At 36.2% G+C, this 128,944-nt stretch overlaps 5 protein-coding genes across 16 annotated transcripts in view; 1 reads left to right on the top strand and 4 right to left on the bottom strand.

The window, feature by feature from the left end:
- pcp4b (Purkinje cell protein 4b) overlaps positions 1 to 29,732 on the bottom strand; it is a 31,999-nt gene extending 2,267 nt beyond the window's left edge. The window contains exons 1-2 of the mRNA XM_051864102.1: positions 29,496 to 29,732; positions 5,253 to 5,304 (exon numbers count right to left, since the gene is read on the bottom strand). Coding sequence (XP_051720062.1) covers positions 5,253 to 5,304; positions 29,496 to 29,504 — 61 coding nt within the window. The 5' untranslated portion in view covers positions 29,505 to 29,732. The remainder of the gene's footprint in view (positions 1 to 5,252; positions 5,305 to 29,495) is intronic.
- A 13,279-nt stretch (positions 29,733 to 43,011) lies between these two features.
- On the bottom strand, positions 43,012 to 75,086 carry igsf5b (immunoglobulin superfamily, member 5b). 2 transcript variants are annotated; one of them, XM_051864078.1, is made up of 9 exons: positions 74,913 to 75,086; positions 74,025 to 74,090; positions 72,475 to 72,771; positions 54,802 to 55,095; positions 52,087 to 52,203; positions 51,264 to 51,288; positions 49,034 to 49,128; positions 47,500 to 47,564; positions 43,012 to 46,452 (listed from the first exon to the last, which is right to left on the bottom strand). In XM_051864078.1, exons 2-9 carry the CDS (start codon positions 74,059 to 74,061, stop codon positions 46,345 to 46,347), a joined length of 1,038 nt encoding a protein of 345 aa, XP_051720038.1. In that variant the 5' UTR covers positions 74,062 to 74,090; positions 74,913 to 75,086; the 3' UTR covers positions 43,012 to 46,344. The 2 variants fall into 2 exon arrangements, with proteins under 2 accessions (XP_051720038.1, XP_051720037.1); XM_051864077.1 differs by having other exon boundaries at positions 72,475 to 72,795; positions 74,913 to 75,081.
- Positions 75,087 to 75,326: 240 nt separating this feature from the next.
- On the bottom strand, positions 75,327 to 107,657 carry sh3bgr (SH3 domain binding glutamate-rich protein). 11 transcript variants are annotated; one of them, XM_051864087.1, is made up of 13 exons: positions 107,495 to 107,657; positions 103,779 to 103,964; positions 102,749 to 102,829; positions 101,867 to 101,944; positions 99,992 to 100,135; positions 99,617 to 99,643; positions 94,282 to 94,302; positions 93,789 to 93,815; positions 92,697 to 92,720; positions 92,421 to 92,447; positions 91,818 to 91,841; positions 84,461 to 84,512; positions 75,327 to 77,505 (listed from the first exon to the last, which is right to left on the bottom strand). In XM_051864087.1, the coding sequence occupies exons 1-12, from the start codon at positions 107,537 to 107,539 to the stop codon at positions 84,504 to 84,506; spliced, it is 693 nt and encodes a 230-aa protein (XP_051720047.1). In that variant the 5' UTR covers positions 107,540 to 107,657; the 3' UTR covers positions 75,327 to 77,505; positions 84,461 to 84,503. The 11 variants fall into 11 exon arrangements, with proteins under 11 accessions (XP_051720047.1, XP_051720048.1, XP_051720054.1 ...); XM_051864088.1 differs by lacking the exon at positions 93,789 to 93,815; XM_051864094.1 differs by lacking the exon at positions 99,992 to 100,135.
- A 6,716-nt stretch (positions 107,658 to 114,373) lies between these two features.
- On the bottom strand, positions 114,374 to 123,152 carry get1 (guided entry of tail-anchored proteins factor 1). Its single transcript, XM_051864099.1, has 5 exons — positions 122,789 to 123,152; positions 121,121 to 121,286; positions 118,075 to 118,142; positions 116,403 to 116,517; positions 114,374 to 115,235 (listed from the first exon to the last, which is right to left on the bottom strand). Exons 1-5 carry the CDS (start codon positions 122,876 to 122,878, stop codon positions 115,162 to 115,164), a joined length of 513 nt encoding a protein of 170 aa, XP_051720059.1. The 5' UTR covers positions 122,879 to 123,152; the 3' UTR covers positions 114,374 to 115,161.
- A 150-nt stretch (positions 123,153 to 123,302) lies between these two features.
- Positions 123,303 to 126,441, top strand: si:ch73-281n10.2 (Non-histone chromosomal protein HMG-14A-like). Its single transcript, XM_051864100.1, has 6 exons — positions 123,303 to 123,519; positions 124,746 to 124,772; positions 124,896 to 124,925; positions 125,016 to 125,051; positions 125,138 to 125,272; positions 125,406 to 126,441. Exons 1-6 carry the CDS (start codon positions 123,502 to 123,504, stop codon positions 125,457 to 125,459), a joined length of 300 nt encoding a protein of 99 aa, XP_051720060.1. The 5' UTR covers positions 123,303 to 123,501; the 3' UTR covers positions 125,460 to 126,441.
- The last annotated feature ends 2,503 nt before the right edge of the window (positions 126,442 to 128,944 follow it).

Below are 128,944 nucleotides of genomic sequence, written 5' to 3'. Positions count from 1 at the left end.
CCCATCCATTCTTTAAACCAACTGTCCTGTGTAGGGTTGCAGGATTTTTAACTCAGTTTTGTGTAAAAATGACCTTTCACAGTTATTATTCCGCCCACCCCCCATCCACCCATCCATCCATCCATCCTTTAAACCACTTGTCCTATGTAGGGTTGCAGGATTTTGTGTAAAAATGTCTTTCCACAGTCATTATTTATGACTCATATGATATTAGCAATAATGCATCAAGAAAGAAAGGTTAAAACATAACTTCCATTCTCCACAAGCTTTGCAGATATACATTTGATGAATTCCTAGAAGGCAGTCACACAGACTGCAATGTCATATAAACGCACATATACTGTACAGTCAGTGCTGCTGGGCTTTTGGAATAAAGCACATCCTGTCTTAAACTTCCTGCAAGCTAAATGCACATGGAGTACAGAAGCCATCAGAATAAAATTCACTGGAGACACACATATGTTTCCAGTCCAGTTCTTGTTTCCAGCTGCGCTCATGATTCACACCAAAGTTCCTCCTTCTACCAAAAGCACAATAAAGAATATTCAAGCAGATGCTATAGTAGTATTTTATATTTTTTTATTTTATATTCACTGATAATTCACTGATCAGATAATGTTTTATTGTCATCACCAAGAGGCAGTGGGTTTTCTCATTATCATCATTGTCAGACAAAAGCGAAAAATCTTCACTCAGGTGTTAGATGGCACATTCTGTTACAAATTGGTGTAACATTACTTCCTGGAATCACATTACAGAAAAACTGCTCATATTGATTTAGAGAGAGAACTACAGTATGCAAAAATGTTTCTGTAATTTATAGGAAATTTATTAATAACTACTAACCAATATTTGGTGCCAAACTACTAGTGCTATCTGGTTGCCTAATTGAAGGTTTTTATTTCAATCATTATTTTATTACTCAATTTTCAATAATATATCATTTAATTAGAATTTTTATTTAATATTTATTTATTGTTACCCAGAACATAAATTAGGGTTATAAAATGTAGACAAATCAGATAAGTCTCAGACTCTGCTTGTAGGTTTTCGAAAACGTTGAACCTCATATAAAGTAAATGCAAAAAAAAGCACATTTTTTTGTACAGCATGATCTTAAAAGAGTTTCAAGCTCTATTCATGACAGTACCAGATGTGAAGGTTATGTGTTGTATTGGTAAGAAATCACAGCTCAATAGTGAATACTGAAACACCACATTAGACTGCTGGAAAATTCAATAGCAATTTAAGCAAGGGAGGAGGAAAACCTTGACATAGACATTAAGCACAGCGAGAGAAGAAAGATCCTTTAAATATACCTCTAGAGAGAGCAGGCCTCATGTTTCAGTCAATACATGAGAGCTATTCTTACTGTCTTCCTGTCTCCGTTTACACACGTCAATGCTTATATCTCACTAGCTTGTATCTCACAATTCGGACTGTATAACTTACAATTGCAAGTTTATAACTCGCAATTCAAAAAAAAATTCTCAGAATTGCGAGTTTATATCTTGAGTTTGCAAAAAACTTCAAAATTGCGGGATATAAACAAATAAAAAAAGGTAATAGTGATTATTTATCTCACAGTTATGACAATTGCGAGTTTATAACTTTAGTGAGTACTTGTACTGAGTGCATGTACTTATGAGAATATCACATGTAATTCCCCAATTTAATGATTCCCAAGAAAGTATTTACTTTGTTTAATATATTTTTACCATACCCTTTGGTATTAACGTGCTTTCTCTCTTAAGACCGACATTACATGCTGTCATTGGCTGAAGACACCTGTACAGCTTCCCTATATAGCTCCCTTCAGCCAAGCAGGATGAATAGAATTATGTATTTGCATGCATATAATTGTGTAGTTTTGTGTATGAACGTCCTTGCTCTTGCTCTGCACATGAGTGGGTGGAAGCACATCAATGGCTTCAATAGTACTTTCTCCCCAGCCTCCTAGAAACATTATGAGCTCCTGTATAGCTGGATATTCAATGCAGGAAAAACAAACTTTCCAGCAGTATTTGTCATATTAAATTAATGGCTAGCAACAAGCATTTTTTTTTTCAATATTATTTTAGAAAAACACATAAATATATTTAATAACATAAATGTGAGATGGGAATTGACTTCATAAATCCAATAAGCAGTGTTGGGAGGGTTACTTTTCAAATGTATTCCATTACAGTTACAAATTACTTCCTAATAGAAGTATTCAGTAACGTAATCCAAGCACCACAATATGAAAGTAATGTAATCTGATTACTTTTGGATTCCTTCAAGGTCACATATGTAAATAAAGTCAAGTAAAAAAAACAATCAAAGTACTTTTATTTAATATGAATTTAAAATAAAAAAAAAAAAAAAACTAGGCTATTAAAACTAAGCAATGAGTCTTGTTTCACCAACTAGAGATTATGCAGCCCCGTATATATACAGTATTTATATAAAAAGGCTATACAGACATCTAGTGGCTACAGTATTGTATTGCAGAAGGTTTTATTTTCTATTTTTATTTCTTTAACATGTACAAGAAAAAAATTATTATAAACAACATTAAAAGTCTACACCATCTACATATTAGTCTATTTCAAAATACATGTTGATCAAGGCAGTGACCTTTTACTGACTGACCCTGGGGCATAAAGCCTAAAGTATACTTCACTTTTTATCCATATGCGAGGGTCAGCGTACAGTGCATGTGACGTTGATTTCGTCATCAGTAGAGTACGCGCACCACCGGATTTTTGTAACCGCGCAAACGCACAGGTCACATATGCGCATTTAATTTTTTTGCAGTAATTAGTTTATCCATAAGGTGGCACCCGTGCCCTGTGGGCGTCGATTCACATGGTAGTCAAAGAAAAACTGCATAAACAGAACAGACCAGAACGCATGCAAGCTACAGCGACAATGGAGGCCTACATCCTTCTGTGAGATGATGTGGCTTCTTACACAGAATAAGGCAGTTGTGTGTTTATTAGTCATTTTTAATCAATCAAAGCATTTCAGTCTTCTGTTTATTCAGCTACAGCGATAGTATGATAGGAATAGGGATTTCCTGGAATGACACGTGTTATCTACTTCTGCGGCAGGGCATATTTGGAGTTTCTGCACAAGAGCGCCCTCTGGCTTTCAGATGGAGAAGTATTTATAACTGACCACAGAGCCGTACAGCTCTGACAAGCTACGCATGAAATAATCACAGCCTTTGCCAAATCACATACAATTTAATTGTGATTTAATTGCGATTATTTGTTTAGCCCTACTACATAGACAAGAGATTGTGTGAAGAGGTTAATAAATACCCTCAACTCTAGCATAAAAGAATACAAAGATGTTTAAATGGGTTGTAATCCATGGCAAGAGATTGCTCAAACTGCGCACATGTCGAACACCTGTGTATGCGTATAAGTCAAATGAAGTATACTTTCCAAGGCTGTGCATTCAACTGTGAGTGTACACTAGCGTACGCGTAAAAAAACGAAGTATACCAAGGGCTTTAGCAGTGGGAGTTCCCCTTTGTTGGGACTCGTGTTAATTTTCCACTAGAAAACTTTAACAAAACTGCGATCATACAAGAAATTTTAAATCACTAACAAACACTAAATTTGAGCTAACATGATTTCCGTGCTAGTCGTAACTTAAAATGGTTAAGTTCTTGTTAAAGAAAACGTCTTCATACCTGGAAAGCAAAATTTACGCTTTACAACCATGTTGTTTCTTTTTTTCTTCTTTGAAAACAAAATAACTGAAATTTTCAGACATAAAAAACATTTATGTCTGTGGGAAGCATATTAATTAATAACTTAGCTGCGTCTCAACCTGCGTCTGAGTAGAATGATTGTAGACAGGTGTTATTTGTGCATGTGGCTCATGTGAGTCATGACTGCAACAGAACCAGGAACTATAATCAACACTTAATATAGCTTTATGACAAAATACTAATTTATTAAGTTTTAAATTAAATCCTCATAGTATTCCCATTTTTTACAAAATGTAACTTTATTCTGATTACTTTGTCTTTTGATGTAACTAACGAATTAGTTACCAATTTTTTGTATCCTGATTACGTAACGGCATTACATGTATTTCGTTACTCCCCAACCCTGCCAATAAGTTTAGTTGCTGAGAAATTAATTCTGAGAAAAACTCTACCATCATTTGTTTGCTTGATTTGATATTTTGTATCTAATGCATTGAAATTCAGACATTTCTATGTGGCTTTAGGGTACATTTACACTGTAACGATGTACTAATAACGGAAAAGTTTTTCCTTTCACGTACAGACAATGTTGTCAAAAACGATACCCGTTCACACAGATCCACGCTTGATGGCACCATTTTCACAAATTCGTGTTTTTGTTAGCGTTTTCAGGCCCCCAAAATGCTGTTGTCATGAACGGCCAAAACAGATTTTCAGTATTTTTGGTGTTGTGCAAATGACCCCTAAGTATCCAAATACTTTTTGGGGTCAGTGAATGGTATTTGGATTTAGCAGAAGCTTTTGAATTCACTATAATGTGTACTGTAGTATAAAACCATGCCTGATTTTAGAGAAGCTGGTGCTGCAAGCATTGCACTGTATTTATGTTCTCATGTCTAAAGCATCATCTGCAATAAGAGATGCAATTCTGTGAAGATTCAAGCTTCAGTGAAACCAGCTTCCTTTGAGATGCCGTTCTTGTCCAATAAGCTCTGTACCCAGCTCTCCCTGGGGCTTCAGCGTCCTCAAGAGCATTACTGCATCAGGTAGAAAACCAACAACAGAAAAACCCTCAAGTCTTTTAAGTCTGATTTAAGATGTATGGGCCAATTTGTTGGTTCAGATCCATTTAGTTGCCCTTTTCATAGAAGCGTGCAGCTGAAACGCTGGGGACCGTGTTCATTACTTCAACCCTTTTCTCTTTTTTGTCTCCTTCTTCAGCCTTTTTTTCATACACAAGCACAATTTTTTTTAAATGCTTACCAGACTCGTTCTCCCTTCACTGAGCACAGCGCAGAACATTTTTGTTTGGTGGGACACTTCAGGGAATACTTTAGAATGCTTATGCCTGAAGATTTCAGATGGGATACTGGGCTTTTCTGTACGCTTAAGGTTGTTTGGGGTAAACTCAAACATGATGAATCTCTTCTCTTCCAAGACAAAGATTTCCTGGGACATACTGTTTGTATTCACTGTAGAAGCTGCCGTAAAATGATTAAAGATCTATGATGTGTTCGATTTCGGGTGTGGAATATTGTCTCAGTACCTTGCGCCCCAGAGGTTTTGCTGTTGCCACCAGCTGCTCCGGATCCTTGCCTCTGTTGAAAGAAAAAGAAAAGGAACTAAATGAAACTACTTTTCATAAAGCATTTTGAACAGTTACAAGCAAGCTGAAATGAATAGAGAGAAGGTTAACTACAAAATCAAAACTACAACATGGCCTGGGTGAATCTCAAAAGTTAAAAAAATCTATATCTAAAAGAATGTTTGTAGCATCATTTTTAGTTTATTTTGCCAGAGCAGAACTGTTCTGTGACACACAGCGGTGTTTAATTTCTGAATGAATCCGCGTTTTAAGCAAATCAATCGGGTGAACCAATGGCTGCGTCTGAAAATTGGAAAATGCTTCCTTCAGAGGACAGATTTCAAGGTAGGAAGGCATCAAGGCACGTCCAAATCCAGTGTTAGCTTCACTTCATCTCATGAGATGCCTTCTTCTGATCGATTCATGAAGGTATCATAGATGTATCCTTTGCTGCCTTTGATATCCCACAATCCCATGCGTTCCATTCTATGGCAGTTGCGTTTGCTGGTCAGTTTGTGTGTAAATGTACGTTTTTGACCAACATTTTCCACTTTTGATGTCATTTCTAGCGAGAAATGACTATTGTAGTAATTAAATATTTGTTTAGTTCTCCCCAAAGCTTGCGCTATTTTGCTGTAGATCATTAAACGGTTACACTGCCTCAGAAGTTTGTCCGAAATCATGAGGTGCCTTCATGCACAAACGCTGCCTTACAAGTCATTGCCTGATAAGGCAGCGAGGCAGCAAGTCAGCTGCCTAGGTTTTCGGATGCAGCTAATGATTCAATGGCCCATTCATAAAGAGAGCCATTTACTTAATTCCTGGATGAATCAGCCATTTGAAAGAATCGAATGAATGACTCAATGACTTACTTATTTAGACATGTACCGCCACCTATTGCTAGTTTTAGTTACTTACTTATAGTATCACTTCATAAAAAAATAAATAAATAAAATAAAATAAAATAAATTCATATTTTGGGGATAGCTTGCCCGAAAATGAAAATTCAGTTATTTACATTTATTCACCCTCATGTAGTTTCAAACCTGTATGACTTTCTTTCTTTTACAGAGCATAAAAGAAGATATTTTGAAGAATGTTGATAACCAAACTGTTTTGGTCTGTAAATATATATAAATACCAATTCAGATGCAGTTTCTGAAAGAAAATCATGGCCATTGTAGCCTAAAAGTTTGTGTAATAAATGTTGAATAAAATAAAATATTTCTTTCTAAAGCTACTTTTTGTAATGGCTATTTGATGCTTTTCTTATTTAACACAATAATGACTTTAAATTATATTTTGGGGGAATTTGATGTGAAATTAAATTGCGATTAATTTGAATAATTAATCAGGACATCATGTAATTAATTTGATTAAAATTTTAATCGCTTGACAGCCCTAATATATAAATATATATATATATATATATATATATATATATATATTTTTTTTTTTTTTTTTTCTTGAAGAAACAATTTTGTTCAGAATTTTTTTTTTACATTTTGCCTACACATTTACTTTATTTTCTGTTTGTATCATAATAAAGAGACTGAAAAATAAATATGGATGGTCATTAAAATATTGCTAAAACAAAAAAGCTTTCTTCCAAATGCTATTAGTGTCTGATATCTTTTGAAGAGCTCTTAAAAACATGAAAGAATTTATATTTTTTGATTTTTCTGTAACTTAGGCCAGGTCTTTAGACAGGTTTGATTCAAATCTAAAACATCAGTGTGGAAATGCATGAATTTTTGGCAGTATCCTGTGAAAAAAAAGATAGTTTGCTTTATGATCTTTGATATTCCACCAAACCCAAACCATACTGTGTGTTTGGCCCTGAAGTCATATTCAGAAATATCAGGAAAATGGGGTGCAGTTAAACAGCTGAGCGAGCGAGAAGGCATCGGCAAACATGTTTTCCCTGGGCACGTCCTCTCCTGCATTATTAACTGCACTTTCACTGAATTTCAAACAGTGTTTGTAGTGCTTTGATGTGAGGAGCTCAGGCAACCTGCATGTCCTTTCAGGCAAAGCAGAATGTTCAGCCAACACGAGCACTGAAATAACCCTCTGGACAACCACACTGTCGTCCTGTTTAATGCTTCCTTCCATTCTGTTTAATGAAAGCTTTCGTGCATTTAAATCATGTGACATAGACGGTCTAAAATAACTTTTTGCTTCACCTGCCTGAGTGTAAATATTTATATACGGTGGGGTGCTCCTGGTGATCAGATTATGCCCATCCAGAGATAATGTTATACTTGACTGATATGTTTTATTATAAAATAAGGCCAATTTCGCAGTATTGGGCTAATCTTTGTTCAGAGCTTGAGACTGTTGGCATTGCTTTTATCGGCACTCAGCTATGTAATGTTATTGATCATTCTTGATATTTGTAGTCTAATATAAGATGCATCTTTGTTTCTTAATTTTTAGTTGATTGTTTATTTTATTTTATTCTATTTCCTAGTAAGGCAGAAAGGTATAAATAGTTATAATAGCTATTATAGTTTTGAACTTTTATTTTCATATTGTCATTTGAACTTTTAGTTTTCATTGTTTTTCATTGTATGATGGTTTGTTTTTCTTTCTAGTTTTTTCTAGTTTGTACACTTAAAAAAAGCTTTCATGGCTCTAAATTGCTGAAGTCTCTTCTGCTCACCAAGGCTGCATTATTTACAAAAATACTGTAAAAACAGTAATATTGTGAAATATTATATTAATTTAAAATAACTGGTTTCTATTTGAAGATATTGTAAATTGTAAATGTAAAAAGCGGATAAATCAACTCATCAACTTTTAAGGTTTGATCGCCTTCCATTGTCATTTGCAGTGGTTTCTGTTGTGTGTCATCAATCTGGCAACCCGCTTGAGTGTAAAGTCTGGATTGCAGTACCCATTTCAACCACTAGCTTTCAATATTGTATACTTTAAACTTCTTTAAACTGGAGTGCTGCATTTTTAGAATGCAGTTTCCTGCACAAGATGCTGTAAAAATGGACCGAACGGACCAATACACACGAAATTACATCAATATATCCTCATAAAGACCTCATTTCTAATAAGTAGAAAAACACAATTGGCAGTTCTTATAGAGTACATCCCGTACTATATGCACACCTCATATGAAACCATTTTGCTGCAGCATTCCGGAGAAATGTGTTTCTCAACTTCAGAGGCCTATAAAGACCTCATTTCTAATAAGTACAATAAATGAATGGTCAGTTTTTATAGGGGACATCCATACTAAATGCACACCTCATATGAGAACATTTTAATTTATATTAGTCTAGTTGTTTTTGCTGTGGTGTTTTTATTAAAACCACTGGCAAAAGTTTCTCTTGCGTTCTGTAGGCTGCTGATTTTTGTTTGTTATTTTTTTATTTTTTTTTACTTTGTTGGAATCGAAACTAGGAATGGATAAGAATCAGAATCGATAAAATCCAAACGATACCCAACACTATTTATGAGGAATATAAAAAAAGGAGTGGGTGGATTTTCACCATTATAGCGTGGCTGTGTACACACACTGCCTATGTTCAAACACCATTGCTGCCTCCGAAATCTAATACTTATTTAGTTTGCAAAAAACAGCACGCCAACAGAGTAGTACGACCCGGATTCCGGAAATGTTGGGACGTTTTTTAAATTTGAATAAAATGAAAACTAAAAGACTTTCAAATCACATGAGCCAATATTTTATTCACAATAGAACATAGATAACAAAAATGTTTAAACAGAAAAATTTTACAATTTTATGCACAAAATGAGCTCATTTCAAATTTGTTGCCTGCTACAGGTCTCAAAATAGTTGGGACAGGGGCATGTTTACTATGGTGTAGCATCTCCTCTTCTTTTCAAAACAGTTTGAAGACATCTGGGCATCAAGGTTATGAGTGTCTGGAGTTTTGGTGTTGGAATTTGGTCCCATTCTTGCCTGATATAGGTTTCCAGCTGCTGAAGAGTTTGTGGTCATCTTTGACGTATTTTTCGTTTAATGATGCACCAAATGTTCTCTATAGGTGAAATATCTGGACTGCAGGCAGGCCAATTCAGCACCTGGACTCTTCTACGACGAAGCCATGCTGTTGTAATAGCTGCAGTATGTGGTTTTGCATTGTCCTGCTGAAATACACAAGGCCTTCCCTGAAATAGACGCTGTCTGGAGGGGAGCATATGTTGCTCTAAAACCTTTATATACTTTTCAGCATTCATAGTGCCTTCCAAAACATGCAAGCTGCCCATACCGTATGCACTTATGCACCCCCATACCATCAGAGATGCTGGCTTTTGAACTGTACGCTTATAACACGCTGGAAAGTCTCCCTCCTCTTTAGCCCGGAGGACACGGCGTCCGTGATTTCCAACAAGAATGTCAAATTTGGACTCGTCTGACCATAGAACACTTTTCCACTTTGAAACAGTCCATTTTAAATGAGCCTTGGCCCACAGGACACGACGGCGCTTCTGGAACATGTTCACATATGGCTTCCTTTTTACATGATAGAGATTTAGTTGGCATCTGCAGATGGCACGGCGGATTGTGTTTACCGACAGTGGTTTCTGGAAGTATTCCTGGGCCCATTTAGTAATGTCATTGACACAATCATGCCGATGAGTGATGCAGTGTCATCTGAGGGCCCGAAGACCACGGGCATCCAATAAAGTTCTTCGGCCTTGTCCCTTACGCACAGAGATTTCTCCAGTTTCTCTGAATCTTTTGATGATGTTATGTACTGTAGATGATGAGATTTGCAAAGCCTTTGCAGTTTGACGTTGAGTAACAATGTTTTTAAAGTATTCCACAATCTTTTTACGCACTCTTTCACAGCTCTGCCCATCTTTACTTCTGAGAGACTCTGCCTCTCTAAGACATCCCTTTTATAGCTAATCATGTTACAGACCTGATATCAATTAACTTTAAATTAGTTGCTAGATGTTCTCCCAGCTGAATCTTTTCAAAATTTCTTGCTTTTTCAGCCATTTGTTGCCCCCGTGCCAACTTTTTTGAGACCTGTAGCAGGCATCAAATTTGAAATGAGCTCATTTAGTGGATAAAAGTGTAAAATTTCTCCCTTTAAACATTTATGTTATCTATGTTCTATTGTGAATAAAATATTGGCTCATGTGATTTTGAAAGTCTTTTAGTTTTCATTTTATTCAAATTTAAAAAATGTCCCAACATTTCCGGAATTCGGGTTATATGTCCAAATGCATAGTATTGGAAAAACAGCAATGGACACTTTATTATCCCATGAGGCCACGGGAGAGGATTTGTGAATGGCAGTGAAGCGACACAACTGACGGCGTAGGTCACGTGACAGTAACAACATGGTGGATGTACAGTAGTACGTCTGAATTTCATTCATAAATTCAAAATCAAATGTAATACTCAGACAGTATGCGATTTCAGATGCAGCGCATGTAAAAGTGAATTTTGCTTAATAGGTGACATTTAAGGACTCAAATATAGGACTGACAACTGTATTCTGCTGCTGTGTGAACGTGGCCTTTGTCTTTCCTTTGGTAGCGACAACACCCAACCACTCATTTTAGCAATGCAGCATTTGTTTTGGGTAAAGTGAAGAATGTGTCTCTGAAATCCCAAAGGTGCCCTTACGTAATTCATCCAGGCAGCAACACTGTGATGACCAATGGGAGTGCAGACAATGAAGCTGAATGAAGTGATTCACCACCTGATACAGTGTGATTCAGCAGGCAAATAAACACAGTAGTAACCAACAGTGCAACGATTCAGTTACTGCCAGTGTGAATGTAGCTTTAAGGTTTCACAACCTCCAAAATCCCAATTTAACCCCTGCTTACTATTCACAATCACACCCTCAATCATAGGACGCAGAGGTGTTTGTACTAAAGCAACAAACTGGGGGGGGGGGGGGGAAACACATTACAGTGACTGCAAAGAAATTCTAATTACGCTTTAAAAAGGAGAAACACACTCACACACAGACACACAAACACACACACAGACACACACTCCCCACAGGCTGCAGTCATAATCAAACTGCACTGCTGGCAATTACAGAGGACTTCTTTAGAGAATGTCAGATGCACATGCAATCTTGTTTCCACTCAGCACAGAGTCAAAAAAGACAATGTTCAAGGTAAACACGCTTCTTTTGTTGGCTTCTCCTTGCACAACCAACAGGAATCAAGAGCTGAGAGAGGCTCCTTCAGCAAAAACACACTGTCACCGCTCAGAAAACCAATTATGCTCTATGTTCTCTGCGTTTGGAGGAAAGTGCTTTCTTTAGCATTTAAAACTTAAAATCAAGGTTGCTGCAATGTCTAGTTTTGCATAGAAATCGAAAAAAGCAATTACAATTACCTCTCTCTGAAGAGCAGAGATATCAAAAGCTTTTATTCAAAAGCTCTTATGTAACATATATTAAAAAAAAAAAAAAAATCCTGCACAGCAGTATATTTAAGTCCAGTGCAAAGAAAGTTACAAAAACCCAACAATATTTTTTAGAATAGTTCTACTAATAATGTCTCAAAAAATAATATATAATAATATGAATATATTTATATACAAAAAAAGAGCTAAAATGAGCCAAAGCAACACAGTTCTTATGTATTTTATTATCTTTCAAACCACTTAAATGTACATTTACAAAATCCTTGTATGTTGGAACAACATGAATCATTTTTGTGAATCAATTGAAAGTGGACAGTGGATTGGGAGAGTTTGATAAAAATTTTATGTGTTTAAGTCTAAAGTTGTTTACTTGTTACTTGTTAGTGATCATTTATGTTTATTAGAAGAGTTTCAGGGGAATTTGTTCTAGTCTTGCTGTATTGTTATGAGCCCCGCACATGACATGCAAACAAAAAATACATGACGAATTAACAATTCCTTCTCTCATTTTAGTAAACCGTGGCCACAAATTAAGAATTTGTTCCCATAACTTAATTTGTTTGTTCATTTTAGTAAATCATGCCCACAATGAAGTAATTTGTTCCCTTATTTTGATTTAACTAAAACATGGGAACCAACTATTATAACGTGGCCACAATTTAGTAAAACGAGGGAACTAATTATTATATTGCGCACATACTTTACTTAAAATGAGGGAATGAATTAGTAAAAGGTGTTGACGTACAGTATTAGTAAGTTGTGGTTTTGTTTTTTGTGTTTTCACAATATACATATCTCTTTTTTTCCCCACATGTTATGTGCGTGGCTCCATAGTATGGACCTTAAGTTCACTGATCAAATTATTTTTGGGGTGAAAATATATATTGTTAAAACTGCACATTAAAATTCAATTGGTTAAAGTTAATTAATGCATTAGGTATCATCAATTAACAATGAACAACACTTTTTACAGTTTTTAATGTTAGTAAAAAAGAAGCCTAATTCAAAAATACTGTTGTTAATTGTTGATTTGTCCAACTTGAAATGTTAAAATATATTAGTATATGTAAAAACATTACAGTAGATTAATAAATACTGTAAATGTATTGTTCATTAATGGATTATGATAACTAATGCAATAACTAGTCTTAACGAACGTTATTAATAAATTGAACGCAACTACTTATTATTATTATTATTATTAATTTATTTATTATTAGGGGTGTAACAGTACACAAATATGACGGTATGTACCTCGTCATTAAATTCATGGTTCGGTATGGGTTAGTTACAGCGGGGGGAAGAAAACATAAAATTGCTTCTTTTTTCTTCTTTTTTATTAAACAGTGGTTTGTTGAACAAATTGTGTCTCTCTTTAAATAAATTCAATTATAATTAAAACTTTCTTAAGGATTAAAAAAAGTCTATCTCAGCCAATGCTGTAAACTACATACAGGGAGCCCTTACTTACACATTAATATAATATTAAAGGTTACAATTAACAACAGAGCCCAAACTATTAGATATATAGATATAATTTAGATATAATAATCAACACTCAAATAAATAATGTAAACATGTAAATTGCACATAAGGCAGGTTTTGCATTAACTTCTAAATCTAATTATAAAATTATTACTCATTATAATTCATTTTTGAAATATAATCATTTACACAGTTACTGTCATAACTTGTTTTCGTAACAAATTTATTTAAACATATATTAAGACATTACTAACAGGTAAAGTAAATATAATGAACATATAAGCTAATATAGTACATATATTTAGTGAAATGCTCCCCTCTAGAGCTCATTTCTCTAGTAAACTAACATACTGTGGACACTAAATGACTTGCCTGAGGTAAATGTCATGCTATTCTCAAGCTGTTTTATTGGGCAATAGGGCAAGATTTTCAGTTAACAAATTCCTCACACAAAGCTACTGTATCAATTGGCTTTGAAAGACTAGCCTATATATAGCACCCAACTACATTTATGGTACTTTAAAGCCCAAAGTATACTTCTTTTTTTTTATGAATATGCTGGCGTATGTGTTCAGTCAAAAGCGTAGCCTTTCAAAGTATAATTAATTTGATAGCGGTGCTTAAAAGTGCATGTTTGGGGTTTTGTTTGTTTTGAGCTTTGAAATGTGAATCACTTTTCATTCTATGGAAAAGGGCAGCTTGGACATTCTGCAAAACATTTTTCCTTTTGTGTTCCACACAGGAAACAATGGAAAGGTTTTAAATTAATTATTTTAAAGCATCACCCCAAACACTCAGCATCTCTCATCTCAGATGTATTCGGTAAACACACTTCCTTGGTTCTTTGTGGATGGCAGTGCGTCGCAGCTGTTTTGTGACCATCATGCGAGAATCAGTGTTGAAGCGTCTGTGGGAACAGCAGAGCCCCAGAGACCATTTCCTCGGGCTGCTGCTCGCTCAGAACCATGGAAGACTGGCAGATTTTCCTGCCATAAATATTAAATGCTTGACATTGATGCTTGATGGCCTCTCCTAGATAGCTGACTTGGCACGACAAGGTTGTGCAATTTACACGCATGATGGGTTTGTTTTGAAGTTAGCACTTTTAGTCTTAACCTCTCGTCTTCTCAGAGACACGTGAAACCTGCCTCATACATAAAAGGAAAACTGGGGGGAAAAATAATTTATATGGAACCCAAACTAGACCATGTAAATATAATATACTTCACCCAAAAATGAAAATGATCCCATAATTTACTCACCCTCAAGCCATCCTAAGTGTATATGACTTTCTTCTTTCAGTCAAACACAATCGAAGTTAAAAATATTCTGGATCTTCCAAGATTTATACAAGTAAAAAAAAATCAAATTTAAGGTCATGGCGAATATAAGAGTAGTAACTGAATCAACACTTTTTAAAAGGGTCATGACATGAGAAATCCAATTTTCCATGATCCGCTGACATATAAGAGGTCTTTGTACAATTAAAACATCCTGCAAGTCTCATGATTTAAAACATCCTCCTCATTATAAACAGAGGATTTATGTAATCAAGCTCCAACAAGGGCTCGATTTGATATTGCAGGATTCGTGACGTCACACACAGGCAAGTACATCTGCATATGACTGATCGAATACATCACTGCACCATAGGCCCTGCCCACTGGCGTTCAGTCTCTTAATGGCTGACACTTCCCAACACTAGATGTGAGAGTCATGTCAAAAGCAATCAGAACCCATTATAATCATTAATGCTGTCTACACTGATACAGTATACAGATGTGTGTTCAGTTTCTGAAGCCATTATAATCAGTGAAGCTGTCAACACTGATACAGTATACAGATGTGTGTTCAGTTTCTGAAGTCATTATAATCATTAATGCTGTCTACACTGATACAGTATACAGATGTGTGTTCAGTTTCTGAAGTCATTATAATCAGTGATGCTGTCTACACTGATACAGTATACAGATGTGTGTTCAGTTTCTGAAGTCATTATAATCATTAATGCTGTCTACACTGATACAGTATACAGATGTGTGTTCAGTTTCTGAAGTCATTATAATCATTAATGCTGTCTACACTGATACAGTATACAGATGTGTGTTCAGTTTCTGAAGTCATTATAATCATTAATGCTGTCTACACTGATACAGTATACAGATGTGTGTTCAGTTTCTGAAGCCATTATAATCAGTGATGCTGTCTACACTGATACAGTATACAGATGTGCGTTCAGTTTCTGAAGCCATTATAATCAGTGATGCTGTCTACACTGATACAGTATACAGATGTGCGTTCAGTTTCTGAAGTCATTATAATAACTGATGCTGTCTACACTGATACAGTATACAGATGTGCGTTCAGTTTCTGAAGCCATTATAATCAGTGATGCTGTCTACACTGATACAGTATACAGATGTGCGTTCAGTTTCTGAAGCCATTATAATCAGTGATGCTGTCTACACTGATACAGTATACAGACGTGCGTTCAGTTTCTGAAGCCATTATAATCAGTGATGCTGTCTACACTGATACAGTATACAGATGTGTGTTCAGTTTCTGAAGTCATTATAATAACTGATGCTGTCTACACTGATACAGTATACAGATGTGCGTTCAGTTTCTGAAGCCATTATAATCAGTGATGCTGTCTACACTGATACAGTATACAGATGTGCGTTCAGTTTCTGAAGTCATTATAATGACTGATGCTGTCTACACTGATACAGTATACAGATGTGCGTTCAGTTTCTGAAGCCATTATAATCAGTGATGCTGTCTACACTGATACAGTATACAGATGTGTGTTCAGTTTCTGAAGTCATTATAATGACTGATGCTGTCTACACTGAAACAGTATACAGATGTGTGTTCAGTTTCTGACATACTCCACACATTTGAGTCTGTCGATAACTGGACAAATGATAGGGTGAAAGAATGCTTTGACAAGTCCTGTTTAAACAGCTCATTTTTTAATGGCTTCCCGGATCTAACAAAGGTTTGTTCAGAGCATCTGACTGCAGATTGTTTTGTCAACGAGGCACAGTGTAATTGAGTTTGCAATGACATTTTTGTTGAAATATGAAGCAGCCTTGGCTCTGACAGCAAACCATAAGTAAACAATTTGATAATGTAATTTTTCCCATTTATATAGTTCAAAAAGTGAACCTCAAGGAACATATTAAAAAATAAAAAACATTTAAAAGAGACAACAAATCAATATATCAAAAGATGCTAAAATGCCAGGAAACAGAACCAACAACAAACAAGTAGCCCTAATATATCATCAAGGATGATATATATTATTGATATATCATCCTTGTTTCAACCATGTTAAAGTGAGTCCCTGTTCTTTCCGCATTTTGAGATCTGTGTACAGCAGCGACTGAGACGATATGCTGAAGTACTAATGAAATGTGAAGTGCTCTCCATTATAAGAATATAAATTCAAGGCAAAAACATGCTGAGTGATTCTGAAGGTCACAAAAAAACTTGTTTGCTAAGCTTTATTCATCAGTAAATTAAATAAAAATGTTGTTTTTGATCTTTTTTTTTTCAATGTTTTTATATTTGCAATGTATGTTGCTTCATCCCTGGACATACAGTGTTTGTGTGGGACTGGGTGAATGAAGGCATGTACAGTATATACTGTACGTTATATTGGGTGTTAATAAATAAGTTTCCCTTTCCCTTTGAAGTTGTATATGAAGTTAACTTTCACATTTCCAGTTTGTATTCTGGTAAATCTAATGATCAGAATCTAAAGTCAGTAAATTTGTGAAGATGAACTGTGTCGTCAGTTGTAAATGTTGAATTATGGAATTATGAGCTGAATAAATAAATGATTCCCCACAGCTATTGTAGTGCTATTTTAGGAGCTTGTAGATTGCACAGTCTACCGAACTTCTGCATGGCTTTCACTGTGAATTAAGAGTTCAAGGAAGACGTGGAAATAGGCCGCAAACTCAAACAGCATTCGGATTATTGCAAGAGCAATTCCCTTGCGAGAAAGAAATTATTTTGAGCTAAAGCTCCTTAAAACAGCAAGAGGAGAGACAACAGACATGAAAGTATGTTACATGTCTAGTCATCTTTATTTATATAGTGCTTTAAGCAATTAAGCAAATTTTTACAAAAATTGTAGTGTAGTGTTTTCATTGTGGGCTGGGGGAATATATAATGCAATGCAAAACGATTAAGTAAAAGCCTGCTGTAACATATTTGATATTTACATTTTAACATGATTTTTCTAAAATCATGTATGGATAATCATGTAAACCTAAATTGCTTCAGTTGGTGTTCATTTTGACTAACAATATAATTTTTTTACAGTAAAAAGACACATGTACCATGACCTGAAGGTGGACATTTTTAGAATTACAATAAAAGGCCGTTTATAAAACGGTTAGTTCCAGTTCTTGATTCTGACTGGTCAATGGCTGTGTTTTATTCACAAATCACGATAAAAAACGGTTCTGTGTAGCACTGCACAACACCCTTAGCAACCACTCTTAGCAACGTAAACATATGTTTGTTCTCATTGATATTGTTCATTGAAGCTTACTGTATTATAGTAGAGTATTGTGAGAGAGAGATTGAGTGAGCGAGTGTACCTGCAGTCAGAAACAGAAACAGTTCCTTCAGGTCAGTTGTATGTTCATAATAAAAAAATCCGTTTGAATGTCCACTGTGATATCTTGTCTTGTTTTAACAGTTAATGGGTTTCCCCATGCCCTGACACTGACAGCGCGAGTCAAAGCATTTGTCAGTTGCATCTTGTTCCGTGTTCACAAGTTTCGGTCCTTTCAATGTAAAAGTCTTCGCTACTGACTGACTCACTCATAAAGACAGTCTTTGCCGCCATCTAATGGCGTAATAATGTAACTTATTTTGCTGTTCACGGTCAAGGACTTTTTTTTTTTTTTTTTAGTTGCTTTTAGTGATTTTACTTCATGAAAGTTGCATTGATATATTTAATATTTGTATCACATGGTAACTGTTTTATTAAAGCAATAAGCCCTGTGAAGCCGTGGTTTACAGTTAATTTATAACAGTTAAAGGGCATTGTTAGGTGTTTTATTACATGATAGGAAGGTGAGCTCTGTAGACAGCAGGTTTTGCAACATAGCTAGACTGTTCTGCAAGATTTTAGTGATAAAAACAACAGATTGAGAAGGAAATCATCCACTGAGCTCTTGTTCTCAGGGCATTGAAGCAATGTTTAAGTTTAGGATGAACGAGATCTCTTGACAGTTATCAGCTGTCACAGGTGATTTATGAGCAGTCTGTCAGGTGAGCTGAGGCTGAAACCACAAAGGAATGTTTCACTTCCTCAATGCCTCGCTCCTGCTGTTACCAGATCCCCCGTCTTACATTACATCTTAACTTCTCCTTTGACACAGTCAACTAACTTGAAATCGCCTCTCTTTGATTTAGTCAGTTTTGAAATTTAACAATAGGTAACTAATTATCAACATTAACATACAATGATCAGGTGTCCCTGTTTTCAGGGTAAAATCCCAGTTTGTGGTTTTTTAAAAATGACTGAAGATGAAGTTCATTGAGGTTGTTAGGTGTCTTGTCGAGCTGCTAGCAAAGTCTGCATTGCAAACCAGTAAGGGCAGAAGATCATATATACTGTATTGTAATAAAAGGCCCTAAAGTAATTACTTAGCAATTTTAGTTCTCTTTGAATTCTATTTATTGAAAATAACTTAATAAGGCGCATCAACAAAATGTATTGCTTTGCATCTAACGCATAGATAAATGGAGGGGAAATCATATTAATTGTATCTGTCTGTGTTCACACATTTTGTATGATGATATCATGTCGATGAGCATCAGGGGACTGAATGTTACACAAGTCGCTAAAATCGCTAAACTCACATTTCAATACCATATTTCAAATGAGCAATAAAATCTTACATTAATGGATTTTTTTTTACATTGTTTCTTACCTTTAATCTTTCAGGTTGGTCCAGCCAATGTGCGAGTAAAGACCAGGCGGGTGACGATTGGCTCTTTTATTTGGAAGGCGGGACTTACTAGAGCAGCCATATTGAGCGTTACAGTACTTTGTCCAAAAACTTGACTAACATTAGAAGTGAAGCACAGTGGAAAAGCATGCAAATAAATTATATTAATAAATCTTACTTTATAATGTAGGCTACAGAGCATTTCTTATAAATAACAGTCTAAATCAATCAAGCTAGCACTATGTCCCTAGTGAGGTGAGATTTATTTATAGTGTTTCTACCCAGTTTATTGTTCAATTGACTAAATGTTCTGCTATCACCTTTCAATTCACTTCTCACCATCAAAGGGCTTAATAAAGTTGTCAGTTTGTTTTATTGATTTCATTTACAGATTTACATTGCAAGTGCAAGATGCTGTACAGTCGGCAGGGAATCTTATAAACCCTTATGCAATTGATGAATACTGCTTCAGTAATCAAAGCAAAACTAACACATTACAGGGGCAATTTATTCTTATAACAACACTTAGCCTGTCGGTCTGCGAGTGTGTGTGATTTGTGACCCTTTTACTGAAGTAAATGACCATTCAAATATTCATAGCTTTTTTGATGTACATCCTGCTGTCACCATGCTATAATATGGAAAGCAGCATCTAATAAGCATAGCAAATGTTATAGAACCAGCTCTGTGAATATGCTTTGGTCCTTGTTCTTTAGACATCTTTCATTTGGTTATGGGAGCTGTGAAAGTGGAATCATGGGAAAGTTTGCACTTTAACATAAAATTAGTGTGGTTACAAAACTTATAAAAGTAATAGCACATCTTTCCTCAATAAGCAGCGTGATTTGAAGCATAATTCATGTGTGTATTACAGATGGTCCAGGAATGGTAATACTTAGGGTTAAGGGTTTGTACAAATCACTAAACTTCAGTATGAGCAATAGTTATAGTGACACTTGCTTTCCTAAGCACCACCAAACATTCAGAGATACTGCAAAGTTCACATAATCCAGCTTGGATAACAAAACTGTTTGCTTAAGCTTCTTAATATGTTGATGTGTTGATGCCTTCGGCCAAACGAAAAATTTACTGCAGCTTTGCCCTGAAGCTGGGCTACTTCATTTGCAAATGTTCAAAGACACAGCTTATGCTTTTCTAGATTTAAGAAGAGGAAATATCCAAAATAACACAACAGTGATTTCTTAGCTTGTAAATGGAAAAAGAGAACGTTACATTTGAACTTTCATACTTACATTTCATACTATTATTATCTCGCGCATTTTTTTTAAAACTGTTACGTCGGTCTAGATTTTTGTTTATGCTTCATGTTTTTCAAGTCATGACTTTTATTTAGAAATTCATCATCGTCATGTCATGTTTTTCTCCCGCTTGTTTCTCATGTCATGTTTTTATTGGTCCATTTCCTTGTGATCTAGTTATCAGTTCTGTTTTGTTATTTTTGTTGTGTGCTTACCCATAATTTTGTATTTAAAGGTATAGTTCACCCAAAAATGAAAAATACCCCATACTTTACTCACCCTCAAGCCATCCTAGATGTATATGACTATCTTCTTTCAGTCAAACACAATCGGAGTTATATTAAAATTTATTCTGGCTCTTCCAAGCTTTATAATGGGAGTGAAGAGTAACCAATATTTTGAAGCCAAAAAAAGCACATCCATCCATCATAAAAGTAATTCATACGACTCCAGGGGGTTAATAAAGGCCTTCTGAAGTGAAGCAATACGTTTTTGTAAGAAAAATATCCATATTTATAACTTTTTAAACTAAAATCACTATCTTCTGGTAACGTCCGTCCGCGTGTTCACGAGAGTTCGGTGTATGACGTAGGATGTAGGAGTATTGTAATCTTGAGAGTAGACGCCTCTCGCGGTTCAAACAAATAGAGCTGGGCAACAAACTCAAGCTCCTCCCACGTTTCTCTTTGAAAATTCTCCTTTTAGACTTCTAATTCGTGACCGGTGTTTTGTTTTGCTCTATCGTCGGCTTCCGCATTCGTCAATACATCATGCGTCAGGTCAAAGTTCACTGTCGCCTCTGGCTTGCTTAGTCGGGGACAGTGCTGGGCAGTAACTAGTTTCTAGTTACAGTAATAATATTACTTTTTGCAGTAACTAGTAGTAGTTCCCAGCGTATTTTTTTTTAAGGCAATCATTATTTTAGAACATTATTAGAACGTATTAATTCATTGGCGACGCGCCATGCAGACACACTATGACAGACAGCATCACGTTTATTTCGTTTTTCCTTTTTTATTCAAAATATTCACAAACTTGTTAACCATATCATGAATTAAATACATTCAGATTGTCAAATATGTGGAAGTGAATGTGTTTTGTCGTTTTTAAACACCTTTATAACGATCATGTTAGTTGATATAATGCGCCATGAGTTTGCACCGCAATTCAGAGGATCTGTCGGATTTACATCACATAAATTTATCCATTTTTTCCAAAAGTGGCTGGTAAACTTGGAGAAGAGTGTAAACTTTATTGTTTCATACACAATGTATCTGATATGAATAAAACACTTTGTCAAATTATAATTGAAAGGATAATTGATTCCATGTCGGTGTATGGAATTTGCATTTAACAAACTATAAATGTCTTTTTTATATATAGCATAGTACTTCATTTAAATGTCTATTTAAATGTCTGAAACATCAAATAATCATTATGTGGTTGAAAACACTAAATAGTTGTGAAATACGAAAAGCACTGAGTGCTGAATTTAGCAGTGACACACTGAACGTTCTAATCACACCGGTGTGATCGCACGTGTCAAAGGGTTAAAATCGATCGCGTTTCAGGGGTGAAGGGGGGACAAATTGAAACTGAGGGGGTACCAATCAGATCTGTAGGGGCAATGCCCCCTTTTGCCCCCTCGTGGCGCCGGGCCTGATGAAGTGACCAGTGCAGCAGGCAAGCTTGGAATATGCAAAAGCTTACATTCAGTGTAGGGCTGCATGATAATGGTTAAACTGATAATCATGATTATTTTGCTCAAAATTATAATCACCATTATTAATCACGATCATTCTCTCAAAAAGAGTAATGTAATAATGGCCATTTTGTGCGTTCTTTACCAACCTACACTTCACCCTAGAGACCTCTAGGTGGCACACTGACTTAATTTAACCAACTATAATAACTTCATTAGACGGTAAATAAATACAAAATGCATGGTTTTGGTGAGCACTTTGTAATCTGTATTCACATTAGATTTTCTAAGCGACAGTTCTTTTGCAAATGAGACAAACCACAGATTCATAAAGCAAAGAATGATGCTTTTTGATATAAAAAAAAAACTGTCAGTGGCTATATCGTTTTCAACTGATTAACATTATGAAAAATGTTAAAACCTTTAGGAACTTCAAAAGATAAAACAGTGAAACTCCTAATATTATTTCCAATAATTCCAAATTATGTTCATATTCCCCATTGTATTGTCACATAGGTTGCAAAAGTACATTTATTCTGCAAACACACTTACAAACAGTAAGGTGAAGATCCATTGCATTTATTGAAATTCATCGCTGAAGGTTTGATCGTGGCAGATTTAGTCACACAAATAGCAGAAGTGGTTTGTGAAGAAACAAAGACTAGGCTGTATGACACTTTCATTGAAGCAGAATTCAGTGGATGGAAATATTGCCATTACATTGATTTTGTCAGGAGAAAAGATGATCTGAACACCGTTGTGTAAGTTATGGCATTACTTTACTCTGGCATTACATGGCTTGCCCATCCACATCCCCCTGATCCCAATATAAATTATATTACTATAATTAAAAATCTTTTTGGAAAACAAAACATTTTCTTATGAACTTAAGTGATTTATTTTGATAAAACACATCATGAAATATGGGTAACAGAATTGTATATGGGTAACAGAGAAATTATAGCTACAATTAGCTTGACAGCTATGACAATTAATGAGATTAATACAACACTTCTACTTAAAAGTCACTATCAATCACCACTGAGTGTTTGTAATAACTTCTGAATGCGATCCAATGTGGATTTTGGTCAAATGATGAGGCAGAAATATGTTGTTAGTAACATTTCAGAAGAATTGACTATATGCACGGAGCATTCTTTAAAACTTCCGCAATAATATAAGCCAGCTGGAAAACTTCCGGTGAAATGTCACTTGCTGGTGTGTTAAGCATCAATTGAGTAATACTTAGTTTATAATCAGAATATGGTCACTTAAATAGTCAGGCATAGCATTAATTTAGTTATTCAAACGTAAGACGACATAAATAAATAATAAAGACGTACTTCAGTGTTCATCCTCGGCTAAATTCAATTCGAAAATCAGTTTCACACTTTCGTGTGGGGAAAAAAGCGTCAAAAATTAAATATTTATAGTGCACTTTAGTTAGATTCATTGAATAAAATGTGAGTTTTCACAAGTGTGCTGACAAGCTGCTGTGATTACAAAGAGAAAGTGCGGTGCTCGCTTTTTGTGTAATTCATTCACAAGAAAAGTTATTGTTTTTCATGAGATTTTGTGAGTACTTAATACTTCACCGTGACAAAATGTATTTTTAAACCTAGTTATTTTATAATATTTAATATTTATTCAAAAGCAAAACTAAGTGAAAAACTATTACAGGAAATATGCGCAAATAAATGCTACTCTGCCGCCACCTGCTGGTTATACTGGTAATCAATGTCTTTTTTTATTTTTAAATAAGTGTTTTCCATCAATGTTGGATTTCCTACATTTTGAAACGTTCGGTTTTACAAATGGGTACAATCTCAGAAGGATGGACAAGTAATGTTTGTGGTCATCACATTAAAAATAACATTTAAAGTGCTGGAAAAAAATTACGTGTGCATGTCTAATCACAGACACGGCATTTCTTAAACGGTCCCAATAGCTTCGTCTTTATTGCAATCAATAAAACTGGTTTATTGTCTAATTAGGTAAATGTGATAACTGCATTAAAATATGAATACAACATTAAAAAGTCAACCACTGATGGTTTTGTGTCGATGTACAGCGAGTACAGAATGACAGCTAACAGCTCACTGGAAATGCCCGAGCTGGCTTAACGACAACCAGGAAATAACTGCATATATTCAATTGTATGGGAAAGATAAACAATTACAACTTCTGTGGAGCGGAAAGGAAAAGTAATATAACTAGTAGTATAACTAATTACTGTTGCCAGAAAGTAATAAGTAAAGTAATAATATTACTTTTGAAAGGAGTAACTAGTAACGAGTAATAAATTACATTTTTTGGAATAACGAGCCCAACACTGGTCGGGAACACTTGAACTAAATTAATAACTAATGATTTTTACAACAGAACTGAATCAATACTGAGCTTACTTAAGCTGGACAATGACACTATTTTCTTCTAGAGCTGCTGTACAGACAAAATTATATTCCTGTTATCACTGTAAAGCTGCTTTGATGTAATCTGCATTGTAAGTGCTATATAAATAAAGGTGACTTAACTTAACTTGACTGTTTTGGCAGCACGCGACGGACCAACATCATATTAATCAGGTGTTTTTAATGTTTTGGCTCATCAGTTTATTTTGTGACTTCTTGTTTGAATATTATTTCACCTCCTTTTAGTCCCATTACTCAAATCTTATGTAAACTTCACAAGTGTCAGTAAGTGCACAGATGCTTGTCAAATTTAATATGAAAGCTGACTTCGTATTCACTATAAAGAGGCAGAATGAAAACAGCTTCTGTTTATGGAAATATTACATCAGACAGTTGCAGGAGGCAAAGAAAGCTGCTGTGGCACATTCTTGCTCATGGTAACATGTCCAATCAGATTCCCGACAGTCCCGACAGTCGTGCTACTTGAAGAAATGTAGTAGGCCTTTTAAGTGTCTTAAAACGATCCAGTGTGAGGGAAGTGATGTGTGGAGAGGTCAGAGATGAATTAGACGAGAGACGTGGAGACCATTTGAAATGAGTAATGTGGGCAGTTTTTCAAGAGTTGTCAGAATCAGATTAAATGTGCCATGTGGCTCTTGATCCCCAATCTGTGCTCTGCAGCTCTGCTCATGTGATGAGTACATTCATACGGCCCTATTGCCACAATTCAAACATGGACAGAACAACTGAATTTAAAAAAGAATTAGCTGTGAAGCAGAATTTCATTAATTTTGGATTAAATTAATTAAAAACTGAAAAAGGTTTTGTATATTTTCATACAATTCTGTTACTTTTAATTTATTAATTAACTTCAGTTTATTAAAACTAACTTTTTTATTATGTGTGCTGATAAATTTTCATTATTTACACAATATAAACAATTATAAATACAACATACAAAAAGCTATTAAATTTACAGTAAAAAGAAAAAAAATATATATATATTTTTGCCAAAATTTTACTGTAAAACATACTATGGCAACATTAGTAACATCATAATACATTAATTTAACAACATAAAACTCTAAATGTAGCCTACATAACTGATAACATAATTATTTAAATAAAAACATCAAATGTGAGCTATCACGGAGGGAATTCTGGCAATGTCAATTTATGGTTTGTACAATGTAAATTATAAAATGATCTGTTCTTCCAAAAACTGTACATTTAGCAGTATTTTACTGTAAATTTAGATCTATTACAGTTTTTCACCGATTATTGTAACCATTTAACAGGTTTTTACTGTAGCATTTTTACAGTCTTTTACCATGAAAGTAAGATCATTATTTGTAGCATTTCTGCTATTTCAGTAACAAAGTTTTTTTTTTTTTTTCTGAGGTGAAGCAAGTTGTTATCAAGTGGCAACCTTACGTTCTCACGGAAGTGACTTAAACTGCAATTCACTGACTGGCCACTAGAGACAGGCTCCAAAAGGGAGTCAATCCCATAGACTCCCCATGTTAAAATGCCCAACTTTACAGCAGAAAAAAAAATGTTTACAACCTGGTACAAAAAGTGGTTTTGGTCTATACAGCTAATTTTGCCCTTCATGACAACTGTGAGGGGGGTGAATTTTATAACTTATCCGTTTAAATTATATTAAGCCTTAAAGTTCTGCATAATTAAGGGAGTGGCCACTTGAGTGACAGGTGGATTGCCGCTGCTGTCGCTAGCTGTTTGTCTGCTGTCTGTTAGCCATCACGTCACCTCAGCTAATTCCAGCCACTGAATTTGGCATCTCTGTGTACGTCTGTGTACATGTGCACACATGCGGAAGATAAACAGAACACACGTTGTTGGATCGTCTTGGCATTGTCTTAAAATTTTGTTAGTCAGATTTACTACTATGGCAATGGCTGGAGAATATGCCTCTCAAGACACCACAAAATCCGACAGCACTGCTTGGATATTATAACTAAAACTGCAGCACTATTTTGAAAATGATATATACGATCATATACAGTTTTACAACATAAACGCTGCTCAGATTGCATAATTGCTTGAAGAACGATGATGGAGAGCAGATCATTCAGAAGAAATGTGATGCAAACAATGAACAATATATCAGTATTTCATGGATTTAACGCTTTTGTGGACAAAAAGTGCTGTTGAATGTTTTTCAGTGGACGCTCATGGACATTTTACCCAAGTGCGACAGATTGGATTCATCTCGTGATCGCTATTTCATTACAAAGGTATGAAGTCCCGTTTTGATTTTGCGTGTTGTCATTTGCACACCCAACACAAATTACAATATTACTGGTGCTGGCGCATCTATATCGTAAAAAAGACACCGTAGATTGACAGTAAACCTTTAGAACTTTCTAATGACATAACTTTATTAATATTTTAGATAGTATCTAAGATAGATAGATAGCTCCTTAGCCGGAGCTAACTTGGTCACGTCAAGCTAGGCGGGCGTGGTTTCAGCAACCAGGCACCTCAGCTCCACCCACATCCCGCCTCTTTGTCCATTTTCATTTATCCGGGAGTGACACGCTGCCAAGATGGCGACGGCCGGCTCTGCCCACTTTGGGCTTCAAAAATGCTCTTTGGACACTCCTTCCATGTTTTATACAGTCTATGGTTGTTATAAATTAATGAAAGTTCACTTTTTTATAAAAGTTATCATTTGCTGTTTGCTATCATTGTTGTAATCTTAATTACATTAACATTACCTGGCATTAAATTCATCTGTAAACTATTACAACTTTTACTTTTGTTAATTACATAGTCAGTAATTAGTAATTCACGACAGCCTGAAAAGGAAGGAGTGGGGGAGGTGGAGCAAGTTATTACAGTTTTAAAAAAAAGTTTAAAAAAAAAATGTAAATTAAATAATGTTCTATGTATTGAGAAAGAAAAAAGATTATGATTTCACATTCCTTTTAAAGTCAGAGGCGTTCTGTATAGGGTCAGAGAGAACTGATACTACAACAAATATCTAGAAAAATAAATAAATAAACATCTTTCTGCAACCAAATTTTCTGCAAAAAAATGTAGAATGAAAGCTAATGAGAAGGAGCTGGAGAGATGTGGCATATGGTGTTTGATCACAGCTCTCACAGTAATTGGTCTTTTTCTTTATATATTAAACGCTCTAATACTTTGAAGCAAACCGAACGCATGGTAATGACCTGACTGCTTAAATCAGGGCTGAGTTTATGCTAATTTCCACTCTCATAATTAGCATCCCTCTCTATGTTACATCTGGCACATCACATTCAAAAGCACTGCAGGTCACAGAAAACACACACACACACACACCTATCTCATGTCGCTAGAGAGAGAGGCCACAACAGCGCCGCTTCTAGACGGCTTTGAAGTTAATTAGCACTTCCTCTCTAGAAATATATTAACTATTTACTGAGAGAAAATCATTGAGATTATCCTGTACCCAACACAACAAGCACACACACACACGGCTGCTTTCAGCCCTTCTGATAGATGAATATCTCAATAACCAAAGGGGGAAAAAAACAAGAAAAAAGTAAATGAACACCCTGTTCATGTCCAGCAGGTATTTCTAGTGAAACAGCCCATACCTGAACTGAATAAAGTTGTGTGTAAAAACTAGCTTTGCTTCAGGACTATAAGATTTTGTGGTGTATACCAAGGTATCTTTTGTTTATCGTACAAAGTTAACAAAAAATTACCAGGAACTACATATAATCCCAAACATATAAAAAATGACATAGTAAAAGTGACAGTTTTGTATCCAAACATACAGTATTCACAGTTTCATTATTTGCATTTAGCATTTTTTTTCCATGCTGCGACCCGTGCGGCAAGAGAACACATTTCATCATCAAATTAAAGTAAAACAGATCATCAAAACTGCTAGTTAATCAAAGCTAAACATCTAGTTCTTGTTCTGCTATATAAATATACTATAATGGGTGAGACAAAAGCTATATCTTGGTATTTACAGGTTTTGTGTCAAAAGTCAAATTATGCAAATGTGAATGTTTCAAATATCTAGACCAAACTGTTTCAAATTTAAACATTACAAATGCAACTGAAATTCCAGGACTGTCATATTATTTTTGTGACAATATTATATTAAATTCATACAGTGTTACAATATTAAAATCGCACATTCACATCATAAAACCACAATGGCATACGTTATTAACTATATTTTAATGCATGGTTGAACTGTGTTTTCAGGGTATTTTTATAAATGCCACATTGGGGCAAGCTATCACGTTTTTAAAAGTTATGATCTTCTAAATTAATGAATTAATTAATTACGACATCAGTTGGTCAAAAACAATCCTGGATGTTGCTGCTGATGACTTGTCTATTGCTTCATTATTCGGTTACTGTTCAGATTTTGCTGAATTGGCATTAAACAACCTGTAATGTGCTTTTTAATGGCAAGCTCATAGCGATAACATGCACTGCTATTGAGTGATGCTGTTTCAAAAGGTCACTGTGTGTTTACTGAACTGTGCCACTTCTCCAGGGCAGTAACAGTGGAAATATCCAATGTCTTTGTGTAGCTAAAAGATAGATAGATAGATAGATAGATAGATAGATAGATAGATAGATACTTCACTTTTTTCTGATGATGTTTACTGTATTTATAACAGAATTTGTTACCTTACAGAAATGGACATTTATTTAAGTAGCCTATAAAGTGAATGTGTAATGTGAGAGTATACTCTTCGTCAAATGAAGTGAAATGAAATGGCTAAGTTCATTCAAGTAGGCTAACCACATAGTTCCGACGGCAAATGAGAGTATAGAAGCTAAAGTGAATCAAAGTGCGAAGATTTACAACACACTACAGCACCCAAAAGAAATCAATATGCGTGAAAATTCATTATGCGTATTATATAATCAAAATCTGTTGCAAAGATCTGCTCTTAAGGCACGTTTAAACCTCGTCTGGACGCCGTAAAGCTGGAGGTGCACTTACCTCACTCATGGTTCAGTGTTATGTCACGGGTTTTCCTCAGCGCAACTTCAGCTGTAAGGAGTTCACAGTGGTTTCCTCACTCTGAGGGAGCTTTATAAAGTATGAAGCCGTCATCTCAATGCCATCACGGCTGCACTAAACCAATAGGAGAGCCGTCGGCAAATCTCCTCCTCCCTTCTTTCTGAAATATTAGGCTACTATCCTCTTTTATTCCTACAGTAATGAAGAGAGCTCTGTCCTCTCATCACGAGCGCAGCTTCACAGCAGCCTGACAGTCCAGGATAAACAGTCACCAGGATTATATTCGTGTGACACTCGATTTACTAGGATTTGGAAATGGTTTATTCTGCTTATCTGTGAAACAGATAAATAAGTAATTATTTGTTGTACATTGTAGTTGCCTGGTTACAAATTATAGTAGAATTTCCATTTGGTTATTATCTCTCGCTACAGTAGGCTGTTTTGAAATTCCTTTAAAGCGTTTTGTCGCTGTAGATCCACTCCGGGTTTTCCATCAACCGCTCGCAGCACATTAACGGAAACTGATAATACACTTCTGTTACTCTTCTGCATCATATCTCTGTTTAATTGCCTAATTAATCCAAATATTTCTTCGTGTGTCATTATACAAGTTCAGTGTTATAGATGTCAGGTAATTAAGCCTAATTTGTCTGATATATATTTTAGATATATTGTTTAAAGACCCTCCTGTGGTGAAAATCAAGTTTTTAATGTTGTTTATATGTCTGTGTGGTGTTTTTAATATGCTTTAAGACAAACCATGTGCAAATTCATCAGTCAACACCATTGCTGAGTATTTTCTCCTTAAAACTGCAGTGAAAAAATGTGGTTTGAAATTGCTGGTGTCTGTGACGTCTCAAACGACCTTGTAACCAATCACGTCAACGTGTGGGCGGACTTTAGCGGATCATTAACAGCGAACTAGCAGGGAAGTCTTGAGAGAAGCCAGGTTATCCCAGCATATTTTTCTGTTGATATGAAAAATCATATAGATTTAGTAATATGGCAGGTGTATGAAGTATATTACGATGTTATGATGAACTATATGCCTTTCTCCACTGATGTTCTGAGTTGTTCAAAGCGTTTGTAAGGATACTGATTGTTAGAAGGCAGCTGTCCGACCCGCGAACGGGAACATGGTTTGCGTAACATTAGCAACACATTATTAGCTGTTTGATAACATAAGTTGCATCCCAAATGACGCACTATACACTATGTACTATGTACTATGTATTGTATGAATTTTATACTTTTATCTTGTCATTAAACATCGAAGTATGATCCCCCCTCCCCCTCCGTAACGTAGCCTAATTAAAGCTGCGACAGTTGAGTGCATGAAGTGTCCAACATTCCACACTTCATTTTTTCCATTAATTTAGTGCATCATCTGGGTATTTAAAATGCATTTTTTCTTTTTGGAATTTTCTGTGTGAACGCACTACTCACACTATTTGTTTATAAAAACGTCATAGAATAGTGTATAAGTAGGACAATTGGGACGCACCTATAGTCAAGCAAAAGGCTAATCATATTAATTACTGTTATGTGTCCGATGTTGTAAAGAGAGATACCATTGTGCAGCGTTTACCTCAGTAAGTTGACCGAGTGGATCTCTGAGCTGGCATTAGCGTGTGGAGGCGGGGCTAATTTACATATTCATTGATCCAAGTATATTAAATGAGGCAACATTAAAGCTATTTTAATGCATGAAGAATTTTTTTTCACAGGAAAATTTTGGTGATCAAAGATGAGTTTTAAGGGATCAAATTATTGACTACAGGGGAACTTTAACTCTGAAAAGCACGAAACTAATATTTTGCCACAATCCAGATATAATTATGTACTGTTTACTCCATTTAGATTATATAACCATTCCACTCATGTGTGCAATTCAAAATTCTCTCCTCCATTCCTGTATTCCTGTTCAAAAGCCTTCAGACTCCACCATGGGCATTTCTGCAGATGTTTACTCTGAGAATAAACACTGCATCAGGAGAAACCTATAGCCATTCCCTTTTGCATCAGTGTCTGCAACACATTCAAATCACATGAACGTCTCTGCTGCAGAAGATCCAGCTGGGGATGTACGCAGAGGAAGATGAGGAGAAATCCCTCCTCAACCGCAGCAGCCTTCCAAATACTAGCTATTCTGAGGTTCTGCCAGACATTACTTCATATTTGACAACACAATCATGTTTTGATTCCTTATGGTGAAAAGGAAGGCATCTTGGGTTATAAGTGTATCTTAGAGCACCAGGGATTCTTTAAGCTGTCAATTGCTTTGTGTTCCAGAAACATCAGATCTGAGAAGGAGAGACCCTTCCCAATGTAATATTGATGAGAGGAAAGCATAAGCACATTTGTATGTATATGTATAATTTGTAAATGCATAATCCCAAAATAAAAAAAATAAACAAGAAATTAAATATTTGCATATTAAATATTAAGCATGTTTTATAACTATCGCTATTTTTGGTTTGTTTTTTTGCATTGTGACATTATTTTCATGACAATTAAGCACAATTCTGCAACTGATTCTCATTGCAAGAATGCAACAAAATCTCATTACAGCAATGTGGAAAAAAATAATGATACATTTTAAACTACAAATTATTCAAGCATCATGGCAGCATTTGGTAGTACAGTTAAAATGTCTGTATTTCAATCATGAGAATAACCATTGACAATAATTGGAATTAAATAAATAAAAGGCTTCATTTTATTTATGATGATGATTAGTTTCCTTTTAAAGGGCACCAATTTTGCCCCTTTTCACAAAATGATATATAATTCTCTGGTGTCCCCAGAATGTGTCTGTGAAGTTTCAGCTCAAAATACCCCACAGATCATTTATTATAGCTTGTCAAATTTACCCCTATTTGGGTATGAGCAAAAACGCGTCGTTTTTGTGTGCGTTCCTTTAAATGCAAATATGCTTCTGCTACCGGAAGAGGGCGGAGCTTTAACAGCTCACGTTTCGGTTGCTCAACAACAACAAAGCTGGAGAATCTCAAGCAGCCAAAATGAGGATTGTCAGTAACGGCATTCAGCCTTACATTGTTCAAACCAGAGTCGGACACTGATGGAGAGACTCAGGAACAAGTTACAACTTTCAGAATGAAACTGGACGTTTCTGAATGGTTAGTGGATGAATGTGCTGGCCTTTGCAAATAAACATAGTATTTTTAATGTCTTGTCTTTACAGAAAACGTACACAGTTTTCAAGACAATCACCTTTTACGCTGTTTACAAACATGTGGTTATACAGTATATAAACAAGGTTTAAAATAGACGACAGACCTCTGGTATCTAAGACGATATAGCTTTAGCCGCATTTGTTGTGGAACTGGCTAACATTCACATCAACTGAAATGGTGATTTGCTCAAAAATCATAAAAAATAAACAGTGTGACACTTACTACTTCTGGAGGATCACGAACAGTAGGTACATATCCATCCTTGAGTAACAACTTTTTAGCAAAAGCCTGCCTTGTATGCCCCTTATTCACAAAGCAGTCTGGAGTGAAATAATTTGCCCAGACATAAACAAATTTAGGCATATTTTGGGGCGCATTACCTTGAAAAATAAAACAAATCCACTGTGTCCTCAGTGGCTCAGATGTTGCCACAACTCCTTTGTTGCATACTGTTTGTGTTTCCATATAAGTGTTCAAACTTTCAAACAACATTATCTGAATGCGGTAAAATGTTTTAGCAGTAATTATTGGGTTAACCCATCAAAATAATCTCAGCCTCAGGCACCAACCCAGTGATCAAAGTCTCTATCTATATCCCTGATGAGGAAGAGAGTATATCTGAGTCACTCACCCAGATTCAGCCATTGATAGCCAATATCTTTCGTCTGTGGGGAGAGCCTATGGTTACCCATCATTAATGCTGTAGGAGAGAGTGCAGACTGAGATAAGCCAAACATGCCTGGCAACCCTATGTAATTCATGCAAATTGGATCATTAATATGGGGCCCATAATTGAAAGTAGTTTTATCTTCTTTAAATTGCAGCAAATCTGGACCCAAAGCAATGCAGCCACGCTGTGATGATCACTTAACACAAGAGTCTCAGCTCTGCTCCACAATATATCATACTTTTCCCATGAGCACTTGAATCACAAGGTGTACTGTAAAATCTAATTAGTTAGACTTGCTTAAAAAAGCATGGAAACTGATTACCTTTAAAAAAACGAAATAACGTAAAATAGGAATAGTATGTTGTATTGACAAATGCTTAGTTAGTATAGTTTATGTACACTAGAGTTCTAGTAACTAAAAAAGAACTTTACTCTTAAGTTTGCATAGCTACCATTGGTGTAACCATTGCTGTGTTTTGCATGTTGAATGCTCAAGTCTGTGTGTGACTCAAGCATGGTCAATTGCAAGATATTCCACGAATATAGAGGGATTATATCAACCCAATTAAAACTTTCACAAGCTGTTTATGACATAAGTGTTAACAATAAAAATTTAAAAGATCATTATTCAACATGAAAAATAGACTAGTTAATGATTTAGTTAGAAGATAGGCCACCTTTTAAAAGCAACCTAATTATTACTTCCCTTCCTTTGAAACAAAATAACTGTAATTTCTTGTTGATTTGCTGCAACAATAGAAAGAGAATTACAATAATATAATGAATTTTCAAGTGCCCAACCAAATGGAACACTGATCACCATAATAGTGATTCCAAACAAAAACATTTTTGAAAATCACAAAGTCAGCTTATGTGATGTTCTCTCAAATTTTTCAGTTGTATTGACAATTCAACATTCAAGATGACTTTGGGAAATTAATGAATGCAACTGCAGTGAAAGGGAATCTATTAAGAATTGCCACACCCTTTTTTTCTTGACAAAATGGTACTCAAACCAATCAATTAATCTTAACCTGGATTTTCTGAGTAAACAAGGCATAGTATGTGAATAGTACAGATTACTAGATTTTTACAATTAAGATAAGACATTAAGTAAAGTTAATTAGTTAGAACAACTGTTGGATTTTACAGTGTACAAAACGCAGAAATGTGTTTCTCACTGAATAAATACAGCTTAGAGAATACATCATTTAATTCTGCATTTTTTAATTTTAATCATTATATTTATATTATTAAATATAAAAAAATTTCTGTCACTGTTGGAGATATTTTTATCTAAGCTTATGTACAAGCATGGACTGGCATTAGCTTTAAAGAATTACTTTCTCAAAATGAAAATTCTGTCATGATTACTGATTATTTTTTTTCCCTGTAAACCTTTCTGTTTTCTGTGGAACATAAAAGGATACATTTTGATGAAATGTACTAGTTGCAAATGCAATGAAAGGAGGATGAGGCTTTTAAGCTTCAAAAATGATCATAAAAGTGTCCATTCAACTCATGTGCTATATTTCTCAAAGCAAGTCATTATTCACTAACAGTCTTTCCCTAAAGTGAGCTATTAAAGTGGTCCTATTATGCTTTTTCACTTTTTCAACTTTAATCAGTGTGTAATGTTGCTGTTTGAGCATAAAAATATCTGCAAGGTTACAAAGTTCAATGTCCACTACAAAGGGAGATATTTTATTTAAAGACCCCTGTGGGGAAAATCAAGTTTTTAATGTTGCTCATATGTCTGTGTGGTGTTTTTAATATGCTTTAAGACAAACCATGCGCAAATTCATAAGTCAACACCATTACTGAGTATTTTCTCCTTAAAACTGCAGTGAAAAAAGACCCAAAACACTGCTTCTGAACTTTACGAATCGAATCAGTGAATCGGAGCGCCAAAGTCACGTGATTTCAGCAGTTTAGCCGTTTGATAGGAGATCCAAATCACTAATTCGAAACAAAAGATTCATAAATCTCAGAAGCTTCACGAAGCAGTGTTTTGAAATCGGCCCATACAGATATTGTTGAAAAGTCGTCATTTATTTTGTATTTTTGTCGCTTTATGATATTAAGGATAGAACCACTCAACTCGCATGAACTGTTTCAAATATGTTTTTAATACCTTTATGGACCTTGAGAGTTTGAATGGCTTTGCTCTCAATAGAGGCCTCACTGAGCCATCGGATTTCATCAACAATATCTTAATTTGTGTTCCGAAGATGAACAAAGGTCTTACGGGTGTAGAACGACATGAGGGTGAGTAATAAATGACATTATTTTCATTTTTGGGTGAACTAACCCTTTAAGTTGATGTAATGATCAAGATTATTATGTCAACAGAACTCTACAAAATATTTTTTTCAACTTAAAAGGTTTAATTAAAACAATAAATTATAATTTTTTAACTTGCAACCATTTCTTTAAATTGTGGTAACAAGTCCCCTGAATTACTTTTTAGAGTGTATGTCTTATTATTTGTAGTTGCGTTTTCTATTAACAGTTCCATTTATAAGTTTTATGTTGTTGATACAATGTAAACAAAAGGCAAAGCTTTGCCTCTGTTCGCCTGCTAGCCAACATTAGTGTTGATATAGTGTTTACTGTAGCTTCTGTAAGGCTGTTCACCGCCCCTTAGGAAAATTAATCATGGTTTTGTGATCGATTACTGTTTGTATTGTCATCGTTTTCTGACAAATATCGTGATTAAATGGTGTATAACATTGTATCTAAAATGTATAAGAAAATTATAAAAATAAAACATACCACTCTGAAACATCCTATGAAATCCGTGCTTGCAAAGTCTGTGCGTGAAATCCATTCTGTACGATTCTCTTGTTTGTTAAAATTCTTAAATCTGAATCAGGCTTGAATTGGTTTGAAATTGGATCTTCTGGTGAAACAACAGAATTCTCCAATGACATATGCTGGACATTTGCAATCTTAAAAGATCCACTTAAAGTCCACTTAAATGCAGCCCTTTTTTCAAATTTGTGAATAGAAAATTGAATTTGTGAACTACAAAGTGTGCCACATAAGAACGCAAATGTCCCTTCCTCTCCAATGAATGCCTATGAGAGTAAGCATGGTGTCCTGTATCAGAGAGTATCAGAGATTTTGTTTGACTCCTAAAAGGCTTAGTTTGTGTTGACTGGCTACTTACTAAATAAATAAATAAATGAACATCAGTTTACATTATTTTATCATGTGAGACAGAGACCATGGAGTGATGAGAGACATGAAGCTAGCTGTCAACATGTAATCCAACCAAGACAGTGTCTACACCAAACGTGACCATTGACGTGTCACATTGCGCACATCTAGAAGCTACACTGGATGCGACAAAGTGACCATTGCAAATCCATTTGTCGTTCCATGTATCGCAATCGCATATTCAGTAACCAAGGAAACCGAAACTAAACAGAACGGAATGTCAAAATAAAAGTCCACAAAACAGAATATAAACCTGATATAGCACCCCCTCCCAGAATGTGCATCCTTGTGCTGTAAACAGTCCAACAGTGGAGGAAGGGTGGGGGTCTTGGAGGTGGACGTTGAGAAGCTGGTGATGGACAGGGCCCTGAGGGGACAATAGATTAAAACCCCACAAGCCAACGGGGGGAGGAGCCGGGTGTAGCCTTTGTGGACAGTCCGGGCGGAACCTGGGGACCGACTGAAGGAGGCAGAGCCAGAAGAGGTGGAGACCCAGGCGGAGCCAAGAGCAGGACAGCCCACGGCAACGTCAGGATGTCACAGAGCCAAGGTGGAGACGTGGGAACGAGGACAAAGGCAGAGCTGGAGGGAGGGAGAAGCCTGGTGGAGCCGAAAGGGGTGGAGGGCTTAGGTGCAGCAGTGGAACCAGGAGGACAGTTGACCAAAGCAGAGCTGGAGGATCAATAATAGAGCTCAAAGGATGGTGGACCATGGTGGAGCCGAGGAAGCACAGATCCAAGACGGAGCTGACGGGCTAATAGGGCCATAGGCAGAGGCGGAGAGCTGGAGAGAGTCAGTAGTGAGGCCAGTGCTGAGGAGCTGAGTGGCACCAGCGGAGCAGGCGAATCCAGGGATACGGACAGAGCCAGAAGAGGGGACGGGAATAATGGAAGAGGAAGGACTCTGGACGGAACCGGATCATCAATACAGCTGGATGGGACTGGCGGGGAAAAAGTTTGAGGGAAGGGACTAAGGTGAGACCTGGATCTGCAGACCACCAATCTATGAGCCAGTGCTCCACTCTTAACTCATGTTAAGATTTGATAGCAACAAGGTTGGAAATGTATGCTACTAGTCTTGAAATGTATGTAATATAAAAGGGAAGATCATCCATTGGTGGATTTGTAACACAGATCTTCAGTTCTTCATTCCTTGCGGAACTCCTGCTGCATGATTGAAGCAGTGAATGTTGACCTCTTTGTGTGTATGACAAATACGGTTAGCTAACTAAGTGGTTAAAAGAATGTCCCAGGCTAATAACATTCATTTAACTTTTCTTTAATTTCATTTTGGATTTCAATAAACATTGTCACTTGCTCTTTTTATGATGGAGGTGAAGATGATATTATATCAGTCATCAGATATTAAAATCAATCATCAGAGGTTTCAATCATCAATATGGTTTGTACATTTTACAAGAAGTTGCTCTAGTGAAAAATAAGTAGACTTTAGCATAGTTTTAAAAGTGCTTATTTCGGAAATAATGTACCTACAAAAGAATATACTTAAGTGCAAACTGAATGTTTTGTACACGTAACTGCATGTTATTTACAATTAATTGAAAATGCATTATAGTTTAAATTATATTAAATTCATTTAAATTAGCTTAAGGGTGCTTTTTTGTCCCACTTAAGTAGGACTTAAGTACATAATTTATATGAAGTTTCATAATTACTTGAATGTACTGACAAACATTTATGATGAATATAGTTTAATGTAATTTCTATTTAAACTTGTATGCCATGTATTTTATATATTGAAATTGCACATTTCTAATGGCGAAGTTGCAATTTAGTATATTTAAATTATAATAACTTTGCATTATCAAGATAACACTAGCATTAAAATTATAATTGTGTGCTTAGTGTGTTAGTCAACACATCAAAATAAGTGTACATCTTTAGAGTATGACAAAAGATTATTAAAAGTAAAATTTATAGTATAAAGTAAAACTTTTAATTTGACATTATTACAAAAAAAAAAAAAAAAAAAAATGCACTTAAAGGGAAAGTGCCCAAAAATTAAAATTCTGTCATCATTTACTCACCCTCAAGTCGTTCCGAATTTCTTTCTTCTGCTGAACACAAAAGATGTTTTGAGAAATATGGGTAACCAAACAGTTGATCTGCCCCATTGACTTCCATAGTATGGAGAAAAAAAATACTATGGAAGTCAATGGGGCCCTTTAACTGTTTGGTTATCAACATTCTTCAAAATATCTTCTTTTGTGTTCAGTGGAAGAAAGAAATTTAGGTGAGTAAATGAAGACCATTTTTGGTAACACTTTATTTTAGTGCCGTAGTTACACATTACTACATGTACTTATTGTAGTAATAACAGTAAATTATGCATAACTACAAGTAACTAACCCTAAACCAAACCCTAACCCTAACTGTAACTCTATAGTAAGTACATGTAGTTAATTAATAGTACTCAGTACTTATTTGAGTAATAACAATGTAACTATGGCACTGTAAAATAAAGTGTAACCGAATTTTCATTTTTGGGTGAACTATCCCTTTAAGTGAAGTGAAGTGACATGAAGTGACAAGTACTACTCTTTTTTAAATATACTTTAAAGATTTGAAGTACAGTACAAGAGCAATTCAATACAATTAAGTGCTTGATATGTTGATGGTTGCTAATTTTTTGTAAAATACTGAAGCCATTTGTACATTTGAAGCCAAAGAACTTAATAAGTGGTTCATCAAAGTATGTTTGAATTATTGTAAATAAATATGTCCTGTGGGGAGCGTGATAGAATAGTTTTTCTTTTAGTCACACAATTTAATTGCTGACAGGGGCAATAAATAGTGACATTATACACCATTATACTGACATAAAAATGTATCAGAAGTGCAATCTGCTCGAAATTCTATTAGATCGCAGAAGCTGTCGCAGCTAAATTTTATGTAACTGCAACTTCAACCTCTCTGCCTGCCAAAAACTAACATAGTCCCATTTATCAGGACAGGGAATTTCAGGGGACGTCTAAAGGAGTTGAGAGACTTATTTGCTGAAGTGACAGCCTGCGTTTGGCCTGCCGTCTGCCTCTGTGTTTGCCATCTGAGCCCAGCTCTGACAGATGGGGTGCAGCACCACATATGGAAATGACCCTGTTAAACTGCCCTCGGACAAGCAGGGGTCTGGCAAAGCTTTTTAGCTAAATGATCTGTTATCAGAATGGGTTTTGAATTAAATTAAGTGCTGATCTATCAACAGTGTCACTTTTTGGATGACCTCACATATATCGGAGGTAGTGGGAGGGTGTGTGATTGTCGGTAGAGAGTTAAAAGTAGTGTTAGATAGTTATATAATAGTATACTACTGGTAATACCATGGTATTACTATGACCAAAAAGGGAGCCAGAAAAGTTGTTTCTCTCATTTTTATTTTAGATTAGCTTGTGCGTATGCTTGTCAGTTTTGCTATTATACTACCTTTAGCCTACCTTTTTATAACTGTCCAAACCCATATTATAAATATGAAATTGCGTGAAATCCTTGCTGAGTAATTAAATTGTTTTTTACATGGCTGCTTATGGCCCAAAGCAATTGTTTCCAAGTCGATGTTCCATGTTAACTCTCTTCTCCTGCATTTGTTTTGGGGACACAATAGACTTTTTAAATGTGTTTCAAAGCATTTTGCCAAAGGTGAGACTCTGATATTTCACTTTAGTGAATACCTTCTGCTCACTCCAGTATTGGGTTGTACTATGTTCTGGCTGACTGCTGCATAATTGCTAGTTATTGTACTGTTGTGAATGTAGAATCTAGTAACATCCCAGTGGCACCCAAGAAATGAGATGTGAGTCCGTCAACAGAGCTTTGTGATGAGAGATATTTGAGCAACATAAAATAGCGATTTTCAATTAAAGGCCATTTGCAGCAACATCGTCTTGAGCTCTGCAGGGGAAAAAAGAAACTCACTTGTACACATACACAAAAGAATAAAATGCAATGTCATAATTGTGTCTTTGTTTTTGTGCTTCAGTGCGCTCTGCTTATTTGTTTTGCTACAATAAAAACTCTTTTTGCCAATAGCAGGTTAATCAAGAAAATGCATCAACCATAAATATTTCTTGCTGTCTAGGAACACTGCAAACCCTAACTCTCAAAATACTTAATTGTTTTGAGTAGGACAAACTTAAATTGAACAAATAAGTTCTGTTAAATTAATTGTTATGAGTATTTAGAACTTTCTTTTTCTTTTGAGTTCACAGCACTGACATATTTCAAGTAAACTGAACTATTTCATCGTTTTGAGTTGTATGAACTCATTTCTTTTAATATAGACTAACTTAAGTTTAACTGAAACTGGGCTGGGATTTCTATTTCCCAGCATGCTTTGCCCAAGGCACTCGAAATGGAGAGTAAATGCTAAAATTAAGTGTTATATCATGTTTTTTTTGTTTGTTTTTTTTTTTGTGCAAGATTAATGGTAAGGGAGATTTAGTAGTGATTCATGTTTTGTTATGCTAATTTAGAAGAGTTTCTGTTAATGTGAGTTTTTGGAGAGTTACCATCATGGTGACAAGCGGCACATGCTGCTTGGTTTGAGAAAAGGTAAGTTACATGTTTTAAGTTGCTGTACTCATTCAGTAAGTGCTATACCATGCTACTGTTAACATGTTAAAAAAATTAGCAAGTTAGCATTTTCTGAATTTTCTTATTAGGGTTTACAGTGAACTAAGTAACTCATTTGATTTGCAAGAACTCAAAATAAAAGTTAATTAACTAAATATTTTATGTTAATTGCTATTAAAATGTATGAATTACATCTAACTCTAACTCAGTACTTCAAGTTAGGAGCAATTAACATGCATGAGTACTACAAACTCAAAACTTGATAGTTCTGCTTATTTAAAATAAATAATTCAGTGAAGCTGTATTTTGTTAAAGACACTACCATTCAAAAGTTTGGGGTCAGTAAGATTTTTGAAAGAAAAAGTAAAGAAATAATGAAATTCATTCTGAATCCTAAAAAAAGTGTATCACGTTTCCACAAAAAAATATTAATCAGCACAACAGTTAACATTCATAATAATGAGAAATGTTTCTTGATCAGCAAATCATCATATTATAATGATTTTTGAAAGATCATGTGACATTGAAGACTGGAGTAATGATGCCGAAAATTCAGCTTTGACATCACAGGTATAAATTTTAAAATCTGTTAAAATAGAAAAATTTCACAATATTACTGTTTTACTGTTTTTTTTTTTTTTTTTTTGATCCAATAAATGCAGTCTTGATGAGCATAAGGACTTCTTTCAAAAACATAAAAAATCTTACCGACTTCAATTTTTTTTTGAAGCAGTAGTGTCTGGTTTGCCTGTGTTTTTTCTGCCCTAAGACTCTTATTTTGATGTTTATTTAAATTTCTCGTCCCTGTTGTAAGGACCACCCGTCGGCCCAACAACGGAATCCAATGGCATGGGTGAAGGTATAATGAGTGTTTGTCTTTTAAGTGTTCCTGTGAAGTTCACTTAATTTTTAGAATTTAGTTTCAATTTTACTTTAGCTCTGTGCTTAATCTGACTCCAAATTCAAATTATATTACATTTATATTGTGTTTCTAAACTTTTTGTTATGTATACATTGAGATATTTGATTATTCTGGGTATCCCATACTTTCAATTATTCGTTCATTACGGACCCGATGCCGCACAGTAGAGATGGGACAGTGTGAAAATTTCATATCACGATTATAGTGACCAAAATTATTATGTGTCCCACCCGCAAATTACACCTGTGCTAGTATGCTTAGCTGTTTCATTGTAGTGTTTTTCCAATGTTCCCGAGTTCCATAGTGTTTTGTTTTGAATAATTAAAGACTACTTTTTCAGTTAGATCCTCAACTCTTCCCTGCCTTCACATGACAGGAATTGACTGTATTTCTGTATTTGTTTTTACCCTTTTGATATTATTGTTGTATAGAATACTGTATATTGCTTGAAAACAGGCATTATTTTTGTAATTTTATTTTGTGCCACTAGGGGTGCAAAAATCACAGTCTTCACTTTTTAAACCATGTCTTAATTCCTTATACCAGGAGCGTCCAATCCTGCTCCTGGAGGGTCACTATCCTGCATAGTTTATGCTGTGTTCACACCATGTTGTATTTACCGTAATTGCTTGATGACAACCCAGGATGTTAACATCCTCAGACTCAGAATTATACACTTTAATGGCAACACTATTAACCCCTTAGCATTTTCTGTAAAATATGCCTAAGACAGCTAAAAAAAGGCATATCAAAAGTAAATTGCATGCTGTTCTTGAACCATTTAGAGTATTTTCATGGTTTTGGTATCTCTTGAAAGGTATGTGTACCGCGGGCGGTACAGTGGAACGCTAACAGTTAATGTCATTACTGTATGATTTGAGTAATAAACAGACAAAACCACAATACAACAAGTAAGTCTTTATGCAAATTACTTATTAATAAACTTATACATTTATTTAACAGGTCAGAAGTTATTAAGCTTTGTGCTAACTACATTAAACTGTATTGTATGTCTTTCATTTTTTAATTCAGATTATTCTTGCATTAAGACATTACCAATAGTCAATCAAATATAAGTTCTTAACTATATTTTACTGCTGAAGCGCTGACATTTTGTTCCTGCATGACGTTGCAGTGGTCAAGTCGAAGCTCTCAGAAAATTCCATAATTACAAGTTCTACATTGACAAACACTTTTTCAAGTCAGAATTTTGTAATTACGTAAATCCAACATGAACACACCTTTAGCTCAAATCTTAAAGGGGATCAGTCATAACCCTTTTCACAAGATGGACTGTAATATAAGTCTCTGTTGTCCACAGAATGTGTCTGAAGTTTCAGCTCAAAATACCCCACAGATCATTTATTATAACTTGTCAAATTTGCCCCTATTTTTGGTGTGAGCAAAAAACATTTTTTAGTGTGTCCCTTTAAATGCAAATGAGCTGCTGCTCCCGGCCCCCTTTCCAGAAGAGGGCGGAGCTTTAACAGCTTGTGCTTCGGTTGCTCAACAACAACAAAGCTGGAGAATCTCACGCAGCCAAAATGAGGATTGTCAGTAACAGTGTTCAGCCTTACATTGTTCAAATCGGAGTCGACACTGATGGAGAGACTCAGGAAGAAGTTACAACTTTTAGAATGACACTGGATGTTTCTGAATGGTTAGTGGATAAATTTATGTAGTTTCTGTGGAGTTGATTCAACTCATCAACTAGCATGTGCCATCATGTTAATCTTTTGTGCAAATCCAGCATTGAATTTGTGAAGCAGTCCAGCGTAAAATGACAACATGGCAGCAAAACTCTACTAACAACACTCAAACATTTGCCATGGCATTAGAACTGGTACACCGTTGTTGCTTCCAAAAACAAAATGGTGGCACTGTAGGTGGAAACATACAGATTAAGGGGTGGTTATATTACAGTAAGATCCCCTTCTTACGTCAATAGGGGAGCGAAATCTGAGTGGCTTGTTTTTTCACATGCTTGCAGAGAAAGGCTTACCAAAACAAAGTTACTGGGTTGTCCTTTTTCACGTCTTCTGGGTTGGTAGTTGCACCGGGGACCCGATTATAGCACTTAAACACGGAAAAAGTCAGATTTTCATGATATGTCCCCTTTCACTAAACACAACTGAACCAGCTAATCAAGGTCTTCAAGATTACTAGTAGAAACTTCCAGACCAGTGTGTTGGAACAGGTTGGAGCCCAACTCTGCAGGACATTGGCCCTCCAGGAACTCTAGCTAGGAACTTTGTATTATTTTGTTGGCAAAGCCTATTTTTATTTTTGTCACACGCTGAGTATACATTTTTGAGCCTGCATGAGTAATTGGCGCAAACGTGTTGAGTTTCATACCTCAAGCTTCAAGGAAGAACATTTGTCCCCCAGCAAAGTTACTGTTGGTTTGGATTTGTCGGTACGCATTCACTGTGATGAAACTCTGGGTTACTTGAAGTGTATTTAGTGAGACAGGGCTGTTCACTTTGGGAAGCGAAACAAGGCTTCAAGTGTTCTGCTGTTATCCTGAATTCACATGGTGGTCATTCTCTGAACTTCTCCCACTCCCACATGAAAGAGAACACTATAGATCTCAATTGTAAAGCTGTTCTGCATTTCCTACTCATCTCATCAGTTTTTAAGAGGCACAAATCTGCTAATTAGGTTGGCCTTAATTATGCTAACAGCACCACGTCAAGAGCTCCTGTCTCCAATTCCCTTTGATGGCCAGTCACTTAATACAGTGGCACCTAACTGACTTTGGAAGCACTTAAATGCCCTGTTGTAAGGACGCACTAGAGTAGATTGCATTTCAATCACAGAGAAGACATGCTAAGTTATTCATCAGCGTTGCAGTGAATCGCGCGGCACAAAGTAGGCTGCAATTGTTTCAAAGTACCGTGACTGATTCCAAAAGGGTTCATTCAGCTGAGGTCAATTACATAAAGACTGAATCATTGTTTGGAGGCGAAAACCTTTATGCGGTGGCTGGGCTCTAATATGCATGAATAAATATTTATGCTCATGATTAGATGCTTTCATTTACATGATTGCAGCCAGTGCCTGCTTCTAATGCTGTATGTGCCAGATATAGCAAAAATGTGACACACTGTAACATTCACTGTACATTAGTATATGGAATCATTAGATGCAAATGTGATATCATGAATGTCTTTTTTTTTTTTTTTTTTTTTTTTAATCCTTTAAAAAGATTTTTTTTTAAATGTTTTCTACAAATGGATGCATATTAAAATGGAATAGGGAACAAATTACACTTTCACAAAACGATTACAGAAAATTTGTAGAAGAATACCACATTTGTTATCTAACATGTCTCAAATACTGCCTTGCAACAACATTTTCTCAGAACAGAGCGAGGCAATCAAGACATCCTCTGTGGGAAATGCCAAAACAAGAAGAGAGCGGGAGAGAGAAGAGAAACAGACTTCAGAAGCAATGATGCAGAAGTCTTTGAAAGACAAACAGTGGCCTGTGTAAATCACCCCAGAGAAACAGTCTGCTTGACCCTGACATCAATCCACCACTTGTGAATGGCAAATGAAAACCTTAGTAACACAAGCAGGTCTAGGAAAGATAACACTGGTCTGGAGACCCAAACAAAAACAAAAGGGTTATGTTATCGCCCTCTCATATCACAACAGCTTTGTGTGACTTACTGAGGGTGTCCCTAATTTATTCAGGAGTTGCCATCCATGACTGACACACAGCCAGAAAAACACGAGAAAGAAAATCGCACATTTCTCCTAATTTGAACGCTAAACCATCTGAGAATTTTTTTGGGGGGAATACGCAAGGTTTTTACGCAGTATACCATTCAATATGTGAAGTACAGTATACGGACTATAACACTTATTTTCTTTTCGAAAAAAAAAAAATGCCAATACCGTTATCAATTCTGATGTGCATTATTGTGTAAAATGTTGATCCACAAAAATAATTTATAAAATATTCCAATTGAAAAATAATGCTAAATAATTACATAATGCTAATGCTAATGACAATGTTTGCATGCAGTTGACATCACCGCAGGGCTCATATGATTATGTCATATGTCCCAGTCCTCTTGACATGCCAGCCAGTGAATCTTCAGCAGATATGACCTCTGTAGAGTAACAGTAAGGTCAGATTGAATTTGTGGCTTCTCACTGAACAGAAAGCTGGTCCAAAACAGCAGTATGTAAACAGCCTTGCTTGCAATGGGTTGACCCTGAGGTCAAACAGTAGTGACCCTTCGGACTGTCTTCTTTGCTTCATTGCAGTACAAGTTCGAAACATCTTCCTCTTTATGATTTTGATAGCTGAAAATGACAATATCGGGAACCTGTTGAGGAACAATATTTGATGAATGAGCCTTTTTTTACTGACTATTCCAAAATAAATGTTAAAGACCCCCTGTGGTGAAAATCAAGTTTTTAATGTTGTTTATATGTCTGTGTGGTGTGTGAGTATTTTCTCTTTAAAACTACAAAGACAGTTTCAAAAACACGGTCTGAAATCGCTGGTGTTTCTATAACGTCACAAACTACCTTGTAACCAATCACGTCAACGTGCTGGCAGGCTTTAGCATATCATTAACCATGACCGTTTACCTCAGTAAGTTGACCAAGTGGATCTCTGAGCTGGCATAAGCGAGTGGAGGCGGGGCCAGTTTGCATATTCATAGATCATATATTAAATGAAGCAAGGGTGTAGAGTTACATTCAAGCTATTTTAAGGCATGAAGAAATTTTTCACAGAAAAAAACTTTGTCATTTTGGTGATTAAAGATGAGTTTTAAAGGATAAAATTATTGACTAAGTGGGACTTTAAATAAAACTTTATACTTTTAAATGCTTGGTTTACACTGGAATATCTTAAGTTCCCATACATGAGAAGTTTTTAAAAATCTAATCAAAAATTTTGCATTTATTGAAATTTATCATCCTGAGATTGTGGTCCCCCAATGTCTATGATTGTTATGGCCTTAGTAGCTTCAGCCTGAGGTGAAAAAATATGATTTTTTAAAAGTTCAACAGTAACCATTTCAAATAAAATGCTTGATTGCTTGACAGGTTGAAAATGACCCAGCATCCAATTACCATTAATCAGAAAACTCTGCATTATGAATTATTTAAACATAATGGGTTATGGAGGTGAAGCTCATTGTTGCACCATAGTACAATGACAGAAAGTAAAGGGCATTTTCAAAAATAAAAAAGGATTACATAAAGCATTTACACAGTGTTTAAATGTTTGACTGAATATTCCTTCACACAGCAATAGATCAGCGTTTTCCCAAGGTGTGGGGCAGAAGACTTTACACTGAGGTGTCAGAAAACCCACCACTAGTTTTGAATAATGCAGAGGCAGTAATTCTCTCTCCTCTTACCCGTGGAGGGCTGATGATGTGTATCGTGCTGTCAGCTCTATTCCTGAGGTCACTGTGTCCTGAACCTGCAGGGTGAAGAGCAGTTGTGTGTGACTTTACACTGCCTAAAATCTTACAGACAGAACTTACACTGTCCAGTGTGCTCTTACTGCGGGACAAATATACAAACATCATATTATGTATGCTTGTCTCTTATCCAGTAAAATATCTAAAGCAAGATATATTTACATATTAAGATAGTGTGGCTTGTTTTGTGGTCTTTTTAAGAAATCTTTTAAGAAAAGGAGATCTCTTCAAGAAAATAAAAAAATTAAATGTACTTTTTTTTTTTTTTTTGCTGGCAGATTTTTTCCACTTGTTTTAAGTGGAATCCTGACTAAATATATTGTTATTTTATTTTAGTTAAAATTGATTTAATTTCAAGTAATGAAAATGTTTTTTACAGCTTTAGTTAAAGTTTAGTTAAAATGCCCCCAGTATGCTATTTTAAAGGTTCCTAGTTTTGTTTTGTTGTCTCCTACAACAGGTTTTCATGCAACCAGGTCAAAAAATGTTCTCATAATATTTTGCAGCATCAGCTCTTTTCTCACAGTGTCTGAAATGATTTAATCTACTCTCTAAACCCCGCCTTTCTAAGAACCTGCTCTGCTCCGATTGGTCAGATAGCCCAGTCTGTTTTGATTGGCTACTCTACTATGATTGGTTAGATGGCCCAGTCTGTTGTGATTGGTCAGAATCCAAACGTGCATTACCATATCTGAATTTCAGCTCTGGATCTTCCTCAGCACTTGACACACAGTGATACGAACAATAATGATGGCATCAGTTTTACCGTATTAATTCCAGCACGAATCCTCATCCTTTGAACGTGCATGTAAAGTGAATTTGTTTCACAGCACAGAAAACAGTGTCTTCTCGACATGCTGACAACATGAATCAATCTCTTCTAGTCTCAGCTACAACTACAGTGTTTGAGGGTCAAAGTAGACATTGTTCATGGCTGGCATTAGGCAAATTTGTTACAAACCTATTTATGTTCAAGCAGGAAGTAAGACTGGAATTACTGACGACTCGTTTCAGGCAGTTCAGAATCGGTTCTTTTTTCTGGGACTGGGTGACAATAACTCTGCATTTTATCTGCACTTTGATCCTTTAAACTTTACAGACCTTTTACATTCACAAACAGCTATATTACAAACTACATGAAAGGTAATATCTGAAAAAGCATAAGAGGGGCACTTTAACTATAATAACCCTGAATCATTAGAACCATTTTACCTATTTCTATAAAACAGGATATATTTACACAAGAAGCAAAACTGCACAAAATATTGGCAATATTTTTACACAAAGTGCAAAAAGCCATTATTGTAGCAAAGGCTTTTTTGTTAGTGTATATTTGATATCCTATAAAGTATGTTGCCTTTTTGTTTAATTTCTGTGAAAATATATTAAATAAAGCAGGAATTATCCCCATATAATTTTGTTTAACACATCAGGGTGTTCTGTTGATTCTGTATTTTGGTGCTATTACTTGTTACGTCTTCAGCGTTGTATCCTGGGTTCACGTTTCCTCTGGTTTCATCAGCAACGCACCTCCTCTCACTGCTTAAAGTCCATAAAGAGGAGCTGGAAAGACAAATGCAATACAATAAACAGTTTTTTTTTTTTTAATACAACATAAGAGTCAGTGGCTATGTTGTTCAGAATGGAACGCTAGAGTAGGGGCTTGACATGAACTTTTTTGCTCACCAGCCACTGTGGCTAGTGGTTTTCCAAAGTTACTAGCCACTCAGCATTTTCACTGCCTTATAGATAGTTTTTATATTATCTCATAATTTGGCAGCAGGTATATTAGGCTGCTGTCACTTTAAGACCTGACACACGGATCCATTACACTGTTACACATGCGTTTTTTTCTCAACTGTTTACGTTCGCTTAAAACATAACTGACTGTGTTTACATGAATACTCGCCAAGACCGGCATTTTGACATTATTTTGTGTGTATTTGACTGTTTAAGTGCAATAAGCAGCGACTTTATGTACGCGCACCTTGGGTGTGAGCACAAAATCTGTGGAAATTAATAAAATAAATGCGCAATATGCGCAATCCCATGCTGAAATTCAAGCCCTGTAACACCAACAATATTCATCCAGAGCAAATGAAACGAGTGAGTGAGAAGAGGAGGGTTTGTGTGTCGACTCGCTGTCAGAGAGATAAGAGAGAGAGAGAAAGCGCAGCTGGTATCGTGTGTCTATTCTGTGGAATATGAGTATTGGAAGCATTTAACATATTTCAGTGTCAATATGCATCGATATTTTTGACAACACTACATTGCACTTACACCGATCAGGCATAACATTATGACCACCTTCCTAGTATTGTGGTGGTCCCGCTTTTGCTGCCAAAACAGCCCTGACCCATCGAGGCATGGACTCCACTAGACCCCTGAAGGTGTGCTGTGGTATCTGGCACCAAGATGTTAGCAGCAGACCCTTTAAGTCCTGTAAGTTGCGAGGTGGAGCTTCCATGGATCGGACTTGTTTGTTCAGCACATCCCACAGATGCTCGATTGGATTGAGATCTGGGGAATTTGGAGGCCAAGTCAACACCTCAAACTCATTGTTGTGCTCCTCAAACCATTCCTGAACAATTTTTCCTTTGTGGCAGGGCGCATTATCCTGCTGAAAGAGGCCACAGCCACCAGGGAATACCGTTTCCATGAAAGGGTGTACATGGTCTGCAACAATGCTTAGGTAGGTGGTACGTGTCAAAGTAACATCCACATGGATGACAGGACCCAAGGTTTCCCAGCAGAACACTGCCCAAACCATCTTCCTAATATTGTGTTGCTTTCTCTTTTGCTGCCAGTTCTGATGCTCACATGCCCACTGTTGCTGCTTTCGGCGGTGGACAGGGGTCAGCACGGGCACCCTGACTGGTCTGCAGCTATGCAGCCCCATATGCAACAAACCACGATGCACTGTGTATTGACACCTTTCTATCAGAACCAGAATTAACTTCTTGAGCAATTTGATCTACAGTAGCTCGTCTGTTGGATCGGCCCACACGGGCCAGCCTTCGCTCCCCACGTGCATCAATGAGCCTTGGCCGCCCATGACCCTGTCGCCGGTTCACCCAGTGTCCTTCCTTGGACCACTTTTGATAGATACTGACCACTGCAGACCGGGAACACCCCACAAGAGCTGCAGTTTTGGAGTTGCTCTGACCCAGTCGTCTAGCCATCACAATTCGGCCCTTGTCAAACTCGCTCAAATCCTTACGCTTGCCCATTTTTCCTGCTTCTAACACATCAACTTTGAGGACAAAATGTTCACTTGCTGCCTAATATATCCCACCCACTAACAGGTGTCGTGATGAAGAGATAATCAGTGTTATTCACTTCACCTGTCAGTGCTCATAATGTTATGCCTGATCGGTGTAGTTTATTATTTCAGATGCCTTTTTAAAAGACTATAATTGAAAAATGTATATTATATATAAAATTCAACCCACCAAAGTGGCTAGTAGGAGTGACTGCGTTACACACCACTGCTGAAATACACCCGCATCAAGCCCTGAGTGCAACAGTAGTGTGATATATGATTGTACATTATGCCTGTACCGTGTTAGTGTTAGCATTTTAGAACTGGGAAAAGTAGATGATGTGGAGTGTTCAGAAAGATTAAGCCTTCTTTTCATTCAGAAGAGAAAAGTCTCAAAATGTACAAAAACAACTCTTACCTCTCTTACAAGTCTTACCTGACTTTATTTTCAGAGCTCAATTCTATAAAAAAAAAGAAAAGAAAAAAAGAAAGAATAACATACGTACATGTAACTTGATATTATTGTTGTAGCCTCAGGCAGTACTAGTCAGCTAGCAAGCCTGAACAGTAGCTATGACATCTTAAATCCAGTTGCATTTGACATTCACTGTCCACTGTATATTACAATAAAATAAATATTAAAAATAATATATTGCAAAATATTTACAGATCAAAATATGGTTTTTTAATATCATGCTATAAATGTTATAACCCCCTATGAAACATAATATTCTCAAAACATTATTTTATCAAATACATTCATATTGAACATTTTAGTAGTGAGACATTTTTAAACAATCCCATGCTGAAATCTGTCAGTATGTAATACCTCATGTACAAAATTGAGCTGTAAAAAGTTTGAACGGCATTTTAAAGTACAGAGAGAGTGCTGTAATATATTCCCATTTTTTTCACAGGTGCTAGTAGAATATCTCTTTAAATTAACCACTAATAATGTGTGCTTTAACAAATAGTAAGTAAAGAAAGATAAAAACAATGACATTGTTAATAGGTTTTCCATCTTTAACGGTATATCCATTTTCCTAAATGATGTGTAAGCAGTTTGGATGGCAGGTGAATGATGCAGTAAAGCCTTTAAACTGCCCTTTACTGCTGACAGCTCAACCTACTACAATGTGTCCTTGCTTTTGGTTCAATTTATGGCAAGCTCTGAAAAACTTCTCTCTTCATTGGTTTGATAACTTGCAGGAGAGTTTTAAAAGGAACTTTTAGGAGAAATATAAATTGGATTTGCTTACTTGTCAGTTTTTTTCTATAGCACAAGATGAGGATGAGCACTGCCAGCAGAATGATCGTACACACTGACACTATCACGGCGATCACAACTGTGTAGTCCTCTGTAGTTTGCGGTGCCACTGCAAAACACATTTGTACATTTATGGCCACTTAATTTATATGCACAAAAAAACGGGCCTAATGCATTTAATCAGTATTTTTGTGGCCATGAGGAGAAGTCGTGTTCCTGGATCAACATATTTTATTGACCCTGGAACAACATTTCTGTCCAAAAACATGCCCTAACCCTATCTCTACTCCTAAACCTAACCCTACCCATAACTTATCCCTAAAATCAGAGAGAAATGATAGGTGAATAACACCGATGTAGAAGCACCTATCCCTGGTTGTAAACCTAGACTTGACAAAAACTGTAAAATTGTCCCTTAAATCTGATGTTGTTCCAGCATCAACAAAGACGTTGATGCAGGAACATGTACTTTGTGAAATCACGTTTGCCATCATATAACACATGCAGTATCTATACAATAAGACTGAATTAAATCAAGCGAAAACAAATATCTAAACAAAACAAAAGAAATCTTTTTCAAAACTATTTAGCTTTTTTATGATTTTAATATTGAAATATCATGCAGCGGTCCCACTTTATATTGTCTTTAGTTACTATGTACTAACTTAATAATTATTAATAAGCAATTTAATAAATGTTTATTGTTTAATTATTATTCATTAAACTTATCAATAAATGTTCATTTATTAAACATATTAATAAATGTTAATTTCCAACATACTTTGGGTTCATTTTAAGCAAGCAATACAGTAATTTATAAACAATAGTTAAATAAAAATAAATAAAGTTTAAATAAAACTACCCAGCAGGTTGGGCAAACATTTAACCCAACCGCTGAGTTAAAACAGCCCTATTGCTGGGTGTCCATTTTCAACCTAACTTGGGTTGTTTTTAACCCAACATTTTTTAGAGTGTATGTACAATGCATTTATTGTGTACATACATGTTTTTACATTGTATTTATATTTAAATACCTGCTTGTAATTACAGCTGCAATTAATTTCTGTAATTACATCTATAAGTACACTGTTGACCTTCCCTTACGGAACAGTTAGTTCATGCGTTCATGACCTCAAGGCTAGATTACTGTAATGCTCTAGTGGGTGGTTGCCCTACATGCTTAAGAAACAAACTCCAGCTGGTCCAAAACACAGCAGCTAGAGTTACTAGAACCAGGAAGTATGACTATATTAACCCGGTTCTGTCAACACTGCACTGGCACCCTATTAAACATTGTATACATTTTAAAATCATGCTAATTACTTATAAAGCACTAAATGGTTTAGCTTCCCAGTACATGAATGAGCTCTTAACACATTATAGTCCTTCATGTCTATTGCTATCTCAGAATTCTGGCCAGTTGATAACACATAGAATATCAAAATTGACTGCAGGACTGCGGTAGATCTTTTTCCTATTTAGCACCTGAACAGTCTTCCTAGCGTTGTTTGAGAGAGAGTGTCTGCTTTCCAGTTTAAATCTAGCCTAAAAACACATCTCTTTAAGCTGGCATACACATAACACATTATCAATTTATATTTTCACATCCGTTAAAAAATTGCTAGGCTGCACAAATTAGGTCAGCCAGAACCGGGAACACTTCCTATAACACCCGATGTACTCATTACATCATGAGAAGAATGGCATCTAAGCTAATATTAGTCTCTCTGTTTATCCCGAGGTTACCTAGTCAGCCGTATCCAGATCAGATGGAGGACCTGCGTCTAGACACGACCACAACACATCCCTGAAATGTTAACTAGATTGTGTCAACTAGATCATTCCCTGTGAAGGCCTCATCAATATGACAGCCAGTGGCACAGATCCCCAACAAACTGTTTCCATACCGGCGTGATGAATCCGATCTTCAACTAGATGGATCTGGATTAAATATTTTGACTGTTGCGATCCCAATCGGACTTATGACCTGTAACACTGCCTGAATCATAATCATGCACTGTTCATTTGTTGACCAGAGGAGAACTGGCCCCCTGATTGAGCCTGGTTTCTCCCAAGGTTTTTTTTTTTTTTCTCCATTTTTGTCACCTGATGGAGTTTGGGTTCCATGCCGCTGTCGCCTTTGGCTTGCTTAGCTGGGGACACTTGATTCAACAATATTATTGATCTGTCTGCATTGACACCATTGTATGTGAACTGAACTGAGCTAGACGATGACATCACTGTTTTCTCTAGAGCTGGTGTATAGATAAATGAACTAAACTAGTAACTAATGATTTTTACAATGGAATGAATCAATACTCAATTTATTTAAGCTGGACAATGACACCATTTTCTTCTAGAGCTGCTGTGCAGCCAAAATTATTTCCCTGTTTACTTGACTTACCTTTTAACCCACTTCTAAACCTACCTATACCACCAAACCTATCCTTAACCTTACCTGTATCCCACCTAGCATCACAAGTGTTTTGCAATACAATAAATACACTGTACCTAAATAACTTTATGTAAGTACATAGTAGTTAAAGACACCTAATATAAAGTGTGACCCATGCATCTTTTTTTGTGTTTTAGAATTTAATTTGAAGCTGAAAGACATAGCTGTCCTCATAGAAAACAAAGTGATCAAACTAGTAATGCATATTTGTTTATTTTCACAAGGAGCTCATTAATATCCAATCACTCTTACCTACAGTCAGATTGACTCTGCTGGTTTGGTGGGCTAGAGCGGCAGACACAGACGCCCAACACTCCACTGTGATGCTTGCCTCTGCTTTTATCTGAAGCACACTGCTGGAGTTGAAAAGGCCGCTGGGGTCCTGAAGACTGCTGGTGTTGTAGTCGCCTCTGTCCACAGTGGTGGTGTTGACCAGCCAGGACACTGAAGGGCTCGGATACCAGCCAATTGCTTGGCAATGGAAGGTGACAAGCATTCCTTCTTGAACTGACAGGTCACCCTCCAAAATCCTGACATTTCCCTTTTCTAGATTTAAAACAAGACATTTTGAGTTATATTTCCTCAAAAAGTTGAGATATTTCCAATATTATTATCTCATCATAAATGTTATGATGTTTTTGCGCACTCAGATGTAGAGTGGCCCCAAAAGTATTTGGAAACTCATGCCAAACATATATTAATTTCATTGCATTAAATGACAAAACATCATGCAGCAAAAGTCTGTAAAAATAGGGTCCAATGTACTGTTAATATGAAGGTACTTTCCATATAGATTCCGTATCGTTTTTTTTTTCCACCCGTATTTTGAATTACGCAGTGCATTTTGTTTTAGGGTTAAAAGAAGAAGTCCTGGCAGAAAATTACAGACTTTTTTCTTACAGTGAAACTAACACCTGTTTTATCATTTAACCCTGCAAAGTCTGACATATGAAAAAAAAAACAGAAATTTATGTGTGTGTGTAATAGTTTATTGAAACTTTAGACAAAATATGTAAATACTATATGAGCTTTTATGGCTCATATAGTATGAGATCTTTATAACAGAATAGCAAACTTGTGTAAAATGCATATAAATATCAGTTGTCACTCTACATCTCTTAATAATATCTCTTAGAAGGATGATTACTTTTAAGTTCTCTAGTTTTAATTGTGGGGTGCAAAACATATAATGCAATGCAAAATGATTACTGCACAGATAAACATTCTTCAAATGCCTGATGTATCATATTTGATACTCGCATTGAGTAACAGTTATTCTTAGGTTCACCTTTTAAAAATCAGTAAAGATTTCAAAAAGATATGTGAACTATGACCTGAAGGTGGATGTTTTTACAATTATACTAAAGGGTGTTTATTTGCTAAAAAAGTATAAACTATCAATCTGGCAACAGAAGGAATGTAGTACAACAGGCTTTTCAGCAAAGTTTTGATCATGTTGATCATTTAAAGTTCTTAAAAAATGGCTTTAAATGGTTAAAAATCTAACAAATGACTTTTTGTGAAATGTTTTGCTTTGAAGGGCATGCTTGTGCTTTTTCTTTTAAATTAATGTCACTCAGTTTGATATTTTATAAAATATTGCAATGACATTCACACATTTTAAGTGTGGCTTATGTGTCGAAATACTTTTTGAGGCCGCCGTATATGTGTGTTTCTTTCCACTAAAAGCAGACAGTGATTGTATTCTTTTAAAATGATTGATGGTTCATAATTGACTAGTTGATGTGACTGGTGAACATGTGTGACAGCTAAATTGTCTCTTTTAAAAGCCCACATTATGGGCTTTTTATTCCCCCTGGAAAGAGAAACAAAAGGTAAAGCAGTGGATTATTATAGACAGCTGGGTAATTAGTTGAAATTTTTGCTTTCTCTTAGTGAATTGCTCGGCCACAGCACTTCATTTGTAAAGGCTTTACTGTGTAAGGCTAATGATTGTCTTATACTGTACCTCATAAGTCATGTCATGGACCTTCGAGTCTTTGTTTAAAAAAATATCCATATTTGGCCCTTCACACAACACACAATGTGATTATGGTTAAAAAAAAAAAGAAGCAAGGAAGAAAAGTTTAAAAACATATTTTTTAAATTGTATTTAAACAAGATTTTTACATATTTTAATGATGCAAATGCAAACTCACTCCTAGGACGTTTTAGCTGGTTTACAGAGCATTGCTAAGGTTCTGTGAGGTATTTACCTTTGCCACATTGCTAGGTCGTTGCTAGGTTGTTCTGGGTAGCTGCTAGGTGGTCCTATAATCAAAAGATCTCACCATCCACCAGGCAAAAAAGTCTGATCCTAACAACATCAATAAGCTATATGATTTGAGGTATTAGTCCAACTATTTTAAAGGGGTGGTTGATTATGATTTCACTTTTTTTTTTTTTTTAGTTAGTGTGTAATGTTGCTGTTTGAGCATAGACAACATCTGCAAAGTTATGACACCCAAAGTTTAATGCAAAGGAGATATTTTCTTTTACAGAATTCGCTTTTTAAACAAATGGCTGGCAGGGACTACAACAAGCTTCTTCCTGGGTTGGTGACATCAAAAACCCTAAAGTTCAGTAGCCCTGCCCACTGATTCGAGCAAGACGAGTAGTAGTAGGTAAATAACAGATGTGACGCTACATGCCTTTGAAGAGTGCAAAATGTTGTGCAGTGCCAGGTTGTGGACAAAAGTAGCTGCATTGGATTTGCAGAGAGACGGAAATTAAAAAACAATGCCGTGCCTTCTATATTGGATCCGTCAAGAACGGCGCAACACACTTATGTGAGTAAAAAAGTTTTTACTGTGTCACTATTGCTTTGTTACAGATCGTTTGATATGTACAGATTATGTGTACATGTCTAACCAAAATCACCAGTGATCAGTTTCAGTTCATGATTTGTGATGATTAATGTAGGCAAACAGCGCGCGAATACTAAATTGAGCTCTCTTGCACTTGAACGGACAAATTCACGTAAACAGTGTTACCTGTATCAGTATATTGGATCCGTACATTCAGTCTTAAAGTGACAGCAGCCTAATATAATGCTGCTGTCTGCGTTTTTAATGTTAAAAAACACTCACTACTCTTGACTGATTAACTTTTTTAACTTTAATAATAATTCATTATTTACATTTGATTAGCCTACTTTATTCAATTTCTGTACCTGAAAATTCTGAATTTCAGAAAGTCACCAGCCATTGTCAAGTGTGGCAAAAAGTTAGGGTGTACTCACACTAGGCACAGTTGCCTTGAACCGAGACGGAGCGCGATTGTCCCCCCTCCCCCCTCCCCCGCTGGCCTGCACTCACATTGCACTTAACGTTCCAGGCCGGAGCACGCTTACGTCATATACAATGCAACTTTTTAAATGGAAGAAAACAGGAAGAAATGCACTTTCGCTAAGATACTGCCTAATATATTTATCATTTATGCCGCGCAGCGATTTTCACTTGCACATAGAGGATTATTACAGCAGCTGACGTTAATGGAGGAATTTGCAGCTTTACTTGCAAACTACAATTCCTGTTCATCAATAAGGTGAGAAGCAGACCCGTTATAAACCCAAATACACTCAAATTAATTACATGAATTGATAAGTGTACTGTCAAAGTAGTAATAAAGATGTTTGCCGTCATAATGATGACAGTAGCGCACACAAAAGTAGTAGCTGTTCTGTGCTTAGGCACGGTTAGCGCTCACACTGCATGCGAACCGCGCTCGAGCCCAACCGAACCGCGCTCTGGCCCACCTCTTCCAAGCGGGACAGGGATGGCTAAACGAACCACGCCAGGGCACGGAACGGAGCGCTCACATTTGTCAAATGAACCGAGCTTTGAGAGTCAAATGCGCTGGGGCATGGTTCAGAGCGCCTAGTGTGAGTACACCCTTAGTTTTAGGCCCTGTTATAAACAATAGCTATGTTTCCATCACCCTGTTATTATGCACATTTTGAAGTATCGCATCAGAAACAAGTGATGGATACACCAAATTTCAAATAAAAATCCCTTAATTCGCAAAAAAGTTTTTACACTCGCTTGAGGTGGTTTTTGACTTGTGCAAAAAAGAGTTAATGTGAATAATGGGAGATGGAAACGCATTTGCCGAATAAATTCTGACATAGCGAACACTAAACCCACGTGACTAATCGCAATCAGCTGTTTCCGCTGATAGTGTTGTAACAGAAAACTTAATGTTTGTTTCTGTTATGATGCATTAATTCTGGATGTACAGTACTAGCACTCATCATATATGTGTGTGTGCAATGCATTTTCCCCTCCGGGCTTGTTGTGGATAGGGGTATGTGCACTTTTGTACTGGAGTGTCGTGGGTTTTTCGGGCTTAACACATAAGTGTTCAGGCGAACCCCTCATGAACACGCTGTATTTTATTTACTGTTGGTTACTAGGTTACCAATACCATGTCATACGCTCTAACAGCTTGATGGAAATGCACCTAATTTGAATTTGTATTTTTTTTTTTTTTTTTTGCAAAACTTGGAAAAGATTCGCTTCACATTTGGATGGAAACCCAGACACCAGGCAGTCACAATCAGACAGTCACATCCAACAGTCTTTGAGTTGTATGTCAGTAAGTTACACTGATATGAAATCATCATCAAGTTCAGACTGATTATTTTAATACTGTATTTTTTGGTGATAACAATAAGAGTTACATAAATATCTTCCGCTAAGTCTGTGTCTGGTCCTGACTGTGTAATTTGAAAGCAGAGCCATTCTTCCCTTGTCAGCTGGGTGATTTTTTTTCCAGCAGGAGGGCCAGGCAGAGAAAATTACTGTCTATGAGACAGCGTTTAATCTGGAAGAAGTATGGCTGGCCATGCCTCTAATGAAAAGCTTTGTGAGCAATCCTGTGTCCGAAAGGCTGACACACGTTTAGCCCTTCCTGATTTACATCCTAAGCCTGATTCTCTTGCCAAGCTAATCTTTAGAGAAAAGCCATACAGAAAGTGAATATGAATAAGAGACGTCCCAGTTCACATACAATCCATCCTAAATAGTATTCAAGATTAGAATGAATGTGTCCCAGTATTATGTCCTAGGACTCATAGGACTTGGTGTGGAATCTGTGGATGATAAAAAAATGCCAAAAAATATCCCATAATTACACTGAAGGAGGACCCCAACTATGGACGAGAATGTCATAGAGACTTGTGGGTGGGCTCTTTTGATTTGGACAACCTGGCAACTACCCAGAACACCCTTTAGCAACTTGCTAAAACCCCACAGAACACCTTAGCAACACTCTGGCAACCACCCACAATGCCGTAGTATTGCACCGATGAGTTCTGCAAGGGCAAAAACTGCTTATATTTTCTTATAATTAAAATATGTAAATATCCACTGGAAAAAACATGCCTGTGGTAACATTTCTTTAAATTGTTTCACAACGCTTTCAAAGTGAATTGAGTGTCACTAAAAGCACATTCAGTTTTGTCTGAAACAGATGAATATGAATCTGTAAACACTGTATTACGTTGCCTGTTGTATCGCTGCAGTTCGGAAATTAAAGGTCTGGTGAGTGGCGGTAAAAGGTTAATGCCCTATCGTGTTATGAATAATGTACTACATTCACTACACGTGAATACACATAGTGTTAACATTTCTTTTATCGTGACTCATACCAGAGTCTCTTTAAGACAAGTCATTTCACTCGGCGGCCATCTTTGAAACGCCTCTCGGGCATGCAAGTGCAGCTCCTATCTCTTTGAATGGGGAAACATCAAATTCTCCAAAGCTGTTTGCCAAGCTTTCGATTAAATTTCATATTTGAAATCACCAATGAAATCTGACAACAACTGTTTCATAAATTTTGTTTCTAAACGCTTGAATCTCGACAAAAAAACGGTATTTTTCTGGCTGGATCAAGCTAATTCGCATGCGCAGTCCTAAAGCGCGCGTCTCGTGTCTCATTTCGGAGGCACGCGTCTGACTGTTTCTATAGGAACCGGAGCTTCTAACGGCCGCTGCAGTGACGTGATGACTTTACCAATCAGCGATTGGCTCTTATTTAGAAGGCGGGACTTATTCCGCCATATTGCGCGTTGCAATTTCTCCCATTCAAAACAATACGAGTGACGCGTCTTGTGTTATTCTATAGTCTTTGCTCATACTCATAAATTTACTATGCCAGAAAAGACATACAAATGGAACTGATTATGTGATGCAAACATCAAAATGTATTAACACTATGGTAAAATTGTTTTGAGGTCATAACATTGTATTTTGCAAGGAACCATGCGAAAATAAGCCTTTATTAATCAATAATCTGCCCCTGAAATCATGATTTATTTGTGTGAAAAGGAAGTTGTTGGTGTTTTACTGCCACTAGTGTTCATTTCAGCTGGAAATTTCCAACCCAATCTCATGAGAAAACATCGCTATTTCATGAGGTGGCAATTTCGTATAAATTTGTACGATCTGATTTATATGAATGCACGATTTAAAAAAAAAAAAAGTAAGCAAGATGGTCCACCTATAGCCCCACCCCTAAACGTCAGTAGGGAGTAAGCAGATCATAACAAACTGTATCAATTCATACAAATTTGTCACCAATTGGCCAAAACGTGAAATAGTGCCATGAGAGTGTGTTGCAACTGCAGTGAACAGTGAAGTTTAGCAAAAATGTAGGCAGAGGCCAACCCCATCTCACATGAAAACATAACTATTTCATGAGGTGGCGATTTCAGAAAACATTCAAAAGTAAAATTCATAATGTCTGCAAAATAATACAACTGAATGATCCCCTAACATTTGCACAACCAAAATAAGGATTTTAAAAACATTTAAAAAACTTACAGAAAACATTCAGAAATAACGTTTTTATAACTTAAAGGGGACCTATAATGCCCCTTTTTACAAGATGTAATATAAGTCTCTGGTGTCCCCAGAATGTGTCTGTAAAGTTTCAGCTCAAAATACCCCACAGATCATTTATTAAACCATGTTGTAAATGCCCATCTTTGAGTGGAAGGAAAAACATGCTGTTTTTGTGCATGTCTTTAAATGCAAATGAGCTGCTACTCCCAGCCCCACTTTCCAGAAGAGGGTGGAGCCTGTACAACTCTTCGTTTAGTTTTGATAATCACCTCTGTCACAGTCACGCTCATGTGACATTGAAGTTCTTCATCATCATAAAAGTTTATTATCTGAACGTGTATAAAAGCAATATCAGTTTAGAGTTCTGATATATGTTTTTTTTTTTGAGCGCACAAACCTGAAGCATGCACACAGAAAGCTGGATGTCAAAGGGCAAAATAAGTTCTAATTTACGCGTTACTGCACTTGAAGGATTAGTTTAAAAACCTTAATTTCTTTTCGACTGAAGAAAGGCATAAACATCTTGGATGACATGGGGGTGAGTAAATTATCAGGAAATTTTAATTCTGAAGTGAATTCATCCTTTAAACTGTCAAATACACACAAGGTTATGTCAAAAACACACAAAGTTCACACAAACACAGTTATGTCTGTGAATATAAACAGCAAGAAATCGCATGTGTATAATAGATCTGTGTATTAAAATGAAAGCAGTGTAATATACAGTACCTACTGCTGTTAATATTAATCAAACAAAGGAAAACAGAAAATCACTCACTGCTCTTTACTGAATAGCTTTAGTAGCTTTAATAAGAATACTTTTTTTACTTAAATGCTGCTGTTATAGATAAACATGGCCGACTGTGTACAGCTCACTCAGGGCAGGGGTCTATGCTAATAGGCGTCACATTGCATAGAAACTGCAAACGACTTATAAGACACTGCTTATGATTTATGGGGATTGAAAAAAAAGCAGAGAGTGGATTTTTATCATTATAGGGTGGTTGTTTACAAACACTGCCAATAAACATTTATGTTTAAACCTTACGTGAATTTTGCATAATAGGTGCCCTTTAATGGGAACGTTAGCAGAAAATATTTTTGTTATCAGGGTACTTCAAAAATTACATATCCCAAAAAATGTCCAATGTCCAAGAATCACATGCTACTTTTTGGCCTTTTTCACTTTTTTTCTTAGCGTCCCCATCAGTAAGAAGGCCAATACAGTAATCGAAGGCAAAAACAATAACAACTGTGAATCTCTGCACACATGCCTACTCACATGTGGGCCGGTCTGTTTGTCTTGATGAGAAACAGCTATTGCATTTAGTCCTGCACATGCATGAATGGGAGCTTTTTGTAATGAGAGGAGTGAAGAGGATTTGTGGTTCCCTGAAGATTTGTGGGCGCCCTCCAACTGTACATCTGACCCAATGTGCCACAAATCACCGCAAGAGATGCTGACTGCTAACTGAAAACGCCAAGACGCCCAATTAATTCCAAAGCTCTGTTAGTCACAAGACTTGCCCCACATCCACAGGGAACAGCTCTATTAAACACACACGACTGTTAATAGGGACATATACCACGTCAAATTTGTGATCTTAGTGATGAATTGGCTTACTCCATAATATAGAGAGAGTCTCGGGTCATTTCTTTGGTTTTTAGCTGAGCTGTGATATAGTTGCAGTCACAGAATAGATTCATTATTGAGGAATAAGTCAGGTTAGGTCTTAAAAAATGATTGATTTGGTGATGTATCTGTAGATTGACATGTTTTATCCATGGAATATAGGACTTTTAGCTGTCTAAAAGAGATCTGATAAGCCGTTTATGAAATTAGACATTAAGTTAAATTAGATAGGCTTATGAAAATAAATCCTGGAATTCTGCAGGATCTTCATTTTTCCTACTGATGTTAGAACATATGAAATCCTACATGATACCTGCGCAATATTCCTGCAGGAGTCTTGTAGAGGTTTTGTAAAGGTGGTTTTTGTTGTACTGGTACTTGAAATGCTAGCAAACTCAAACTGCAAAAAGTTTAGATCTTACACACTGTCAGAGGAAGATAACAAATGCAACTGCACCTTCTGAGGACTGAAGGACTGAATATACACAGAAACAAATCTTATTAATTTATTATTCTTATTTTGTCATGCCTGTCTATTTACAAATAGCCCGCCTTGTTGACAGAGGTTATTTACGCAAGTGCTTTTGATGCAACCACCCTGAATTCAAATCAGCCTTTTCCAATCACATATCAGCTTAGAGAGGAGTTAATTTTAAATAAATATTAAGAAAATATAAGTGGAAATAAAGTGCCTAACAGGAATTTAAAGAGTTAATTTACCCAAAAATGAAAATAATGTCATTTATTACTCACCCTCATGCTGTTCCACACCCGTAAGACCTTCGTTAATCTTCGGAACACAAATTAAGATATTTTTGTTGAAATCCGATGGCTCAGTGAGGCCTCCTTAGCCAGCAATGACATTTCCTCTCTCAAGATCCATAAAGGTACTAAAACATATTTAAATCAGTTCATGTGAGTACAGTGGTTCAATATTAATATTATAAAGTGATGAGAATATTTTTGGTGCGCCAAAAAAAACAAAATAACGACTTATTTAGTGATGGCCGATTTCAAAACACTGCTTCAGGAAGCTTCAGAGCATAATGAATCAGCGTATCGAATCATGATTCGGATCGCATGTCAAACCGCCAAACTGCTGAAATCACGTGACTTTGGCGCTCCGAACCACTGATTCGACACGCTGATTCATAACGCTCCGAAGCTTCCTGAAGCAGTGTTTTGAAATCGGCCATCACTATATAAGTCGTTATTTTGGGGGTTTTTTTGGCGCACCAAAAATATTCTCGTCGCTTCATAATATTAATATTGAACCACTGTACTCACATGAACTGATTTAAATATGTTTTTAGTACCTTTATGGATCTTGAGAGAGGAAATGTCATTGCTCCCTATGGAGGCCTCACGAAGCCATCAGATTTCAACAAAAATATCTCAATTTGCGTTCCGAAGATTAACGAAGGTCTTACGGGTGTGGAACGGCATGAGGGTGAGTAATAAATGACAGAATTTTCATTTTTGGGTGAACTAACTCTTTAATAGTGAGAGTAAAGTGTTTATCAGGTAGAGTTAGGGGTAGGGGTATGCTTTAGGGATAGGGACTAGTAATGTAAGGCTTCACCGCCCCGCCCCAGAATTCAACATAAAAAAAGTTAATATTGTATTATATTTTAGACACAACATTGTGTGTTTTTGTTGCCTATAAAGCCATAGCAGAAGCATCTCCGAGAAACACAGTGGTGTTTCTGAATGAATCCGCGAGGAACCAATGATTCAATGACCAATTCATGAAGAGAGCCATTTACTTCTTTCCTGAATTAATCATCCGTTTGAATGAATCGAATGAATGTATGACTCAATGACTTAAGCCCAAAGTATACTTCACTTTTTACGCATATAGTGCACGTGATGCAAATTTCATCATCAGAAGAGTACTGTATGCGCACCGCTGTACTTTTTTTAACTGCGCATACTTTGTACGAACAGGTCGCACATGCACATTTAATTTTTTTTTTTGCAGTAATTATTTTATCCACAAGGTAGTCAAAGAAAAACTGCATAAAACAGAACAGAGCGGAACACATGCAAGCTACAGCAACAATGGAGGCCTACATAGATGAGGGGGTTAAACAGTTCAAAGATTTTGACATGGGTTGTGACTCATGGAGAGAGATTGCTCAAAACTGTGCATGCGTCGAACACCTGTGTCTGCGTACGAGTCAAATTAAGTATATGAAGTCAAATGAAGGCTGTGCGTTCGACTGAGAGCATCCGCATAAAAAAAAAAAAAAAACTAAGCATACTTTGGGCTTTACTCATTTAGACATTTACCGCCACCTACTGGCAGTTTTAGTTTCTTATTTAGAGTATCATTTCATTAAAAAAAATTATAATTATCCATATTAATAAAAAACAATTAAAGGTATAGTTCACCCAAAAATTACAATTCTGTCATCATTTACTCATATATATATAACTTATTAATCCTGAATATATAAATAATTTTAACACAGGATTGTGGGTATTGCACATAACTTTACTCATTCCCACAAGTTCCATTCTTATGTGCTTTATCCTCTAGGAAACAAAACACAATACACAGAACAACCACCAAAGTAACAATGAGAAAAGACAAGAACTGAAAATGAAGGCTATATATTCACAAAGAAACACTAGGGACTAAACGAGAATTAACTAGACACAGGTGTGACAAATGAGGGCAAATCAAAAACCATGGTAACCAATGAACAAGGACAAAGGAAACTGAACTGGAAACAAAGACAATCAAACAAGAACACAACTCAAATAAAACTCAAACCCAGAACAAGAAAATGAGAAACTAGCTGAAATGAAATCGGTTTAATTATTTTATGTTTTATTTTAGTTAATGAGAATTGGCCTATAATGTCTTTGTTTAGGATGTTTTTATATTTTTACTGAAAAAAAATACTGCTTAAATAAAACTTTTTGTAGTGTAACATAGTATTCATATAATATAATTTATTTTTATAACTTAAGAACTGAGAGTAGTAGTCTGTTTCTACAGCAGTAAGAAGCAATATGACTGTCATTTTTGGTTCCCATTAGAATGACAGTTTAGGATGAGAAATGGGTGGACCAGATGGGCGCTGATGGCCCCTGAATCTAAGATTAGAGTCGAGCAATGCTTTCTGTCTCTGTTTACCGCTCGGTAGAGTGGCTTTGCAGTAGGTATTTTTAATGGTCCCCAATCGATTCCAATCCCAAGAGCCTTTGCTCTGGCATCGACAATGTCACATGCTCCGTCAAAACTGCCAGAGCAGCAGTCCTCACTTCGGCCAGCAGCAAATAAATTCCCCCGCATGAAAAACACCTTAGTCGATGCTCACTCCTAAATCAGCCATCTCGTATAAAAACTGACAGCTTCTCTGCATGCAGAAGGCTCTGGCCTTTATATCAACACATAACCAAAGTGTGAACAAGAATATCTTCATTTCATCATCATTATGGAGCAAAAGAGTTGCTGAATGGTTGGTGGAGATTTGTTTTTGCTCATATAAGTATTTTTTTTCTCGTTGATACACAAGTCATTCTCAGGGAATGTGTCATTATTCACATGACTAATGATACAATAAGAAATGAAACTTTTTAAATAAATTTTACTTTATTTTTAAATGTTAGTGTTTCATAGAAATATCAGCCAATTCGCATGGCCTCATTCAACATTATAAAAAATTCAACACACTAAAATTGAAATCTTTACTAATTATTGCTAAATAATCGCTTTGGCTCAATTCTCAAATTAGATTTTTTTTTTCTCAAAACATTAAGTTCAGATCTCTGAACAGATGATTCCTTGTTCACATCAGATTTGAATTTCTTATTGATATAAGCAGATTGCATGTGTTTTGGCATGTGTGTAAAAGAGTAAGTACAACTGTCTACAGTTTGCACAATAACTACAGTTTTTTACAATTGCTAACATCCTTTTGTCCAATCTATAGTCACATTTATTTTCAAAACTCTAAACACAATTAGCACAACATCTGTCTGTTGTGACCATACCATTACCACAATTCATGCTGTTTTCACACAATATGCAGTCAATTAACATGTTTCTAAAATGCTTAAAGGGCACCTATTATGCCTCTTTTTACAAGATGTAAAATAAGTACTCTGATGTCTCCAGAGTATATGAAGTTTTAGCTCAAAATACCCCACAGATATTCTTTATAGCATGTTAAAAAATAGCCAGTTTTTGGGTGTAAGCAAAAACAAGCCATTTTTGTGTGTGTCCCTTTAAATGCTGCCTGCTTTCAAGAGGGTGGAGCTCATGCAACAACAAAACAGGACAATCTCAAGCACTAAAAATATCCGAAACTGTTGGCAGCAGTGTTCATTTCGAACCAGAGTCAGACAATAATGCCTACAGAGCCAGATATTTGCTGCATGGAGATAGAACAGGTATAGTTTAGTTTAATTATGGTTATAAATTATGTTGTCATCTTGCTTTTACCCACTATTAGTACAAGCCTGTTGTAGCGGACCCGTCCAAATGATGGCCAAAACTTTACTGATGAGTTTTATAATGTTTATTTTACATCACACAAAAGATGAGGCATCCGTTTTCACTCCGGAAAATCACCATAAGAGCTGAATAAAACAGTACAAAAAGTGCACATTAAAGTCTTATTCATAAACTCTCTCTCCCTTGCATCAACATACACAGCACTTAAATTACACAAAAACACTTGTTACAACTAACAGTGAACAAATTATATATATATATATATATATATATATATATATATATATATATATATATATATATAGAGCTTATTCTTTTTTTTTCCGATGGTGGCATAGTTAGGTATTGAAGTTCTTTCCATTACATGGACATACAGTAAAATAGGACTCTTTGAATCAGATTTGTTCAGTGTGGATGCAGAACAACTCAGAGGAGCAGAGAGAGATAGAGGAAAAAAAATAATGTTTGGGGGAGGGAGAGGAATAGATGAAGGAGGAGAGGAGTAGTTGGATCAGGACAAGAGAGAAGACGAGGTATGGGAGAGGAGTAAGAATGTGTGCTGGATCGTGCATCTCTATGGTTTTCCCTCTTACACATGACAAACCTATGAAATCTTATTTCTGCCATGCACAGAAAATAAAAAAGGTAATTGTGTCTTTTTATCTCACAATTCTGACTTTTTTCTTTCAATTCCTAGTTTATATTTCACAATTCTGAGAAAAAAAGTCAGAATTGTGAGATAAAAGTCACAATTACCTTTTAAAACTTTTTTATTCTGTGGCAGAAAAAAAAAGCTGGCCATGTATGTTGGATTTGTTGTTGATCAGTGGCAGCAATTTCATGTTTTCCTGTAAAGCTTTTACTACAACGATTCCACTACCACTGTTCCACAGAGAATATGTGGTCTGCGTAGGGAACTAACTACCAAGGGGGACACCATCCCACCCTCTATGAGGGCAACATCAACACCACACCACCCCCAGAAAGAGATTTCAACCAAGGGGGCAACTGAAGCTCTGCATAGGGGACTCATTTGACCAGTGGCTGCCCTGAGCAATTCTGTTACTTTATTTTTTTTTTCTACTGTACATTGATTCTATAAAGTAATGCCTCGTTCACTTTTAGATAGTATGTTGCCAAGAATTCACAGATTAGAAGTGAAACATGATAAATAAAGCAGTTTCCATGATGCCATCAACTGTTGAAGTATTTTGACAGTCATTGTGTTATGACTGATTATATGTTCATGTTGGGTCGAAAACTAGTGCTATGTTTTGACGGAACGACTCGATTTTGAATCAGGTTTGCTGTGTTTTGATAGAGTTAGTATATGTAGAAAAAAGTTTTTAGCATTTTGAAATGTAAAGTTTGTATTTATTTTTAAAAAAATGTGGTTTGGCCAGAAAATTAACTATTTGGCAAATTGTGTGATGTAGGTGTGTTGCTGTGTTAAGAGTTTAGAAAAAGTACTTTAAGTATTGGCAAACGCTTGTTAGCAATTGTAAAAAAAAAAAAAAAAAAAAAAAAAAAAAAAAAGTGTCTATAACTACTATGTATTTAAATGAATCATTTGATACAATGCACTTATTGTATACATACATGTTTTTATATTGTACTTATATATTTTTTTTAAAATATCTGTATACAATTACAGCTGTAGCCTAATTAAATCTATAATTACACTATCGATCTTCCCTTACCCCTTAAACTACCCATAAACCTACCCATACCACCAAACATGTCCCTAACCTTACCCATATCGTGTTTTGCAATACAATATGAACACAATTTTTTTTTTTTTTTTTTTTTTTTTATGTAAGTGCATAGTAGATAAGGACACCTTATATGAAGTGTGAACAAATGTCTTTTTCTTTTCGTGTACTACAGTATTGACTTTTCCTAGTAAATGTTTACCTACTGCTGAAATCTGTAAAAAGCCCAGTGTGAGACACAAGAGCATTCAGCTCAACAAAAATGACAGTGTCAACTAAATGTAGAAAACACGTGAAATTTGTATATAACAAATACTTTATGGTGAAAAAACATCTAAATATTTTGACCAGTGTGGCTCACACGATGACAAAAACACTTTTTATTTTGGTGACATTGGTCAATTTACTGAGACATAACTAGGTTTTGAAGCATGAATGAAATGTTTTGGGTGAGTTACTACATTTTGCAGACATGCAATAGAGTTCTGGGGCCGTATTCACAAAACATTTTATCTTACCACTAAGAGTTCTCCTAAATAGCAGTAAAAGTTCTTAGCTAAGAGTTTTCTCTTAAAACCTATTCACAAACTTGCTGAGACCAACTTTTAGTAAGGAATCGAGAGAAGTCTTAAGCTAAGAGTAAGAGTGGGGTTGACCTCGTTGCTCTGGATGATGTCAACACACTTACTAACTATGCACACAGTGATTGGCTGATGGGGGAGGAGTCTCTGTCAGCGATTTAATCATAGAAATATTGTAGAATTAGGTATCATGTTTCCATATTAAAATAAAGATTTTAAAATACAAATGTTGCCATATTCAAATAAAGATTTTTTAATAAAAATGTTGCCATATTCAAATAACGGTTTTAAAATGTAGGCCAAGCCTAATTAAATAATTATAGCCTGGTCTAGTGGTTTTGGACCGGCTGTTTGACGGAGTAGTCTTGAAAACATTTGAACAGCTCAAAGAGAAATATGATTTACCAAATCAAGATTTCTTCAGGTACTTACAAATTAGACATTACCTCCAAAATCATCAAGAATGGGAAAAGCTCTGCTCTCTACCAACAAAAATAGAACACTTCTTCATATCAATAACAGAAGGAATAGTGAAGTCAAAATTCATTTCACATATTTACAAAATATTGCGGGAAGAATTTACAGAAAATAATTTAGATATTAAAGAAAAATGGGAATTAGAAATGAACACAATAATTACAAATAAGCAGTGGGAGACTTCATGCAGTCAAGGACACAGGGTAACCAGTAGTCCTAACTGGAAGGAATTTGGATGGAAAATTAAAATGAGATATTTTAGGACTCCATTCATAACATCAAAATGGAGCAACACTTCAGACGGTTGTTGGAGGGGTTGTGGCTTGGTGGGAGACCACACGCATATATTTTGGGACTGCCCAAAGATATCAGAATACTGGCAAAATGTACAAAAAGAAATAAAAAAATGTCTCTGTATAGATCTACCTCTTGAACCATTATACTTTGTGCTAGGGGTACTGCCAGCTGACCTTGAAGAGAATAGCCAAACATGTTTGCTGAGAGTCCTTCTTTTAATAGCGAATAAGGTAATCACAGCCTCCTGGCTGAAGCCACACCCTCCAACGGTTGCACAATGGAGGGAAAGAATCCAAGACGTTTATAACATGGAGCATACAACAGTATTATTACAACTGAAAGCAGATGTATACCTAAATAAATGGTCTTCCATTGCCCAACATTTTCATTTGATATGACTATTATGCAGACTATATTTTTCTTACTTCTATTATTATTTTATTTACTTATTTATTTATCATTTATTTATCAATGGTCATTTGCATTGTAAAAATTACTGTATTATTTACAAAATGTATATGTGGTATTGCAGAGATAAGGATCTTACCTCACATATATTATTGTTAGGATGGAAGACATCTATGGACTGATATTCTATTTGTGGACTTGCCTTTGATACTTTATTGTACCATCAATACCGTACCATCAAAAAGTTCATTTGTGACATACTGTATGACTGCACTTGATAAAATAAAAGTTCAAAAAAAAAATAATAATAATTATAGCCTAATTAAACTAGTATTTTCAGCTAATTGTCAGCCTCTCACATGTCTGCGTCTTGAGAGAATGCAGAATTCAAGCGATAAATGATGCAAAGTTTGGGAGGAGTGCGTTCACACCGTCTATCTAATCAGCTCTAGTGGAGGTATATATACAGGTATATATATATATATATATATATATATATATATATATATGTGTGTTACCTCGACAGTTTCCTGCATCCCTCCGCCACACCGTTCCTCACACTCGGCTGATTAGGGGGAGAACTGGGCTAAATAAATTCCAAGCTCGGAGCCCTCGATCCCTTGGACATCACGCCAAATACACTTGTAATAGTTTTTTTTTGCTCTATTCGATCATTTGTAAGTGTGAACTTGTGAAAACAACTGCCACAGGTTATCAGACATTATTTATTTATTTATTAAAGATTTATTTTTGCCGTCTTATCGTAGATTCAAATCTATAAATCAAAATATGTACTGCATTTATGAAAGAAAAGGTTCAGCACCTAAGTCTCTGTCGCTATTGCCTCAATGGTGTTCAGTGTTTTTAGGTGGATTAGGACTGTTTGTGATTTGGTCTTAGTGACTTAGGAGTCCTCTTGACTACTCCTAATGTTTCACAGATTTAGGAGCTAGTTTTAGCGCTAGAATGCTTTGTGAAATACTCTTAGAGCAAAAATTTAAGAGTCCTAAAATTAGGATTGACACGCCATAATTTCTCCTAAATCGGCAAGTTGGGAGCTATTTTTAGCCTTAAGATGTTTTGTGAATACGGCCCCTGATTTGTGACAATTGATCTTACAGTTCAGAGAATGTTAAGACTGTTTCAAAAGATGTGCCAAAGCTATTGAGAAAAACTGTACATTTTATGTAAAATCAAACACCGTTTCAATCTTGCACTTTTTTTGTCAGATCTTTGATTTAAATCAATTGATTTAAATTGTCAGTTCAATTTCAAATAAAAATCAAATTAAAAGCTCCTAAAGAAGATTGAAATACTACCAGAAATTGCTGTTCAAATATAGTGCTTTTGATTGTGTGTTATATTTACGATTTGAGGTAATAGTTTAAGAACCTTCAATATATATGTAGATGAATATTGATGGTGGCACATTCTTATATGGTTTACACCCAGTGGCAGTAACAGCACTGGCACAAGTAGATGTGCTCAACAAAAGATGTCATACCTTGTACAAACAGGTCCGATGATGATCTGCCGAGTTTCGTAGGCAGCAGTTCACATGTGACCTCTTGAACTGTAGGGCTGAAAGAGGCGTTCATCAGAACTAACTCCCACACTGAGACAGATGACATGGAGTGATTGACTGTCGACACTCCCTCATCTCTGCCCAGAGGACCATGCTCCACAGAGATAGAGAGGATTGTCCTTCCACCCAACAGCCACGTCATGACATCCCAGGATTCATCAGTGCTGCAGTTAAAGTGGACCTCACTGCCTCGCAACACAGTGGCGTTCTTGGGTTCTAGATGGATAAAAGAGGCTACAGCTGTGAAGAGGAGAGACACGATTTAATAAATTACATGACACACATTCTCAGTGTTCAGATGTATTACGTATTCCAAAAATATATCCAATATATCCATTTCTTTGATAAACATCTTTTACATTTCTGAATTAAAATTCTTTTGGCATAAAGACAAACATGTTGACGTACTTAGATTGTAATTAGGAAAAAAAAAATCTATCATCTGTCTGTCTATCATCTATCACTCTAAAAAACACTGGGTTAAAAACAACACAATTTGGATTGTTTTCAACCTAAGGGCTGGGTAAATATAGGACAGAACACATGTTGGGTTAATTTTACCCAGCATAATGGGTTGATTCCTTTTTACTATAATACTAGGTTTTGTTTTTTACTTTTTTTTACTCGTGCCGGAAATGACTCGCGTTCGGCCGGGGAACTGCTAACTTTAGACCGCCGCCTGCGTTTCACTCATAGCCGAAAAATGCTGTAACTGACTCCATAACCTGTCCATATATAATCAGTGGACAATTCTGAGAACATATTTTAACATCCTAAGTATTTAAATTCTGGATCTTTTTGAATAAAATCATACAATTTTATGCAAAGCATCAGTCGTTTCCATCACGCGAAAAGACCAACGCGATACTCGTTTAAGCGACTGACATCGCGCCCCTGTATGCTGCTTTGTATAAAATGAAACGATATACAGAACAATAACAAATTTTTAGACAAAATAAAACATACACAGACAAACCTGTATTTTACCGAAGATAGGCACCAATTTGACGGAGCTGCACTGCTCTCTCCTGAAGAGGGCGCAAAAAGCCCGCGATAAATAACTCAAGCCCTGGGTTATGTCTGACCCAGAAGCTGGGTAACGCAAAACCTACCCAACCACTGGGTTATTACATCTGACCCAGGATCTGGGTAACGCAAAAACTACCCAAACACTGGAAAAATAACCCAAAAAAAATGCCCCAAAAAGCTGAACCCAGGACTTGGTTAGAAAAAATAACCCAAGATATTCTTTCTTTCTTTCTTTCTTTCTATCTATCTATCTATCTATCTATCTATCCTCAGTTCATACAGTAGAAGCCCTGTAATGTGGTTCAATCCATTAGATAACATAAATGGCTAATATTCTGTATTAATGTACATGCCACTTTAATCCTACAGCAAATTTTCTTGGAAGCAAAGTCATGTAGTTGGATAAACACACACCTTTACTTAGCAGATGACACACTCACCTTGGATTAGACACAGCTGGAGGATGTGTCCATGCATATTGCCAGAGAAACAGTCAGGCCATTGTTCTGCACAGCAAGGACACAGTGGAGAAAATATTTGCAATTGCCACAAAATATAAAATTGCAGTGACATTTTTAACCTTGTTTACAACATGAGCCGCACACTGTTAATGTTGCAGCGCTGTACATAAAAGTGATGCGAAATGTGGTCAAGATGGATACCATTTCTCATACTATTCAAATAAATCAAATGAATTTGACTGAATTATGTATTCTTATGGAAATATATATTTATATATTTAATCATTTGTCTGTACATATGTTTAATATATATTTAACTATATTTTATAATCAATATCACAGGTTGTCAGATGCTACACTCATAAAATTTTCAGTTAATATTATACATGTAATTTTTCTAATGAGCTCAAGTTAACTGAAAAGCTATGTGAAATGTTTGTAAAAATTATTTTCATGCTGCAGGACTTCAAGCAAAAAGGTAAAATAAAATAAAAGCCCTAAAAAGCCTTCGTTTTCTTTGTGCAAATTATAAATTCTTATTTTTCTCTTTTGAGTTATCTGGTTTTGTAAGATTCACTCGAACACAATCTATATGCTCGTTTCTGTAAAAAAGAAAAAGAAGAAAAACAAACAAACTAAATGTGGGACGGTGAACATTTTTCTCACATTGTAAGGCATAAGTCTAATAACACGAACATGACAACATGAACAAGATATTGTTTGACCTTAAAATATTGAAATGGGTCACCATTCACACTTGTGACCCACATTTGTCCAACTTATAAAATACTACTAATCAAAAGGTTTATTGTACATGTGCCAAACACATTCACATCTGAGTGACAAATCCTGCTGCTGTATTCTTACCTTAAGTATTCCAGGATGGGTTATCCAGAATTCCAGAGAGCTGGAACAGAGATCATGTTTCCCACAGTCAATATAATAGCAGTTTGTGGGACTACTGTGGGATGTGGCCAAAACTAGCCAGTTAAATATTACTGAAAGCAAAACAGCCGTTTTAGCCTTGAACTGACCACTGCAAATCTTCACCAGTGACTCATGGGCTGCTGTGAATATTTTAGTGACGGCCTAAAATTTGCTGCTATTGTTAAGTCAAAAGTGAGCATGTGAAAACCTCCTTGTCTTCCATTCACTATCTCTAGGGAATCTCTTTAAGGTCACATCCTGTTTATTGAATTGGCACCACCCTGGTTGAACATTTCTGCTCTTTAAATACACACAATGTTTCAAGAATAGAACATAATGAAGCAGACAGCGCCCTTAAAACTCACTCTTTAATGGCAAAGAAGGGTATTTCCAACCATTCATTTCTGTCTACATACAAAGTGCATTATAACTGCCAAATGACTACAGAAAATGGCTTCCCGCAGGAACTGACGTTACATATTCAGACTGAAATCAGACACAATAGACTGGAAAAGGAGGTAATTATGACCTATGCCCTTTTACAGTGTTATTGTCTAATTTTAACTTCAGCTGTGGTTGTAACCATCTTTGAAGCATTATACATGTACAGTCAACTACATGCAGTACAAGTTTTGCACACACCTACTCAGTCTTTATTATTACTATTTTCCATAATTGAGGGTAATATAAGAGAAATAGAAGCATGTCGATTATGTAGTTACAAAAAATATCAAACAAATCAAAACCATTATATTTTAACTCAGTGGGTTATAAACAGTTTTTTTTTTTTTTTTTTTTGCCTGAGGGCCCAAAATTTTTAATTGTAAATCAAGTAGAGACCTACAAGAAGTAAAGAAAATATTAATTGTACAAAAGTAAACAAAAATATCCTTAAATATCCTTAGCCCTCATTTCATATTCAATTAGCTAAAACTGTTTAGGCAATTTCCAATCGTACTGTAAGACGATCAAACATTTGTTAATAGGCTATTACCATGAGCTGTATAGACCCAGAAATATGCAAAATTATTAACATGACTTAAGGCCCGTTCACACCAAGAATGATAACTATAAAGAAAACGATATAGTTCTATAAATCGTTTTAAATATAAATTAATAGCACTGTCCACACCACAGCTATAACGATAATGATATAGAGGAACAATATCGTTGGGATCACTTTCACAACAATTTTTTTTCCAGCTGTTGAACGATAAAACACTGACAGCCAATCAGAATCCGTTCTAATTTAAGGGCTCGCTCATTTAAAATGGCGGACGACGTTGCGGAGAAGCTAATCGCCGAGGTCCAGAAAAAACCACCACTGTTTGACAAGGCAAATCCCCTTTTCAAGGATACTTTAAAGAAAATGGATATATGGAAAACAATCGGTCATACCCTCAGAATAAATGGTGAGAAGTATTAATGATGAGATCATAATGCCAGGCTAGCGAACAATGTGACATAAAATGACCTCAGGTATCCAGTGCTAGTTTCGACAACATTGTCTTGCTTCCTTTGACGTTGCAGTGAAAAAGACCAGGCGTTGTTTTTATTCCACTATATTGACTTCTTAAGCTAAATTCACTGTTAGATTAGATCGATTACACTAGCTATTCACTCGAAACATAGCATGCTGAGGACATCTACTGGTTAAAGCCATGCAATGCAATAAGAACGGCAAAAACATGTTGCACACACTTTGAAACCGCAACGCGTGAGCTTAGAATAAACAGACTGCTATCTTTTGTTGGTGTGGAAGCAAATATGGTTATAGTTATAGTTATCATTCTTGGTGTGAACGGACCTTTATGCTGAAAAATAATATTGATAATTTTGGCTTTTTAAATTGAATTCTCTTTCATGCTATTAGCCAAACAAACTATGGTCAGTCTTCATACTCGTGAACCATATTTTATTGTCGTTTAGATCATTTTCTTTTTCCTTGTCCTGTTTTATTAATAGATTCTGGGTATAATGTGATATCAAGTACCTGCCAATGTTAGCATCTACAAAATTTTATCTTATGGCTAGCTTAGCTTGGCTAAGTAACTGATGAATTTGATCGAATGCAGAGCTTTTGACAACACAACATATGAGTTTTCTCCTACCATCCAGAAGTTGATAAAGCCTATTAATAATTTGCTATGAGTTGATTTTCTTATTAGCATTTAGCCTTGTAGCAAAGTGTGTCCAAAATTTGAGAGGTATTGTAAGTATTGGTTTGGCACATTTAAATGGTTCAGCTCAACTAGTCACAAAATATTAGTTCAAAGGTTATAGAATAAGCTATCTTCTATATGTACAGTAAGAAAAAAGACATCCCTTTAAAATTCACAAGGAACTCGCCACTTAAGCATAAAAAGGCATTTTGCAGCCTCATCAGTAATGGGATAAGGCACAGTTATAAGTCGGAGTCTTGAGTGCATATTCTCCAGTGCAGCGGTGTCACATTTGGCTTGAGGAAAGCACAGGTGAAGGTGTTTGTGGGTGATTTTGGACGGCTCCAGGGCAAGTGGGGTGTCACTTCAAGCTGGAAGGTAAAGTGCATTGTAAGTGCGTGTATAAGGTTGTGCGTTCATAAATGTGAAGCATTAAAGGTTGCTCTTCAACATCACCACATCTTTCTATTATTTTTCATTTTCTTTGTGGCAATCAAGAGCATGACAAATAAGTGGGGGGCACTTATTTGTCATGCTCTTGATTGCCACAAAGAAAATGAAAAATAATAGAAAACAAACTGGAAAATGTGTTTATAGTGTTTATGCTTAATAGTCATTAGGCTTGTCACTACACCACAGTTGTAAATTGAACAAAATTTCATAATTCTCAATATCACCACATAATGAATTAATAACTCAAATTAATAAACAAATAAATTATACTACACTAAGTATATCCAACCCGAATACATACAGTACCCTCACGTTAGTAGTATGTACTATACAGCAAATACCTACTGCTTGATTGTTAGATTATTGAAAAACGTAAACTATATTATTGGCCAGCGATAAATTAAAAGTTGGATATATAGTACATCATATACTATACTATATAGGAAATCTTGGATACATGATTTTCATCACAAAATGTGAAATTGTAATTATCGTCACAAAGCTCTATATATAATTTACAGTAATATATACAATATATATGTGTATATATACTACCTCCACGGTAGTCACGTAAAGCAATAAATACTATATAGCAAATGTCAACTTAGATTTTTTTTCTTTCAGTGCAAAATTTTATTATATATTCACCTAGGGAGATATATACTATATAGCATATTTCAACCGCTTGATTGCTTATATAGTTTACGATATTAACCCTTTCATGCACAGAGGTCACTACAGTGGATAGCTATTTCAAAAAGCATTTTCTTGCATATGCATGGGTTTTGATGGCATAGTTGCACATCAACCTCTACAGTGGACCCTAGTGCATCATCCTATACACTGCCACCAAGTGGCAGGTCGTTGTATGTCGATTATTTTCCCCTCCAAACCAAGATGGCCGATGGCCAGTCAGAAATGCCAAGTTGCTCTGGAATATCCATCGATTCCTTCTATCCTAGGAGACAATATCTGTTGAGTCATATCAGTTAAATTTTCCAAGTATTGATTTTAGATTGGGAGGAAATTCTGATTAATCATCTGTCCACTATAGTGGACAACATCCATTAATATCTATATTTCAGCTACAGTTCATACTATTACTGTGACTGCTGTTTTTGAAAATCACTTTTTTGACTCTAAATAAATGTACCTGTGTTATTAGAATGTAATTTGTATTAACATCAAAAAAGTAATCTGATTACGTAATTCACGTTACTGATAATACGTTGCTTTAATCGTAACATCAAAAAGTATTCTGCTTACTGAATGCACGTTACTTGTAATGCGTTGCTTTAATCGTAACATCAAAAAGTAATCTGATTACGTAATGCACGTTACTTGTAATGCGTTACTTTAATCGTAACATCAAAAAGTAATCTGATTACGTAATGCACGTTACTTGTAATGCGTTACTTTAATCGTAACATCAAAAAGTAATCTGATTACGTAATGCACGTTACTTGTAATGCGTTACTTTAATCGTAACATCAAAAAGTAATCTGATTACGTAATGCACGTTACTTGTAATGCGTTACTTTAATCGTAACATCAAGAAGTAATGATTACGTAATGCACTTTACTTGTAATGCGTTACTTTAATTGTAACATCAAAAAGTAATCTGATTACTTAATGCACTTTACTTGTAATGCGTTACTTTAATCGTAACATCAAAAAGTAATCTGATTACGTAATGCACTTTACTTGTAATGCGTTACTTTAATCGTAACATCAAAAAGTAATCTGATTACGTAATGCATGTTACTTGTAATGCGTTACTTTAATCGTAACATCAAGAAGTAATGTGATTACGTAATGCATGTTACTTTTAATGCATTACTTTACTCGTTAGATCAGAAAGTAATCTGATTGCGTTATACATGTTACTTGTAATCCGTTACCCCCAACACTGCTCATTTCAGATGAGATTGAAAACACCTGAGGTTTTCTCAGAGGAGAGCTGTTAGAAATGTGTCCATCTTGAACATAATCAGAATGATCAGCTAATAAGGGTAAATCGACATACTCTGGTACACTGAGCTATAAAAACACAGGAATAAAATCCTGACTGAGGTTATCATAATTCATGCATGAAAGGGTTAAAGATATAAACATTAATATCATGATTTTCTCTAAAGCTACTTTGAAACATTGTGTATTATGCACTATACAAATCATTTAACTCAACTAAAATAATAGAAACGTTGCAGGCATGTGTCTTGGAGAATTTAAATCACAGCCGTTATTTAGGGACAAAGAAACTTACCCACAACTTTTTGCCATGGCTAATTTTGTCCCCACCACTTTATGAAATAGCTTGCGGCAGGGTGCATCTAATATGTAGTTTTCATTTCTTTCGTTTGTGTCATTTTTAATGTTTTGCTGAGTGTGTCCGAGAGTGACAGAAGCAATATCCTCTACCGTACAGCTCTCAGATGTATCTATCTGTTCCTATGAGATCACAAAACAATATGCACACAAATGTGTCTACGCTCTTGAGCTGATGTGCTTTTCATTTACTGAAATAAAGTTATTTTATGGCAGGTTAGAACCCAGAACGCAAAAAGATTAATGCCAGACCAACAATATTCTGATATCCTGAATGATCAATCCACAATCTGACTTGTGATGCAGCCTGGAATCATAATCACTCTATGTTGGTTTGTCTTTTTATAGCTGCTTTACAGCAGAATTGAGTTCTGTTTGCATCACTGAATCATTATTTTCCTTGTTTATCACTGTAAAGCTGCTTTGATACAATCTGTATTGTATAAAGCACTATATAAATAAAGGTGGCTTGACTTGACCATGCTTGACATTCAAATGCTGATCCATGCATTTATTCAATGACCTATAAATAATTTATAATGACCAATAAAATACTGTGATAGACAATGGCAGAAATCTAGATCAAGTTCATGTGAGCACTTAAATTGATCAGCGAGAATTATTGCTTTCTCAAATCACAGTGTAATAAGAAATCAGCCTAAATTAACATCCCAATGTGCTGCTGAAACTATTGTTTAAAAGACTGTTTAACTTTTCTACTTGTCATATTGCATCTTATTAATTTCATCAATATATCACTTGGAGTATTCATCAAAACAGTTCATGTTAAATTATTTGTGCATAATTAATATATATAGGTAAACCTTTGTCATTCTTGACCTCACAGTCACTGGTTCAGCCCCCTTGCCTGCTAGAGGTATTCATTGTAAGTGCATTAAAATATATATTTTGGTCATTTATACATTTTTTGTACAAATTTATATAATAATAAATTATCTAGTTTAAATTAATAAATTAAATAAATAAATATAATAGTAATTTATCATAATATAATGACTGATAATTATAATGACAAAATTAATTGTTAAGTATCAGACTTAATTTGGATAAAAGCATGCCCTCCAAAAGTTTGGAAATGCCCTAGAAAAGTGGGGTTTTGGACAATATTGGCATGAATCCTTTTTAATTTGCGATAATTTTGCACTGATAAGGGACAACACAAACTACGAAAACATATTTTATTACATAAACAGTTTATACATAGAAAAAACTTAATCTAATTTTCAATTTATCAAAATATCCACCATTAGCAGCTATCTGACCTAAACTGGGTTCTAATTGGTTCATTGTATTTTAAACTTAATTGGCAATCAATTGTTGAAGCTATTAAGGTGTGCTGACCCAAAAATCTTTCACAAACCTGGGCCAAGTTTAAACCAGTAACCAGGCATCACAGCTGGCAAAGGGGCATGTCTGACTTTGACATGTATATATTGCCATTATTATGTAATCAAAATGAAAATTATTATTGCTGGTCTTCAATGATAATGTCAAGTTACTTTAATGTATTTGCACCAAAAAATAATAAGGATTTCGCTGATATCGTCCAAAACCACACTTTGCCAGGGGTGTTTCCAAACTTTTGGAGGGCAGTGTATTTGACAAAAGTTAATTTCTCCCATAACTGTATTTGACCATCTGACAGCAACATGCTAATGTCACTCCATGGTCTCTATCTTTTCATACTGGAAGTTACATTTGGTGCTTCCTTGCGACTCAAGACAGTAAGACATTAACTCAAATAAATAGTACTATTACAATTTTAATATTACATATCAATAAGTGGGATAATGTACAACCAGCCGGTCATAATCACAAAATAAATCCCTTTTGCTTTGTATCAGAGTCCTGATCACCCTGTTGTGCTTTATTTTTAGAATATGACTGGCTATTATTCCTATATTATAAATAACTATATATTACTATTTACTCTCTGAGTAAATCAGTTTTCTGAGGTCCTTTTGTAACATTAGTGAAGGTTTTTTTTTTTTTTTTTATAAAACAGTTTTTCACAGCTTTTCACCCTCTTTTAGAATTAAACAGCCCATTTTTGCTGTTGAACCTTTAAAAAAACACCTTCTTTCCTTGTGAAATGAACAGCAGTACTTTGATGAACTTTGACAGTACTCTTGTCAACAGATTTTCTGGTGTTATACACCAGAAGAAATACAATCATCTATCCTGCTTATATTACTTACTGTGACTGGGAGAGCCAAGTTTCTGAACACTGATTTTTATGAGTTAATCCTCCGGTTTCACAGACAAGGTTTAATCTATTCCTAAACTAAAATGCATGTTTGAGCTGTCTTAAATGAAAGGAACTTGCACTGCGATATCTTTCAAATATGTCACAGTTTCATTGTCTCAGTATGCACACCAGTAATGTTTTTTTTCTAAGGCACTTTTATAAAAGCTAATTGTCCTAATTGAACTAAGACCTAATCCTGGTTTAATCTAAGCCCTGTCTGTGAAACCAGGCCAATATGCATAGTATAAATAAATACTCAGTAACTCTTTAGAATACTGTTTCGTCATTAATGAATAACTACACAGAAACAAATGAGTAACACAATATTAACACTTTAGTATCTACTATTAACTAACAAGAAACTCTGATTAACAAATTAGTAAGTTATTGCGTTCAGTTGAATGTGATTTTTGTCATACCTCCCAGATGACTACAATATACAGGCTCATAACTAATGTGAATAATGCATAATGTATGATTAATTCTAATGTGAAGATCATGGTAGCCCACTAGTAATGACTCAAGTGCTACCAAATCCTTCAGAAGGAATTACTAATTATTTGGATCAGTATTCTAAAGTGAAAAGCACGAAAACTCTCTAGTAATGACTAAAGACATTGTAAACTTTTGAGGTTTTTGATGGATTTGGTAACACTTGAGTCATTACTAGTGGGTTATCATAATCTTCACTTTAGAATACTGATCCAGATGACCAGTAGTTCCTGATGTAGTAACACTTAAGTTATTACTATTCAGAACCGTACAAAAACCTGAAAAGTTTACAATGACTTCAGTCATTACTAGTGAGTTTTCATGCATTTCACTTTAGAATACTGATCCAAATAATTAGTAATTAGTAATTATTTTTGAAGGATGTAGTAACACTTTAGTCATTAGTAGTGGGCTACAAGATCTTCACTTTAGAATTGTTTTTACATTATGCATTATTCACATTAATTATGAACCTGTAGTAGTTCTTAGTAGTCCTCAGGGAGGTATGAAAAAAGTAGTTAATAAGCACTATTACTTATTAATTCGTTGATCAGAATTTCTTGTTAGTTAATAACAGTTACTAGAATATTAATACTGCATTACTCATATGTTCCTGTGTAGTTATTCATTAATGATGGAACAATATTATAAAGTGCTACCAAATACCCTTTTGGGAGGAAGATTTAAGCTATGAAAGTTACAGTATCTTTTCATAGTATAATGAACTCTTATGTCTTAAAGTCCCCCTGTGGTGAAAATCAAGTTTTTAATGTTGTTCTTTAAGACAAACCATGTGCAAATTCATCAGTCAACACCATTGCTGAGTATTTTCTCTTTAAAACTGAAGTGAAAAAAAGAGTCTCAATCCCACGTTTCGAAATCGCTGGTGTTTCTGATGTCACAAACTACCTTGTAACCAATCATGTCAGTGTGTGGGCAGACTTTAGCATATCATTAACAGCGAACTAGCAGGGGAGTCTCGAGAAACCAGGTTATCCCGGAATATTTTTCTGCTGATATGAAAAATCGTGTAGATTTAGCAATCTGGTGGGTGTATGATGTATATTACGATGTTATGATGAACTATATGCCTTCCTCCACTGACGTTCTGAGTTGTGAAAGCGTTTGTAAGGATACAGATTGTTAGATGGCAGCTGTCTGACTCGTGAATGTCTGACTCGTGAATGTGAACATGGTTTTTGTAACATTAGCAACGCATTATATTGATTGATAATGTAGTCAAGCAAAAGGCTAATCATATTAATTACCGTTATGTGTCCGATGTTGTAAAGAGCGATACCATTGTGCAGCGTTTACCTCAGTAATTTGAACGAGTGGATCTCATCTGAGCTCGTGCGAGTGAGTGGAGGCGGGTCTAATTATCATATTCATAGATCCGTGTATTTTAAATGAGGCAAGGGTGTAGAGTTACCTCTTTTTTTAAATTTTTTTACACAGGAAAAAATGTTTAAATATGTCATTTTGGTGATCAAAGATGAGTTTTAAGGACTTTAAAACTGTGAGGTAAATATCAAGGATATCCTTTAAACATGCTTATAAACAAATGCAATAAACACAAGTCAATTTAAGCCGGTATGATTTAAGATACCATAAACATTTATGTCATTACTGGCAGGATCTTTCTTTTAAGCAATCAACTGTCTTTGGTTCACCAGGCAGACAAATATCTTTAGTCCTGTACGCTTGTGTTTTTTTACTCTAGCAAATGGTATCCTACAACGCCACCAAGTGGCAGAGAAGACAAAGGAAATGCATGTATTACCTGTGTGGGAAAATCCAGGTCTAAAATCCTCAGTTTCAGAACATTAGTCCTCCTGTGAATGACAGCAATCACACAGTTAATAGCATATTGTTCCTAGATGTGCTTCCTGTATAATGTGTTTGGCCATAATTCTATTCTATTTTTCATTATTATTCATTGTTATTTAGTTTCATGGTAACACTTTACAGTAAGGTTTCTTTAGTTAACATGAATTAAGAATGAACAATACTTCTACAGCATTTATTAATCTAAATTAATGTTAATTTCAACATTTACTAATACATTATTAAAATCAAATGTTGTATTTGTTAACAGTTAATGCACTGTGAACTAACATGAACAATGAATGACTGTATTTTTATTAACTAACATTAACAAAGATTAATAAAAACAGTAACAAATGTATTGTTCATTGTTAGTTCATTAACTAATGTTAACTAATGAAACCTTATTGTAAAGTGTTTTGGTATTCATTTTGGTGCAACCTGGCTCTTAGAGGTACTGTAAACAATAGAAGTCTGCACAAAATTGTTATATCTATGTAAATGAATTATTAATCAACCTGAAAAGCGCATTGATTACACATTAGTTTATTAATTTAGTTATCTTTAAACAGCATCAGCATATTGTATCAGTCAAATGCTATACCAATGTATGAGGAAACGATTTCTTCAAGACAAGTTTTGTTGTTGTCTTTTTAAAGTATTATAAAGTATCTTGAATACCAGACAATAAAACTAAACAAATACTGTATGCAGTAATGATACAATAGAAATCTAAGAAGCAAGGCCTTCCAGAGAGTTTAAAAGCAGAAAGCAGCTTATATATTATTCACTTTCATTAATATTTCTATTAAATCATGTAATTGGGATGTTGTTGACTGAGCTTAAGTTGTTCTAAACTTGGAATATTCCTTTAAGACTTGCATTTTGTGGCCTACTACTCTACCATTCCATTCAACGCCTCTTTATCATTCTCAAGAGTTATGACTCTGAAAATGCACTCAGACCCAATGCTGAGATAATAGGAAAATTCTGCAGTTAAACACCATTCACTGCATTTTTTTCCCATCTGAATGTCAACCATGACATTCATGCCACCCTGAAGAAGCAGAGCCAATGTCCTGCTTATTTCAATGCAACATTTTCAAATCATTGTGTATTGCACGCTGATGGTCTTGCTCAACATCTTAATTGTTCTCAATGCATCAACATCATGTTTACAATGGTTCATTAAACTCTTTGGAGCACATTGAACAATGCATTTTCTCCACCCTGCAGTCCTTCAAACAAAACAGTCATGCTTATATTTCATAAAAAAAGACAAGTACAGGAGGAGCATAAAAACTGAAACCCTGACATTATTTGGTCATCTGGATATATGATGACATTGTAATGTTGTAATCATTTCTTATTCTTGAATTTCCTTTGACTTAAAAGTGCACTAACTTTCCCTTTCATAGGTTCACTCAATGCTGTGTCAGTAGTGGGAACACCCTCTAGGTGTGATGACTGTCTGAAGCCCATCGAGGCACACGTGAGCTAGACGATTGGGGCTCTGATGTCAAGCTAATGGCTTTAAAGAGTGAACTGATGGATTTCTCCTTTTCGCTCTCTCCCTCTCTGAAGCGCGTGGTGGCAGCGGAGGAGCGCTATGTAAATCCAATTGAATTCTCACATGACCTAGAAGCTTGTGACACAATCTCTTTCATCTACAGGCATGATGATGATAATGGCCACAGTGGCCTCAGACTCTGTTCGTTGGCAGGCCTTGTGACATTCTCCTCCCAAGCAGTCTTTCATCCCTGTCCATAATGAGCTATTGGGCGTGGTTGCTCACACCGTGGGTAAACTGGAGTCACATCTGCACTGATCGGCAATGATGGATGCCTCTCTGGTAGGCTGGGGTGTGATCTATCAGGGCCGCCCACCCTACAGGGTCTGGAAGTGTAGCCATCTTCGTTGGAATATGAACTGCCTGGAGGTGTTAGTGGTATTTCTGCATTGAAACAATTCTTTCCGGACCTTCGGGTTTGCCACATGTTGATAAGAACAGACAACACATCAGCGATCTCTTATCTGAATCGTCAAGGGGGAATATGTTCTCACTCCCTGTAGAGATTAGTGAGGCAAATTCTACTCTCGACGCATGGGTTAAGGCCCGGAGAGTGGAGGTTACACCCTGAAGTTGAGAGTGTGATCTGGCAGAGGGTCAGATGGATGTTTGAGTCTAGTGAAACAGCCCAGTGCCGCCTTCTCTCTGTCCCCTAGTATGAAAATGTAGGCCAGAACCAGCCTGTATGCTTTTCTGCTGATTTGACTGCTCTCAGTGGTCCTTTTGAGGGTGAGGGGAAATAGGTTTGTCTGTTGTTGGTGACTCCTTTTTGGCTGTCCTAAGTTTTTGGATCTGATATCTCTTTTAGAGGGTTCTACTTGGAAGATTCCAGTCAGATTGGACCTAATTCTCAGGCTCGGGGCACAATTTGGCAGCCTCATTCAGAGATGTGGAGCCTTGGCAAGTTGGACCCAGTCCACTACCCTGTTGTATCAGTGCTGGCATACCTTCAAAAGTGTTTCTTTGCAGGCGTAGCTTCGGCTACACTCAGGGTATATGTAGCTGCGATTGCAGCTGAACATGTTCCCTTGCAGGGTGTTTCTATCAGAGACATTCTTTGTTTTCCTGCTTTATTCATGGACCAAGGTGGCTAAGGCCTTTCCGCTTTATGGGATTTTCTGTGGTCCTGCAGAGATTGAAGAACTCACCTAATAAAACTGAAAGGGAGCATATCAGTTACGTATATAACCTTGGTTCTCTGTGTAGGGAACGAGATGCTGAGGATACTCCTCAGTCATGCTTTTGCTTCCTTCATTGGAAATTGGTGGGGTGATGGTGCAAGCATGTCCTTTTGAGGCACAGGTGACGTGTGCCTTGATGGGTGGTGCAAGTGCCATCAGCCAATAAACTGGCGTGATTCTATACAGGCTTCAGACAATCATCACACTTGGAGGGTGTTCCCATAGCATCAGAAAAAAAAAAAAAAACCTAAATAAATTACAAAGATCTGATGAAATAAACAAAGATCTGATAACTTCAGAAATTTGAAACGATATTGTATAATACAGTAACAAATAGAGACAAAACAAGGTTCATAAACTTGTTAGGTAGTACATCTAATAAAAAACAAAGTCTGATTGAACAAAACACCTAGAATAAATACTTTTTGTCTTTATTGAACACACTGACCCAACAATTACCATTGCAAACATGTTAAACTGTTAAAGTGTTCAATAAAAATATTAAAAAGTATCTTATTTTGTGGTATTTGTTTGATCAAGTTAAACCTGGTGTAAGCGATGTTAGCCATCCTGCTATTTCAAGTCAGATCACTTGTTTTTTTTCTCCTAAGGAATTTGAGAGACATTTCTGATACTTCAAAGAAATCCCCTAAAAAAAAAGTCCTAAAGTGACCTATGAGCAAAAGAGAAAAAAAAAAAAAACTATTTAGGGCTCTGTTGCATGAAGCAGGATGGGGCTGAGAGCAGTAGAAGCAGAACAAGGCCAGTGGCCTGGTCCTCTCTCATCTTCCACTGTCGTCACTCGTCCTTTTATCTTTTCAGGCTTCTCCATGAGACACAAGACCAGTATGACATGCAAGTGACTGACCTCCCTCCGCTCCCACGGCTCTTAGCCCCACCCTGCTTCACACCACAGGCACCTATTTCACTGACTGCTGGCAAATAACAGGGACATTTTATGTGTGATATTCCAAAAGTGAATCGCTTGCAGCAGCTTTAAACACTGTGACAGTAAGAAAATAATCAAGCAATTCAATGACACAAATATAAAGGACAAAAAATTCAGATGCAAGTATCTAGTCCAGTGGTTCTCACCCTGACTCAAAGATAATATATGAAGGCCGCTCAAGATATTTCTGATACTTCTGCTATATTGACAAGGCTGCTCACTTTCAAAGTTTTATTAACAGAAACTAGGATTTAAAATATAGTAAATTAATAAAATAAAATAACTATAAGTAATTAAATATGAAATTAATAATAAAATAAATTTCATTCCAGATTATAAATACCAGTGCTTCCCTTTCGAAGTGGAACAACACTGCATCTTGGTGTTGACGCTATGGGGAACGTCATCAGCATGACCGGTGTATGAAGCATGTGTAACCACACCCCAATATTCATCGCGGATAGCAGTCCATGATGCCACAAGCGAAGCTTTTTTGTCTTCAGAAGCTGTTTGTATGTAGCGCATTGTAACAAAGATGAAACTATGGAGAAAACAAGTAGCAAATGCTTTAGAAAGTGTGTACCTTCATGTCCTTGTTTTATGATTCCTGAGGAACCCATGATCTTTGTGTTGTTTGTTTGGGTGCGAAGAACGCACATTCAGCATTTGAGGGGGCTGGATGTGTTCAATGTGACAAGTTCACAGTGAGGAAGCTCCGCGCATGCTTGGCCCTCTTCTTGAGTGATGAAGGACAAGCATCTGCACCTCACGGTTTGGTTCCCACTGCTGCCGACAGCGACGTGGAGACTCGGATCGTGGGGCTCACAGGTTGAGCTGGCTGAGGAATTCGAGAAAGGGATTTAGATTTCTCAATCCTTGTTGCTGGCTCAGGTGATCTGCTGGATCATGGTCCCTCCTCCATAATCCTGCAGTTTCTTCTGGATCTTCACACTAAGGTGGAGATGTCAAGGAAGAAGCCATATTCAGCACACATCTTTCCTTTTCCACATACAAATTATATGAATGTGGAGGGATTGTGTGAGCAGGGATACGTGAAGAGGCTCCCTGTAGAAGAGACACTGGCTAGCTATCTCTTGCAGAGTGAGACACCCTTGTTGAAGGCTCTGATCTTGTCATCTAAACCATTACAGACCACCTTGCGGTTCATTGGCAAGGCATATGTGGCAGCGGGTCAGACTGGTGGTGCCCTGCACACAATGGCTGTTCTACAGGCATATCAGGCTGACCTGCTAAGAGATTTGGATCAGGGGTAGGGATTGTCTGAAGCTGTTGCTGAACTGTGCTGCAACACAGACTTAACCCTCCGTGCCACGAAACATATATTGGTCATTCGATGGCAGCAATGGTATTTTCAGAGAGGCATCTGTAGTTAAATTTGTTGGATATCAAGGAGGAGAAAAACTTCCTTCTTGATGCTCCGGTTTCACCCTCTGGACTCTTTGGCACCTCCGTCAAGACAGTGTTGGGGAAGTTCAGAGAGGTGAAGGCGCAGTCGGTGGCGTTCAGGAAATGTATCCTGTGCCAGTCCAATTCGCCTTCTAGAGCCTCTGAATCTCCTGGCCCATCGAGAGATAACTAGAGACAGGGTCTGAGGACCGCTGTCGGGAATCAGAAAATAGATCCCCTCTCCCTCTGAGGAGGGTGCTGGGGCACAAGAGGTTGTTATTGCTGTGAGGTTATGATGCGAGTGGGCAGTTTGATGGAATGTATCCATATTATCAGACCCTACACTCTCTCTGTCATGCAGTGAGCAGTGTTTGATTATGTTATGCATGCTGGCACATTTATACATTTGGCGAGGTCTTGGAGAGCGGTTGTATGTCCAAGGACATCATGCTCCCTTCACCTGCTCCCTATAGACAGGTGCCTCCTTAGGGTTGATGCAGGGTAAACAAAACTATGTGGGCAGTCTGCAAGTATCCCTCTAATTCGTTTACTTCCCTTCCCAACTATTGTTTGGTCTTGAAGTGGTCTTGGTCTTGAAGGGATATATGCTCCCCTTTGAATAAATGCTTCTATAGGACTCTTTAGTATGATCCGTATTTAAGAATGCGGACAAGTAGAGGTAGATTGCCTGTGGGGCACCCCTCTTTATTTATCTGTTGCATACTATGGTGTAGCACAGGGATGAAGAGCTAGCTATAAGGAGTCTTTAGAGAATGTCTTTACTGAAGTCAGGGTTTGAGCTTGGTAAAGTAGAGTTATAGGCAGGCTGTATAGCATCCCATTCTATTATATGCTGCTCTCCCCCAATTATACTGGGGACTTTAAAGGGTTAGTTCACCCCAAAATGAAAATTATGCCATTAATTACTCATCCTCATGTCGAACGTGAATAACACACAAGAACAAACCTCTACTGGAAGCTCAAATGTGCTGCGTAACCAATGAGGTTCATTCTCATGTGTTACACAGCACATATGAGCTTCCGGAAGACGTTTGTTCTTGTGTGTCATTCACGTTCAGTAGAGCTTCTGCTTATGTTCGCTGATCAATGTTTACATGTGAGTAAAAGCCTAAATTAAATCTGTTCATCATAAAAAGTGATCAAGTCTCTTCAGAAAATTTGATTCAGAAAAATTCTGAGCGAGCGGAGCGTAATCTTCAGAAAATCACTATCTGCTCCAGAGGAAATATTACCACTCCGCTCGGTTCACATGCTCTGCTGTGTAAGCATGATGGTTACTGTAGTTTTAGAGCCCATCCACACGGAGATGCGTTTAGCTGTATACACAAAAATGTCGTATCGTATAGGCTTTTCGTCCAGATAGATCTGCCGTTTTGGAAGCCTAAAACCGCTATTTTTTGAAACCGGGTCCCAGAGTGGATAAATCTGAAAACGACACCCTTGCGTTTTCGTGTGTATAGCCAATCTGTATATTTTGTGAAACAATCATGTCATCACCCCACGTCTCGACCCTAGTCAGACACCGCTACATCAGATTAAATGTCAGCCTGCATGCCTCTACTGCTCAGGCATGAATTTCCTACTTACTTCTTTAGAAGTAATATTGTAATGCATTACTTTTAAAAGTAACTTTCCCCAATATTGGTCAACACCAAGAAGCAGCGACAAAGTTCCACTTCGAAAGGGAATGTTTCAGGTTGGGTATGCAACCTGGTTCCCTGAGAAGGGATACAAGATGCTGCATCTCGTTGCCATGCCTCAGGCTTGCCTGTACGCCTCCTTGAGACAAAAGAGTTGATGAAGTGTAATTCAGGCGCACTTTTATGGGTGATCCGCATGTGACGCAATGGACTGCCATCTACTACTGAATATTGCCATGTGGTTACACGTGCTTCAGTCACCAGTCACGCTGATGACGTTCCACATAGCGTCAACACCAAGATGCAGTGTCTTGTTCCCCTTATCAGGGAACTGGGTTGCATGATTTTCATGGTTTTTATTTTTTACTCACTTGCGACCCCCCCTGGAAGTGTGCTGAGGACCCCTAGTGGGCCCCAGACACCTGGTTGAAAACCACTGATCTAGTCAATCTTAAAGATTTCAAACACAACTGATGACATGCACCGGTGCCCCTGGCCTCCACAGACCACAACATGCTGAAACAAGCTAAAATGTTCTAGAGTACCTCTGAGGCATGTTCCTCTTCCTCCTGTGATAAAGGAATTTAGTATTAAAACAGAAGAATGCATCAATGTATTAGAGTGAAAGAAACAGGTACTGAGGGAGGAGAAGGTTATGCTACACCCAGATAGTTCTCTGAGCTAGTAAAGCTACAAGAGAATGAGCAGTGGAAGAGAGTTTGAATGGATATACGTGTGTGTGTTTCTACAATAAAGATCCTAGAAGTGACAGCCACTAGAAAAAAAACTTCTGTGATTTCAGCTCCTGTAACATAAGTGAGTGATGGAATGACTGGAAAAGAAAAGATATATATATATATAGTGTAAAGATGTGTTCATCTATATTGTTATTTTGTTTATATGTTTGTTTGTTTGTTGGCACTTTGGTTAAAAAAAGAAAAGAAAAGAAAAGAAAAGAAAAGTGTATGTATTGAATGCTAAATTTGGTCCAAGACATGGGAGGACTGACAACACAGGTGCTAGTGAACAGATATCACGTGCAGTCAGAAAAAAGAAAAGAAAAACCTACACAGAGGGGAAAGAAAAAGAGTAAGAGCAAAAAAACATAAAGAAAAGGAAAAAAAAACAAAAAACATGTATCAATCTACCTCAAGCTCTCTGAGTTCTTCTTCCTCCTAGAGGGGAAAACAGACTGAATCAGATGAGAGGAATGTGAGAACTTAAGCTGAGATCAACTTAAGAGATGCATGCAGAAACAGATGGAGAGAGGAGAAAAAGACTGGCAGGAGGCAGCTAGAGTAGAGAAGTGAAACAGGAGGTTAATAGGAAGAATGGAGGAAAATCAGTTGCGAAGGGGGGGACGCAAATCACAAGTACAAAAAAGAGACAGAGATATAGAGTACTGCTCATCAAACCCAAGTTACCTCAGACACCAAATCATCTTCTGCCTAGAAAAAAACAGGAGGGAGAGAAAAGAAGGGATGTGTGCAATACGCTTCAGACAGTCAGTGAACAACAGATGTGCCATCTGATTTCATTCAATATTTATATTGATTAAAAAAAAACAGTTCAGTGCAATTAAAAATTTGCTTTTTTTACTAAATATTTGTGTGTTCACTGTTTATTTAATGCTTATTTTATTTTTATTTTATTTCAGCAATTACGACAAACCAGAAAAGTGTTAACCTGCAATTGTTATTTTGAACATTTTTGTACTTGATCTAACCCATAAAAATTACTTAATTTATGTAATTTGTGAGGTTGATATAGTCAGATTAAGTGACATTATTGACTTGTATGAAACCAGGTAATTTAGATGTTACTACATAAAGCACATTGTTTAGGTTATCTGAAAAAAATTATATATTTTTTTTAATTGTGATTAATGTTTTCTGCGATTGTAATTCATGCAAATACATTTATACTGCCTCTATGCATTAAATTGTTCAATGAAATGTGTATTTAAATTTTTTTAATTTGAAACTTTGAAAAAAATGTTTTTAATTTCAAACCATATTTGACACTTCAGATTCTCCATTCCACATGTGGTGAAAAGTGCATATAACTTAGTATAAGTTATGATAGTTAGGATAATGCAGTTGGTATGGGCGAAACCATATGGAAATGGTCATTCTTAATTCAGTTAATCTTAATTTAATTTCTTAATTCAGTTAAAAAGAAAGCTGATTATATATGGAATAATCAGTTCCAAAACAACATTTAATTTTTTGAAAGAAATGTGTTTTTATATTGGTGGAGAGCTCAAAAGGTTTTTGCATCCATGACACCTGTAAGGAAAAGGAGGAAGGAAAATGAAACACAAACAAAACCCAATGCAAACGAGTCGCCTTCCAAGTGAGTAAATGACTGACTGTGAGAAACAGATGAGAGACACAAAAAACACATGGATGCAAAAATTCATTAAAAATAATAATGGAAATGTTGTCAGCGAGATGAGAAGGAATGAATGGGAGAGAATATAGATACAGATCTAGAATCTGTTTGTTAAGAATCACCTCTGAAACCAGATGGTTGTCCTCTACCTGAAACAGTGAATAGTGAACATTAGCTTTTTTATTATCTTTTTGAAAAACGTTTCATTTTCCTGATATTTCCATGTTTTTCATGACCATGTGAACCATGAAAAGAAAAAAATAGTCTGGACACATGTAATACATTGACAAAAATAAAATAAAGTAATTTTTTGGATGAATGATTTCCACTGTTTGGCAGAGCAAATACAGCACTCTACAGACAACTGTACCTCCACCTTGTGATACACACATGTGTTTCTCTATTCCCCCTCTTTAGGCAAGAGCAACACTTTAATTTGGGTTATTCCCAAAGGAAACATGCTGCAGTCCAATACAAACCAGAAACAGTCATTTAATTAATATGAATGATGTCACAGCCTAACATGAATCTCCGTGATGTGTAAAGACTAGGGCTATTGTTGTTAAAATTGCAAAATTCTTCTTAAGAGACTAAAAGCATAGATGTCAGTCTTACCTTGTCCTCTTCTCCTTCTTCCTGTGAATCATAGAAGAAAAGAAAAGGTTCACTCAGAATAGTAAAGAATATAATTATAAAAGGTTTAATCATTGCTTATAGTTTTATTACCATTACAATTACTTTGAATTGTACTATTGGATGTTTGTAATAGTTGTTAGGTAACAAGTGAACACAACCTTATCTATCTATCTATCTATCTATCTATCTATCTATCTGTCTGTCTGTCTGTCTGTCTGTCTGTCTATCTATCTATCTATCCCCAGAGTTAAATCAACTCTGCTCAGAGTACATTTGGTCCCTCTCTAAATAGTGTTAAAGTAACACTGAAGTTAATGAGAGTTAAAGTTAATGAGATAATTAAGTGATTAAGTGATGATTTAGCATTAGTGATGAACACCTGCTGTTAACAAGCAGAATCACTGAAGAAAAGAGAAACACAAGAACTACAACTGACTTCAGCCAGACTTAGATAAAATCAACTGAAGATAAAAGACATTAAATCTCTCAAGATCTAATTAAACAACTCCACAAACAGCATTACCAGTTTCACTTATTACTAACCAGATTGACTTTATTTCTGTCACTTCTACATAAGTTCTTATTGAGGATTAACAGAGGTTTAGATGTTGTTTTATTGGTCAAGAAAAGAAAAAAAAGAGAAAAAAGAACGATACCACCATCATGGAGATCAGTGCTTTAGTTGGGCTCTTGACCCTTGACTTTCCATGTTAGATTTTTCTCTGCAACAATGCATGTTGTTGTAAAGCAGTGAGTCAGTGCCTTACAGTGAGCAGATATTAAGTGCTTTTATATGATGATATAATCATTGTGAGGTGGCCTGATTGCATCTACTGCAACTAATCAAATGTTTTGTCATTTATACATTTTGGTTTTGCTTTATCAATCCTATGAAACTACAGCATGAGAAGAAAGTGTTGCAGCAAACAGCTCTCTTGAATGATTTTAAAACCATGCAGTGCGTAATTTTTTTTGAACTACTGTATTATTTAGACACACACATCAAGAATCAGCATATGAATCTCAACAATGGTCATAAAAAAATGCTTCACGCTGCAATGCATGCTGGGTATCACCATAGTACAAAACTCCCATCATGCATCATTATAAATAATTATTGTCACCACTGTTGAGGATTGTATGATGTGAAGTTTTCACGTCTAAGCCTGAGCGGTAATAGTTGTTCATCTTTAGCGTTGAAGCATTACGCCAGTCACATTTGTTCAATGAATTTTTTTTTTTGCAATTCTGTAATAGCTAAATCTCAGTCAAGAAATCAAAGAGAGAGAGACCTCTTTGTGATGATCACTTCAAATGGCTTCAAGCTGAAAATTTAAGCTGATCTGCTTCTTCAGTCTTTTGATTCAGCAATGTGTGTGTTTGCTGTGAATCACTATTGCAATTGCTTAAAAGCAAATTATTTTAAAAACATAAAAGTGTCAAGAGCCCAACTAAAGCAAACACTGATCCCCATGATTGTGGCATCATTTTTTGACCAATAAAACATCAACATCTAAATCTCTGTTAATCCTCAATAAAAACTAGTGTAGATTTGTGACCGAAATAAAGTAAATCTGGTTACTAATAAGTGAAGCTGGTATTGCTGTTTGTGGAGTTTTTTTAATCAGATTTTGAGAGATTTAATGTCTTATTTTATCTTCAGTTGATTTCATCTAAGTCTGTGGCTGGTAGTTCTTGTGTTTTTCTTTTCTTCAGTGATTCTGTTTTTTTTTTCAGTGATTCTTTTCTTCTTGTTAACAGCAGGTGTTCATCACTAATGCCCAATCATCACTTAATTAATCGCTTAATAATCTCATTAACTTTAACTCTACTTCAGTGTTACTTTAACACTATAAAGAGAGGGACCAAATGTACTCTGAGCAGAGTTGATTTAACTGGATTTTACTGTGTATCTATCTGTCTTTGTCCTTCTGTCTGTCTGTCTGTCTGTCTGTCTATCTATCTATCTATCTATATGTCTCTCTGTCTGTCTGTCTATCTATATATTCCACTCTCTTCCAATCGCCTCTAAAAGAGCTTGTCTATGATAGGAGATCCCTCTTGCCGGTGAAAAGGCGCATTCAGAGATGATGCTGAGCTTCAGCATTGTTTGCTCATGCTGAATCGGATTCAGAGTTGACAGACATACTTGCCCAGGCTGTCACGGCTGGATGATTGGTTTCTGGGCTTGAAGCGAGACGCAAAGATTGCCTCATGTTGCCCTTGTGCCTTTCTTCCTGGAAGTGCATGGAGAGCTTTGGCAGTATGGAGGAAAATCAGAAATCTGTTGCAAATCAGAAATCTGTTTCAAAAGTTATTCTCCTCTCACTACCCTCGACTGTGGGCTGGTCAGGGGGTTCGTGGGGATTCCCTAGGTGGAATGTGCAATTGCGGTGCATTTATGCCTGCAAAGTGCTGCCACCTGTCCCTTCAGCTGAGATGAAGTCAAGATTTTTCAGCCCATACTTTATCATACCCAAGAAAGGCAGTGGATTACGGGCAATCTTGGTTCTGCGTGTCTTGAATCTGGCCCTTCTCAAACTCCCAATCAAGATGCTCATGCAGAAATGCATTCTTATGTGCGTTCCACCCCAGGATTGGTTTGCAGCGATCAACCCGAAGGACGCATTCCCTGACCGAGGGGACCCTCTGCATGGATGCAATGGCACACAGCTGGCCCCAGGGACTACGCAAGTATGCGTTTACCCCAGGGAGCCTGCTCGCCCAGACACTGTGCAAGGTCAGGGAGGACGAGGAACAGGTCTTGTTGGTTGCGCCTTACTGACCCACCTGCACCTGGTTTTCGGACCTGATGCTCCTTGGGACAGCCCCTCCCTGGTGGATTCCACTGAGGAAGGACCTGCTTCCTCAGGGACGGGGCAGCGTATGGCACCTGCATCTAGACCTCTGGAACCTCCATGTATGGTCTCTGGATGGGACGCAGAGGACTTCAGTGGCCTATCACTCAAACTAGAGCCCCCTAAAATCCACCCAGGCCACGCCTCATCCCCTCCTGGGACCTCTGGGCCGGCCCTGTCTTACGTGATCCTAAGACCCCGGGTATGTGCCCAAAGTTCCCTCCACTCCTTTTAGGGACCAGGTGGTGAAATTGGAAGTGCTACCCCTGGAGGAGGCAGACTCAGCCCTTGCATTGCTGTGTCCTTTTCGCACACTGCATGTTTACGTGGATGCACACAGAGCTTCTGAAGAGGTTAGTGGATGCCATCGCCTTGGCATACCAGCCCCAAGGCTCGAAGTGAGGGCTCACTCCACTCAGATGTTGCCTCCTCCTGAGCATTGGCACGCTGCACCTCTCTAGCAGACATCTGCAGAGCTGCGGGCCTGGGCAACACCTAACACATTCGTGAGATTCTACAATCTCAGAGTGGAGCCGGTTTCTTCCCGTGTATTGGATACAAACAGGTAATGAGCGGGAAGTCTAACTCGGTGTCTCGCCTGCAGTTCCCCACTCTGTGAACCCTAAATCGAGTTCCTCCAACATCCTTCGGCAGTCGGACGTGGCAGAGGTGTCCGACGTCAGGCCCAGTACTCGTGTGTATGCCTGGTCTGTCAGCCCTTGTACTGGGCTAGATGTCCATATGCTGTGATTCCCCCTTGGTAATCCCATATGCTAACTTTCCACAGTACAGTTACCCTGTCTGTAAACCTGTGTCTTTGCCTGGGCAGTTCTGCTCTGCCCTGTCTCTATATCAGGTAGTAGTTCCTCCCTGGCTAGGTAGGACCTACTGCAGAGATCTTCCATATGTAGCACTGCCTCATGGGTCAGTCCATATGTGAATCCACACGCTACTTCCCTTTCGGCTGAGTGTGTCCTCTGTAGCGTCCCTCTCCATTGGACTAGCCGCGCTTCCCCAGCGTTAACAACATTGTCCAACAACATCTTCCCCATGAAATATCACGATAAGAGGAACATCAGTTCTGACCATCTCCAGGTAAGCCCTGTCCCTTCTATCACATTGGTATGGAGGACTATTTTCTTTGGACTTATGTGGGGCGCTGGGTAGGTTACGACTTTGTAGGGGCAGTTGTCAAAAGGGCATGCTACAGCTTGCCAGCATCTGCATCTCTGGCACTCGTAACACAGTTCAGTGGCTGTGGCACTTTCCATAGGGACCCTAAATACATCAGTATCCACGTAACGTTGAACGTGACTGACTGAATGGGAACGTCTTGGTTACTAATGTAACCCTCGTTCCCTGAAGGAGGGAACAGAGACATTACATCCCTGCCACTACCCTGAACCACCGCTAAATGACCAGGATCCCTATCTCGGCTCCTCAGCATAAACCTGAATAAGTGAGTCCAAGCCGGCCTTATATACTCGTGTGTCTGGGTAGGAATGGCTCGGTATGCAAATCTTACTTGCCAACAGGGCTTGACATTAACTTTTTTGCTCACCAGCCACTGCGGCTAGTGGTTTTTCCAAAGTTACTAGCCACTCAGCATTTTCATTGGCCACAATTTTGCTATTGGGAAATTACATTTTATATGATTAAAGTTGACTTTGGCATGCTTAAATTACTTGATTTTGAGTCATTTTACTTGATTTAGAAGATTTAAAACCCTTTCAAACATTCAAATGCAGATTGACCACCCAAATCAAGACTACATGGTATATCAGCTGTTATGTATGGGTGGGCAAGGGCTACCCACCCATACATAACAGCTGATATACCATGTAGATACTCCACACGATGGGCATTTTGACATCTCTGTGCATATTTGACTATTCAGGCACAAGGAGAACTGATCGCACACATGACAGCGAGAGAGCGCATGCGAGAGAGCGCTTCTGTTGTGTGTCATTCAGCGCAATTCTGCCTATCCCGCCTTCACTAACACCAAGTTAATCGATAAAGAATTGTGATTGAAATGTAATTTTGTGATACGACAAGCTTGGTTACCTTTCATTTGACTGTAGGCTGAAATTATATTCAACCCGCCAAAGTGGCTAGTGGGAGTGGCTGTCTTACCCGCCACAGATGTAATCTACCTGCATTTTGCGGGTTGGTGGGTGTTAATGCCAAGCCCTGCTTGCCAATATTCATTGGCCTGTTTTTTTAACTACTCAGAGGTGGTTGGGGCTCCCAAGTGAGACCCCAATACATCAGTATTAACGTAACATCTCCGTTCCCTCCTTCAGGGAACGAGGATTACATCACTAACCAAGAATATCTCTCTGTCTGTCTGTCTGTCTGTCTGTCTATCTATCTATCTATCTATCTATCTATTCTAGTTAAATTGTTATACAATGATTAAGACATGCAGAATTGTTTAAGAACTTTTTTCTTACCTGCTCTTCCTCCTCAGCTGCTCTTCTCTAACAACAACAAAATTAATAAATATTAAAATGAGCAAATAACATGAGGCAGAAAAACATATTTACTGAATAAACACCAACAATCTTCATTGAAACAATAGTCACATTGTCAACCGGAAACACTAGTAGGAATCAAACTAGAAGAGATGAGATGATAAAGCAGGACGTTAGATGTTAATTTCAGTTGCATAGGCGAGATTACAGAACCTGCATGAAAAAAAACCTTGAGGTTAATAGATGAAGCAAAGATATTATGGATTATATGGAAGAAGAATGAGCAGCTATGGGAAAGCAGAAGATGTTTGAGGATGAATGAGGGTTAATTAGGAGTTTTGATCAGTCAGTTACATTCTCTTCATCTTCTTCTGCGGGTTCCTCCTCTTCCTCATCCTCTTCTTGAGCGTCTGTCTGTACGTTCTTGCCCGGATCATCGTCCTCCAGCTCTGCTGTGTGTGCATCTCCGTTCTGTTCAGCCTCCTTGATTTCCTTTTTCTAGAAGAACAAACAACGCATCCCAGGAAAGGGGAAGTTAAAACTGTTATGACACTACAGGAGCTGCTAAGGCACTAAAAACTTGGCACCACAGGATCCTGGATAGTTTTACAACAGGTCCCTCAGGATGAAAACAAGCATGAATAAATGAACTGGGTTTTCGGAAGAACAATCACCAATGGAATTTGAGAAACAGTACTAAGAAAGAAAAGAGGGTTTGTTTGTTAGACAATGTTGCCAAACAAAATGGACATAATCAGTTTGCAATGTTGAATAATCCTCAAAAGAACATCTATATTTTTCAAGACAAAACAACATTGGAAGAAAAACATTAGGGTTGCAAGAAGTCAATAGAGCTGTAATTACATAGTTGTAAATACAAAATTAGTTTGTAAGTACATGTAATTACATAGGGTTGTAATCAGTCATTTCTATGTAACTTTGAAATTATTGTGAACATAATCAAGAGTCAGGATAAAATAAACAATTGTAACTTTCTGCATTGTAAGCATGCCTGATTAAATGTGATTAATAACACTACACAAATGCAAGTGGATTAAGAGGAACAGCATGCGAAAATGTGGAAATGTTTATATGTGGCTATGTTTGGATTACTGCCTGCTATTTTTAAGGTAACACTTTCCAATAATGTTTCATTTGTTAACATTAGTAAACTACATTAACATGCACTAACAATAAACAATACTTCTACAACATTCATTAACAAATATTTATTAAACAGTTTAATTAAATTTAATGAAACATTTTTATTAATGTTTATTTCTAATTTTACTAATACATTTTTAAAATCAAATGTATCTGTTATAATTAGTTAATGCGCTGTGAAAAAACATGAACAAACAAGGAACAATTATATTTTATTAACTAACACTATAACAAAGGCTAATAAATGCTGTAAAAATATATAGCTTATAGTTAGGTCATGTTAATTAAAGCATTAACTAATGTTAACAAATGAGACCTTTAGTAAAGTGTTATTGTGAAACAATGCATTATGCTGCATGTTTAATTCAGTGAGGAATGTCCAATTATCATTTCATAAATAAAACCTTTTGCATTTTCGTGTGAAAAAGTCTTAAATTCAAAATAAAAGTTGAAAATCAAGGCTGTAATTACTACATTTTGGAATACAATGGACCCTTTTCACAGACTGTGATGATGAAGTTTTTAATATTTTCATTTAAAAAAATTACCCAACTATGACCACTTCCACTTCTGAGAACCCCAGAAATGTGAAAAGGGTCCCAACACTGAACAAATTCACAAATGTAAGTCATGCAGGAATTTCTTGCAAATGTACTCTGAACAGTCTACATACTGTTGAAATAGTATGAGTAGCATACTAATCCGAACATGGCCTGGGTATTAAGTTACACTCTCAGAAAAAAATGGTACAAAAGTTGTCACTGGGATGGTACCCTTTCAAAAGGTTCTAAAATGTACAATTTAGGTCCTAATATGTACATTTAAGGTACTAATATGCACACTTTAGCAATAAATAAGGCACAAAGGGTGCACCTTTTGAAAGGGTACCAACCCAGTGACGGCTGTTGTACCTTCTTTCTGACAGTGTAGGTTGTGATAGACTGGTGAACAAAAACCTAGCAGATGAAGAGCATACAATAAAGACGTGTCTGGAAATGCACTGAAAGTGAATTTCAGTTAAATAGGTATAAAACAAAGAGTAAAAGAAATTCATTTGGGTATTACTGTTGTGTCATCACCAAGATGTTCCTCTGTGCCAGATCCATTATGAAGCTTTTGTGAATTTTCAGCTTGTTGTGCCTCCTGCACCAAGAGAGATTTTTATTAAAGCACTGGCGAATCAATTCAATCACTGACAGCAAGGGAAAATTCACCAAAAATGCTAAAAAGAAGCGAGGAAGAAAACAGGATTCTACAGTGATAACAAACTTTCATGATTAAATTTTATTCTAATGACGTTTATCCAATCACCACCAAAGACTCCTCTGGTAATATTTGTGCTTGTTTAAGAGGATTCAGAGAGGCCTGGGATATCTTTATTAGCTGTTGCTTTTCAAGTGATTTGATTCGATTTTTAATGAGAATTTAATGTATTACTAATTTAATGGTTTAAAACATTAGATTTTGGTGTACTATTGCTGGGTTATTACTGTCTCAACAAAAAGAAAAATATCTTTCTCTTTTGTCCCTACAAACACCTCATTCAAACATCTGAAGATATTTGAGGCCACCAAAAGCGATGTTTTGGTGGTTGGCAGATATTGTACATGACTGGGAACAAGTGAAAAATATTTGGTTGTTGTTTGGCCCAGTTGTTAAGACATTATTACTGGTATCACTTTAAGATATTGCAGTCTAAAGGATAATTCACACTGCACCGACAGTCACCAGATTACAGTACGTCATTTCTCAGTCATTCCAAGACCGAGAAATGCCAGTTCAACTGGAGAAAACGAGAGCCGCCAGATGCTGACGGGTGTAACATACTGATTCGACAAAACCCGGCAAACTGTCTGTTGCCATCGGTCGGTGCTTTGTGAATTGGCCTTAAGATGGTTTCTAACAATCAAGAAAAGTAAACACACAGAAAGAAACAAAAAATGCAACCTTAGATCCTGGTGGAGGTGTCAGACCCAGAAATTCATAGACTGTGTTGTCCTCTTTGGCTTCAAAGAATGTGTCGTAGTCCTGCAATTTAGGATAGGAAACTATCATTAGCATTTTATAGCAAATAATGTATCAATTAATGTGTGATTTCTGTGGAATTCAAAAGGAGCTATCAAGCAGAGTGTCCAGACTGTTTTTTCTTTGAAGCATTAGTGGATGGGACCGCGTCTACTAAACGTAATGTGGTCGAAACAAGTTGTCCATACGACTTATGCACTTGATTTAAAATCTTATGAAGCCGTACAATAACTTTTACAGAGAGTGGATCTAAATTTTTAGTCATTATTTCAACACAATCTCACAGCAATTCATAATTATTTCATATTCATAACTCAGACTGGTAACCCGAAGGTTGCAGGTTCAATTCTCAATACGGGCAGGAAATGACTGAGGTGCCCTTGAGCAAGACACCTAACCCCCAGTCGCTCTCCAGGAGCCACAGCAAAATGGCTGCCCACTGCAACGAATTACTAAATCGAATAAGCATCCTATTTTTTTCTTGCATGTCATGTGCGGGGCTCCGTATTAGTTAAGGTCTTGTAAATCACATTTTGTTCACAAAATAAACTGCAATTACACTTCAAAAACAAAACAAACAAAAAAAAAAAACAGCAAACTCAACAGAATCAAAATTCGAGTTTAATTTATAACGTAAAACAAAACGTGCAAGTCTCTTAGTACTCTTAAACACAGACATTATTTTACTTAAAAAAAAAATTAAAAAAATATTTACAGCCCCATGGGAAATTCCCAAGGGATCCTATGGTTTGAAAATAGCAAATATCTTCCAAGTTTTAGGACTACTAACTGTACAGTTCCTTTGAATATGTTTTGGTTTTTTTCTGTGGAATTTAAGTATAAATATAAGGATAAAACAACATGTAAAAAGGTTTACTCAAGAGGTCTTGACCACATTGTAAACTTTTAGAAGGGCAGTTTTATGGGAGCCTCTGTTGTAGCAGGTTCTTACCCCACAATACATCTCCTCATTGAAAATCTGTGGAGGCAGAGGAATTCCACTGGTGGGCTTCTTTTCTCCAGGGACATTTTCCCTCATCCACTGCCGGTTATCCTCATTTGAAGCGATGTCAAGTTGTGCGTAATCGATTTTAAGTGCCTCAAGAAACCCGACAACATCTTGTTGTTTCTTTTTGATCTGGGGTATTAGTAATAACAGGTTATTGACGTGAATCCCAAGATATTTGAAATGTAAATACAGTAATGATATCAGATACTATATTTCTTTGACATATACCATAATACATTTAAAAAACACACATAGAGAAATACTGACTTTCCAGAAGGGAAAAATTATAACTGTTTCTAATACCTCAGGACCTATAAACTTTGCACAATATGCGTGTAGGCTGACATTTGCCAAAACTGTAAGAGTGACCAACACACACACGTCATAATTTCAGAGTATTTCACCTACGTTTTATTCTATATTTGTTTCCAATTTTTTACTCAATTAAAATCCATGGAGAAACCTGTAACACTTTTTAGGAGATGGGTGTAACACATTATGCTTTAACAAATGTAACTCTTTTTTTACCTCTTTTATTTATTTATTGCTATCTATCTCAAACTTTTGTCTGCTACAAATTAAAGGCTAAACTGTCTCTCCCCAAACTGTAGTAGAAAGAGTGCATTAATTACTGCAAAATATGATGAGTTTTTGGCATTTATAATGTTAGTACACAGATAAATAAAAAATGAAAATGAAAAATGAAAATTATCCCATGACTTACACACCCTTAAGCCATCCTAGTTGTATATGTCTATCTTCTTTCAGACAAACACAATCGGAGATATATTTAAAAATATCCTTAGTGCTCCAAGGTTTATAATGGTTGTGAAAGGGGATCACATTTTGAACAAAAAAAAAAGATGCATCCATCCTTAAACAAAGTAATCCATACTGCTCCAGTGGGTTAATAAAGGCCTTCTGAAGCAATGTGAGAAAAATATCCATATTTAAAACTTTATAAATTCAAATAACTAGCTTCCGGCGGATGACCGTACACATACTGGGCAAGTCAACTTCCTGACGCGATGTATGATGCAGGATGTAGGAGTATCGTAAGCTTAGACGTCTCTCACGGTTCAAACAAATAGGGCTGGCCAACAAACTCAAGCTCCTCCAACATTTCTCTTTAAAAATTCTCGTTTTAGACTTCTAATTCGTGACCACTGTTTTGTTTTGCTCTATCCTCTGTGCTTCCACGTTCATCATTACGTCATTGCGTTCAGGTCAAAGGATACTCTTCTGCCCAAATCAACTTGCCCAGTATGCGTATGGTTATCCGCCGAACGCTAGTTATTTGAATTTATAAAGTTTTAAATATGGATATTTTTCTTACAAAAACCCATCACTTCGCTTCACTTGGCCTTTATGAACCCTCTGGAGCCGTATGGATTACTTTTATGATGGATGGATGCACTTTTTTTGTTGTTGTTGTTCAAAATATGATCCCCCTTTCAAAACCATTATAAACCTTGGAGCACTAAGGATATTTTTAAAACTATCTCCGATTGTGTTCATCTGAAAGAAGACAGTCATATATACCTAGGATGGCTTGAGGGTGAGTAAATCATGGGATAATTTTCATTTTTGGGTGAACTATCCCTTTAAGACTGTGTCTTATGAACAAGTCTTACCAAGTAGCAGTTAGTCAAATGTAAATCAGTCTTACTTTTCAAATTCAAATGAGACCAATCTACATATTTATGCAGGGTTGCCAAGTCTGCGGTTTTTCGGTTTTGATTTTCAGATATTGCATGAATTATATTTGACTGAAATGCTTGTATTGAAATATTTTATATTCTACCAGTGATAAAACTGTGCTAGATTTAAAAAAATTAGTTCACTTCAGAATTAAAATTTCCTGATAATTTACTCACCCCCCATGTCATCCATGATGTTTATGTCTTTCTTTCTTCAGTTGAAAAGAAATGAAGGTTTTTGAGGAAAACAGGATTTTTCTCCATATAGTGGACTTCACTGGGGTTCAACGGGTTGAAGGTCCAAATGTCAGTTTCAGTGCAGCTTCAAAGAGCTCTATATGATACCAGACGAGGAATAAGGGTGAAACTAGTGAAACAATCGCCCATTTTCTAAAAAAAATAAAAATTATGTACTTTTTAACCACAAATGCTCATCTTGCACTGCTCTGCGATGCTCCACGCATTACGTAATCACGTTAGAAAGATCACGCGTGATGTAGGCGGAAGTACCACGGTAGGGCGAAAAACTCCATCTCATTTTCTCCTCCAACTTTAAAATCGTCCGACATTGTTGTTTTACCTTTTTCTTTTGTAAAGGCCGTTTGACTTAGTCTTTGCACGTTCGCTTTGTAAACACTTGCTCGGTACTTCCGCCTACGTCACACGTGACCTTTCCAACGTGATTACATAATGTGTGGAGCATCACAGAGCAGTGCAAGATGAGCGTTTGTGGTTAAAACATATATATTTTTAATTTTATTTAGAAAATGACTGATCGTTTCCCTAGATAAGACCCTTATTCCTCATCTGGGATCGTGTAGAGCCCTTTGAAGCTGCACTGAAACTGACATTTGGACCTTCAACCCGTTGAACCCCAGTGAAGTCCACTATATGGAGAAAAATCCTGGAATGTTTTCCTCAAAAACCTTCATTTCTTTTCAACTGAAGAAAGAAAGACATAAACATCTTGGATGACATGGTGTGAGTAAATTATCGGGAAATTTGAATTCTTTTTGAGGGAGGGCCAGTGGTAGTGTGTTTATGATCACTATGATACAGTGGTTTTCAATTTGCGTAACAGTGACTGTAAAATATGTATTTTAGGTATGGGAATGGCATATTTTGAGTTTTGATATATGGGATATGGTCATTAGGCTACTTTTGGGCTATTTTTTGATTGGCCATTGGGATAGTTTTGTTACGCAGACCTGGCAACCCTGTATTTACGTAACTAACTTTAAAAAAAAAAAAAAAAGTGACCTGTCTTAAAGAAAAGAATTAGATGGCTAACTTTTTCAGACTAATTGGTTGCATAAACATGCAGTTTATGCAACCAATCAATATTTGAGCTGTTATCGTCTACCCTAATTATTTTGAATGATGACCAGAATAAATGCAAATTTTAACCTAGTGTTTTCTAGGAGTGTTACAACCATTTAGGTCTCAACTCATTGGACTTGGACGCTAATTACATGGTTTAGGGATAGACTGTAAATTTCCCTGGTCTCCCATAACAAGTTAAAACATGATAGTATCAATGTAGCCTACATTTTTGTGATAAAGTTAAAAGATTAGAAAATTAGCACTGTAAGCTATATCTCTAAAACACATAAATCAATCAATAAACACGTTCGTCCTGCTGAGTAACTGAAATCAGTTCTGGAAGTTTCATGTTTGAAGGAATAGCTGCTACAGACTGGAATGTGATCTCAGAGATATTTAAGGAAACTGGCCGAGCTGCATCGGTTATTAGGTCACTCAGGATTATTTAAACATGCTTAAGTTAAAACATTTTTTATTTTATTTTACAGTTTAAAATACATCCACCGACGATTATTGCAAATACGCTCTTGATTCACTCCGCAATCTGTATATAAAACACAGTCGAAATCAAAGCGCTTCAGCTCAGGGACCTGTTGAATGACTGAACAATTACACACTTGCTATCCAGTTTCTTACCGCCGTCGATCCCGAGGAGGATGCCAGGAAGACTTTAATGACCATTTTGTAGAATTGCGAGATTAAATGATCAGGGAAAAGTGTTTAAAGACACAGCGATCCACCCCCCTTTGGCTGGAAAGCACGCAGAGCTGCAGTCTCAGCTCGAGCCGCTCGGTGTCTATTTCTGTCCGCAGCGCATCATCATGTGGCGGGATTGGCGCGTTTGACCTACTGCTGTCTGAGTGATTGGCAATTTCAGCTGTCTGTCCACATCAGGAGCTGCTAAAGTTAGTGTAACGACGTGCATATATGGACAGAGATGCTGTTTCTCAAGAAAAGTGTAATTTAAATTGACAACAAAAAGTGTAACTGTACCTGTACCTTTTTTTATTGGCAACACTGAGGCTATGAGTTAGTAGGCTACTATTTAAAAACGTAGGTCAGTAGCTAGTTAAAACTGCAAATCATCACACTGCTTTTATTATATAATTTTCAACTTACGACAAAATTAAAACTTACCACAGATTTAAACTGGAAAGTTACCACAGTCACATAAATGGGCCATTCTACAGAACTGGTGCAAAGTCAGAAAAATGTTTTTCCACAAATTCTGTATGTATGCAAATTGTATAATATCCAAGGTACACATTTCTAGTAATTGTGCAGTTAAATCTCATATTGTATTTTCAGAAAGTTTTGGAATATTTTTCCTCTCCCCAGATTTGTCACTGTCGAAACACAACAATAAATAATTTAATAAGAAGGGTTACATTGACCTAAGATCTACCTTGTAAATATATTTTTTTGCTATTTTTTTTTTTTAAGTTTTCACAGGTAAATCAATAACGATCACAATTTTAACAGTATTTCAAGTGTAATTTATGAGATTTGTTGTATTTTGAATCCAATCTTTCTTTGTAAAAGGCATAAAGTTTATCGTACTTATTTCAAAGTTAAGGATTCATTAGTTTGAATATACATTAAACCAGACACTATCATAACATCTTAGTTGATACTTCAGTATACCTTATTTTTGACAAAACATCCATGTTTCGGTCGTGACGGCACATTTTCAGTAGTGACAGTGGTGTTAGTAGTGACAACATCACATTACAGGATTTTAACTCACATACTAAAAAACTAATGATTTACATAACTGTACTAAAATTTTGTTTATTATCCCCAAATAAATGATTATGTGTTCCTTTTTGTCACTACCAAAACAATGATGTCATTACCGAAACATGTGGTGAAGTTTCGGTTGTGACAATTTTAGATACTTTTGAGCCTAGCTCAAACATGCTAATCAGCACATGGTTAGCTAGCACAGTTCTGAACAGTTGTACAAACATAAAAACTAAATTTTATCGAATAACACTCAAAAAACAATGTCACAACCAAAACTTCACCACGTTTCGGTCGTGACTGTTTTGGTAGTGACAATTTTAGATACTTTCGAGTCTAGCTCAAAGATGCTAATCAGCACATGGTTAGCTAGCACAGTTCTGAACAGTTGTACACACACAAAAACTAAATTTTATGGAATAACATCGAAAATATTTTCCTTAATTTCAGAAAAAAGGTGTTTGGTAGTGACATTCGTTAAAGTTACAAACAGATTTTCAGACTTTTGAACACATTTAACTCAAAATGATGGTGCCTATCTACTATATAAGAGAGGATATGAGAGAGAGGGACACAGGAATATTTCCTGATCAAAAATGTAGGAGTGTGGTTAAAATCAGTCTCAGCCAATGGACTAAAACATACACTGTTTCGGTAGTGACATTAAAATGCAGGACACAAAGTTTCATGATTTAAAAATAAAATGTAAAATAAATATTATAACTTCACTTCTTAAAAAAAAAAAAAAAAATCAAAAATATTTTAAAAACAACAATTGCAAAAATTATTTCAATATCATTTTCACAAGTTGAAATTTAGAGGTTAGGGTTCGGGACAGCCACCTCCTCCCAATTTAAAGTACCCAATAAATGATGATTTTATATATAATAAGCTTACTGATATTAAATATTATTGTGGGATTCAATAGATAATAGAAGGATCTTAGTAAACATCTAACATTTTTAAATGCTTTTTAAATGTTTGTTTGGTTGTGCGTGACAGCAGTTTGCACCAATTATGTAGAATGGCCCATATAGGGGCAGGGCTGTTGGCGAGGGAAACAAGCAGGAATGTTGTCCCAGGCCCTGTGAGGGGGTCCCATGAGGTCTTTTAAAGTATGGGCTATCTGGGAAAAGAGAGCTTACCCATCAAAGTTTTGTCCTGGGCTCTGTCATGCAAGATCAGAACAGCACAGAGGCCTGGGGTGGGTGCTTTTGATTCTGGACGATGAGAAACTACTTAGCAATGCTCTTAACATGACCCAGTCCACCCTAGCAACACTCCAGAAATCATCCAGAGCATCTCAGCAGTAGTTAAGCAAATATCTGCTGGGACAGGCAAATATCATACCAATTTATACATAGACAAGAACTGCTTTCAATATATATATATTTTTTTTTTCATGTCCTGTCACTCTCCCTCTGCCCTTAAAACATACAAAAGTTTCTTGTGGGCACACAGAAGTATCTCGTGCCTACTCAAAAATGTTCTTGTGCATACACAAAATTCGTTTTTTTTTCCCCTGCAAATGTTAATTTAAGAGCTCTGTCTGTCTGTACATCAAGGTTGGTTGAAAAAAAGATCTTGCAACAAAAATTAAAATATGAGAACATAAGTAGTGTAAATGTACATTTATGCATCATCTAACATTAATATGTACTATAAATTTGCTTATATTGTTATATCAATCACCGAAATGAAATAACTTCACATCAAGTAATGTTAGAAAGCTACTGAGTACATTAAAAACAAACAGTATATTAAGAAAAGTACATAAAAGACCTCAAATTATCTTTCTAAAGAGTAATGTTTTTTTCTCTTAAAAAGAGGAAAATGTGTATGAGGATTATTGTTATTGCTATGCTATTGGATGAGGCCTGCAGGGATGCACAATTCAATATTTAATCCTCAGGGTCAAATATTAAAAATAATTCTGCTTTTGAGAGTAGTTTAAACTAACCACTGGGGTTCCTCAGGGTTCGGTGCTTGGACCTTTCCTCTTCTCGATATACACAACATCGCTAAGCACTTAAACACATAAAACATCATCACATTAACTACACGAATGACTATTGTTGAAGTCAACAATAAATTGACCTACTTTTATGCACATTGCTGGTCTTATTGTGATCAATTCATTGGTGCATTTTATTGCAAAAACTTCTATTACATGTTCAAATGTAATAACTTGCTCTTCCTGATGCTGATGTCACTAAGACCTCACAAATAGCTATTGAAGCATTATTTTTGCAAACTTGCATTTGGTCTGGCAGCATTCTTGCATATTTGTAATGCCCTCTTTTCATGATCCAAACAATTCCCAATGGATAAAATAAGTTGCTCCCTATTTTTTCTCACTGAATATCCTGTTTCACTCATAAATAAATTAAACTGCGCAAATAAAATCAATCGCAAATCAAAATTGAACCTATTTACTTTATTAATGCATGTTCTTGGTCTTAATGTGAATGATTCATCAGTGCACACTATTCCAAAGAATGTCCTATTAACATTTTATCAACACTGAAAAACTTCCAACTATTTTTTTGGTTCCAAACAATTCCTGATAGATAGTAGATCATTTCCTTGAATGTTCTGATTTACTCAGAAATTTGTCACATTATGTAATTAATATGGGTTGCGAATGCAAATACATGACTCTAACCTCAAGTTGCACGGGGGTGACTGTCCCTGCTTCTTTGTGTATTTTAAGTCACTGTGGGTAAAAGGCTACTACTTAGTAAATTCTCAAACTGAAGCACCACCAAAAAACAAACAAACAAATCTAAATTTGATCCAGACTTGATTTTAATAATCTTTATTCTTTGCATTTGCTGTAAGAATTAAGTCTCAGTAGTCTGTCATTGTAACTTTCAGCAGAGCAACACAAGTCTGCTGTAAGAGTACAGCATTTTATTGTGGCCTGTTTTAAAGCACCTTTTTAAAATTTAGCAAACAATTGAGATTCAACTGTCCAGTAGTTTGCCTTGCCTTGTAGTTGACTGATTTACAGTGATGGACACTCCTGGTATGTTATAATAATAAAAACATTCATGCATCAGCCAAGCATATGTAGTGCAAAGGTTTGGGTATTCCCATTTTGATCCCACAAGGCAGCGCTGTATTAGAGTACAGTACAGTATTTTTAAATATTACTGATAAATCTTGTAAAATTTTGGCAATATTTTACAGTGAAGCAAATTTTGCCATGAATTTACTGTCACACTGTGCTTTCTTGTTTTTCTTTTTATTACACAGACCAGTGAAGGGTGAGACATGGACATAACTTAAGATAGGACAACAGGAAACAGGAATGGAACAAGGCAGTCCAGACTCAAACCTGTGTCCCCATGATGTCCTCACGTGCACAAATAATGTGCAATTCTTACATTCTTTATTTTTAAAATACATGGTTCAAAACATTTCATCAAGTTGAAAGCTAAAGGTTCTTTAGATTATTCAAATATCTACTACGAAAAAATAGTTCTTTTAAGAACGTTTCACTGAAAGGTTCTTTGTGGAATCGAAAATGGTTCTTCTATGACATTAATGTAAAAAAAAAAAAAAAAACCCTTCTGGAACCTTTATTTTTAAGAGTTATGTATTGTGTTTTGTGTGCACTGCTCGGACTATAAGTACTGCAAACAGATCATGTGTGAAACAGGCAGTACAATTACATTTTATCATATTGCATTATACAAACGAATCAAATACAGTGGCAAGAATAGTTTTTTGAACAATTTGAAAATATCTAGATTTCTGCATTGATCATATAATGTTAGACAATCACAATATGACTAACACAATCAGTTTTACTTTTCAAAATTTTATTGAAGACGCTGAGTGATCATTGACAGGGCAGGCTGGACAAAGTAAGTTAACCATGTATTACTAATTCTACAAAAGCTAACTGGAGTCCCTTAAAGGGGTGGTTGATTATGATTTAACTTTCTTAACTTTAGTTAGTGTGTAATGTTGCTGTTTGAGCATAAACAACATCTGCAAAGTTACGACGCTCAAAGTCAAATGCAAAGGGAGATATTTTCTTTTACAGAAATCGCTTTTTAAGGACTACAACAAATAGCTGGTAGGGACTACAATGATCTTCTTCCTGGGTTGGTGACATCACAAACCCCAAAATTTACATAAACCCTGCCCCTGAGAACACAACAAAGGGGGTGAGTCCATGTTGGGCTGCTTTAGAGAAGAGGAAGAGTTGTTGTAGTAGAGTGTTGTTGTTATGCCGTCATTTTACGCCAGACTGCTTCACAAACGAGGGTCGATTCAACACTGGATTTGCACAAAAGATTAACATGACGGCACATGCTAGTCGATGAGTTGAATCAACTCCACAGCAACTACATAAATTTATCCACTAACCATTCAGAAACATCCAGTTTCATTCTAAAAGTTGTAACTTCTTCCTGAGTCTCTCCATCAGTGTCCGACTCCAGTTTGAACAATGTAAGGCTGAACACTGTTACTGACAATCCTCATTTTGGCTGCGTGAGATTCTCCAGCTTTGTTGTTGTTGAGCAACCGAAGTGTAAGCTGTTAAAGCTCCGCCCTCTTCTGGAAAGGGGGCCGGGAGCAGCAGCTCATTTGCATTTAAAGGGACACACAAAAATGGCGTGTTTTTGCTCACACCCAAATGGGGCAAATTTGACAAGCTATAATAAATGATCTGTGGGGTATTTTGAGCTGAAACTTCACAGACACATTTTGGGGACACCAGAGACTTATATTACATCTTGTGAAAGGGGCATAATAGGTCCCCTGAGGTGAGATTAGAAGTATGAGTTGCACAGGTGCCACACAAAGCCTGAGAAGTCTGTTCTTCTCAAGAAAGATTGGTTGGTATGAACCATGCCTCAATCCACAAAAGCTTAAAACAGCATTACAGAGATGCACAAAGCTGGAAAAGGCTGCAAAGCCATTGCTAAAGGTGATCAGGAATCCATGAATACAACAGGCAGCCCTGAAAGAGGAGAGAACCAAGGACAACTGCTAAGGATCTCTACAAACTGTGAAAGCCTTTTTAAAAAAAAAAAAAAAAAAAAAAAAAAAGTGGTGAGAAGTGTTCATGAATGGACAACATGAAGGAAACCACTGCTGCCAAAAACTAAAACACTGTGGCATGTCTTATGTTTGCCCAAGATCACCTGATGTGCCAAAAATCTTCTAGGAAAATAATAAAAAAAATAAATAAAAATAAAAAAAAAAAGTTTAAGATTTTGGCAAAAAATGCACAACGCCTTGTTTAGAGGAAAAAAAGCACTGCAAACCCACACCAAAACCTTCCCAGCTGTGAAGTATGGTAGAAGGAGCATCACGGTTTAAAGCTGCTTTGCTGCCTCAGAGGCTGGACACTGCAGTTATTGAAGGAACAGTGAATTCAAAAGTGTATCAAAACATTTTACATGCAGGAGAATGTCAGGATATAAGTACATCACTTCAAGTTGGGTGATGCAACAAGACAATGAGCCAAATCACACAAGTAAATCAGCTAAAGAACGCTTTCGCTGCTAAAGATCAAGATCGAGAAGTTACTAAATTCCCATACTTTTTCCACCCTGCACTGAATGATTAATCAGTATATTCAATAAAAATGTAAAAAGTGCAATTGTTTGTTATATTAGTATAACCAGATTGTACAATTAAAATCAGACTAAATTTTGAGTAATCATTGCAGAAATCCATTTTTTTCTTTCCAGTGTTCACAAATGTATTCTTGCCACTGTAAAGACAAATAAAGCAATACAACTCTGCACATACATTTTCATTTACACATTTATTAATACACTGACATTTTTTCTTTGAAAAACAAATCAATAAATAGATTTGTAACGCTCACCAAAAAAAAAAAAAAAAAACACCAAAACATGCCCAAATATACAATTATGGTACACATAATAAATAAACACCAAACCTGTTGATGGCATCAACTTATATCACAGCTTAAACCAGTGTTTTGAAGTTTGTTAGGAATGTTTAGTTTACATGTCAGCATTTACTAACTATAATAAAAACATTTTAATGTCATTAAACAAGAATTTGTAAGTACAGACTTGAACTGTTTAACGGAACAGTGACTAGTATTTTTTTTAGGCCAGAGATCTTCAGCACTGTTTATTTAGAGCAGGGGCGCCCAATCCTGTTCCTGGAGATCTACCTGCAGAGTTCAGATCCAACACACCTGCCTGTAATTATCAAGTGCTCCTGAAGCTGAACTTTGCAGGAAGGTAGATCTCCAGGAACAGGACTGGGCACCACTGAGCTACAACTTTAATCAAACACACCTTAACCAGCTAATCAAGCTCTTCAGGATCACCTGAAAATCACACTGGTGTGAAACTCAGTTGTGTTGAAGCAGACTGGATATAAACTTTGTAGGACAGTGGGTCCCCAAACTCAAAGACCACAAATGGGTGTGTCAGACAAAGGAGACATGCAAAATGTGCAGTGCTGGGGGGCTCCAGGAATGTGGTTGAGAACCACTGGCTTAGGCAATTCATGAAAATCCAGTGACTGTGTAGTGATGTTGATATAAAGCTCATAGTTTAACTGACAGCATGAAGAACGATGGCCACCACCTTGTTGCAGACAACTAGCCAGCATGTGATTCCAACACCACCTGAGATAAATCGGCAAAAGACACTTTATAACAATCTAAACTCCATGTAATTCTATTCATTTTATCCAGTCGACATGTAAATAATGGGCCTCATTTATGAAACAAACGTACGACAGAAAACAGTGCATTTATCAACATGAACATGAGCGGTGGCTACGATCAGATCTCACGTCATGGCTCAGCTCGTGTATGCTAGTTTTTTGAGTTAGCGTAAATCCAAGTGATCGCGCAGGCACCTCGTGCGCACAGACAACATCAGTTCTAGCGTTTCTAACTTGACATTTCAGCCATTCATCATCAAACTAAATGCAGATAACCAAACATAAAAGTTACACTGCTCAAATTAAATGGTCCTCTGTAAATCAGCGTGTCCAGGGCTCAACCACATACATTTTTGTGCAAGTGAAGGATGCTGTTTTACGTGGATATTGGGACACAAATGAAGTACAAAGTCTTAATTGTTTACATAATGAATAATAATTTAGCAACCAAAATGTTACATGCAAATACAGAAACATATTTGGATTCTTTCCAAATGAGAGAGGTGAGCCCATCAGTTTCACTTTAGCCTAAAACATTTCATTTTGTCTTGACTTGTTGTTTATAATGAATGCCTATGACTGTCTAATTTATGTTTTATTTTATAATTTAATATATGATTTGTTGTGGAGTAAACTACAATAGGCCTATGAATGTTTCGTTTTATTTACCGGTATTTAATATCCATATATGTATATATATATACATAAATGAATGTAATTGTTTGCAATTACAAGGTGTGATTTTGGTGTAAAATGAATTTCTCTATCATGAGATTACTTTCTCTTCTTGGCCAGGTTATGTTTCTCTGTGTCATAAACTCTAGGGGCGAGGATTCTTGAATTTTTAGGGGCGCCATATTTAAATGACGATTGTTTTCAGCCGCCACATTTATCAACATACGATCATTCATACGATAGGATTGCCAGCATACGAATGTTTGATGAATCACACGTGAACCCTGTCGTAAGATGATTTCTGCACTCAGATCTGCGTTTGTTTCTACGTTAGATTGATGAATGAGGCCCACTGTATTTATTTAGATGTCAATTTGTTAAATGCTTTTTAAATCAATAATATTGACTGAGCCAAAGTGGCCATCGAATACCGTTGGTGACTGGGACATACCTGCAACTCCAGAAGGAAAGGCTACTAGTCTCTCCAGTGGAGCAATCCATTTACTGGGCACAACAGTGACCGGATCTGCATAATACTTCAGTATGAGTGAGATCATGAGGGCCGCCTAACAACAGACAACATGCCATTATGAGAGAAAATGAACAAGTGATGCATAGAGATACATCTATCATATTAACAATGGAAAGTCTGACGTTTGAAATAATACGCGGAAAATTTCCATTTCTTGAAATGGAATAATTTAAGTTTTAGACAAAATCTATCTTTCAAAAAAAAAGAAAAAAAAGAAAAAAGCTTGCATGTTTGTTGGGTATCATATTTGATACTTACAGTTGCATGAAAAAGTATGTGAACCATTTCCAGAATCTGGAAAATGTGAATAATTTTAACAAAATAAGAGAGATCATACAAATGCATGTTATTTTTTATTTAGTACTGACCTGAGTAAGATATTTTACATATAAAAGAAGTTTACATATAGTCCTCAAAAAAAAAAAAAAAAAAAAAAAAACTGAATTTATTAAAATGACCCCATTCAGAAGTGTGTGAACCATTCATTCTTAATACTGTGTGTGGTTACCTGAATGCGTTACCTGGAACCTCTTAATGCATTGTGTTTCCTTCTGGAGCATCAGTGAAATATTTGAACCTTTTTTAATAGTTGTGTTTGAGTCCCTCAATTGTCCTCCATGTGAAAAGATGGATTTGAGAATCATACAGTCACTGCTGGAAAGGGTTCAAATATGCAAAAAAAAAAAAAAAAATGCTTGAAAACTGAAGAATCTGCAGGACCTGGAGGATTTTTCTGAAGGACAGAGCTCAGTTTAACTGCTCAGGAAAAACAAGGGACTCATGAACAACCATCACAAAACAAAAAAAACAGTCGAAGATCATCCAGGTAACCACACACAGTATTAAGAACCAAGGTACGTAAACTTTTGAACGGGGTTATTTTAAATTCAGCTTTTTTTTGTCTTGAGAACTATATGTAAACATCTTTTATGTAAAATATCTTAATCAGGACAGTACTAAATAAAAAAATAACATGCATTTTGAATGATCTCTCTTATTTTTTTTTATTAAAATGATTCACATTTTCACAGATTCTGGTTCACAAATCAAATTTTTCTCATGCAACTGTAAGCCTTTTATGGCTCATATGGTATGATATAGCAAAAATATGCAATTTGGTGCAGTTACTGATATTTATATGGTCAAAAAGATGAAATTCTGATTGTTTGTAATATAAGTTGATGAGATCTTTATAACAGTATAACAGTCTAAAATGCATATAAATATCAGTTGTCACTCCACACAATTTTTCTAAAAAGATGATGCATGTATAATCAAGTAAACCTAAGTTGCTTCAGTCCAGTAAGTTTTCATCTTGAAATATTACTACAATATAACAATATAAAAACAATATAAAAGTTATTCTTACATTTACTATATAAAAAATGTAAAGTTTTCATAGCAAAAAGACGCATGTACCACGATCTGAAGGTGGATGTTTTTACAATTATACTAAAAGACCTTTTACTTAGATTGCTGAAAAACCTGTTGTGCACAAAGTTGTGATCATGTTGAAATGTACATATCAAATATGATACCGTAGGGTTAATTTATGGGGTTAATATGCAAATTAAAAATGCTCCTAACTCACCTGAGAAACGTAAAATACAATATTCACAATCCATTTCATTTTTGCTTGCTGTGCAGTTCTTGACTTGACTGTAGAAAAGAAAAAACAAAACAAAGAATATAAACAAAAGGCCTGAGAGAATTTCTATCTACTACTACAAGCTTCCTCAAACCCAGTCCTGGAAGGCTTGGAAAGTTTTGGTCAAACCCTGTACCTGTAATTTTCTAGCAACTCTGAAGCCAAGCCGCTTTAAGGCAAGCCTCCAGAGTTAGCAAAAAAGTGTAATGCTGTAGTACACAGGTAGTATTTCCCCCATCACCATTTTGAAGTGTGTTCAACTTTGTCAAGTGGGCGAGGGAAGTTTATTTCAACAGACCCTCCACCCCTCGACTTTAACAGAGGGAGCAAGTCTACTCAATATGTACATTTCAGGCAGATCCACAGACCACAATGCATCATGATTATGATGTCACAGTAGATCGCACCTAATTTACCCCCACCCCACACAACTCTAGTGAAGACCTACAGAATGGTGTGTAAAACAAATTCATAAGGAAAAAGAAAATGTAAATAATAAATCAGCTCCATAGTGGATTTCAAGTAATTAAGGGTTTAGGGTGTTCCATTTTTAAACATATTGCAAGGGCTTCGCCAGTAGTGGGCACTTGTGCAACGTAAGAAATTATGTACATCAGAGCGAATAAGATGGAGGGAAGGGCATAAAAAAAAAAAAAATTAAATCCAGCCCATGTAATGTGATTGGTTATCAAGGCAAACGTGATCTAAGTTGGCTGTTCACTAGATAAGACCCTTATTCCTCATCTGGGATAGTGTAGAGCCCTTTAAAGCTGCACTGAAACTGACATTTGGACCTTCAACCCGTTGGTAACTGTTGAAGTCCACTATATGGAGAAAAATCCTGGAATGTTTTCCTCAAAAACCTTCATTTCTTTTCGACTGAAGAAAGACATGAACATCTTGGATGACATGGGGGTGAGTAAATTACCAGGAAATTTTCATTCAGAAGTGAACTAATTCTTTAAAGCTGCAGTCCGTAAGTTTTGCCTCTTTGCAATTGCAGCTATTTGCGGAATTATCATCTTTACGTGGGTTGTGCATCGGCACGGCTCCTCAGCGCGGATGAATCTGATGTTTGCTGTCAGTCCACAGCGGTGTGGATACTGTACTTCAGAATCACAGATTCTACGTCTTGGAAGTATGACCAAAATAAGAATTTTCAGCGGAAAATGTCATCTGAACAAGTAAGTAACATGTCTGCCACTTTTGTTCTGACCAAGTGAGGAAAAAAGCATTAGGCCTACAATAAATCGCGCTGCCAATGGTGATTAGATCTAACGATCGCTTAGCTCGGATCACGTCAAACCATACAAATTATTATTATTGTTATACTTTGTTCTCAAATTGTTAATGTTAACAACATCAGCGTTGCATGACTGTGTATTTAGTGTGTTTTAGCGTTACCTGTAGATTTCAATTTCTGTAGCCACTCCACAGTCTGAAGTCTTTTGCTTTTGACTACGGGTGAATCTCCAGTTGTCACTGATGATTGTCATTTGGACCTTTCTGGATTACAATCTGCCATCAAAATGATACGTTTAATTATTTCAGGAGAAAAGGCTATAAATGATCCGCCATCCTCACATGCTATATAGCCTACTAGCTGGAACTACTCCTTTATGTAAACAGACGTGACGTAATGACGCAAAGACGAATGGCTGCATGCTCGAATTTCCAGTGGAAACCCACTAGTACCACCCGAATTAGAAAACATTATTACAAGCTTACCGTTGTGAATAGGGCTAAGGTAAGTAGATCGTTTTGAACACTGGCTGGTTATGTACTTGCTCAATAATTGATTTTGGATCATTTTTAACCAAAAAAAAGTTACAAACTGCAGCTTTAAGATATGTCAGTACAAGTTACTTTCGGTTAAAACAGCTGAAACATGCATTTTTGTCTGGGATAGGCTTAAGCCTTGTCTGTGAAACTTGGGGTATATGATGAACAGACTAAATTTAGTCTTTTTACTTTCATATAAACATCAACGCACATATATAGATCACATCAAATATGGTAAACAGAAACTGAAACATGCTTGCTTAATGCATAAGAACCAATCAAATGTATTATAATTAAATAATAACTATTATTATTTTATTACCGTTATATTGATATATAATCACAAACTTTTGGCCAAATTGTGCAGCCCTACAAACAAGCACAACAAACCTGGATTTTATTTTAAATCACATTTTAAACAACAATCACAATTTTTATGAGAAAATGCAATTAGATTTTATTCCCCAAATAGCGCAGCCCCAGTATAAAGTGACTGTTTCTCTTCAGGAGACTTGGATTAAACTACTCAATTCACACATTTACAATTTAAATGAAGGGACAGAAATCTCTCAGGTTTCATTTAAAGTCTCTTAATTGGTGTTTCGAAGATGAACATGTGTTATGGGATTGGAACGAGTAATTGATGATATAATTTTAAGTTCTGGGTAAACTAACCCTTTAACAAGTTATAAAGCATGCTTTACTCCAATAACTGTGGCTACACTTGACATGAAGGACAGCAACAGGCAGCAGCTGACCATTTGTCTTCCTTCATGAATACTGAAGCCGTTATCTGAAACCCACCTGCCATTTTCCACACTTGGCCTGAGACTTCTGCCAAGTGAAGAAACCTTTGGTTTCTCAGTTCTCGCCCCACTATAAAGTGGACAACGGCAATCACACAAACTAACTCACTAAAGCAATTTTGAAAACTTTCATGCTAGTTTGGCTTTCATCAGGTGTGCTGGCGGCTGTAAACATCTTAACACTTGCTGCCCTTTGCTCCTTGTTTTCAATATCTCAATATTACACATGTTGCGAGTCTTGCGACTCAATTTGGCAGTTTTGTGGGCTTCTTTCTGTGTTGTGCTGGTTAGAAAGCAACCAACAGCTTGTCACTTCATCGGCAATCTTGCTGCACATGCATGTAATGCACATACACCTATAAAGAAAGCACAAAATAAGAACTTCATGATGTTTTGTTTACCAAGAGTCTTAAGTTGATCAGTCATCTTGTTGATCTTGCGTTCCAGTCTAGCGTATCTGGCGAACTCGTCCATCATGCTGATGGTGGACAGCTCCATCCTCATGTTCTGGATCTCCGCCCTCATCTCCGTCTCCTGGTCAGCATCTTTCTGAAAGATCTTCGACAGCTATGAGAACAAACACAAAATCTCATAATGTACATGTGCTCATTCATTTCGACGCAATAAAATGTACTTAAAGCTTTTACTCTGAATATCCCAAAAATGGAATCAAAAGGGAGATTTATTGTTATTAGTGGTGAAGACCTAAGAAGGCTATGAAAGTTTGTTTAAAAAAAGTTAATTGTGACTTTTTCCCTCTCAATTCTGAGTTTATATCTCAGTTTTGACTTTTTTTCCCTCTCAATTCCGAGTTTATATCTCAGTTTTGACTTTTTTCCCTCTCAATTCTGAGTTTCTCAGTTTTGACTTTTTTCCCTCTCAATTCTGAGTTTCTCAGTTTTGACTTTTTTCCTCTCAATTTCGAGTTTATATCTCAGTTTTGACTTCTTTCCCATCAATTCCGCGTTTATCTCAGTTTTGACTTTTTTCCTCTCAATTCCGAGTTTATCTCAGTTTTGACTTTTTTCCTCTCAATTCCGAGTTTATATCTCAGTTTTGACTTCTTTCCTCTCAATTCCGAGTTTATATCTCAGTTTTGACTTCTTTCCTCTCAATTCCGAGTTTATATCTCAGTTTTGACTTCTTTCCTGTCAATTCCGAGTTTATATCTCAGTTTTGACTTCTTTCCTCTCAATTCCGAGTTTATATCTCAGTTTTGACTTCTTTCCTCTCAATTCTGAGTTTATATCTCAGTTTTGACTTCTTTCCTCTCAATTCCGATTTTATATCTCAGTTTTGACTTCTTTCCTCTCAATTCCGAGTTTATATCTCAGTTTTGACTTTTTTCCCTCTAAATTCTTAGTTTTGACTTTTTCCTCTCAATTCCAAGTTTATATCTCACCTTTTACTTTTTTTCTCATATTTACGAGTTTACATCTCACAATTCTGTTGTTTTTTTTGCCACAGAATAACAAAATAAATAGGTAATTGCAAATTTTTATTCTGACTTTTTTATATATGTTTAAGTTTATATCTCTATATCACTTTTATATTTATATGACTTTATAATCCACAATAATCTAAACATTAAGAAACCAGATATTAGCATGTTTTTTTGGGATATGGTTACTATAGTAAAACTATGTTGTTTTTTGGACATATATGGTACGAGTACATTGGAGTACCATGTACATGAAATGTAATGTTATATTAATAAATGATCATTCAGTACCATTGTACATCCAGATAACATGGTATTGTCTATTTCATGAAAGAATGGCACTTTTTATTGGTTAGTGAAATTATTAATAGCCCACATCAAACGTTTGTTTGGTACTAGTACTACTGACCGCTAGTTGGTGTTTATGAATGAGTTTTACTTGGTTAAAGCTAAAGAATGGTGGTAGTTTAAAAGAGCAGCTTTTGTTTGCTGTGACTGCATGAAGCTCCTGTAGGGGTAGCAGACATGCTGTATCACAGAGCATTATGGCGTAACATCACGACTAATATACTTTTGAAAATATGGATGTGCTTAAGCGTCCCTAAAACTCTTTTGAATCAATACTTACAAATGAAGAAATGGATGGCAGCAATGTTTTGACGAGGTTGCACAGAAACACACAGCTCAGTACAAGGAACCAGTTAAACCCGGCAGCCATTTTCTTTTCATCAGCCTGATCCACCCCCAATAATGCACACTACTTAAAGCGCTGCTTTAAACCGGTTCCTCACGTTACATGTTTAACATATATACTAATATTATATAAAACAAAAATCAAACAACATTCAATTATCTGAAAATGTGATGTTTATAAGACAAAAGTCGTTTTTTTTCTTTCTTAAGCGACGCGTTTCTTTAAATTCATTAAAATCATCTGCAAAGCATGACAATATAACCAATACTAAAGATATGTTTACATGCTTACGGAAACAACAAATGCAGAAAGTGGCGCCTAAAGTATATACAAGCAAATCTGTGATTGACATCTCAACCTATCCACACGGGTACTTTGCTTTGGTTTGAAATGTGGTTGCCAAGACGTTTCAGCCAATCACCGCCGAGAAGGGGCGGGGCGTAGCTCGCATCACGTTAATGCTATAATGAAAAGAATATAGAAAGGGGAGATCCAATCCGGTTTCAGCTAGTTTCTGTTCCGATAGAACATTAATGCTTGCTTCAGTGTTTCCTAGACCCGGTTTTTACACTTTACTTACCAGTGCGTAAGCTATTTTAATTTATTTCCTTTTTTTTGTTCTAAAAGCATACAAGCTTTAAGCAGCCATGCCGAAAAGGAGCAAAGTAAGTTCGAAAATATTGGATATTTTATTTTGTTTTATAGTATGTTTTTAATAGCCTGCAATAATTAAGTGTGCACGTCGCTAGTAAGCTTTATGTAAAGTTATCTGAGTGTTTACTGCATTGGTGCATGTGTTAATTCGTAATCTAGGGCATGCGAGTCGGTGGCATGAATCTGGCGCCTTTTTACTTGGAGCTCTGCAATTGTGTCGACTGCGAGTGGATTTAACAAAAAATATACACGTTACAAAGAGCATTTTCGGCTTTACTTTTACATTAAAATCGTGTAAAGAATACGCAAAGTAATAATCAGACAAAGGGGTGTAACCTCGTAACGTTTGGTCATGTTATTCCTCATAGAAAAGCTTGTCCTGTAAATGTTTTCCTTTTAACCGCGGTGTTTTAATGTCTTTTTAACCATATACATGTGAATTTATGAAAGCTGTATGTTTGGGGACACCGTGGGATATCTGTTCGGCCATTGTGTAACTGTAAATACACGTGTAGTTGCGTGTTGTGTACGAATCCATATGGTTCTCGAGTAGGACACACACCGTAGTCTTCAGCGTCATGGCTGCCTTTGCACTAAACACATTTCAAGCCTTAAATCCAAATGAGTTTGTTATCCCAGCAGGTTTATTTCATAATTGCGTTTTTTGCGTGACTAGCCCGTCTGTATTTTTTCATTTGACCTTTGAAACGGACTTTGTAAAGTGGCTAAAGAAAGTTTTCACCGACTTTATTCGCGTATTTAAGTTAACTACTTAAGTAATTCTCGTTTTCCTGTTTTAATGTCGACGCCAAAGCTGATTTATGTTAACAAACTTAAAATGTGTCGATGTTTAATGTGTTTGCTCGTCGAAAGTGAGTGAATTGTGTCGGTGGGGGCGGGGCTACGGTTCCCCTCCTCCCTTCAATACGTTACGGAAATTTTTCGACATCGCTAATAGTGGTAATAAGTTAGCTACGCAGAAAATAAATCAACTGTCATTATTATTGTAGTTCTGTTTACTTTTTATTTTATTTCACTGTGTTTTTGCGACAAATTTAACTCTTACAATAACGGAATTGTATTGAAAGTATGACGCTCCACATGACCCCTCCCCCACGTTCACTTTTAGATTACATAATTACACATAACTTGGAGGGGGTGTTTGGGGTACAACACCTCCCCCCTCAGTCAGCCATCTATGTACACATACTAACAGCTTCTGTTTCCTCTGATACAGGCTAACAATGACACTGAAGCAGCTGGGGTGAGTTTGAGTCGATTACTGTTACACATATAACACTGTTTTGCATACAACTCTGATACTTAATGCTTGTTTTTATTTGTTGTTGTTGCCTTATCATCTTGTCCTCATCAAATAAACAAACAGCCCAAAAGACGGTCTGAGAGACTTCAAGGTGTAAGTTGGTTTTGTCAGTCCCCCCAAATTCATATTTGCACAATTAGCTTTTCGTGATGCACATAGCTTACGCTGACTTCTATTTTACAGAAACCCCAAACGCCAAAGTCTGAGCCCAAGCCAAAGGTAAATTGGTTAGCAAAATAAGCTTTATTACTCTTAGCGAGTGTTACCGGCAATAGCCTAACCATGTATTTTCTGGAACATCACAGAAGGCACCTGCAAGGGGAAAGAAGGCCAAGGAGGTAGAAAAGGCCAAACCCGAGGAGAAGAAAGAGGATGCGAAGCCCGAGGCTGAGTCTGAGGAGAAAACTCCAGCGGAGAACGGAGAGACCAAAGCTGATGAAGTCAGTCCATTTCTAATTAAGTTAGAATAATTAATCCAACCCACTGAGGTCCTCATCGGTGCTAGAGAAATTATGTCAGGTAGGGTTTTATCTGTGGCTAATGTTGTTGGAAACATTTATTTATTTGTTACAGGAGGACAACGGCGAGGAGGAAAAGGCCGACCAGAAAGAGGGAGCTGCTAAATAACGTTGATTACATTTCACCAGAGCTCCCGTACCTCTTTTCTTGTACAATACAGAGGAATATTTTTATTGACTATTTTCTAAAAACAAAAAAAAGCAGGTTTTTTAGTAGTTCGATATTAGAAGCTCATTTTATAGACAACTTTCAAGAGAAAAGCCTTAGAAGAGGGATTCCATCTTTTCCCACTCCAGTTTTTCCTGAAGAAGATTTGCAGTCATGAAACAACTAATGACTACTTGTTGTTGCTGTTATTGTTTTTTTTTTTTGTTTTTTTTTTTCTTACTCTGTTTTGTTTTTTAAAAAGGGAGGGGAGTGGAACAGGTTGCAACAGATCAAGCGATTGTGCCATTTTTAGAATTTTAAAAATGAAACTGGGAGCGTTTGCCTGAGACACTAACATTCCATAGGCAATGTGATGGACGTCTGTATGTAGCCTGTATTGAATGGGAAGGGGGTTCTGTAAGGAAATGCATTTGTTTTTTTTGTTGTTGTTTTTTATTGTAAGCTGTATTCTATCAATTGAAACCTCTTTATTCAAACCGATTTATGAATCAACGGCTTTGATTGATGATCCTGCTCACTAGTACTGGAACACTCATCAGATTTGTGATTTACATTGACTTTTGTCTGTGTGGTGATAGCATTGCAATAACATTGTTGTATAGCTGCTGTGAAAAGGTTTTCATAATTTCTATATGCAGTATGTGATGGTACTTTAAGAGGATGAAAAATGGGATTGTGTGTGTTAGCAAAGCTAATAACAGAGCTGTGTTACAGTGTTAAACATGCAGGTTTTAGCTGATGTTATGAAAAAATTACTGTAATTTCTTTCACGTGAACATGCCAGCAGTAGCTATATCACTCAAGGTTTTTAGGTTAAAAGTACACATGTACAGTTTCTTTTTTTTATTTCTGTTTTTTTATGTAGCTGTATCTGTAATGATTGGTATGATATGCCAATAAAATGGGTGTAATTTCACCATGATATTTTGCCCTTCTGTTTTCCTTTCTATGATTAAATGGAACAAAAGATTCAATATTTAACAGGTAAAATTCCATGTGGAAGAGATAGCTGGAAAAGTAATTCTTCATTGACATTATCTTTCATTAATTATACACAGCCAGTCAAAAGTTTGGAAACATTACTATTTTCAAGTCTCAAGCTCATTAAGGCTGCATTTATTTCATAATACCAAAAAAACAATAATATTGTGAAATATTATTACAATTTAAAATTATGGTTTTCTATTTTAATATACTATAAAATATAATTTTGACTAGTAGTGTATACACACACTACTGGTCAAAAGTTTTTGAAAAGTAAGATTTTAATGTTTTTAAACGAAGTCTCTTCTGCTCACCAAGGCTTCATTTATTTTATCCAAAAAACAGTAATATTGTCATATTTTTACCATTTAAAATAACTTTTCTATGTAAATATATTGTAAAATGTAATTTATTCCTGTGAATTTTCAGCATCATTACTCCAGTCTTCAGTGTCACATGATCCTTCAGAAATCATTCTAATATGATTTGATGCTCAAGAAACATTTTTGATTATTAGCAATGTTGAAAACAGTTGAGTACAATTATTTTTCAGGATTATTTGATGAATAGAAAATTCAAAAGAACAGCATTTATTTGAAGTAGAATCTTTTGCATGCAGTAATGTAAGTAGTACAGAATTTTAAATGAGTCATTGGTTTTCTGAAAAAACGACTAGTAGCTACATCTGTACATTTTAAGATACTGCACAAGATGTGAATAAATGTAACTCATACTCTTGCTGAGGTGGATACTCTTTATTCAACGAAATAAAATGCACATAAAATGTGATGGAAACATATTTAGAGAAGAAACTTCTAGTAAATTTATTAGGAATAAAACGTGTATTAAAAAAGTCTGTGACAGAATAATTCATAACTGGAATAATGACGACATAGCCTAACCAAAATTTGCTACAATTGCCCCCGGTTTCCCCTACTGTAGTGCTGTTGTTGTCATTCCTAGAAATGTTTTTTTACCATCTTTGTCATTTATGGGCCCGGGGAAGACTTGCTACGCCACTGAGTTTATTATATGGATATATTTATAAATCCTGGAAATTAGTTTGTCTAATATCTCCTTTGCATGAATTTCAAATAATTTGTCATATTTAGATATTTGGAATCTGAACACAGACCTGATTATAAACTAAATCATATTACAAACTCTTGTCATTGATGAAGCTGGGATTGGGAATCATTATTTCACTGTTCTGCATCGTAAATGTGTTCTGTCACTGACCGATTTTTATTTGGGGGGAAAAAATCATTTTAATGGGAATTTCTAGGTGTGTGTGTGTGTGTGTGTGTGTGTGTGTATGTGAGTGTGTTCTGTTGTGGGCATCTCTTAATCATCTCTTAATCTCTCTCATCTCTTAATTTGTGTGTATGTGTTCTGTCTTCCCATTCATTCCTAAGAGGGTCAAATTGATCCGACGGAATCTGCAAGGAGAGGATTTGTTATTATTGTGTGTGTGTGTGTGTGTGCGTGTGCGTGTGTGTGTGTGAAAGAGAACTGACAAGGTCTTGCACCTTTCCGATGAACATTCAATTTTTAAAAATGAAAAGAAAATGAATTTCGTGTCAAAATGCGGGTTAATTTGTGTTCATTGTTTGTGTATCTAATGACAGTTTCTTATGTTTTCTATTATAAGGGGATTAAACATCCATACAGTTTAATGGGGTTTTAGTATCTACCTTTTTGGAAGCTTTTATTTTATTGTCTTAAAGGTCAGGCTAAAAGTATGTGACCAATATTCATACACACTTCCAGTCGGTCGTTTATTGTAATCATCATTTACCAACCACCATTTCACCAACTATAGTTATCAATACTTCACACTAGCTATGTATTTTGAACTCACAAACCAGCTCATATACACATTAGATCTATTACATCTGGACCCTCAAGATGCACTTAAAATGTCACCAAATATAAAAGCAAGTGGCATCTGCAAACAAATTAAACCTGATTTAAGTGGATATATGTCAGTATGTTTCCCTCAAGTTCACAGAGTAATCACAGGTGTAGTTCTTCCCAATAACAATGGACACAGTAAATGTGACTTTGACAACCAGAATGTCTCCAAATCTGAACTAAATTTTATTTCAATAGCACTTTTCACAAGCTTTTCTCTCTCTCTCTCTCTCTCTCTCTCTCTCTCTCTCTCTCTCTCGTTTTAAAGCAGCTTTAGAGCAAATTATCATTTGTAATATCTTATCTTCATGCATTATAGTCACATTTAACAGATTAGAGCTGGGTTTAAATACATTTTGCAAAGATATAAACAATCAAGCAGTTGAGATTTGGCATACGTCTAAGTGCTGTACGTATGTGGGTCAAGTATATAGTTATACATCCAACTTTATACATCTGTGCGATACAGTTATAAACAATATGAATGTATATGATCATATATGAACTGTATCATTTAAAACATAACA

This window comes from Ctenopharyngodon idella, chromosome 15 (assembly GCF_019924925.1).
Source record: "Ctenopharyngodon idella isolate HZGC_01 chromosome 15, HZGC01, whole genome shotgun sequence".
In the NCBI taxonomy this organism is placed as follows: Eukaryota; Metazoa; Chordata; class Actinopteri; order Cypriniformes; family Xenocyprididae; genus Ctenopharyngodon; species Ctenopharyngodon idella.
Note: the sequence above shows the minus strand (reverse complement) of the source record. Positions and strands in the feature narration are given on the sequence as shown.

Bases quoted from the DNA above. Each gene is read 5' to 3' on its own strand.
- igsf5b (XM_051864077.1), bottom strand. From the start codon at position 74,061: ATGCATGGACACATCCTCCAGCTGTGTCTAATCCAAG. The intron at 72,796-74,024 runs GTGAGTGTGTCA...TCCTCTTCACAG, and splicing joins CCAGCTGTGTCTAATCCAAG to CTGTAGCCTCTTTTATCCAT. The intron at 52,204-54,801 runs GTAAGAGTGATT...TGTGTTTTGCAG, and splicing joins CAGAGTCAATCTGACTGTAG to TGGCACCGCAAACTACAGAG.
- sh3bgr (XM_051864087.1), bottom strand. From the start codon at position 107,539: ATGGTCATTAAAGTCTTCCTGGCATCCTCCTCGGGATCGACGGCG. The intron at 94,303-99,616 runs GTAAGAAAAAAG...TATGATTCACAG, and splicing joins CAGCTGAGGAGGAAGAGCAG to GAAGAAGGAGAAGAGGACAA. The intron at 93,816-94,281 runs GTAAGACTGACA...TCACTGTTTCAG, and splicing joins AAGAAGGAGAAGAGGACAAG to GTAGAGGACAACCATCTGGT.
- get1 (XM_051864099.1), bottom strand. From the start codon at position 122,878: ATGGCTGCCGGGTTTAACTGGTTCCTTGTACTGAGCTGTGTGTTTCTG. The intron at 121,287-122,788 runs GTAAGTATTGAT...TTGTTCTCATAG, and splicing joins TGCCATCCATTTCTTCATTT to CTGTCGAAGATCTTTCAGAA. The intron at 116,518-118,074 runs GTGAGTTAGGAG...GTCTGTTGTTAG, and splicing joins TTGTATTTTACGTTTCTCAG to GCGGCCCTCATGATCTCACT.
- si:ch73-281n10.2 (XM_051864100.1), top strand. The intron at 125,052-125,137 runs GTAAATTGGTTA...GGAACATCACAG, and splicing joins AGTCTGAGCCCAAGCCAAAG to AAGGCACCTGCAAGGGGAAA. The intron at 125,273-125,405 runs GTCAGTCCATTT...TATTTGTTACAG, and splicing joins GAGAGACCAAAGCTGATGAA to GAGGACAACGGCGAGGAGGA.